The sequence below is a fragment of the Salvelinus alpinus genome, chromosome 17 (genome assembly GCF_045679555.1).
Source record: "Salvelinus alpinus chromosome 17, SLU_Salpinus.1, whole genome shotgun sequence".
Taxonomy (NCBI): domain Eukaryota; kingdom Metazoa; phylum Chordata; class Actinopteri; order Salmoniformes; family Salmonidae; genus Salvelinus; species Salvelinus alpinus.
Genome location: NC_092102.1, coordinates 8,565,283 through 8,672,571, shown reverse-complemented (window position 1 = coordinate 8,672,571; position 107,289 = coordinate 8,565,283). Strand labels below are relative to the sequence as shown.

The window sequence follows — 107,289 nt, the reverse complement described above, 5'->3', positions numbered from 1 at the left end:
GCCCAGCTCGGAGAGGGTGGAGAGGAGGATCTGATGGTTCACAGTATCAAAGGCAGCCGATAGGTCTAGAAGGATGAGAGCAGAGGAGAGAGAGTTAGCTTTAGCAGTGCGGAGCGCCTCCGTGACACAGAGAAGAGCAGTCTCAGTTGAATGACTAGTCTTGAAACCTGACTGATTTGGATCAAGAAGGTCATTCTGAGAGAGATAGCAGGAGAGCTGGCCAAGGACGGCACGTTCAAGAGTTTTGGAGAGAAAAGAAAGAAGGGATACTGGTCTGTAGTTGTTGACATCGGAGGGATCGAGTGTAGGTTTTTTCAGAAGGGGTGCAACTCTCGCTCTCTTGAAGACGGAAGGGACGTAGCCAGCGGTCAAGGATGAGTTGATGAGCGAGGTGAGGTAAGGGAAAAGGTCTCCGGAAATGGTCTGGAGAAGAGAGGAGGGGATAGGGTCAAGCGGGCAGGTTGTTGGGCGGCCGGCCGTCACAAGACGCGAGATTTCATCTGGAGAGAGAGGGGAGAAAGAGGTCAAAGCACAGGGTAGGGCAGTGTGAGCAGAACCAGCGGTGTCGTTTGACTTAGCAAACGAGGATCGGATGTCGTCGACCTTCTTTTCAAAATGGTTGACGAAGTCATCAGCAGAGAGGGAGGAGGGGGGAGGAGGGGGAGGAGGATTCAGGAGGGAGGAGAAGGTGGCAAAGAGCTTCCTAGGGTTAGAGGCAGATGCTTGGAATTTAGAGTGGTAGAAATTGGCTTTAGCAGCAGAGACAGAAGAGGAGAATGTAGAGAGGAGGGAGTGAAAGGATGCCAGGTCCGCAGGGAGGCGAGTTTTCCTCCATTTCCGCTCGGCTGCCCGGAGCCCTGTTCTGTGAGCTCGCAATGAGTCGTCGAGCCACGGAGCAGGAGGGGAGGACCGAGCCGGCCTGGAGGATAGGGGACATAGAGAGTCAAAGGATGCAGAAAGGGAGGAGAGGAGGGTTGAGGAGGCAGAATCAGGAGATAGGTTGGAGAAGGTTTGAGCAGAGGGAAGAGATGATAGGATGGAAGAGGAGAGAGTAGCGGGGGAGAGAGAGCGAAGGTTGGGACGGCGCGATACCATCCGAGTAGGGGCAGTGTGGGAAGTGTTGGATGAGAGCGAGAGGGAAAAGGATACAAGGTAGTGGTCGGAGACTTGGAGACAAGTCAGGGACTCTGAATGTCCTTGACTGGCCCATGCAGACCCTGCACTTGAACCCAATTGAACATCTCTACAAAGACCTGAAAATAGCTGTGCAGCGACACTCCATCTAACCTGACAGAACTTGAAAGGATCTGTGGAGAAGAATGGGAGAAACTCCCCAAATACAGGTCTGCCAAGCCTGTAGCGTCATACCAAAGACGACTCGAGGCTGTAATCGCTGCCAAAGGTGCTTCAACAAAGTACTGAGTAAAGGGTCTGAATACTTATGTAAATGTCATATTTCAGTTATTTTTAATTTGTAATACCTTTCCCCCCCCAAAATAAAAATAAATAAAAACAGTTTATGCTTTTGTCATTATGGGGTATTGTTTGTAGATTGATAAAATAAAATAAAAATGTTCATCAATTTTATAATAAGGCTGTAACATAACAAAATGTGGATAAAGTCAAGGTGTCTTCATACTTCCCGAATGCACTGTATATATACTGTATATACAGTGTATTCAGACAATATAGATACTTTTTCTTCCCGCTGTATAAATATATATGTGAACCCTTTAGAATTACCTGGATTTCTGCATAAATTGGTCATGAAATTGGATCTGATCTTCATCTAGTTCACATCAATAGACAAACACAGTCTGCCTAAACTAATAACACACAAACAATTATAATTGTTCATGTCTTTACTGAACACACCGTGTAAACGTTCACAGTGCAGGTTGGAAAATGTATCTGAACCCTTGGATTTAATAACAGGTTGACCCTCTTTTGGCAGCAATAACATCAACCAAACATGTTCTGTTGTTGCAGATCAGACCTGAACAACAGTCAGGAGGAATTTTGGACCATTCCTCTTTACAAAACTGTGTCAGTTCCACAATATTCTTGTGATGTCTGGTGTGAGCCACTCTCTTGAGGTTATGCCACAGCATCTCAATCTGGTTGAGGTCAGGACTCTGAGTGGGCCACTCCAGAAGGCGTATTTTCTTCTGTTGAAGCCATTCTGTTGTTGATTTACTTCTGTCTTTTGGGTTGTTGTCCTGTTGCATCACCTAAATTCTGTTGAGCTTCAATTGGCGGACAGATAGCCTTACATTCTCTTGCAAAATATCTTGATAAACTTTGCAATTCATTTTTCCGTCGATAATAGCAAGCTATCCAGGCCCTGAGACAGCAAAGCAGCCCCAAACCATGATCCTCCCTCCTCCATTGTTTACAGTTGGGGTGAGGTTTTGATGGTGGTGTGCTGTGCCTTTTTTTCTCCACACATAGTGTTGTGTGTTCCTTCCGAACAACACAACATTAGTTTCATCTGTCCACAGAATATTTTGCCAGTAGCTATGTGGAACATCCATGTGCTCTTTTGCGAACTTCAGACGTGCAGCAATGTTTTTGTTGGGCTTCTTCCGTGGTGTCCTCCCATGAACACCATTCTTGTTTAGTGTTTTACGTATTGTAGACTCAAAGGAATAGTTCACCCAAATTACAAAATGACATATTGGTTTTCTTACCATCTATACAGTCTATGGACAAGGTATGACAGCAAGCTATGCTTTTGTTTACATTTAACATTTAAGTCATTTAGCAGACGCTCTTATCCAGAGCGACTTACAAATTGGAAAGTTCATACATATTCATCCTGGTCCCCCCGTGGGGAATGAACCCACAACCCTGGCGTTGCATGCGCCATGCTCTACCAACTGAGCCACACGTTTACCTGGCCACTGTTTCAAATGCTAATTATTTTGCATTTGTGGCACAAAACCGAAGCATTGATTGGTGACATACCTTGTCCATAGCCTGCTTACACGGTAAGGAAACCAATATGTAATTTCGTAGTTCAGATGAACTATCCCTTTAAGTAGGCCTACACAGTATTTGTCACATGGCACGAGAATTTATATATATATACTGTTTTAACAAGCTACGTAGTTTTATTGATAGGCGTGACAGAGTAGGATTTCATGTTTGTATTATGTTGCATGCATCTTACACTGGAAATCGAATACAATTATATGTTACATCTTTACAGACAATGAATCCAAGGAGAGTGCGCAGGAGAGAAGCACAGATAGGCAGAAGAAAACGTCAAGAGTTGCAAGATAAGTTGGAAAAGTACAAAAGACTACATCACAAATACAAAAATGTTGTCACTGTTTGCAGGCTAAAGATCAAGACCTTGACAGTCCAAGAACAAATACGAGAAGCACTCTACAAGGCTGCCCGGCCTCTTCATCAATTAGAACAACTAAACTTCCACTATGCTCTCTTGGGGGATCTAAAAGCAAAGTACAAAGCAGAGAAAGCAGACAAAGCCAAACAGGGGTTTGTAAATATACTGACAGGAAAGCTGATAAAGAAATTCAAAAAGTTGTGTGAGCTGAGCATTGGTTTTTCATACAAAGCCTGGAAGCCACGAAACAGAGCTCGATAAACGAGCTAGGCCGAAATAAACATTGTTCAGGAAAATAAACAAAATTGAGCACTTAAGATGTTTGTAATTGTTTTTGTATTATGTATTCTGCTTAAAATCTCCCTAAATTGAGCACATATTACTTTTTATTGCTTACATGAAATTAACGTGAAAAAAAACACTGCAAAATGTATCACGGACTGCAATATAAACAGAAGAGCAACTTTTACATGGTTTTCACAGAACCTTACAAGAAGGGCTTCCAAGGGACTATGTGGAACTTTTTTGAGGCCAGTCACAGAAAAGGTTCTCCGGATGGAGTGGGGGGTTCATTAAAGAGGTCAGCCGACCTCTTGGTCTGCCACGGGATAGACATGACGGATGCAATGTCTTTCTACCAGGAGTTGAGGGACTGGCAGTCAAATACAGTTGCATTATGTCAGCGAGGAAAAGGTGGAAAGAAAGGCACAGAAGATGTCTGAGGTATCTCTGGTTACCATAAAAGGAACCATGGGAATGCACCAGGTTGTAAATATCACATCTGGCATCCTAAAATATAGAGACAGAAGTTGTCTCTGCCAAGCAGCGGAAGGCGTGTGGGATTGCCCATGTTATGGACTCCAAGAAGTCACCCTCCCGACAATGCCGGCTAATGGCCGTGATCTCTCACCTCCACATCAACCAGATTTCATCGATCTAGATACCTCAGCTCCACTTCGTCCAGATGTCATCGAGTCTCACCTGACTGTGAGAGTGGCAGATGTGCACTGGCTACAAGTGAAGAAGCTGAAGTAAAAGTGAAGAACTTTTACCTGAAGTGAAGAACAATACAGGAAACATTCCATGAACATTTACTGCATACAAAATGTTCGTATCAGTGTGGTTAGGAAAACAGTTTTAGTTTATGTTCAATGTTAGTGTTTCTAATGTTCTAGTGGACATGTTTAATATGTTTGCATGACAATGTTGTGTTATGAAAGACACATTTTAGTCAATAGGCTTCATCATTTGGTCTTAATCTTTGACCAATAACCCTCATTTTATTGTTCATATTAAATGAAATCTGAAATTATTTGTAATAAAAAATATTACTAATAAATTGTTAAAATGTATTTGAAGTAATCTTATGTTTGTCATTGGTTTCACATTGTGTCACTGGTGTTACATTGTGTCACTGGTGTTACATTGTGTCACTGGTGTTACATTGTGTCACTGGTATTACTTTATGGCATGTTGGTGTTCTGGCATCAGAGTTGCCCAATTTAATTGAATATGGTTTTTGTATCTACCTAACTGTTGCTACATTCATTAGTAAACATTTTAAGGATATGATCATTCAATTTTGATGACTCACCCTAAATTATTTCTAATGTTACAAAAACAAAAAACAATAGTATAAATGGAAACATGTCAGACAATAGAACATTACACAAGCATGTTTAAAGTAAGTTATTACTAATCCAAACAATTTCTTAGTATTATCATTAACCTTTTCTGTCTTTGATTATATATGTAAATTAAAGACTGAAATTACATTCTAGAAAGCCTGAATTGTCATCTAAAATATAGGTAACACCAGTGACAATAAGGCAGCACAAGCATTTTTTTATGTAATGTGGTAAAAAAAATATATATGTTAAGCTGTCAATTATGTTGATTTATAATGTTAAGTGGTTAACTATTATCTGACTAAGTTTTGATTTTAAGAAAGTAATTATAATTTCTCGAAGTTGGCTGTTCAAAAAGCCACCATTTTCATAGAATGACCCACATAGGTATTTTTATTTTTATTTCAAATATCTTTTTAATAATATTTTTTATTTTTATTTTTTTATATATATATTTTTATTAACAACAAATCAATACAGAAAGTACATGAGGGAACACAAGTATATATAGATTATATACAATGGACAATCGAGACCCACATATGTCTTCACATTTTCCATTTCACAATTACGTCATCGAAGTTTACATGGCATATGAATATGGGTTCATTTTCGGCAGTAGAGCTCTTGTACTGAGCTGTAGTGTACTGTCAAAAAAAAATGAAGCAAACACTCCCATCTGCTGGATAAAAGGAGCATGCAGCTCATTCCTCTTCCACAGGGAGGTAAAGTAGCCCCGCCTCTTTTGTTTTGATCCTCGACGGAATCACGTGACATGTTCTTGTTTTGCGCATCCCATTCCCTGCACATCCTGTGGAACTGTCGACTGAACAATTGCTCTCAATATCGCAGTGAAAATGGTGACACCTGAGAACTTGTCTGGCGATACAGGTGGGCGAACGGAGCCCCTCAGATTTGACCAGGATGCGTCCGCGACGGCCGTGGACATGGACACGGCAATCGTGCTTCTCGGAGCCGGGGTGACAGCGATCACACACCCGCTTCTGTATGTCAAACTGCTAATTCAGGTAGCTAGCTAGTTACTTAGTTACTCGATTTAGCCAAATCTACATTGGTTTGAGTTATTAATTATTTTGCCAGAAAGCACGAGGGCTATCACTTTGAAGTCCCTCTTTCAGCATTATGATTGGGGTGTTTGAGTTTGCTGTCAAGACCTAACGTTAGCTTGTTTATAAATGTTTTGGTATTTCACCCCCTTTTCTACCATATTTCCATCATGCTAGCTTGCTAAACACATAACTAACGTCAGAGATGGCATCATCTCTAGTCCTGGCTTTGCCCACCCCCAGTCAAACCTCAAGCGTTGAGCATAGCCAATATTATCTCTCATAAGTATGTGTGTCTGGGGAGGACAGATAAAGCGACATTTATATTATTTGCATTCAATCTTAGCTACATGTGGTTAAATTCTCTGCACGCCAGCCTGCCCTTTTCACTAATTAACTGTCCAAGAAGCCATCACTCTTTCAACTGCAAGTGCCAAGATCCTAACACTACAACTAGGGCCAACAGCTATGACAAATATATCAAAATGATTCCCCTTCAGTATGCCAGCTTGCTTCCAGTGAGTTGTGTGTGCTTTCAGATTGGACATGAGCCCCTCACCCCAACTGTTGGAGTCACCATGTTTGGGAGGAAAGTGTTCTACCTACCTGGATTCTTCTCCTATGGTGTGTGAGTCTTGCCCATGGGTTAACATCCTTTGTCACCCTGTATATGGGGAATAAGAGTTGATAGGACTGTGATGTCTATCTGTCCACAGCACAGCACATCGTAAGGGTCGATGGAAAGATGGGACTCTTCCGAGGTCTATCCCCTCGTATAATGTCCAGTGCCATCTCCACCATGGTCCGGAGTAAAGTCAAAGAGGTAAGGGGATCCTAGACCCAGAGGAGTGGTACTTCATAATCACTCATAACTGCAACTGCTCTCAATAGGTTTTTGAAACTCGCCACTCTGGCCACAAAAGCGTATCATCCAACCAATCATCGGAGCTTGCCAATGTGTAGTCAGTGTCCTTATCAAATGAGAGAGACACATGTAATTGAATAATGCGTTTGTGACAGTATGTGGGAAGAACCCCGTATATCAAGTTATTTAAGCCCGTCTTTCCCCTCTCCAGGCCATTCCAGCAGAGCAGGCGGAGCATGTATCGAACAGAGACGACTTGAAGACCTCCCTCAGGAAAGTGATGAAAGAGGTGAGAGGTCAAAGTGTGAAAGGGAGCATAATATGAAAGTATAAAATGTCAAGTGTGTCCATGTGAAGCCAGTTGAGTTTATTAGGTTGGAGTGAATTCGCTCCTTATCACTCCATTTTCTAGACATTCTGGTCTGGAAGTATTAAGATTACGATATCCATATAATGTGTGTGTGTATGTACGCACGCACAAAACTTCTCTTTCCGTGACATGGGCTATCCAGGTGAAAGCCATGATCCCTCATTGATGCCACTTGTTAAATCCACTTCAATCAGTGTTGATGAAGGGGAGGAGACAGGTTAAAGAAGGATTTTTAAGCCTTGAGACAATTGAGACGTGTGTGCCATTCATAGGGTGAATGGTCAAGACAACAGATTTAAGTACCTTTGAACGGGGTATGGTAGTAGGTGCCAGGCTCAACAGGGTTGAGTGTGTCAAGAACTGCAATGCTGTTGATTTTTCACGCTCAACAGTTTCCTGTGTGTATCAAGAATGGTCCAACACTCAAAGGACATCCAGCCAACTTGACACAACTGTGGGAAGCATTGGAGTCAACATGGGCCAGCATCCCTGTGAAACATTTTCGACACCTTGTAGAGTTCATGCCCAGACGAATTGAGGCTGGGCAAAAGGGGAGGGGTGCAACTCAATATTAGGAAGGTGTTCCTAATGTTTGTTTTACTCAGTGTATTATTTAAATTAACACGTCAATACAGTAACTTTTGAATGAAAGCATGGACTTCTAATATATGTATAATAAGTTATTATATGTATATAATAAGTTATTAATAAATCCTCTCTTATGTTGTGGTTAATGATATATAACATTGTTGTGCAGTTCTATATTTGCTGGTCTTATTTTTAGTGTTCGCAATAGATTCCAGTGTTGCCTACTTGGTGATTTCTGAACGGGTTAGATGTAGCAGTTTTGCATAGCTATGCCCACTGATACTTGGCACAGTTTGATTTCCTCTTTCTCTCACTCAAGACCTCACATGAGATGGTCATCCAGTGCCTGTCCAGAATAGCCACTCATCCCTTCCATGGTAAATCCTGGCGATTGTCTGTGTTTATTTTCTTTATTGGCTTGGAGTTTATAGCTTTGTTTTTTTAATCCAGACTAGCTAGGTTTCCATCCAATATCCAACAGATTTTCATGCAAATATTCAAAAATCCACATAGGAAAAAATATGATAATTTTGAGAGTTTCCATCAAACTGACATGTTGTGGATAAAAATCTGTGCTTGATGACGTAGTGCACATAAAAACCACTTTTGAGCTTAAGTTTCCAACTACCGAATAAAAATCAGAAGTTCAACGTGTTTACGTCTAATTTTCAACTCTACTGATGGCTTTGTCACAGAAACTGTTGTGATAAATAGCAATCTTGCCCAATCTGTTTTTGGCATATGCTCTCTAGTCTAGACAGTGGTCGCTGAGAAATTTGACAGGGTAGGTTATCTGATGAGAAATGGATAAGAGAAAGATTATTTTTATTTGATAATGGAAGCCCAGCAACGATCATCATGTCACCAGCTTTCAAATAATACCCTCGATATTTATTGGAAATTTGAATCTCATCACTGTGCACTTTTTTAATTTTAAATTTTTTTACCCCCTTTTTTCTCCCCAATCTCGTGGTATCCAATTGTTAGTAATTACTATCTTGTCTCATCGCTACAACTCCCGTACGGGCTCGGGAGAGACGAAGGTTGAAAGCCATGCGTCCTCCGAAACACAACCCAACCAAACCGCACTGCTTCTTAACACAGCGCGCCTCCAACCCAGAAGCCAGCTGCACCAATGTGTCGGAGGAAACACCGTGCACCTGGCTACCTTGGTTAGCGCGCACTGCGCCCGGCCCGCCACAGGAGTCGCTGGTGCTCGATGAGACAAGGATATCCCTACCGGCCAAACCCTCCCTAACCCGGACGACGCTAGGCCAATTGTGCGTCGCCCCACGGACCTCCCGGTCGCGGCCGGCTGCGACAGAGCCTGGGCGCGAACCCAGAGTCTCTGGTGGCACAGCTAGCGCTGCGATGCAGTGCCCTAGACCACTGCGCCACCCGGGAGGCCCTCACTGTGCACGTTTTACTACAATATGAGGAAGTTCATCATAGTTTATTTAATCTGCCTATAAACTCTTCATGCTTTTCCCACATGGTGGTGGGCTATAGGCTACAACGTAACATATCATCACATGAGTCCAAGTTTACCTCAACATTATGGTTATTATATATTTGTAAATATAATTTTTTTAACAATGCAAAACATACACATACAAACGACAACATACAGACGCTCACAATCATCCACAACATCACACCTGCTCACATCTCCAGCGCCTGCATCCCTCTCCTCCACATCGCCTGAAACTGCACCATTTTGTTTCTCTCCGTCTCCACGCACTTTCAACATTCCGATAATAAAGCATTTGACCTTTTCCATTGTGTTAACGATGGAGGATTGGTTGATTTCCAGTTAAGTATACGTTTTTTTTTCAATATGATTGATGAGAAAAGTATCATCCAACCCATCAGGTATCTCACTGCACCCTCATATGTTTTGTCTTGAAATATGCAGACAAACGGATTAAACGTAAATTTACATTGTAACACTTCTGACAGCCAACTTTCCGACTCCGCCCATAACTATGGACTTTTTAACATTGGCACAAGATTTTTCCATTTATTTAGATCTGCTTTCATATTGTTGAGTAATGGGATAAAGTTATCTTTGTATGTTTGTTGTAACTTATTAAGCACCCAAAGTATTTGATATTTTGTATGGTCCACTTAAAGGATTGCTGTAGATCATGAGTTATTATTGTTCTTATTGCCATTATAATAAAACAATTCCACGTAAATTTTATATCCTGAGCATTGAGTTGCCAATATTGTTCAGGTATATCAGGAGATCATCTGCAAATAAGATTAGTTTATATTCATATTTACCAATACTGATACCTGTTATGTTTGGGTCCTGTCTAATTATTTCTGCAAGCTGTTCAATTGCCAGTGCAAACAGGAGGGAGGAGAGAGGACATGTCTTGTGCCCCTTTCTAAAACAATTTAATCAGATAATGTATTATTTGTGTATATTTTTGCTTTTGGACATTTGTATACTATTTTATTACATTAATTATTTCAGCTGAAAAGTTGAAATAATAAATGTAAAAATTCAGAATCCTTGACTTTTTCCATGTTACGTTACAGCCTTATTCTAAAATGGATTCAATTGTTTCTTTTCCTCGTCAATCTACACACAATACCCCATAATGACAAAGCAAAAACAGGTTTTAGATTTTTTTGCAATTTATACAAAATAAAATAAAATGGAAATATCACATTTACATAAGTTTTCAGACCCTTTACTCAGTACAGTACTGTTGAAGCACCTTTGGCAGCGATTATAGACTCAAGTCTTCTTGGGTATGACGCTACAAGTGTGGCACACCTGCACACCTGTAATAGCCATACACCTGTTTCTCCCATTCTTCTTTGCAGATCCTTTCAAGCTCTGTCAGGTTGGATGGGGAGCATACAGGCTTTGAGAAAAGCCTGTATGTGTCTGTATGCGGATGATTCAACACTATACATATCAGCTACTACAGCGACTGAAATGACTGCAACGCTTAACAAAGAGCTGCAGTTAGTTACAGAGTGGGTGGCAAGGAATAAGTTAGTCCTAAATATTTCTAAAACTAAAAACATCCACTAAACCTCAACTAAATATTTTAATAAATATTGTGGAAATTGAGCAAGTTGAGGTGACTAAACTGCTTGGAGTAACCCTGGATTGTAAACTGTCTTGGTCAAAACATATTGATACAACAGTAGCTAAGATGGGGAGAAGTCTGTCCGTAATAAAGCGCTGCTCTACCTTCTTAATAGTACTATCAACAAGGCAGGTCTTACAGGCCCTAGTTTTGTCACACCTGGACTGCTGATCAGGTGCCACAAAAAGGAACTTAGGAAAATTGCAATTAGCTCTGAACAGGGCAGCACAGCTGGCATTGGATGTGCACAGAGAGCTAATATTAAGAATATGCATGTCAATCTCTCCTGGCTCAAAGTGGAGAAGAAATGTACTTCATTACTACTTGTATTTATGAGAGGTTGAATGCACCGAGCTGTCTGTTTGAACTGCTGGCGCACATCTCGGACACCCCTGCATACCCCACAAGACATGCCACAAGAGGTTTCTTCACAGTCCTCAAGTCCAGAACAGACTTTGGGAGGCGCACAGTACTACATAGAGCCATGACTACATGGAACTCTATTCCACATCAAGTAACTGATGCAAGCAGTAAAATTAGATTTAAAGCAAGGCAACACAAACATAGGCACAGTCACATGCATACACATACATGATAACATACGCAGTATACACACACATGGATTTTGTATTTTAGATATGTGGTAGTGGTGGGGTAGGATCCTGAGGGCACACAGTGTGTTTTGAATGTATTGTACTGTTTTTCAAATGTTATTAGCTGCCTTCATTTTGCTGGACCCCAGGAAGAGTACATGCTGCCTTGGCAGCAGATAATGGGGATCAATCATAAATACAAATACAAATCACACATCGTTGCTATTTGCATAGTTAGCCTCAGGCTAATGTTGCAATTCTTTAGCCATTCCTGAACTTGCTACCAAAAACAAGCTACATATGCACCAAAACAAATTATCTAATGATGGTCTCTTTGCAGCAAAATCTGCCGAACTGGGATGGTTGTATCCCTCATATACAGTATATAACATTCTATTGGTTGCAATATATAATAATTGTAAAATAATTTAAATAAAGTTTTGAATCCGGTGTCATTTTGTGTATCAGTTCATAAACCATGTGCATAGAATCGGTACATCGAATCTCTTCCCAACTATTTTGCAATCTATATGGCACAGCTGTCATTTTTCTGGTCCTTAAATTAAACTGGTATACTTTTTTATTCATCACAATTTTCTTTAACCAATTTTGGTCGTTAATGAGGATCGGACCCTTTTTTTCAGTCTCCGCCTAAAATGACATACCCAAATCTAACTGCCTGTAGCTCAGGACCTGAAGCAAAGATATGCATATTCTTGATACCATTTGAAAGGAAACACTGAAGTTTGTGGAAATATAAAATTAACCCAGTTCCTACATATGAATATACAAATTAATTTTATCAAACAAAACTATGCTACATTTTTATCTCTGGGACCCTCAGGATGACAAATTAGAGCAAGATTACTGAATGTAACTACATTATTTACCTCCAGAGGTGAATGTATCGTTTTATTGTTGTGCACTTTCCTCAAACAATAGCATGGTCTTTTTTCACTGTAATAGCTACTGTAAATTGGACAGCACAGTTAGATTAACAATTTAAGCTTTCTGCACATATAAGACGTGTCTATGTCCTTACAACGACATTCTAGTCACGTTAGTGCACGTTAGCAACAACCGTCCCGGTGTAGAGACACCGATCCCGTAGAGGTTAATGCAGGGCCGACAGACAAGGTCTTAACTTTTTGCCTCTTCCATTTTTGCGGTAATGCTGCAATTAGTTGGCAGTGGTGTAAAGTACTTATAAAGTACTTACTTTTAAAGTAAAAATACTTTGAAGTACTACCGAAGTATTTTTGGGGGGTATCTGTACTTTACTTTACTATTTATATTTTTACAAATTTGTATTTTTACTTCACTACATTCCTAAAGATAATAATGTATTTTTTACTCCATTCATTTTCCCTGAAACTCAAAAGTACTCGTTACGTTTTGAATGGCTAGCATGACAGGAAAATGGTCCAGTTCACTCACTTATCAAGAGAACATCCCTGCTCGTCCCTATTGCCTCTGATCTGGCAGACTCACTAAACACAAATGCTTTGTTTGTGTTTAGTCCCTGTGCCCAAGGAAGCGAAGGTAACCTGCCTATATGATTACCACCCCGTAGCACTCGCGTCGGTAACCATGACGTGCTTTGAAAGGCTGGTCATGGCTCACATCAACAGCATCCTCCTGGATACCCTAGACCCACTTCAATTTGCTTACCGCCCCAACAGATCCACAGATGACGCATTCTCAATCGCGCTTCACACTTCCCTTTCCCACCTGGACACAAGGAACACCAATGTGAGAATGCTGTTCATTGACTACAGCTCAGCGTTCAACACCATAGTGCCCACGAAGCTAATCACTAAGCTAAGGACCCTGGGACTAAACACCTCCCTCTGCAACTGGATCCTGGACTTCCTGATGGGCTGCCCCCAGGTGGTAAGGGTAGGCAACAACACATCTGGCACGCTGATCCTCAACACTGGGGCCCTTCAGGGGTGTGTACTTAGTCCCCTCCTGTACTCCCTGATCACCCACCACTGCATAGCCAAACACGACTCCAACACCATCATTAAGTTTGCTGACGACACAACAGTGGTATGCCTGATCACCGACAACTTTGAGACAGCCTATAGGGAGGAGGTCAGAGAACTGGCAGTGTGGTGCCAGGACAACAACCTCTCCCTCAATGTGAGGCAAGACAAAGGAGCTGATTGCGGACTCCAGGAAAAGGAGGACCGAACAAGCCCCCATTAACATCGACGGGGCTGTAGTGGAGCGGGTCGAGAGTTTTAAGGTCCTTGATGTCCACATTATCAACAAACTATCATGGTCCAAACACACCAAGACAGTTGTGAAGAGTGCACAACAACACCTTTTCCCCCTCAGGAGACTGAAAAGATTTAGCATGGGTCCCCAGATCCTCAAAAAGTTATACTGCTGCCCTATTGAGAGCATCCTGACGGGTTGCATTACTGCCTGGTATGGCAACTGCTCGGCCTCCGACTGCAAGGCACTACAGAGGGCAGTGTGTACGGCCCAGGGGCCAAGCTTCCTGCCATCCAGGACCTCTATACCAGGCGGTGTCAGAGGAAAGCCCTAAAAATTGTCACAGACTCCAGCCACCCGAGTCATAGACTGTTTTCTCTGCTACCGCACGGCAAGCGGTACCGGAGTGCCAAGTCTAGGTCCAAGAGACTTCTAAACAGCTTCTACCCCCAAACCATAAGACTCCTGAACATCTAATCAAATCGCTACCCAGACTATTTGCATTGCCCCCCCCCCCTTTTACACCGCTGCTACTCTCTGTTGTCATCATCTATGCATAGTCACTTTAATAAATACCTACATGTACATATTACCTCAACTAACCGGTGCCCCCAGCACATTAACTCTGTACCGGTACACCCCTGTATATAGTCTCTCTATTGTTATTTTACTGCAGCTCTTTAATGACTTGTTACTTTTACTTCTTGTTCTTATCCGTATTTTTTTTTTAAACTGCATTGTTGGTCCGGGGCTTGTAAGTAAAGCATTTCACTGTGAGGTTGTTATGCTGTTCTATTCGGAGCATGTGACTAATCCAGTTTGATTTGATTGGTTCGCTGTTGTACATACAGTACGTGATCACTCACTCTCTCCCTGTTGCTTGGGGGTATGTTGATTTGTTGATTTTCGAGGCTTCATTTAAACTTTGTTGTCTGGTTTCTACATATAACCACATTTTTGTCAGTACAAAACAGAGCTCCTCGCTCCCCATCTGTCCTGTCGGTTTACGCGTGCTCCTCCTTTTATGGTTATTATATCAGTAGTTGCGCATAACAGCGTTTCCACTGCAATTGTCACATAATTAATTAGGATATTTTGCTGACAAATTTGCCGTTTCCATCAGGCCTGCCTTGAGTTTTTTTTCTAATTCATCCGCTTGAGTTGGTTGGATGGAAACCTGGTTAGTGTAGCTTTCTAGTAGCAGTTATCTTAAGATTTGCTGGTCTCATTCATTTGTTAGCTCTCAGATTTGGTTTCTTTTGTGATGTTCTGCAGATAACACTGTTTGGTCCCCTGATGTTGTGGTCCTGTTTTTCTAGTGATCTCAGTGCGATGCATGGCTCAGTTTGTGGGGAGAGAAGACAAGTACAGGTAAGGTGTGACACGTGCAGCATACCTCAGATACTGAATGCAAATGAACAAAGGGAGTTGTTGACTTGACTCGGTTACCTTACAGTTTCTCAGTGTGTCATGAGTGTCATGGTAGTTCACCTAACACTTGGCATGCATGTCATAATCGACAAGAAAGTGTCCATTTCATTACTGCAACTTCATGACTCCATTGACAGTGACATGGTACAATACAGAATGTTTATGCAAAAAAAATCTGGATATCTTAGTTTAATTAGAGGTACTCAGAGGTTCTGAACGTGTAGTTGTAAAAGATGAACACCTGGGTGATTCGTGTTTCATTTGAAGTTTTCATCTTGGTTTCCTCTGGGATTGACTTTGACAGGGGGCTGTTCGGCTGCATCACGAGAATCTTCAACGATGAGGGCGTTGGGGGATTCTTTGTGTAAGAAATGCTTTTTTTATTCCACTTTGTAAACATATTTATATTCCTACCAGTCAGACTTTGTAAGTAGGAGAAGTGAGACATTCTTTGTCATTAAGTGTAATTCTTACTGACGTCATCACCCTAATGGTAGTGTGAATCTCCTAGTTTGGTGTAGCACAGTGGTCGCCAACCTTTTCTGAGTCAAGATCACTTTCTGAGTCAAAATGCAAGCTGAGATCTACCGCTCTGACTTAAAAAATGTAAGCCTGTGCAACATGAACCAATTAAAAACAGTACTGTTTGTGCAGTAAGCTATAGGGCCAATACATTAACACAGCATACTGGCTTTGCTTGAATTTACCTGCCAATGCATTGTTGTTCGGGACATTTAAAAATATATATATTTCAACATTTGAGTTAGGCTATATGATCACACCGGTAATAGATCCATTGTTGTATTACTTGTGAGGCACAGCTGAGTGAGCATACATTTAAGTAATTAGCTTTTTATTTTACTGGGCTGATGGTGCCTCCATCTGATGGTCAGTCTCAGCGGAGGGAGAGAGCAGCAGACTGAGGGAGCGTCTCTCAACATCCCTCCGCTCTCTCTTTCCTCCACTGACACTGACCAAAAAGGGGCACCGTCTTCCAGCTGATGGCGAAACTCGAGCCGCACTGCATTATTTCTGCCTCATGCACAAATTCATGTTGTTACTCCTATGAACAGAGAAATGAAATATATGATATTAAACAAGACCCAAGCTGCTAATAATAACAACAAAGCAAGCCTATAGCTACACTTTCCTACGCATACATTACTGCTGCAGTGCTTGTTGTAGCGCTGAGTGTAAATAGGAAGAACGATCATTTTATGGCTTATAAAAGTGTTGACTACAAAGTGTTGACAGTGCTGAGTAAGAACTTAAACATGAACTCTCATAAAAACAGCAGCTCTTTGCTGTATTCGTTGACAGTCTCTCTCCAGTCATGGATTTAAACGTTTTGAATTTTCACAGTATCAATTTTGCTGTAGCTTTCTTTTATGCCTGCTACGTTACTGCAGACTCGGTCATCTGAGCAATCTGATTGGCCAGGGGCGCCCACACAATTTTTTGGGGGAATGGTGACATTTAAGCGATCGGTTTTCTATCACTCATTTCCGCGTCACGTTAATGATATCATGTCACCGTGTAGGATTGTGGGTCAATTAACCTTGTCGGAGTGGGCGCCCTGATTCTAGTTTGTGAGCTAGGCAAGCTACTGCGAGGGAATCTATCAAATAGCGCACCTCCAACTTTCTACAGTACTAATGCAATTAGTCATACAAGCTAGAACCGCCACTGTCTAGACATACCACCGCCACACCTTCGTTTATTCAAGCTCCACCTCAAATGAATAGTGGGTGAATAGTAGCATGCTTTTCTCATGCTTAAATTCAAGGTCAGAGAATGCATAGAGAGAGTGCATAAAAAGGGAATTACGTTACATTTACGCGCACTTTAATTTGGTCGGAATTGTGGCCTAGATATCTGCTGCAGAGAGAGCATTAGAGAGAGCATTAGAGAGAGCATTAGAGAGAGCATGAGAGAGAGCATGAGAGAGAGCATGAGAAAAATTGTTTTGATCAGTTACGGAACTAAAAGTGCTGAAAACATGCTGGCTCACTATTTAAAAATAAGATGGAGAACAAGCTATAGGATGACAAATACCAGAGTTTTGCCGCAGGTGCAGTCGACTAGCGCTAGCTAATGCCAAAAATACTACACTGAACAAAAATATAAATGCACCATGTAAAGTGTTGGTCCCATGTTTCATGAGCTGAAATAAAAAAAATCCCTGAAATATTACATATGCACAGCACAAATGTATTTACATCCCTGTTAGTGAGCATTTCTCCTTTGTCAATATAATCCAGCCACCTGACAGGTGTGGCATATCAAGAAGCAGATTAAACAGCATGATCATTACACAGGTGCACCCTGTTCTGGTGACAATAAAAGGCCACTTTAAAATGTGCCGTTTTGTCACGAAACACAATGCCACAGATGTCTCAAGAGCGTGCAATTGGCATGCAGACTGAAGGAATGTCCACCAGAGCTGTTGCCAGAGAATTGCATGTTCATTTCTCTACCATAAGCCACCTCCAACATTGTTTTAGAGAATTTGTAATAAAGTCCTTTTGTGGGGAAAATCTTATTCTGATTGGCTGGGCTTGGCTCCCCAGTTGGTGGACCTATGCCCACCATGGCTGCACCCCTGCCCAGTCATGTTAAATCCATAGATTAAGGCCTAATTAATTTATTTCAATTGACTGATTTCCTTATATGGACTGTAACTCAGTAACATCTTTGAAATTGTTGCATGTTATGTTTATATTTTTGTTCAGTATGTGCCTTCAGAAAGTATTCATACCCCTTGACTTATTCCAAATGTTGTTGTTACATACTGAATTCAATCATTTTTTTTTTATCTCACCTGTCTACACACAATGCCCAATAATGAAAACATGTTTTTAGAAACGTTTTCACATTTATTGAAAATGAAATACAGAAATATTATATTTACATAAGTATTCAAACCCCTGAATCAATACATGTTAGAACCAACTTTTGGCATTGATTACAGCTGTGAGTCTTTCTGGATAAGTGTCTGGAGCTTTGCACACCTGGATTGTACAATATTTGCACTTTTTTTTTTTTTTTCGAGCTCTGTCAAGTTGGTTGTTGATCATTGCTAGACAGCCATTTTCACACCTTGCCATAGATTTTCAAGACGATTTTAGTCAAAACTGTATCTAGGCCACCCAGTAACATCCTGCTGAAAGGGGAATTTGTCTCCCAGTTTCTGTTGGAAAGCAGACTGAACCAGGTTTTCCTCTAGGATTTTGCCTATGCTTATGTCTATTCCTTTTGTTTTTATCCCCCCAAAAAACTCCCTAGTCCTTGCCAGTGACAAGCATACCCATAACATGATGCAACCACCACTCTTGAAATATGAAGAGTGGTACTCAGTGATGTGTTGTGTTTTTACCCAAACATAACGCTTTGTATTCAGGACATAAAGGTAATTTCTTTGCAAATTGTTTTGCAGTTTTACTTTAGTGCTTTATTGCAAACAGGTTTTATGTTTTGGAAGATTTCTCTGTACAGGCTTCCTTCTTTTCACTCTTTCATTTAGGTTAGTATTGTGGAGTAACTACAATGTTGTCTCCTATTACAGCCATTACACTCTGTAACTGTTTTAAAGTCACCATTGGCCTCATGGTGAAATCCCTGAGCGGTTTCTTTCCTCTCCGGCAACTAAGTTAGGAAGGCCGGCTGTATCTTTCTAGTGACTGGGTGTGTTGATACACCACCCAAAGTGTAATTAATAACTTCACCATGCTCAAAGGGATATTTATTCAATATCTCCTTTTTTATTTTTACACATCTACCAAAAGTTGCCCTTTACGAGGCATTGGAAAACCTCCCTGGTCTTTGTGGTTGAATCTGTGTTTGAAATTCACTGCTCCACTGAGTGACCTTACAGATAATTCTATATGTGGGGTACAGAGATGAGGTAATCATACAAAAATCTTGTTAAACACTATTATTGCACACAGAGTGAGTCCTTGCAACTTATTATGTGAATTGTTAAGGACATTTTTACTCCAGAAATTATTTAGGCTTGCCATAACAAAGGGGTTGAATACTTATTGACTCAAGATGTTTCAGCTTTTCATTTTTTATTAATTTAAAACAATTCTAAAAACATAATTCCATCAGGGTACAGACATCCCAAGTATTCCGGATAGCACTGACCACCAAACAGCAATCTCTTCCTGGTACACACTTGCATTAAAGGGTGACTACACCCATAATCAACATTTTCAACAACAAAAAATCCCCAGACCTCAGAAATTGTCTCCTGATGTGATTGGTCTCCTGATGTGATTCTAAGTCCATTGTTGTTGACTTAGAACTTCAAATGTTTTGTTTTTTAGCAAAAACCTGGAAACACTGAAATCTGTATAAACGTAATTTGTGAAAAAATAAACGGAATCAGACAAAAAAATAAAACAGATTTTATAGAGCCCTAGGTAAGAATCAATATTCCTGGTTCAAAACCTTTGACATTGTTTTGATCTGTACTGTATTTATGTCCTTTCCCCTTATTGGACGCTTTATGTTTGCAGGGGGGTTGTGCCCCATGTCCTGGGGGAGGTCATCTTTCTGTGGTGTTGTAACCTCCTGGCCCACTTCATCAACACCTACGCCGTGGACGACAATGTAAGCACGGTACATACACCTCTAAGCACTGATCTAAGATCAGCGGTCACTATAATAACCTAAGTGAGACAACACATCTCTGTTGAAGTTGTAGATACTTTACGAAGCCATTTCAATTTTTTTATTTAACCTTTATTTAACTAGGCAAGTTCTTATTTACAATGGCGGCCTACCCCGGCCAAACCCGGACGACGCTGGGCCAATTGTGCTCCACCCTATGGGATTCCCAATCATGGCCGGTTGTGATACAGGCTAGAATCGAACCAGGGTCTGTAGTGACGCTTCTAGCACTGAGATGCAGTGCTTTAGACCGCTGCGCCATTTGGGAGCCCCATGAGGGCAGGAAGAATACAATAATCTACTTGTTTTGTTACCAACTCTTGAATAACAGGAAAATAAACCTGGAAACAAATTGTAGTTCATCCTTGGTTCAGCACTGGACATGAGTTTCATAGATAAAGTCAGAAAAAAGTCAGCAATGTATTCTTTGTACTTTTTATTTAATGATACCCATTACATAGGAATAGTACAAAAAATATCTAAATATACATTAGGATCCCCATTAGGCGGATCCCCAGTGGCGACAACTAGTTTTACTCGGGTCCGACACATAACAAAAAAAACATTACAGACAAAAGACTGTAAAATCGACATACATTTTGTGTGCATCTATCAGTTACACATACATGTCTGTACATACACAAATCAACTAGGTCACATGGTGGGAAATGCTTGTGCCGTGAGGTGTTGCTTTATTTGTTTTGTTGAACCCAGGTTTGCTGTTCACTTGCGCTATATGAGATGGGAGTTCCATGCACTCATTTCTTATAAAAACAGGAAGTGATGCAGTCTTTCTCAACTCTTAGCCAAGAGAGACTGGCATGCATAGTATTAATATTAGCCCTGTAGCTCTTTTCTGGGCCAGCTGCAGTTTTACTAGGTCTTTCTTTGTAGCACTTGACCATGTGAATGGACAATAATCAAGATAAGATAAAACTAGAGATTACAGGACTTGTTTTGTCGAGTGTGGTGTCAAAAAAGCAGAGCATCTCTTTATTAGGGACATACCTCTCCCCCATCTTTACAACCATTGAATCTACAGTGCCTTCGGGAAGTATTCAGACCCCTTGACCTTTTTCAAAATAAAAAACAGAAATATTTACATAAGTATTAAGGTGCATCCTGTTTCCATTGATCATCCTTGAGTTGTTTCTACAACTTGGTAAGTCCACCTGTGGTAAATTGATTGGATATGATTTGGAAAGGCACACACCTGTTTATATAAAGTCCCACAGTTGACAGTGCATGTCAGAGCAAAAACCAAGCCATGAGGTTGAAGGAATTGTCCGTAGACTTCCGAGACAGGATTGTGTCGAGGCACAGATCTGGGGAAGGGTACCAAAAAAGGTCCCCAAGAACACAGTGGCCTCCATCATTGTTAAATGGAAGAAGTTTGGAACCACCAAGCACCTTCCTAGAGCTGGCCGCACGGCCAAACTTAGCAATCGGGGGAGAAGGGCTTTGGTCAGGGATGTGACCAACAATCCGATGGTCTCTCTGACAGAGCTCCAGAGTTCCTCTGTGGAGATGGGAGAACCTTCCAGGACAACCATCTCTGCAGCACTCCACCAATCAGGCCTTTATGGTAGTGTGGCCAGATGAAAGCCACTCCTCAGTAAAAGGAACATGACAGCCCGCTTGGAGTTCACCTAAAGGATTCGCAGACCATGAGAAACAAGATTCTCTGGTTTGATGAAACCAAGATTGAACTCTTTGGCCTGAATGCCAAGCTCACGTCTGGAGGAAACCTGGCCTAGACTTTAACCTGATAAAACATCGCTGGAGAGACCTGAAAATAGCTGTGCAGCGATGCTCCCCATCCAACCTGACAGAGCTTTAGAGGATCTGCAGTGAATAATGGAAGAAACTCCCCAAATACAGGTGTGCCAAGCTTGTAGCGTCATACAGTCTTGAGTCTTCTTGGGTAATAGCTGCCAAAGGTGCTTTAACAAAGTATTGAGTAAAGGGTCTGAATGCTTATGTAAATGTCATATTTACGTTTTAAGCTACGAACACTCTGGCAGCTTTCATGGCTGACATAAGTTATTTCCTCTTCTGGCGCACAGCTTCAGGATAGTCCTTGTTGAGGAAGATGTCGGTTCCTTTCAAGTTCTTGGCTCTTTCCAGAACAACTACCTTGTCCTTAAACCTCAGGAACTTGACCACTATCTGCCTGGGCCTGTCACCTGGGCCGGTGGTGAGTTTTCCTGTCCCGTGGGCGCACTCCACCTCAATCTTCCTGTGGTTCATCTTCAGTTTCTCCAAGATCATTTCCCTCACTTTGTCCTCAGACTCTGCAATTCCGTCCACAACAATCTTGTTCCTCCTTGATTGTCCCTCGAGATAATCTGATTTCTCTGTCATTGTTGTCATGGATTCACATATAGAACTGATGTTCTCCCTCAGTGACTTACAGATTGCTGTCATCTTGCCATTCTCCTGTTTAAACTTAATGAGCTGAGAAAAACTGTAAACTGGGAAACTGTAAACTGTTCTTCAGGTCCTGGACCTCTCTGGTCAGGTCAACCGTTTGTTTTATTAGTCGACTCCACCAGTATTTTGACACAACACTTGAATCTATTTTCTTGTTGTAACAAATGCATATAGAATGATTTTTGTTGGTTTAAAATAACCTTCACCTGTAATAACGAGACACCACCGTCGTCAACGGTACTCCCACCGGCTTCAGTCTTTGTCATGTTACCAACGTAGGCTACGCTGTTGCTCCTCGCAGTTCCAGTCAGGGCAGGTCGCAGGGAAGACGGAAACAGAAACAAACAGCATAGATCTAGACAGCCACAAGCCCGGGACAATCTGCGGTCCCAGCTAGCCCCCAAGCCCTCAAGAAAACCCAGCTAGCTTGATAGGCAGTTAGCAGCTAGGCTAGCTGCCACGCCAAGCAGCTCCTCAGACCCATGTTTGGCAGGATCCCTGGACAGATAGCAGCGGTCCCAGCAACTGATGCCAACCGCGTCATGGGATCCAAACTCAAAAGGTAGCTAGCTAGTTACCAAGCTTTTTCAATAGAACACTTTTTCAGAGACTTTCAAAACTTTCCAAAACAACAAACAGGGCTGTCCCTCGTGCCGCGTTCAACAGGAAGTGGGTTTAGGTAGAGAGCACCAGAGATGAGCTAGGTAGTCATTCAAAATGTCATGTTAAACACTATTATGTTGGTTATCTACAGTGTTCCGTCATGAAAATTCTGTTTTCCAGCACATGATCTCTCAGATCGTCTATGTTTAAAATGAATGTGCACATATGCACAATGAATATGAGGTTGGTACTGGAGGGTGATGGTCCATGGTTCAAGGCCTCCCTTGGATCCGTCTGAGGCAGGGTCTGGGAAACCCAGTGACGATGGGGTACAAGGTAGGGGTTGATACTTGGCAGTTCAACACTGAGCTGGATGATCTGGTATATCCAGCAATGACTGGGTAGCCAGTTTGCATCTGGTCTCTCAACACCGGTTCAATATCTAACAGATCAGGGCAGATGACCCAGAGCCAGTCATCAGAAGAGATCATGTGTTGGAAAACAGTGGTTTGTGCACAGAACTTGTGCACACAATTATTTTGTAAATGCTTCCCCTCTCACACGTTTCTGCAGTTCAGCCAAGCCCCAGCAGTGAGAAGCTACACCAAGTTTGTGATGGGGGTAAGTTCAGCTGCACAACCTCTACATGTCTTTGTACACATTTTTCTGAAACTGAAATGTGGTGAGGATATTTTGAATATTTTGTATCCCTAGGTTATCTCTAAAAGCCTCCTCCTTTTACTTTGTTTATCTGATGGTGTTGGAACTCCAGCACTTGTGTCCACCTTATTTCCCCGTGTTTGATCTCCTTACCCCTGTCTCCAGATTGCAGTGAGTGTGTTGACGTACCCATTTATGCTGGTGGCAGACCTGATGGCGGTTAACAACTGTGGGTAAGGCTGGGATCACACGCACGTTTTTTTTGTCTGTTTAAAAAAGTTACAATGTTTTCGACTCCAGACTACCGGAGCCCCCGCACTACAAAAACGTGCATGCTTTGGAGGGGGCGTGCGCCAAATGCGAGTGCACCATTGAAAACAATGGAGAAAATTATGCAGGCGCTTTTGAAAAGTGTGTCCAGTTGTCCTAATGTTTATTTTATATATGTAACTGTATATTATTGTTTCGTAAACTGGAAATAGAATGGGCCACAATGCACCCATTCGTCCTGATGAAGGTTGGTAAAACACCATAGCCTATAGCCAGTTTCATATGAGTCTTCCTCCTATCCACATAGGCAAGATGGAGTGGTTGAGACGACAATGCATGTTCTGTAGACAGGTGAGATCTGTTAGATCTAAACAAGAAGGGAAAGTGGTTGACAACAATGTTTTTTTTATGTAGCTTTCATTGTCTTCTCAGAATATTCTGTTGATAGTTAAGAGGAAGATCAAAATGCTCCTGCTCTTGTTAAAAAGATTTGTCTAAAATGTTGATTTGGGGTGTCTGCTGGTCATCAACATCAGTTGTAAAGAAGTATAGCTAAGATCAAAATGATGTTCTTGTTGACAAGATAGTCTTTTGAAAAAGATCCTTGACGACAGATATGCTGACTCTCAAACTGAGATACAACGGTGATTGATTTGGTCATTCTGCTCCTGTTGCTTGATGATTCGAAATGAATTGCTGTGAAGACGAATAGCATTGACACAATGTTTTGTGTCACACGTTATACTCACCAATAGAATAGCTAGCTAGCTAACTTTTCAGGTAGCTCTACTTCTCATCCTGGCATTTTCCCTGCATCTCTCTATAGTCTTTGGAAAAAATTCCTTGGGTAAGGATATATTGGCTTTTTTAAGTCAAGTATGGTGAATTTGGTAATTCTTCTCCTACAGCCTAGCGGTTAAGAGCGTTGGGCCAGTAACCGATAGGTCGCTGGTACGAATTCTCGAGGCGATTAGGTGAAAAATCTGTCTATGCCCTTGAGCAAGGCACTTAACCCTAATTGCTCCTGTAAATCGCTCTGGATAAGAGCCAAATTACTAAATTACTTAAATGTAAATTCTTTTTGTTCTACACTGAACAAAAATTATGAACACAACACGCAACAATTTTAAACATTTTACTGAGTTACAACACACACGAGCCAACATTTTATTGTTCACAGAAGTGGTAACAGGTTCATCTGCTTAACAATTAGTAACTCATTGATCGATTTTCATTTATTTTCTGGAGATGAGAAGGTATAGAGGTTGAGACTACAATGATTGTCACAAAGCTAACAATCTGCCTGCAGAAAACAGTAATAGAAAGGAAAGTGATGTATCAACCTTTTTGGCTTCATTTACTGTTTAGACAGTTTATTGGGAAGTGTGTTTGGAGGTGAGGAGGAGGATTCTGTAAGATACTCTTTGAAGAGGTAGGGTTTCAGGTGCTTTCGGAAGATGGGCCGGGACTGCTAGCTTCAGGGGTAAGATGGTTCCACCATTGGGGTGACAGGACAGAGAAGAGCTAGGCAAGGCTGAGCGGGACGGGCCAATACACCAGAGGTGGCAGAACGGAGTGCTCGGGTTGGGTTGTAGGGTTTGAGCATAGCCTGAAGGTAGGGATGGCCAGTTCCTCTTGCTGCTCCATTGGCAAAGAACCATGGTCTGTAAGCCAGTGGAGTGTGTGGAGGAGCGTGGTGACATGGAAGAACTTGGGAAGGTTGAATACCAGGCAGGCTGCAGCGTTCTGGATAAGTTGCAGGGGTTTGATGGCACAAGTAGGGAGCCCAGCCAAAAGTGAGTTGCAGTAGTCCAGACTGGAGATAAGTGCCTGGATTAGGATCTGTGCCACTTCCTGTGCGAGGTAGGGTCGCATTCTACGGATGTTATAGAGCATGAACACGCAGGAGTCAAGTCAATGCTTTGATGTTTGCGGAGAACGACAGGGTGTTGTTCAGGGTCACGTCAAGGTCTGAGACGCCCAGCCCTGAGAGGGTGGAGAGGAGGATCTGATGGTTCACGGTGTCGAAGGCAGCGGATAGATCTAGGAGGATGAGGAGGGAGAGTCAGCACGGAGAGCCTCCGTGACACAGAGAAGAGCAGTCTTGCTTGAGTGACAAGTCTTGAAGCCTGACCGGTTAGGGTCAAGAAGATCATTCTGAGAGAGATAACAAGAGAGTTGATCAGCGACAGCACGCTCAAGAGTTTTGAAGAGAAAGAAGGGATAGAGGTCTAGGTTTTGACGTCAAATGAGTCGAGTGCTAGTTTCTTGAGGAGCGGAGCGACTCTGGCATTTTGAAGTCTGAGGGGATGCAGCCAGTGGTCAGGGATGAGTTGATGAGGGAAGTGAGGAATGGGAGAAGGTCTCCAGAGATGGTTTGAAGAGGGGATGGAGTCGAGCGGGCAGGTTGTCGGGTAGCCGGACTTCACTAGTCTCAGGATTTCATCTGGAGAGAGAGGAGAGCAAGAGGTCAAGGTGTATGGTAGTTCTGAGTGGGACCAGTGGACCCAATAGACTAAGTGAATGAGGAGCGGATGTTGTCAACCTTGTTTTCAATGAGGTTGACAAAGTCGTCCACGGGGGGTAGAGGATTAAGGAGGGAGGAGAAGGTGGAAAATAGTTTCCTGGTTTTAGTGGCAGAAGCTTGAAATTTTGTGATAGAAAGTGGTGTTAGCAGCGGATACAGAGGAAAGAAGGTAGGGAGGGAGTGAAAGGAAGGAAGTTTCGTTTTCCTCCATTTTCGCTCAGCTGCCCGCAGCCCTGTTCTGTAAGCTCGCAATAAGTCACTCAGCCAAGGAGCAGCAAGGGGAGGGCCAAGCCGGCAAGGAGGAAAGGGGACAGTTCGTATTCATCGGACTCGGAAACGTAGGAGAGTACGTTGGAAGAGGCAGAATCACGAGACAGGAGGGAAAAGGATTTAGCAAAGTAGTGATCAGAGACCTGGAGGGGGGGGGGGTTGCGGTGAGATTAGTAGGCGAACAGCCCCTAGTAAGATGAGGTCAATCGTATTGCCTGCCTTGTGAGTTGGAGAGGACTGGGAAAGGGTGAGGTCAAAAGAGGCAAGGAGGGGAAAGAGCGAGTTGGAATTATATCACGGTAAGAAGATTATGAACTTGACCTAGTTATAAGACGCAAGTTTTTCACATCCTCTGAGAAATGTGCGTGAAAATTCAGCGGTTCATTTTTAAATCACTACTTGTTTTAGTAGTTTAGTAGCATAGCTGCTGAGCATGTCAACACACGTGAGCCAAAAGCAGGCATGCATCATTCACGGTAGTGGCAACATGTTCATCGGTTTTTGCATTTAGTCATTCACTCACTCGTTTAAAAAAAATAGTCTTTATGAAAGGTAGAGGTTAAGACCAATGTTCTCTCTAAGCGGCGTGCGCACCTTCTCCTGGACTTCCGCGCAGAAGAAACGCCAGGCTGTAACTTTGCAAGATTGAGTCTGTGATTTTGTTGTAGGCAGAGCGCAAAGGAGTGGCGGGGGTAGCCCACGAGCTGTCTTTCAATCATCCTAGAGTGATTGCGCTTTTTAGATCAGTTCAGATCAGAGCCTCGCGTATGCACATTTGTTGATATTCTTTGCTAGTTCGTGAGTTATTAGCCCAGTTATAGGTAATTGTAGGTCAGCAGTGGGGAGTTACTGCTTCCTACAAGAGCACACAATATGTAGGCTTAGGCTACATTTCAAGCCGTCTTTGAAAAGCCAGTCAGGTAAAAAAAAACTTTACTCTTAATTAAATGCGCAGTGTTGTATTTTGAGACAGGCTTGAATATGCAAATAACCAATAGGCAGAGGGGTAGCCTACATTGTCTAGTTCTCGGTATGGTAATAATAATTAATTGTATTTTGTAAAGTGGTTTCTTTCATCTTACAATGCAATTTACAGCCACCTATTTGGCCCATGGTATTACAGACCAGGTAAAAATAATAATGAAGTAATGTCAAGCAATTCATAATGTAAAAACATTTTTAAAAGTCTCATGCATTGTAGGCATGCAGTGAACACCACATATAGGCTACTGTAGGCTACATCATAGAAATCAAAAGCTATTTCCATGTGAAAATGTTATGGGATTCGCTCCATTGGTTTTGTTGGTAGGCCTACATTATGATCAAATAGCCTATTGGCTACTGTCTAAAACTGTAAGGGTACAGCCTCAGTGTTCACTGTAAACAATGATCAAGTTTCTGCTCATAAGACCTACAATTTGCTCTGTGACCCCAAAAATGAGAGGGAACATTGGTTGAGACTACAATGATTTTTTTTCTCCCCCTCACAGGAGTTTTTCTTTTAAATGTTATTAATTCCACCTATATTTTGCTTGATTAATATTTGATATTTTCTCAAAAGATGGTATAGTAGTTATGACATGGTGGTCATTGCCACATGAACATCTTGTTGAAAGGACACAAGTAGTAGAAGTGATTTTTTTTAGGGTTGCATGCGCTACGCTGCCAGTAATAACCTGTAAACGAAGGTAAGTTAGCCAAAAGTGCTTTCCTTTCTATAACTGTATTTTGCAAGGGCATGTTACCGAACAGCTTTCCTTTCTATCAGTGATTTCTGCAGGGTCTAAAGACATGGGGAAGACGCCAGGATGAGAAGCATTTAGATAAAAACACTTTTTTTTAACGAGGAGACCGTGTGCGCCTAAGTTGAAAAATGTAGGCTCACATAGAGCTGTTGTGGTGACTGTATTACCACCACATAGGCAGTCATGAATCATGACAGCAGTCAAATTCCCACGTGAACATTGAGTCACAGTAATCTCTTGTTATGCACTCCGGACATGCTTTCGTAGTACCCAACTCGCTAAAGACCATCAGGTCCTAATGGCCTGCTACTCTCTAAGCTGACATCAATGCAAATGCAATCGAAAATCACATCAAACACTTATCATCAAAACAGTATCATGCTTTTAAAACTCACCTCACTGTGATGATCAATTTGAAGAAAGTTCAACAACAGGTTGAAACTGAGTGTAAAGCATGGTCATTGTGGATGTTTCAAAGCCTAATACAACGAAATGGACAGCCTTCTAAGGTGATGATTATTTCAAAACTCCATATACATATTAGAGTTTATACATATGCATAGGCTTCTCAGCCCAAGCCCAACGTGTTTATTCTTGCGTTATACAATACATAGCCTACCACATATTACGCTTGGCATAAAAATACAAAACAAACTGATTTAAGATGTCTTTGGTACATAATTGGTCTAGCCTATACTACAAAATGTAAAAAATGAGAGTAATCCCCTTTTGAATGTGGAATGTATTATTATGCATACTGGATGGACTGGTTACCTGATGCTATGCTTCAACATTTCTGTCCACGAGTCTGGGAGAGAACATTGGTTTATTGATTGTGCGGGGCAATTTTGAACAGCCTAGTAATTTTGTATATTTTCACAATTAATCGGGTGACAAATTACCTTTAGCTATACAGAATATCGCAACACCATGCGTTTCCATCACCTCCTCTCTCTCCTTTATTCCTTTCATTTGTGCGCAGAGGGGCTGTCAAAGGTTTAGTGAAATAAACTCAGCAAAAAAAGAAACGTCCTCTCACTGTCAACTGCGTTTATTTGCAGCAAACTTCAACAACTGAGACATAAACTGAACAAGTTCCACAGACATGGAATAATGTGTCCCTGAACAAAAGGGGGGTCAAAAGTAACAGTAACAAAAGTAACAGTCAGTGTCTGGTGTGGACACCAGCTGCATTAAGTACTGCAGTGCATCTCCTCCTCATGGACTGCACCAGATTTGCCAGTTCTTGCTGTGAGATGTTACCACACTCTTCCGCCAAGGCACCTGCAAGTTCCAGGGCATTTCTGGGGTAGTATGTAGTAGTATGGCTGGTGGCATTGTCATGCTGGAGGGTCATGTCAGGATGAGCCTGCAGGAAGCGTACCACATGAGGGAGGAGGATGTCTTCCCTGTAATGCACAGCGTTGAGATTGCCTGCAATGACAACAAGCTCAGTCTGATGATGCTGTGACACACTGCCCCAGACCATGACGGACCCTCCACCTCCAAATCGATCCCGCTCCAGAGTACAGGCCTCTGTGTAACGTTCATTCTTTCGATGTTGAATGTGAATCCGACCATCACCCCTGGTGAGAGAAAACCGTGACTCGTCAGTGAAGAGCACCTTTTTGCATCCTGTCTGGTCCAGCGACGGTGGGTTTGTGCCCATAGGCGACGTTGTTGACGGTGATGTCTGGTGAGGACCTGCCTTACTACAGGCCTACAAGCCCTCAGTCCAGTCCCGTTTCCTTGTTGTGCTGTTTTAGGCGTCTCACTGTACGGACATTGCAATTTTTTGCCCTGGCCACATCTGCAGTCCTCATGCCTCCTTGCAGCATACCTAAGGCACGTTCACGCAGATGAGGAAGGACCCTGGGCATCTTTCTTTTGGTGTTTTTCCAAAGTCAGTAGAAAGGCCTCTTTAGTGTCCTATGTTTTCATAACTGTGACCTTAATTACCTACCGTCTGTAAGCTGTTAGTGTCTTAACGACCGTTCCACAGGTGCATGTTCATTAATTGTTTATGGTTCATTGAACAAGCATGGGAAACAGTGTTTAAACCCTTTACAATGAAGATCTGTCTTTGAAAGACAGGGTCCTGAAAAAGTGACGTTTCTTATTTTGCTGAGTTTATGTTTTGTTGCGAAAACATGTTACTATCAATGTTCCCAAACAGATTTCACTTGGTTTCCCAAATGAAGCACTGGGTAGCTGATGGAACAGGGTTGGACAGCCCATGGCATACAGAGTTTGGCGGGAATATCACTGTTGCGCAGCAAGAGCATGCATGGAGGGAAATAAGTGTTCTTTTATTTATTTCTCAAATGCTCATATTAAGCACATGTGCCGCTATAAAACCGAAGTAACCTACTATGCATCATTGAAAAATGGACCAGTGGAAAGCACGCAGCCTCCATTCGCTATTGGAGTGCATACAGAAAATGTCCTTTTTTCCCCTGGCCCTGAACATTTGATAATGGGCCATTCTAAATCGGAGCAAATTTTACACATTAGTAAAGACCAGATTAAATTGAGAATAGTTCGATGGATAAAAATATGCAAACTTTCCTGAGGCAAACTTTTTTGTTTGGTTGCTATTTTCTCAAATCATCAATAGCCTATGGTCACATCATGCAGCCCAAATGTTTTGGCTGAGCACACTGCTCGCGTCGCAAAATATATTTAGAAATCTATGTTATTCAATTATTGCACCCACACTGCTCGCACGCACCAACGAGCGTCTGCGTTGCCAAGGGCTAAAATAGAAGTCATTCCTATTTCTGACGCAGATCGCGCTGCAAGACCTGCCTCTCCCATCTCTTCATTGGTTTATAGAAGCAGGTACCCACGTGGGTGATTGAAAGATAAACTGTTGCCGGTTGTGGTGGTAATACTATGAAAGTTTAAATTGCCATAAATGTTTTAATGCTTTTCGACCTGTCCCCAAATTAATGTCATTGATTCAGAGTTTGTTTTGATATTTTAACCTGCGTGTCGTAATCGCGTTTGGTGTAGGGGGACAAAATACATTTTTACATCTGCGCATGCGCGCAGCCAGTTTGGGTTCCGTGTAAGACATTTTTTAAGACAAGGTTTGTATCATTCACAACTAAAGTTGCCAAATAATTCTAAATCTAGAGTATAGGACCTGTTCAGTGACGATTTTAGCATGTAAATCTTGGTGGGGCAAACTCCCAAATTTTTTGGGGGATGCATGCCAGCAAAGCCACTACACAACACTAAACAATACATTAATTGCACTATAACAGTGACAAACTCTGCTGACAAACTGTTACTGCCTACATACAGCTGTCCCAACAGCAGTCCCAACAGTTACCACTGCTACACCTGGCTGTCAGCGGAGCCTTGTCTGGCAGCGAAACAGTTCATTCAGCCTAATTTACTCAGTTCATTCAGCCTAACATAGCTGATATGGCTGCCTTGCTTAAACAAATGTGGTTTCTGCTGACAATTGAGATGTACAAACTATGGCATAAGGTGACGAGGAGCGGATAAGAGTCAATCCGTAATTTCGATTAAGACATTAATGAGCGAGCTTGGAAGGACGTAGTCAATATAACTATTTGTTTAGCACTTGAAATGTACAGCGACAGAATTCAGAACATGGGCTGTTCTTACGGTATTCGCCCTGTACACCAAGTCAGAACCGTAGGATAAATAAAGGGGGCATATAAGCAGACAATTCATTTCTCTAAAACAGGCTGTAGATTACATGTGCACCACCAAGGCAGAATAGTAGGCGAAATTAAGAGGGGAAACGCTATCAAATTATTAAGGTGAGGCATATGGGCTACAAACAGCTTACTACACAACATACAGTACACTTAGGATTACTTTCTTAGCTACAGTATAGATATATCCCTGGCATATTACATATTTTATGCAGAAGCATACAAAACATTTTTGGACTCACCTTGTTGTGCTGTGCTCACTTGAACAGGAAGGTGGCGTGGTGGTCCTTCTTGTGGGCTCTAGAAAGAGGCAAACTTTTCTGGCCCATGGCGTTACCCCCTTTTTGGTGATATCCAATTGGTAGTTACCATCTTGTCTCATCGCTGCAATTCCCCTACGGACTTGGCAAAGGTCGAAAGCCAAGCCAAGCCGCACTGCTTTTTGACACACTGCTCGCTGAACCCGGAAGCCAGCCGCACCAATGTGTCGGAAGAAACACTGTCAAACTGACGACCAAAGTCGACCGACCGGCCCGCCACAGGGAGACGCTAGAGCACAATGAGACAAGGACATCCCGGCCGGCCAAACCCTCCCCTAACCCAGACGAGGCTGGGCGAATTGTGCGCTGTACCATGGGTCTCACTGTCACGGTTGGCTATGACAGAGCCTGGGATCGAACCCGGGTCTGCAGTGACGCCTTATATCTCATTGTTAAATTTGCGATTTCCAACGTGTTGTGTAATGTTTATGTCCAATGGCTGAGGAGCAACTATACGTTTTATCAATCATTTCTCTTCATGTGACAAGAATTGAAAAGGATTTGCCAGTAGATTGCCGACTTGATGCAGGAAGATGACTGCTTGTCTAGCTTGCTAGCTAAGATTTTGAAAATATGATGTTGACATGATCAGTCCAATCAAAGCTAAGGTAGATATATTGTTATTTGATGTAATTTTATCTGTGGCCAATGACCTTGAGCCTTCTTGGATGGGTACTTCTAATGTAACTCTATAGCAGCACCCAAGGGGCTTGAATTTTCAAGCTCTACCCATAGATTTTGCGGTGACGTAGTGTTCCCATGAGTGACAGAACTCTGAGCCAATCACTGCGCAACTAGAGAACATTACCAACCCCGTATTTTCCGCTGGCTGCCCCACCACCACAGAAAGCACTAAGCCAGGCTGAAACACCTGCATTTTGGAGCTGCCTTTCTCAATAAAGCAAAAAAATTGACCATGTTTGTATGCGGCTTTATTAACTCACTGATTTGCCCCACCTGACTTGAATGATGCATCGCCACTGGCCTGTTTCAAATGATCACTTTTTATGCTCAACATAGCGACTTCATATGCGCACTCGCACCGGAATGGGAAGAATATCCTTTCTATTTTATTCAGCTAAGTTCAATTATATTCGTCTTACTATAAAATCATATAATTTAAAATAATGGCATGGGACTTATAAGCATATCTTGTCAGCTAAACAAACAAGCCTTCAGCCTATGGCATGGAGCATAGCCAGATAACATATAGTTGGCCAGGGTTCCCCAACTGGTGGCCCGTGGTTGTTGCTTTTTGGGCCCCCAAGCTTTCTGAGCAAAAATAATAATAATACACATATATTCTTTTGGGGGGGGGGGGGGGGTAAATAAGACTATAAAAACACCATGAAATCAGATCCAAGTGATTTTAATTTAAGAAATCTGATCCCGAGTATTCTCACACATAATAGAGAAACACTAGATCATATACAAATCTAAGCCAGGTTTAAAATGATTATGTTTCAGTCAAACGATATATCTGCTTGGGCTTCTTACGGTCATTTTGTAGTCTACAAATTATTTGTAATTACAGTTGAAGTCTGAAGTTTACATACATACACCTTAGCCAAATACATTTAAACTAGTAAATATTCCCTGTTTTAGTTCAGTTAGGGTCACCATTTTATTTTAAGAATGTGAAATGGCAGAATAACAGTAGAGTGATTTATTTCAGCTTTTATTTCTTTCATCACATTCCCAGTGGGTCAGAAGTCTCCATACACTCACTTAGTATTTGGTAGCATTGCCTTTAAATTGTTTAACTTGGGTCAAACGTTTCGGGTTGCCTTCCACAAGCTTCCCACAATAAGTTGGGTGAATTTTGGCCCATTCCTCCTTAGAGAGCTGCTGTAACTGAGCCATGTTTGTATGCCTCCTTGCTCGCACACGCTTTTTCAGTTCTGCCCACACATTTTCTATATAATTTAGGTCAGGGCTTTGTGATGGCCACTCCAATACCTTGACTTTGTTGTCCTTAAGCCATTTTGCCACAACTTTGGAAGTATGCTTGGGTTCATTGTCAATTTGGATGACCCATTTGCGACCAAGCTTTAACTTCCTGACTGATGTCTTGAGATGTTGCTTCAATATATCCACATAATTTTCATGCCTCATGATGCCATCTATTTTGTGAAGTGCACCAGTCCCTCCTGCAGCAAAGCACCCACACAACATGATGCTGCCACCCCCGTGCTTCACTGTTGGGATGGTAACCTTCGGCTTGTAAGCCTCCCCCTTTTTCCTCCAAACATAACAATGGTCATTATGGCCAAACATTCTATTTTTGTTTCATCAGAACAGAGGACATTTCTCCAAAAAGTACGATCTCTGTCCCCATGTGCAGTTCCAAACCGTAGTCTGGCTTTTATATTGTGGTTTTGGAGCAGTGGCTTCTTCCTTGCTGAGCGGCCTTTCAGGTTATGTCGATGTAGGACTCGTTTTACTGTGGATATATATACTTTTGTACCTGTTTCCTCCAGCATCTTCACGAGGAACTTTGCTGTTGTTCTGGGATTGATTCGCACTTTCCGCACCAAAGTACGTTCATCTCTAGGAGACAGAATGCGTCTTCTTCCTGAGAGATATAACGGCTGCGTGGTCCCATGGCGTTTATACTTGCGTACTATTGTTTGTACAGATGAACGTGGTACCTTCAGGCGTTTGGAAATTGCTCGCAAGGATAAACCAGACTTGTGGAGGTCCACAATTTTTTTTCTGAGGTCTTGGCTGATTTCTTTTGATTTTCCCATGATGTCAAGCAAAGAGGCACTTTGTTTGAAGGTAGGCCTTGAAATACATCCACAGGTACACCTCCAGTTGACTCAAATGATGTCAATTGGCCTATCAGAAACTTCTAAAGCCATGACATCATTTTCTGGAAATTTCTGAGCTGTTTAAAGGCACAGTCAACTAAGTGTATGTAAACTTCTGACCCACTGGAATTGTGATACAGTGAATTATAAGTGAAATAATCTGTCTGTAAACAATTGTTGGAAAAATTACTTGTCATGCACAAAGTAGATGTCCTAACCGACTTGCCAAAGCTATAGTTTGTTAACAAGAAATTTGTGGAGTGGTTGAAAAACTAGTTTTAATGACTCCAACCTCAGTGTATGTAAATTTCCGACTTCAACTGTATGTTCCGGCCATACGCTCAAGAAAAAGATTGGCCTGCGGCTGAGTCTAGTTGATAATCCCTGGCACAGCCCTAGGCACACACAAGGACATTTAGGAGCACCATGAAAAATATTTGAGATATTAAATCTAGAATCTTGAATTTTTCTAGGCACAATGGTGCTCCTAAATAAAAATTGCAGGTCACACAGCAAAATATTTAGGCACAAAATGGTCGCACTGTAGAGCCCTGACTGGGAAAGTGAAGCAACCGTTAGCTAATGCTAACTAGCTAGCTGTATCTGGCAATATCAATATATCTAGCTAGCTATACTGAACAAAAATATAAACACAACATGCAACAATTTGAAAGATTTTACTGAGTTAGAGTGAAATAAGTGATGGATTTCTAATGGCTGAGTAGGGGCGCAAACATGGGTGGGCCTGGGAGGGCATTAACTACGTTGTAGAATAATAGTGAAGACGACAAACTATGAAAAAACACATATGTAATCATGTCAGACCAAAGGACAGATTTCCACCGGTCTAATGTCCATTGCTGGTATCTTGTTCCAAGCAAGTCTCTTCTTATTATTGGTTTCCTTTAGTAATGGTTTCTTTGCAACAATTCGACCATGAAGTCCTGATTTCACCCGGTCTCCTCTGAACAGTTGATGTCTAATGGGCTGCAATTTCTTAGTCTGGTAACTCTCTAATGAACTTATCCTGTGCAGCAGAGGGAACTCTGGGTCTTCCTTTCCTTTGGTGGTCCTCATGAGAACCAGTTTCATCATAGCGCTTGATGGTTTTTGCAGCTGCACTTGAAGAAACTTTCAAAGTTCTTGAAATTTTCTAGATTGACTGACCAATCTGTTAAATGGCAAAAAAATAAAAAAATAAAACTGTTGCATAATTCCAATATTGTTTTGGTCACTGGTTATGAAGAATAGCATATCAGTATTGCCGGGAGATTTTATTTGTCCTCGTTAGGTCTTCACACAGAACTGTCCTTTCCATCACAAAAATGGTTGAGATCACAGAACTGCTGCCTTTGACTTTGGTGTAAAATGTAATCCAAAAATGCACATACAAACAAGTTACTTTGTATTCATAAAGTTAAGAAGGCAAGGATATTGAGACACTGATCTAACTTGAACCGATTTGAATACAGTGCCTTAAAACTATTCACACCCCTTGACTTTTTCCACATTTGTGACTGACCGTCTCGATTCAGTCTTATGTGCAAAAATTGTACATTGGATTAAAGTAGAGAGCTAGAAAATGGTAAATCATACACTACAGTTGAAGAACAATGGGAAAGCAATTCTGCTTTGAAAGTTGATCAACTTGTAATCTCACTTTTGAATGTTTTGGTACCTACTGGAGAGCTCTTCTTTGTCTACACCCATTCAGCATCGTTCACACCCTCTTAAGCTTTAGCCACACCTATCTCTAAGGGTTGATCCGAGCATTCTGTCCTAACAACAGTAGTCAAGCACCCAAGCTAACTGGCTAATGTTGGCTAGCTTGCTAGCTACTTCCAGACACAAATGAGAGAACAGCTCACTGACCATTTTACTCACCCTAGCAGAGCTGGTTAGGCTGTTTTTATGTTATCCAGTGTTGGTGACTGCAACTGTGCTGCTGGCAACAATTTACGCTTTTTTGCCAACGTTTACTGACACCGGCCATATTCAGATGTTGAGCGTTTGTAAATTTGTCAGTTATTCTGCTCTCTGGCACACTCAGACGAGAGTGCTCTGAAATAGGAGTAGATACCCAGAGCGAATTTACCAGCTACATGTATCAACAGTTGTCACAGTGACATTCTATTGAAATGGTTACTTGCATAGTGGAGTCTTTTTTGTTAAGAAATGTAGCTAGCTAGGTAAACAATCAACCATAATCCCAACTCATGACCTTACTACCCTGCATGAATCTGCAGGTAGCTAAACAACCAGGTTCAATTGTAGCTAGCTAACATTAGGCTATAACTAGCAAAGCAAATAGCTCTGAGATATACAAATAATATTACTACACAGATCATACACGTAACATTAGCTAGCGAGCCAGCCACTTGAACTTGAAATGAAAATTACTTTCTATCAAAATTAGAAACGTGTAATATCTGAAAATGTAGCTAGCTAGATTATCTTACCCGTATACACCATGTATGGACGCTTCTCCCTGTCACGGATGCCTTCATTTCGCTGGACCCCAGGAAGAGTAGCTGCTGCTTTGGCAGACCAATCCGAACTCATATCTCAGCATGTCCAGCCCACTCATTATCTCAGCCAATTATGGCTAGCGGGAAGGTTGCTGACTTTTTCTGTGGCTAAACCAACTAGGCTCGTAATTTAACAATTTTATTCGTATTTATAGATGGCATACATGTTTGTTATTAAGGCACATAAAAGCTCACATGTTCCAGAAGGCATTTCTGATTTTTTTTAAAACGCATTTAGATTTTGTTTTAAAGTTTACGTTCAAATGGCTCTCCTGTGAAGTAGTGACCCGCGACATACGCCTAGTTTCCTGAAACAAGTCACATTTTGTTGAGTTACTGCCTGAATTAAAATGGATTACATTGAGATTTTGTGTCTCTAATCTACACATAATATCCCTTAATATCAACGTGGATTTTCACAAATTTATAAAAAATGAAAAGCTGAAATGTCTTCGGTGAATAAGAATTCAACCCCTTTGTTATGGGCAAGCATGAATAAGTTCACGAGTAATAACTTTAACAAATCACATAATAAATTGCATGGACTATGTGTGCAATAATAGTAGTTAACATGATTTTTGAATGACTACCCCATCTCTGTACCCCACACATATATGTAACAATTCCTTAAGGTGAATTTCAAGCACATATTCAACCACCAAGACCAGGGAGGTTTTCCAATGCCTCGTAAAGGGCAACTATTGTTTAATGGGGGAAAAAAATAAAAAGCAAACATTGACTATCCCTTTGAGCATGGTGAAGTTTTAATTACACTTTGGATGGTGTATCACTATAAAGATACAGGCGTCCATCCTAACTCAGTTGCCGGAGAGAAAGGAAACTGCTCAGGGATTTCACCATGAGACCAATGGTGACTTTAAAACAGTTACAGAGTTTAATGGCTGTGATAGGAGAAAACTGAGAATGGATCAACAACATTGTAGTTACTCCACAATACTAATCTAAAAGAAGGAAGCCTGTACAGAATAAAAATGTACAGAATAAAAATGTACTTTATGCCCTAAATACAAAGTGTTATGTTTGGGGAAAATCCAACACATCACTGAGTACTACTCTTAATTTTTTCATGCATGGTGGTGGCTGCATCATGTTATGGGTATGCTTTTCCTTGGCAAGGACTAGGGAGTTTAAGATAAAAAAATAAAAATAGAATAGAGCTAAGCACAGGCAATATCCTAGAAGAAAACCTTGTTCAGTCTGCTTTCCAACAGACACTGGGAGACAAATTCACCTTTCTGCAGGACAATAACCTAAAACACAATTAAATGAAAATGACTGAGAAGCCGGTGTTTGGAGAATAGATTGACATGGGTGTTGTTAGAACTGAGACGAAGGCAGAAATGCCTTCTGGAACATGCTGAGAGATGAGTTCAGATTGGTCTGCCATGTAGCATGCTTCTGTCTATAACATGAGCTGGTCAGTATGTGTAGGTAAACCTTTCTAACGCAGCTTTTTTGAAAGATATCACGTAGCAGAACGGCATAAGTTTGAAATCAGTGGAATTAGAGTATGATAGCTAAGGAGATGGAGAAAATTCTGCCGTTTGATTGCAAATATGCAGACAGAGTCGAAAAGAGAACACACAGAAGGCTGTTTTATAAAACACCTGTCTCCGGATTACATCTTCAAACTAAGCGCAACAATGGCATCCGTGACAGAGAGGGAGAAGCGTACGTCCATGTATACGAATATAATAGTCTAGCTAGCTACATTTTCAGATATAACACGTTTCTAATTTTGTCAAAGTCGTTTTCATTTCAAGTTAGTGTACTGTTAGCTAGGTAACGTTAGCTGGCTGGCTCGCTAGCTAACGTTATGTGTATGATCTGTGTAGATATATTGTTCTTATCTCAGAACCATTTGCATTGCTAGTTATAGCCTAATGTTAGCTAGCTAACATTGAACCTGGTTGGCTCTGATGCCAACTGATTCATGATTTCGACTGGCTGAGAAATGCTGCCTGCCTGTCTGTCTCGTCCCGACTCCAGACATGTTCATTACTATGGGACAGCTGTAGGTCGAATTTGAATATTGAAACAATGTTGCAAATGTCGGAGAGACAGACAGCAAGGTTTATACAAATCTCCGCTGTTGAAAACTAGTCTAAGAGAAATGTGATGTCTATGTCTAGATGCTTTTTATAGTGAAGATGAAGTTTATAAATTGCTTGGCTGGTCCGATGAGACAGTGGATTGCGCAGTCAGAACGAAAATAGTAAATAGGCATTTTAACGTCATATATTTAGCCAGTGTCTATTCCACAAGTTACCACCGGCTAAATCTATGACGTTAAAATGCCTATTTACCAATCAGACCCACCCGTTGTATAAGGCCAAATATACACTGGAGCTGCTTACCAAGACATTGCATGTTCCTGAGTGGCCTAGTTAACGTTTTGACTTAAGATTACTCAACATCATACATCATTTGTTATTACATTGCATATTTGAATAACTAGATTCAGTTTATAAGGTTTCCAAGCATACCCAGGTCAGTGATCTCTCACTGAAGCAAGCACATTTGATTTAAGTCAAGAGTACAACAATAGAAAGTACCAGATGGCCTTGTTACTGTCTGTTACCTGTACTTAACTGTCGTATAGCTGGTGCCATTTGAGAATAGTCATAATGGTGTATCTGTCACGACTTTCATATCAAGTCAAAGTATAGACTTGATATATCACAAAATAATAGGATACAGTTTAAATGTATTTGTTTGAGAGACAAAATAACATGAAGTGTTAGCTTGTGGGTTCAGCTTATAATGGATCTCTGTCTTGTGTGTTCACAGGTTGGTGGCTGGTCTTCCCCCTAACTCTCCCATCTTTAAGTCCTGGCTCCACTGTTGGGCTCTTCTGAGCCACGAGGTACAGTCACGCTCATTCAGGTGGAGCAAATGGAACACACTGTGTGTGTGTGTGTGTGTGTGTGTGTGTGTGTGTGTGTGTGTGTGTGTGTGTGTGTGTGTGTGTGTGTGTGTGTGTGTGTCATTGTTTTCTCTGGTAGCGCATGTCTGAAACTGTCTTTTTGTTTCTCCTTCCCATTAGGGCCATCTCTTCCGAGGATCCAGCTTCTTTTATCGCCGCGTGCCTGTGACAGGGATGGCTTTGACTGAGGAGTGATAAAATCAACCACCGCACAACCTGTGCCACTGTTCTCCTTCCTAACCGGTACCTCAGTGAGACCAATGTTCAACCGCCCCCTCACCTTAAACCCCCCCAGCGGATAAAGCCGGAGCAGCATGTTATCAATGGGCTAGGTGTTTTACTGAAGTAAAGTTACTTTCAAATGAAGAGTTTTGTTAATCTAAATAATAATGTAGCCACTCAAAAGTAAGAGGTCGGAGGAGTGAGACTTAATGTGAACAAATCAAAATTATATCCAATATATTTTGTCTTGGTTGAATGCTGAGGGTATAATCTCCTTTTACTATACCAGCAAAGTTGCACTATTTTTTTATTTATTTGAATCTATCACTTAATTTTGCTATATTTATAGGCCACAGTTTAAGTTCTATGTAGGCTTTAAAAATGGATAGTTGATTTCCATCTATTGAAAAACTGCCAAATGTTTATTTTTCAAAGGGTCTTCCTAGTAGCATGATAAGTGGTTGCATTCGAAAGTGCTCATTTGCCTCCTATCAGAAGTGCTTTAACTAACAATTATATCTATTCACAAACACCATAAGCCCACAAAAACTGGAGTGCTCTCTAGTGATGCACCGATATGACATTTTTGTCCGATACCGATATCCAATATTTTCCTTGCCCAAAAAAACCGACACCGATAACAGATATATACAATTTTAGCGGCCTTTTAAGCATTCTAGAACAGTTAAATAGTTAACACACACACATGGACGCAGCGGTCTAAGGCACTGCATCTCAGTGCAAGAGGCGTCACTACAGTCCGTGGTTTGAATCCAGGCTGTATCACATCCGGCCGTGATTGGGAGTCCCATAGGGCGGCGCACAATTGGCCCAGCGTCGCCCGGGCCATCATTGTAAATAAGAATTTGTTCTTAATTGACTTGCCTATTTAAATAAAGGTTACACATACACACACCACACTGACCAAAAAGTTATTTTGTTGGCATTTACATATGTCCCCATTACCAGTCAAACATAATCAAAACCTATTTCTTTCACTTACAGTTGAAGTCGGAAGTTTACATACACCTTAGCCAAATACATTTTCCACAATTCCTGACATTTAATCCGAGTAAAAATTCCCAGTTTTAGGTCAGTTAGGATCACCACTTTATTTTAAGAATGTGAAATGTCAGAATAATATTAGAGAATTATTTCTTTCAGCTTTTATTTCTTTCATCACATTCCCAGTGGGTCAGAAGTTTACATACACTCAATTAGTATTTGGTAGCATTGCCTTTAAATTGTTTAACTTGAGTCAAACGTTTCGGGTAGCCTTCCACAAGCTTCCCACAATAAATTGGGTGAATTTTGGCCCATTCCTCCTGACAGCTGGTGTAACTGAGTCTGTTTTCTAGGCCTCCTTGTTCGCACATGTTTTTTCAGTTCTGCCCACACATTTTCTATAGGATTGAGGTCAGTGCTATGTGATGGCCACTCTAATACCTTGACTTTGTTGCCATTTTGCCTCAACTTTGGAAGTATGCCTGGGGTCATTGTCCATTTGGAAGACCCATTTGAGACCAAGCTTTATCTTCCTGACTGATGTCTTGAGATGTTGCTTCAATATATCCACATAATTTTCCGTCCTCATGATGCCATCTATTTTGTGAAGTGCACCTGTCCTTCCTCTAGCAAACAGGACAACATGATGCTGCCACCCCCGTGCTTCACGGTTGGGATGGTGTTCTTCGGCTTGCAATCCTCCCCCTTTTTCCTCCAAACATAACGATGATCAAACAGTTCTATTTTTGTTTCATCAGACCAGAGGGCATTTCTCCAAAAAGTACGATCTTTGTCCCCATGTGCAGTTGCAAACCGTAGTCTGGCTTTTTTTATGGCGGTTTTGGAGCAGTGGCTTCTTCCTTGCTGAGCGGCCTTTCAGGTTATGTCGATATAGGACTCGTTTTTACTGTGGATATAGATACTTTTGTACCTGTTTCCTCCAGCATCTTCACAAGGTCCTTTGCTGTTGTTCTGGGATCGATTTGCACTTTTCGCACCAAAATACGTTAATCTCTAGGAGACAGAATGCGTCTCCTTCCTGAGCGGTATGACGGCTGTGTGGTCCCGTGGTGTTTATACTTGCGTACTATTGTTTGTACAGATGAATGTGGTACCTTCAGGCGTTTGGAAATTGTTCCCAAGGATGAACCAGACTTGTGGAGGTCTTGGCTGATTTCTTTTGATTTTCCCATGATGTCAAGCAAAAAGGCACTGAGTTTGAAGGTGGGCCTTGAAATACATCCACAGGTACACCTCCAATTGACTCAAATTATGTCAATTAGCCTATCAGAAGTTCCTAAAGCCATGACATCATTTTCTGGAATTTTCCACGCTGTTTAAAGGCAGTCAACTTAGTGTATGTAAACTTCTGACCCACTGGAATTGTGATACAGTGAAATAATCTGTCTGTAAACAATTGTTGGAAAAATCATGTGTGTCATGCACAAAGTAGATGTCCTAACCGACTTGCCAAAGCTATAGTTTGTTAACAAGAAATTTGTGGAGTGGTTGAAAAACAAGTTTTAATGACTCCAACCTAAGTGTATGTAAACTTCTGACTTCAACTGTACTTGCTGTGCTGTTTCGATTGTTCAGTCATTTCATTCTCAGCCAGGATATCTATGGAACGCAGTTTGGGTCTTTGCGTGTTAAATAACACTATTTTACCGATCAGGACCTGAATACAACTGCATGTCAAATAATAATTTAACTCGTTCATAAATTTTTTACGTAGTTTTGACACATTGATTACACTATCACTTGTATTTCATGCCACAATGATTCATCGATACGTATGCTATGAGGCTGGTAAAGCACCTACAGTGCTGGTCATAAAAAAAGCTAGCTAGCTCATGGATACAAACAATGTAGTTCTTCCCCAAAAACATAGCAAAATGACAATCTGTTTCAGTAGCTATAGTTAGCTAGCTAACTATATAGCTAGGTGTCATCTAAAATAACCCTAATTGATAAGATAGTTCTTGTTTGATTAATAGTGGTCGGACCCATCTATGTGGGATTAGCCACGATAGTGGACTTTGCGGTTTAGCCGTCAAAATACAAGTATGGCATAATTCTACTATTTGTATTCATTTGCATCACTGTCAATGACATACTTTTATTTTGAAGGCAACCCGCAAATTCCACTATTGTGCTTTATCCTTATTGTGACTAGCTTCACAACACATAACCTGGTCCAGTCGAGCCTCACTAGCCAGATGAAACTAGCTGGCTGCTTATAACGTTAGCTTTGAGTAACAGGGTTAAGTAGCTGGCTAGCTATGTAATTTCATGAACCGAAGTTCAATTTCAATAGGCTAACAAGTGGCTACCTAGCTAATACTTACTCAGAAGGATTCCTAAATCATTGCTAAGAATAGTGAAAATGACTGCAGTTTCTACTGGTCATTGTTTTCAGGCTGGTTGTATTGGTGCTAGCTAGGTACAAAACTAAAGCTAGCTACCTCAGAAGTTGCGGTCGAACAAATAATGTTTTATTACCAATGCGGTAATGTTAACACATCGTTCGTGGCCGGTGTTTGCTTGTTTGCAGACCTTTTTAGTACAGCTTTGACAGTGCTACTGTATCTTTTTTGACACGCAAAGACCCAAACGGCGTTTCATAGTATGTATGTCGTGAAGCTAATAGCAGTGACGCTATTACTGTGTAAACTCCGGTAGGGCAACATCTGAAAAATAGCACACTTGGTAGTGTGTACCGGTGCTCGACCAGTCGGCGAAAGCCATCATCACCCACGACAGAGTGGTTGATTGTCAAGGGCAATGAATTCCATTATCTTGGCTTTAATGGATTGCGCCTTTGAGTTGTCTCGCTGAAATGTTCTTACTCTTTCAAATGACTGCTCGATCCACACAGCAGACATTGTGGGCTAGGTTAGGAATGCTGTGTTGCACCTGTAGTGCAACATTTTACGTGGCGTCATTACGTCCTGTATTACGTCCTATACTTTATATAGGTATGCACGGTAACTTTGACATCAGTTTTTAACATCGCCGTTAAACTAGACATCGGGCCGATACTGATGTTGGCATTTTTAGCTAATTTCGGCCAATTACGATATGTCCACCGATATATTGTGCATCCCTAGTGCTCTCCTTTAAAACTAATTTGACCACAGGTTCTTGCAACTTTGTACAAATTGCAGCTCCAGTGAGCTCTTGCCACGAGAGAAGTAAGAAACAAGGGAGGAATTCAGAGGGCAACCAGTAGTTTTCAGTGATGTTCAAAAACGTGACCTGCCATCCACAAAAGGTTGTCTGTGGCCATATATTAAGAACATTTGTCAATATCACACATTTTGTTCTAATTTGTGTGAAGTGATGGGTATGTTTGTGTTACCAGTGACAAAGAAATGCTAAATTACAGTGCCTTCAGAAAGTATTCACACCCTTTTGACTTTTTCCACATTTTGTGTTACAGCCTTAATTAAAAATGTATTATTCTGCCACTGACCTACCTACATATAATACCCCATAAAGTCAAAGTGGGGTAATGTGTTTTGAAATGTTTACTCATTAATAAAAGTCAATAAGTCAATAAGTATTCAACCCCTTTGTTATGGCAAGCCTAAATAAGTTCAGGAGAAAACATTTGCTTAACAAGTGACATAAGTTCCATGGACACACATACAGATGATTGTAAGGTACCTCAGTCAAGCATTGAATTTCAAACACAGATTCAACCACAAAGACCAGGGAGGTTTTCCAATGCCTCGCAAAGAAGGGCACCTATTGCTAGATGGGTAAAAAAAAAGTAGACATTGAATATCCCTTTGCGCATGGTGACGTTACTAATTGCATTTTGGGTGTATTGATACACCATCCAGTCACTACAAAGATAGAGGCGTCATTCCTTACTCAGTTGCCGGAGAGGAAGGAAACCTCTCAGGGATTTGACCAGGAGGACAATGGTGACTAAAACAGAGTTTAATGGCTGTGATAGGAAAAAACTGTGAGATAATGTCTAGATGTTTTTTTGTAGTGGAGATGAAGTTCATGAATTGCTTGGCTGGTCTGATGAGACAGTGGATTGCACAGTCAGACCGAAAATAGTAAATAGGCATTTTAACGTCATATTTAGCTAGTGTCTATTCCACAAGTTACCACCGGCTAAATCTATCTATTAAAAAGCCTATTTACCAATCAGCATTAGACCCACCTGTTGTACAAGGCCAAATATACACTGGAGCTGCTTACCAAGGCATTGATGGATCAACAACATTTTGAGTTACTCCACAATACTAACCTAATTGACAGAGTGAAAAAAAGGAAGCCTGTACAGAATAACAAATATTAAAAAACATGCATCCTGTTTGCAACAAGGCACTAACGTAATACAGAGTTTTCTGAGTTGATCGCATCCTTGTGTCCTACCGTCTCCAATGTTGTTATCCTAGGTGACATTCACATTGATTCAAGAAAATGTTCCCCTGCTACTGACCTCCTGAACATCCTTGACTGTCTCAACCTGGCACAGCATGTCAATGTCCCCACACAATGGTGGGAATACACTAGACCTCATCACTGGAGAAGTCCCTGCCTCAGACCTGGATGTACATGAGCTAGCTGTATCTGACCATAGGTCTGTGACAAAGTCTGTGAGTACTCCTGGACTTCCAACCCTGATGAGATGTTCGACCTGTACTTTAGGCAACACAAACAGCCTTGCCCCTAAAGAAACACGTTAAGTATCCTTCCAACGGTCCTCCCCGTGGTTCACAGAGGTGCTAGAGCGTCTGTGGAGAAGTACTGGCCTAACTCTTCATGTACTGGCGTATAAAGACCACCATGCTTGCTATTTCAAGGTACTTAAAGCAGCCCTCTCCACCTTCTACTCTGTCATGATAGACAACGACCGAGGAAATCCCAGGACCTTGTTTCCACCATCAGTGGCCTTCCAACAGCAATTACCGAACAATGCAACCGATTTTAGTTCTTCAAGGCTAAAATCAACACCATCCGAAAGAAGATTGTATTCCCCCAACCCGGCTCCTACTCCCCCAACCATATCTGCCCCCCTCTAAGTGACTTTGCTCTAGTCTCACCTGCTGCCGTATTAGAAATCTAAAAAATGAAAACTACCAGTCGCCCACTCGACCCTATTCCAACATCACTGTTCAAAACTTGCTCATCTGCTCTCATCCAGTTTGTAACCAACATGTTCAACAAGTCCCCCCACACTGGGCAGGTGCTATCAGTGTTAAAAACCGATGTCATCACCCCCTTGCTCAAGAAACTATCCCTTGACAAGACCTTCTCTCAAACTATATGCCTATTTCCAATCTCCCAGTTTTATCTTAAGTCCTGGAGAAGGTAGTGGCAACTTAGCTTCACACACACCTTAGTGCTAGCCAGCTTTATGAGGCTCTCCCGTCTAGCTTTATGGCCCATGCACAGTACTGAAACAGCCCTGGTGAAGGTTGTAAATGACATGCTCATGGCTGCAGATACAGGATCCCACACCATCCTGATTCTTCTGGACCTCAGTGCTGATTTTGACACAGTAGATCACACCATTCCACTGCAGCGCCTCAGAGAGCACACTGCCATCTGTGGGACTGCCCTTAACTGGTTCACGTCCTACCTTTGTAACCCTAAGCAGTACGTACATCACCTTTGGTGAGGCAAGATCAGAGGATTCCACCATAACCTGCATTGTCCCACAAGGCTGGTGTTAGGATCTATCCTCTTCCTGCTTTACATGCTCCCACTTGGCCAGATCTTCATACAGTACAGTGTCCAATTCCACTGCTACGCAGATGACACACAGGTGTCCATTAAAACAAAGCCTGACACAACATCTGCTCTGTCAACATTGTCCAACTGTCTGGAAGAGGTAGAATCTTGGATGCAGAACAACTTTCTCCAACTCAACATCAGCAACACAGAGGCAATGGTGATAGACACCCCCCAGCAGATCACCAACTCCTGCAGTATCCCCCTCTCCTCAGTCATCTCTAATTTGGGTGTGAAAAATCGACCCTGCTCTCTCCTTCAATGCCCACATTAGTCACGTCTGTAAAAAGTAAATATTTCACCTGAAGAACGTCTAAGGCCTAAGACCCTCTCCCACCACATCTGACGCAGAAGAGCTAATCCATGCATTCCTTTTCTCCAGAATTGATTATGGGAACGTAGTACTTTGGGGCCTGCTTGCAAATTCAATGAATCAACTACAGCTCATCCAAAACAGTGCAGCTAGGATTCTGACACACACAACATAGTCTGCCCACATTACCCCCATCCTTGCTAATCTCCATTGGCTACCTGTCCGTCAAAGAATTGACTTTAAAATGATCCTCCTTGTCCTACAAAACCCAAAATGCCACCAGATCCTCCTATCGAATTCCCTCTATTAACCTTTTTATTATTTCTCTATTTTATACACTTTGAGCTCATTCTTCTATAATGAAAAGTGCTTTACAAATGTAATATATTATTATTATTACATGATCGAGGGATACTACAGTATACTACAAAAGTCTATATTAAGCACTACACAATCAAGGGATACTACGGTGTGGAGTATATTCATGTCGTAAGGAATTCCCCTCGACCACGTCCACAAATTAGGGAAAACAAACACTCTTTCCCATTGAACCCCCATTGTAAAGGAGCCAACTTCGTCGTAAATATTTTTCTATACAGAGATAACAAAACATGCTGAAAATCTGCGGTGTTGTTGAATGTCCATGTGACCAGGTAAAGAAAATCCTAACCTATGGTTCGCAATGCTTCCACATAGGGAAATAGAGCCTGCAAGAAGAGCCCTTTGCTGTGGCTTCAGTCTATTTGGTGTGGAATAGTAGGACATTTAGCCCGGTGTCCAAGAAGGCTACACATAGCTATGTGTGTCAAAAACATTTAATCACAGTTAAGACATTTAACTTATTTAGTATAATGTTAGTCTGCGTGTAACTCCACTCGCTACTTGTAGCTTTATAGTCCATTTGTTTGTGTTGTTGGTCTTGGCTAGCTTAATGTTCTGGTTGATAGCTAGATAGCACTCACTTGCCGTCATGAAAAGGGACAATATTACGTTTTAGTAGTAAAAAATTTAATCTTTAGAGATGTTGTACTTTTCCTAAATGTAGTTTTGTAATTGACTAAAACAAGCAGACAAGAAAACTGTGTTTGAAAAAGGTCAAGTTTTTGCTGTGAGCCAATGATGTAACCAAGATAACCATGGGTTGTTTTCCCCACAAGTGGGCGGGGCCACAACGTTTTATTTAATACTGACTGGGAGTATAGGATTCTACAGTTTACTAAAGTTTATTGCAGAATTCTATAGTAAGTACTATAGAATTCTATAGTAAATTGTAGTATTTTTTATGTGGGCAGTGTCTGAGCCCACTTGCTTTAGATCCGATGACAATAGCCACAACATCAAAACATTTGGAACTGTATGCATTTTGGTCAGGCAGGACCATACAGCACTGAATGACTTGAAAAAGTTGTCTATTGAACAGCTACTAAAAAGTGAAGTGGAAACTGACTACTTGTGTTCATCAGAATTTTTCATAGTTGATATTTCCAAGATGCATGAAGATATCCTAATGTTATTTCTGTAAAATATTTTTATACAACCATCCATTTAATATATGGGAGACCGTAGATATTAGGAAAAACAAGGTTGTGCTTTGTTATTCCTCGGGTGTCTCAAAAACTAAAGCCCTTTGAAGATTGGCCACTAAGTAATATAATAGCCCTCTTTTCCTCCAAATGTTGTCTACCATTTGCTGTGATCTGATTTATGACAAAAAGAGCGCTATATATATTTGAAGCATGATTGAAACCGTTGAAGAAAGTCCCGCACCTGGAAAAACTGTAGGCTTATTATGCATTTGTGGAAGGAGGGATGTGTAACGTAGACGCTGGGAGTCGAGAAGCAGTTGGTGAGTTGAATAATATAATGAACAATACAAGACAAGAGTAGCGTCTAGAAATGAAACACATAGTAAATACTGCCTGGGGAATGGAACTAAGGGAGTGACAGATATAGGCGAGGTAATCAGTAAAGTGATGGAGTCCAGGTGTGTCTCATGATGAGGCGCAGGTGAGCGTAATGAAGGTGCCAGGTGTGCGTAATGATGGTAGTCAGAGCCAGTGATTAGTAAACCGGAAACGTTGAGTGCCAGAGAGGGAGTAGACGTAACAGTACCCCCGACGAGCGGCTCTTGCCGCAGGACAACGCCGGCCAAGGGGACGAGGGCGAGGAGCGGGCTGGTCCGGACGGCGAAGGTGGAAATCCCAGATGATGTTGGGATCCAGAATGTCCTCCACCGGAACCCAACACCGCTCCTCTGGACCGTACCCCTCCCAGTCCACCAGGTACTTGGGTGACGTTGGGAGTCCAGTAGGGATCTGACAGCATAGGCGGGACCACCATGGACATCCAGGGGAGGCGGAGGGGTGTCGTGGGGGACAGCCTCAACCAGGGGACCAGGAACCACCGGCCTGAGAAGGGAGACATGAAAGGAAGGTGAGATATGGCAGTCACTGGGGAGCTGTAATCAATGCGTCACCTCGTTGACCCTCCGGAGAACATTAAACGACTCCACAAACCGGGGGCTCAGCTTCTTACAGGGCAGGTGGAGTGGGAGGTTCCTGGTGGAGAGCCATACGCAATCACCAGGATGAAACACGGGAGCCCCCCCAGCTCCTGGTTCATCCTCTCCACCTGCCTGTTGGGACTGATGCCTATACCTGGAAGTGAGGCTGACCGTGACCCCAAGCTTCTCCATGATGCCTCTCCATACTTGTGATGTGAATTGAGGGCCACGGTCAGAGACGATGTCCTCCGGAAGGCCACAATGCCAGAAGACCTGCTGGAACAGTGCCTCAGCGACCTGTATAGCAGTAGGGAGAGATCAGAGAGGGATGAAATGATATGATTTGGAAAATCTATCCACAACCACCAAAATGGTGGTGAAGCTGTCAGAGGGGAGATCAGTGACAAAGACAATGGATAGATGAGACCAGGGACACTGAAGCATGGGAAGGAGTTTCCCTGCTGGAGCATGCTGGGGAGACTTAGTTTGGTGCACACCGAACAGTAGTTGACGTAGCGTATAACATCCTGCGCCAAGGTGGGCCATCAATACTTCCAGGAGAATGATTGTATAGTACGGGTAATTCCAGGATGTCCAGTGACGACAGCTGTGTGTGCCCAGTTCAACAGCCGCTTCCTTATCCCCGTGGGAATGTAGATGCGCTCAGGAGGACAGGTAGTGAGTGCGGGTTCCCTCTCCAGAGCCTGGCGAATGTCCGCATCTACGTCCCAGACCACAGGGGCTACGGTTCGAGAGGTAACAGGAAAACAGGTCCACCGGCATTCGGGTGACCAGTCCGTGATTCTCATCCTTGACCATGAGATGGTGGGGTTATGCCATTGGATCCATGGGAGGCAGAGGATGATCTTGTGAGCTGGTGCACTAATGATGAAGGGAATTGTTTCCTGATGAATGGACTCCATGTGAGGGTGAGTGGTGTGGTGATGTGTGTGATGGTTCCGGATCCTAGTGGCCGATTATCAAGGGCTTGAAACCGGAAACGGAAAGGAGAGCGGTTATGAGGGGATGTTTAGAGAGGAGGCAAGGGTCTGGTCAATAAAGTTCCCAGTGGCATCGGAATTCACCGGCGCTGTAGAAACAGCACGAGGGACAGCCAGCTAGTATGATCGACACTAAAAAGGGTTTGGCAGAAAATTATGAAGATGAGATACTCACGCCTGCCCCAGGAGGTGGAAGATCACATGACCATCCCTCTGTTCTCGTGGATCCCGAGTTGGGACGTACCGGACACTGTTAAAGCTGGTGCCCCCCTTGACCACAATAAAGACAGAGCTCCGGGCAGTCTTCGTCTGCTTCGTTCCACCGCGGGGAGCCGTGTGACCCCTACCTCCATAGGGTCAGGCTCTGATACAGAGTGTTCACTGAGGGAGGGAGAGAAGCGATGTGGGAACCAAAGCTCCAGAAGTAGGTTATCCAAATGGATGGCCATTGCGATGAGTCCGTCCAAGGAGAGGTTGTCGTCACAACATGCCAGTTCCGTTTGGACCTCCTCGGGCAGTCCTCTTCTGAATAGCAAACGGAGTGCCGGCTCATTCCATCCGCTGGATGCTGCTAATGTCCAGAAGGTGAGCTTGTACTCTGCAGCGGTCTGGTGTTCCTGCCGTGGTTGGAGTAGGTGCTCACCCCTCCCTCTGCCCTCCGGTGGATGATTGAAGATACCTCTGAACAGAGCCATGAACCCCCCTATACGAAGCCAGCTCCTCCTCTCCTCTCTCCCAGATGGCAGTAGCCCAATCTAACGCCCGCCCAGTCAGCAGAGAAATAACCGTGGCAACCTTGGACCTCTCGGTGGTGGGGGCTCCAATTTGGTGTGCAAAATAGAGGGAGCACTGGAGTAGGAAGCCAGGGCATTTAGATGGGGTTATGTCATATTTATTCAGGAGGGTCAAACGGGCATTATTGACCTGGGCATACTGCTGAATGGACTGGTGTGCTGGCTCGCTGGTGGTAGAGTATCCTCCGCTAGTGGAAGGCAACGCTTATGTTCGAGACATTGAAGACTGCGAAGAACCTCTTCCATAGCCATCCCCAGCTGTGCCAGTTGATCGTGGTGCTCACGAAGTAGGTATCCCTGTTCGTCAACCGTCTGGGAGATATCCTGTGTTCCTGCTGCTTCCATTTGTCGAGGCAGTATTCTGTAATGTCGAGGGAGTCGAAAAGCAGGTGATGAGTTTAATAATATAATGAACATGGAATGATAGAAGACAAGAGTAGTGTCTAGACATGAAACAGATAGTAAATACTGCATGGGGAATGGAACTAAGGGAGTGACAGATATAGGGGAGGTAATCAGTGAAGTGATGGAGTCCAGGTGTGTCTCATGATGAGGCGCAGGTGCACGTAACAAAGGTGTGCGTAATGATGGTAGTCAGAGCCAGTGATTAGTAAACCGGCGACATCTAGCACCGGAGAGGATGAGCGGGAGTAGACATGACAGGGTGTCAAGGTTATAAATAGTCATTTAAATAGGATATTATTTTGTGTCTGGCTTTTATCTTGGTTATTAAGTCCAGTGAATCCAGTGTTTCTTTTTAAAAGTCTGATACTCTTTAGGCAAAATTTAATTAACTGTTTAACAGATGCCCCTCCTCACATTTCTCAAATATAAAAACTGAAAAGTTGCAAGATTACAGCAAATAATGTCCTGAAGCTTCCACTAAAGAGATACAGAATGTCCTCTCAAATTATGAAAAATGAACAGTGCCTCAGACCCTGGGACTCAAACCCAGGTCCCTGTGACTGTCAGTCCAAAACCTTAGCCATTACATGAAGAGCCTATAGCTGTTGACAAGATCGCTAGGTGTTGAACTAAGGTCACTATAGTATTTTATACTTCTACTTGCTCCTTCACCTCACTTTGCAAAAAAATAATCTGTTGAATAGTTAATTAAGTTTGTATGGCCTTACCTGATCGACACATCCATCATTTAATACCACAGTTGTCTTTTGATGCACAACTGTTGGAGCCAGGCAGCCACCACTACTACTACTACAGTTCTACATCAACATGTTATATCCAGCCTAAGAGTTAAAGGGACATTTCACTACAAAATGAAAGTTGTCAGATGTTTTCAGACCTCAGAAGTAGACGATTGCTGAGATATGTCAGCATCCCAGGCCATCTCTGTTGTCTAGATCCAGCTAAGCCTCCAACAAAAATGAATGAAAAAGATGAGCATTGTATAATGTAATGTTCTCTGAACGTTAAATTTATTTAATTTTTTTCCTGGAAGGTTTTCTTGACGTTCTCTGAACAATTTGAGGAAACCTGTAGGAAACGTTATTCTGAAGTACTGAAATTCCCACAGAAGAATGTTGTTTCTTAACATTCTCTGAACAATTTGAGAACATTCCCAATGTCAAACCAGAACATTACCAACATTAACATTTAATGTAACCATATTTGAACTTTTAGGAAACGTTCCATAAAAGTAATGAAATACCAAGAAAATTACTTTTTTTTGTGAAGTTCCTTAAATGTGATGAGAATGTTCCAAAGCCAAGCAACTATCCTGCACCATTCCCAGAAAGTTGTGGGAAGGTTGCATGCAAAATAACTAAAGGACAACTATGCTTTCACCAAGCTCTAAGAAACACATGGTTCACAAAACATTATGTGCTAGCTGGGATGGTTCTCAAAACGTTATAGAACGTTATGTGCTAGCTGGGTTGATCTCGCTCTAAGCACTTGAAGTTATGTATGTCATGCTACAGTATTTGTCATTCAACTTCAATACTAGATCTTTGGAGCTACCATTAATAAAATATGAAGAAATGTGTAAAAAAGTACATTTAAATCAAGAAGATTTACAGTGGCAAGAAAAAGTATGCGAACCCTTTGGAAATACCTGGATTTCTGCATAAATTGGTCATAACATTTGATCTGATCTTCATCTAGTTCACATCAACAGACAAACACAGTCTGCTTAAACTAATAACACACAAACAATTATACGTTTACATGTCTTTATTGAACACACCGTGTAAACATTCACAGTGCAGGGTGGAAAAAGTATGTGCACCCTTCGATTTAATAACAGGTTGACCCTCCTTTGGCAGCAATAACCTCAACCAAGTAGTTGCAGATCAGACCTGAACAACGGTCAGGAGGAACTTTGGACCATTCCTCTTTACAAAACAGTTCAGAAATATTCTTGGGATGTCTGGTGTGAACTTCTCTAAAGAGATACTAAAGAGGGTCATGCCACAGCATCTCAATTGGGCTGAGGTCAGGACTCTGACTGGGCCACTCCAGAAGGGGTATTTTCTTATGTTGAAGCCATTCTGTTGTTGATTTACTTCTGTGTTTTGGGTCGTTATCCTGTTGCGTCAGCTTGGATGTCGGCCCACCACCTCAAGCTCATCCTTGACAAGACGGAGCTGCTCTTCCTCTCGGGGAAGGCCCGCAACCTCAAAGACCTCTCCATCACGGTTGAAAAATCGACGCTTTCCTTCTCCCAGAGTGCAAAGAACCTTGGCGTGATCCTGGACAACACCATGTCGTTCTCTGAAAAACATCAAAGCAGTGACTCGCTCCGGCAGGTTCATGCTCTACGACATCCCTAGAGTATTACCCTACCTCACACAAGAAGTGGCACAGATCCTAATCCAGGCACTTGTCATCTCCCGTCTGTTCTAATGCAACTGGCTGTTGCCTGGGCTTCCCATTGGAAGTGATCTGGCGCATAAACGAACACAATCATCACTTAAGGTTGGAAATGATGCAGCCAAGAACTACAGGCCCATATCACAACGTCCGTAACATACAATATCTGCCCCGTTGTCTTAAAGGACCCATTAAAGGACTATGCCAGTTCTGGACTTACTAGATTTACACATCTAGTTTTTCTGGATCTATGTCAAGTAATGCAAGGGGAAAAAATGTCACAGCAGCCATTTTGGGAGGGTGTGTGGATGACCACACACCATAGCAGTCATCTTTTAGTAACAGAGGTGCAGAGGTGCCATGGCACATCTAATAGGTCCTGTTCACACAAGGTCAGAGGTCAAAGAGGGTGTGCTTATTGTGTGGTGTAATGACACACGGTCTACTATTTCATTGCAAAATCACTATTCCTCTTCACTCAATCTTTTTCAGATTTTAATCCTCTGTGTGTGTGTGTGTGTGTGTGTGTGTGTGTGTGTGTGTGTGTGTGTGTGTGTGTGTGTGTGTGTGTGTGTGTGTGTGTGTGGTGTGTGTGCACGCAAGCAAGCAAGCACAGATGGGCTGTTCCATATTTAGTCTAAATTACTACACATTGCCCTTTTTCAGGGGGGTTACGCAACAATGCAATTTCATGCTACGTTTCAGTCAGTTTGCTGCACAGGGGAAAACAATTAAATTACCATAACAATTCCTAATCTAAGATTAAAGAGTGCTGATTTTATCCCAACACTGCTTAGTCAATGGACTCTTTTCACTGCGTCAGTCCTGTCTGTAAGGCTTATCCATTCATAGTGTTGTCTCCTCTCCTGCTTGTATGAGCCAATGGCCATCTAGACCAGAGGCTTATAGCGTCTGGGGTTAGGATTGGGTAATTATTCCAATTTGTGTGGGTGCGTGTGTGTTTACAAGTTCAAATGTCATATCAACATCAGCTCATAACAGAACAGAGAAGTGCGTAGCAGGAACAGATGCAATGCCTGTGATGGCTGATAGAGGGCAGTAATGCATCTGTCAGGTCAGCATCGTGTGTGGGTTAAGTGGTCTGTGGCGTACTGCTTATAGACATCACTCTGACCACTAGCTCCAGCCCAGCCTCCAGCACATCGTTTTCTAATTACTAGTGAACACATTGTACTAGTGAACACGTGTTTCTTTGTCTGTGTATTGTAGTGTGTAGTTAAAAAAAATCACTGATTGGCATACAATACGATATACTTTATTGTCCATTTATATGGAAATTCATTCAAATACACAACACAATATACTACATGCAGCACGGAAAACTGGAAAGTTAGTACTCAAGTCAGACATTTACATTTTCACATATTCAAAGTCTGCGGCCAACTGTCCGATGTGTATTGGGCCTGCATCTGTCTTACCGTACGTCACACTATTCAGCAGCCTGATGGCTGATGGAATTACACTTGCCTTGCTCCTATTCTTGCAGAACAGTGGGACCATTAATCTCCTTCTGGAAGGCAGCAGCTCATATCATTGGGCAAGATTGTGTGTGGGGTCATCTATGATGCGCTTGGCCTTGTTCCTTGCCCATTTATCATAGAGGCCCTGAAATGAAGCCCCCTGCACTGTAGCCCGCAGAGCTTGGTCCCCAGGTTCACAATCCGCCTGAGGATACCCTTATTAGCCACTGACAGCCCATCATAATTTTCTTCAGACCTTTTCTTCAGAATGCAGAAAATCCAAATTTTCACATAATATAAATACTATTATAAACTGGTTGATTCGAGCTCTGAATGCTGATTGGCTGACAGCTGTGGTACTGTATATCAGACTGTATACCACGGGTATGACAAAACATGTAGTTTTACTGCTCTAATTACGTTGATGACCAGTTTATAATAGCAATAAGGCACCTTGGGGGTTTGTGATATATGGCCAATATACCACGGCTAAGGGCTGTATCCAGGCACTCCGCATTGCGTCGTGCTATGAACAGCCCTCAGCAGTGGTATATTGGCCATATACCACACCCCCCGTACCTAATTGCTTAAATATGGGTCTGGAAATAATGAATATGAGGTTAAACATTTATTTACTGGAGTTTGCATTTCTGGGACTATTCCATGCAGCAACAGTATTTGACATACAATATACTCACTCATGATAATCTGAACTGAGTTACAACACGGGGGAGTCAGTAACCACGATGCCACTTCATTGGAATCTGTCACCGGCTGTTCCTATATGTGTGTGTGTGTGCGCGTACGTGTTTTTGCTACTGCTGCGTCACCTCTCCCAGGGCACAGTGTGTTCAGCAAGACCTGTCCTCTCCTCAGATTACAGGTACGTAGATTGGATTAGGATTAGTAATCTACCTGTGTCCAGACATAACCAGTCCTCGTGTTAATGAGAACCAGGACAGGAAGTGACGTGTGTGTGTGGGGGAGGCTAACACATAAATCAGCGCCCTGTCCCAAAACCCAGAGAGCAACAATACAGCACCAAAGTCCAAAAGAGGGTTGTGTTCTTTAGGGCACAATGTTGCACAACATTATAAAACACAACCCAGGTACCTCTGTTTGGAGTTGAGATTTGGGAAAAGAAAACAACACAATTTATCACATAAGCAATAACAAGCATTTGTTTTTCATGTATCAACAAAGCCCTACAGGTGGCAGTACTCATGGCAGGCAACCCAGTGTATGTATATCACACTTCAAGAGGAGCTAGAGGCTGATAATGGTTTATCTGTCCATTCACAGTGGTGCAGATCCAACTTTGTACAGTGAGGTGGGTGCACAATGACATGTGACAGAGCTATGCTTCAGCCTAGAGTGGCCTGAGATACAGACTCATACAGTGGCTTGTGAAAGTATTCACCCCCCTTGGCATATTCCTATTTTGTTGCCTTACAACCTGGAATTAAAATAGATTTTTCGGGGGTTTGTATCATTTGATATACACAACATGCCTACCACTTTAAAGATGCAAAATATTTTTTCTTGTGTGACAAACAAGAAATAAGACAAAAAAACAGAACATTTGAGCGTGCATACAAAGTCAATACTTTGTAGAGCCACCTTTTGCAGCAATTGCAGCTGCAAGTCTCTTGGGGTATGTCTCTATAAGCTTGGCACATCTAGCCACTGGGATTTTTGCCCATTCTTCAAGGCAAAACTGCTCCAGGTCCTTCAAGTTGGATGGGTTCTGCTGGTGTACAGCAAGGTGGAGGTAGCAGTCCTGCTGCTGGGTTGTTGGCCTCCTACGGCCTCCTCCACGTCTCCTGATGTACTGGCCTGTCTCCTGGTAGCGCCTCCATGCTCTGGACACTACGCTGACAGACACAGCAAACCTTCTTGCCACAGCTCGCATTGATGTGCCATCCTGGATGAGCTGCACTACCTGAGCCACTTGTGTGGGTTGTAGACTCCGTCTCATGCTACCACTAGAGTGAAAGTGACCAAAACATCAGCCAGGAAGCATAGGAACTGAGAAGTGGTCTGTGGTCACCACCTGCAGAATCACTCCTTTATTGGGGGTGTCTTGCTAATTGCCTATAATTTCCACCTTTTGTCTATTCGATTTGCACAACAGCATGTGAAATTTATTGTCAATCAGTGTTGCTTCCTAAGTGGACAGTTTGATTTCACAGAAGTGTGATTGACTTGGAGTTACATTGTGTTGTTTAAGTGTTCCCTTAATTTTTTTGAGCAGTGTATATACTGAGATCATGTGACACATAAGTGTATGTGACACTTAGATTGCACACAGGTGGACTTTATTTAACACATTATGTGGCTTCTGAAGCTAATTGGATGCACCAGATCTTATTTAGAGGCTTCATAGCAAAGGGGGTGAATAGATACAGTTGAAGTCGGAAGTTTACATACACCTTAGCCAAATACATTTAAACTCAGTTTTTCACAATTCCTGACATTTAATCCTAGTAAAATTCCCTGTCTTAGGTCAGTTAGGATCACCACTTTATTTTAAGAATGTGAAATGTCAGAATAATAGTAGGAAGAACAATTTATTTCAGCTTTTATTTCTTATTACACTCAATTAGTATTTGGTAGCATTGCCTTTAAATTGTTTAACTTGGATCAAACGTTTTGGGTAACCTTCCACAAGCTTCCCACAATAAGTTGGGTGAATTTTGGCCCATTCCTCCTGACAGAACTGGTGTAACTGAGTCAGGTTTTTAGGCCTCCTTGCTCGCACACACTTTTTCAGTTCTGTTCTATAGGATTGAGGTCAGGGCTTTGTGATGGCCACTCCAATACATTGACTTTGTTGTCCTTAAGCCATTTTGCCACAACTTTGGAAGTATGTTTGGGGTCATTGTCCATTTGGAAGACCCATTTGCGACCAAGCTTTAACTTCCTGACGGATGTCTTGAGATGTTGCTTCAATATATCCACATACTTTTCCTGCTTCATGATGCCGTCTCTTTTATGAAGTGCACCAGTCCCTCCTGCAGCAAAGCAACCCCACAACATGATGCTGCCACCCCCGTGCTTCACGGTTGGGATGCTGTTCTTTGGCTTGCAAGACTCCCCCTTTTTCCTCCAAACATAACGATGGTCATTATTGCCAAACAGTTCTATTTTTGTTTCATCAGACCAGAGGACATTTCTCCAAAAAGTACGATCTTTGTCCCCATGTGCAGTTCCAAACCGTAGTCTGGCTTTTTTATGGCGGTTTTGGAGCAGTGGCTTCTTCCTTGGTGAGCGGCCTTTCAGGTTATGTCGATATAGGACTCGTTTTACTGTGGATATAGATACTTTTGTACCTGTTTCCTCCAGCATCTTCACAAGGTCCTTTGCTGTTGTTCTGGGATTGAGTTGCACTTTTCGCACCAAAATACGTTCATCTCTAGGATACAGAATGCGTCTCCTTCCTGAGCGGTATGACGGCTGTGTGGTCCCATGGTGTTTATACTTGCGTACTATTGTTTGTACAGATGAACAGTTTTTTTTCTGAGGTCTTGGTTGATTTCTTTTGATTTTCCCATGATGTCAAGCAAAGAGGCATTGAGTTTGAAGGTAGGCCTTGAAATACATCCATAGGTACACCTCCAATTGACTCAAATGCTGTCAATTAGCCTATCAGAAGCTTCTAAAGCCATGACATCATGTTCTGGAATTCTGAGCACTTGTTGGCTGCTTTTCCTTACTCTGCTGTCCAACTCATCCCAAACCATCTCAATTGGGTTGAGGTCGGGTGATTGTGGAGGCCAGATCATCTGATTCAGCACTCCATCACTCTCCTTCTTGGTCAAACAGCCCTTACACCGCCTAGAGTTTGGTCATTGTCCTGTTGAAAAAGAAATGATAGTCCTAACTAAAGGCAAACCAGATGGGATGGCTTATCGCTGCAGAATTATATGGTAGCTATGCTGGTTAAGTGTGCCTGACAGTGTCACCAGCAAAGCACCCCCACACCATCAACCCTCCTCCTCCATGCTTCACAGTGGGAACCACACATGCAGAGATCATCTGTTCACCTACTCTGCATCTCACAAAGACACAGCGGTTGGAACCAAAAATCTCAAATTTGGACTCAGCAGACCAAAGGACAGATTTCCACGGGTGGGACTTTTCAACTGTGGGACCTTATATAGTCAGTTGTGTGCCTTTTCAAATCATGTCCAATCAGTTGAATTTACCACAGATGGACTCCAATGAAGTTGTAGAAACATCTCAAGAATGATCAATGGAAACAGGATGCACCTGAGCTCAATTTTGATGCTCATAGCAAAGGGTCAGAATACTTACGTAATAAGGTATTTCTGTTTTTTAATTTTTTATTTGCAAACATGTCTAAAAACCTGTTTTTGCTTTGTCATTATGGGGTATTGTGTGTAGATTGATGAGGCAAACAAATAATGTAATCAATTTTAGAATAAGGCTGTAACGTAATAAAATGTGGAAAAAGTCAATGGGTCTGAATTCTTTTGAATGCACTGTACATAATGCACAGTCAATAGCTAAAGACAGTGCTATTCAAGAAGTCTCACTGGGAATGTGTGGGGAAATTCCCTGCTCAAAATAAACAGCATTCTCAATCAAAATTGTTGTCAAATTAACATTCAAAAGAGGAACACAGTCAAAAGAGGAACACTGTCCTGGTTTGAATACTCTTACAACGCATGCCTCTTTCCTATCTTCCTTGTAGTAATTACTGATTTATAATGTAGTGACTTTAGTAAACACCTAACAACTTCATCAAGAGGTTCTGATCTTTTTGTGTAATGGCTAAGGTGTTGGACTGATCATCGCAATAACCTGGGTGTGTGTCCTTGTTGGGGCTTGAATACTTTGATAGGTGTGAGCAAAGCTTCCACCTTATGTCACCAATCATATATCAGATCAGTGATTACATCAAGGAAGGGAAGAAAGAAGGATACTCTTCAAGACTATTCCAACAGGGCCTGTAGTTGAATGTAAACAGTTCTGTCTGCCCACGGCCCTGGAGATGCTGTCACCCAGTCTGTCCGTCTGGGACACGTGCTGGGACGAAACGCAGCAACTAAATTTAACAAGTGGGTCAGCTTAGTCCAGTGGACAGATGGAGAGATTCTGCTGTAGGCGGCTAAACACAGCTGTGCAGAGCTCTTTATTCTGGACATCCTGTCCTGTTCTGTTCTGTGTTGTCTGGGCCCTAAAGGCATATCCTAAATCCTAAATCCCGGAGTTCCAAATTAAGCAGCAGCAGCTGAAAAGATGAGCTCCTACAAATATTGAAATTTAAATGTTTTTTTAGAGTAAAGTACATCGAAAAAAAATCAAAAGAAAACTGCAAACTGAATAGGAGACCAAACAAGCAGCAAACAAAGAAGAAAGGCTTTTGAAAAAGTAACAATTTTTCATAAAATTATACCGTTTTCTTAGCTAGCTAAGTTGTTTACCTGTTGCTAGGCAGTTGCTAGGGACATTCCTGAAAGAAGCTAGCTAGCTAACAAGGAGTGTCTAGTTGGCAGAAGAGAAGAAGGGACAAAGAAGGGACAAAGTGGGACAAAATAAGGACAGAAGAAAAGGGAAAGGGGACATTAAGGTGAAGCAGTCCTCTAAAGACACAAAAGACAATAATACAAGAAACAACACTTCTATTGCCTCTCCCTCTACGATACGCACTTCCGGTTTGGTTTGGAGCGAGTAGTTGCATTCCGCTTTGCTCCACAGGTAGTATTACAGGTAGTATTACATTTCATTTCATTACAGTACAACAGTTTGATTTGTTTGATCTTAGCTGGCTACATAGCCGTCTTTGTATCCAAGATAATTGTGTAGTCTAGAGTAATTGTCGAGGTTACCTAGCCAGTTGAGGTTACCTAGCCAGCTACACTTTCAAACAAAGTCAACAACGCAGCCACTGCTAGCTAGCCTATTTCACCAGCCAGCAGTACTATATCATTTTAGTCAATAAGATTTTTTGCAACGTAAGCTTAACTTTCTGAACATTCGAGACGTGTAGTCCACTTGTCATTCCAATCTCCTTTGCATTAGCGTAGCCTCTTCTGTAGCCTGTCAACTATGTGTCTGTCTATCCCTGTTCTCTCCTCTCTGCACAGACCATACAAACGCTTCACACCGCGTGGCCGCTGCTACTCTAACCTGGTGGTCCCAGCGCGCACGACCCACGTGGAGTTCCAGGTCTCAGGCAGCCTCTGGAACTGCCGATCTGCGGCCAACAAGGCAGAGTTCATCTCAGCCTATGCTTCCCTCCAGTCCCTCGACTTCTTGGCACTGACGGAAACATGGATTACCACTGATAACACTGCTACTCCTACTGCTCTCTCCTCGTCTGCCCACGTGTTCTCGCACACCCCGAGAGCTTCTGGTCAGCGGGGTGGTGGCACTGGGATCCTCATCTCTCCCAAGTGGACATTCTCTCTTTCTCCCCTGACCCATCTGTCTATCGCCTCCTTTGAATTCCATGCTGTCACAGTTACCAGCCCTTTCAAGCTTAACATCCTTATCATTTATCGCCCTCCAGGTTCCCTTGGAGAGTTCATCAATGAGCTTGACGCCCTGATAAGTTCCTTTCCTGAGGATGGCTCACCTCTCACAGTTCTGGGTGACTTTAACCTCCCCACGTCTACCTTTGACTCATTCCTCTCTGCCTCCTTCTTTCCACTCCTCTCCTCTTTTGACCTCACCCTCTCACCTTCCCCCCCTACTCACAAGGCAGGCAATACGCTTGACCTCATCTTTACTAGATGCTGTTCTTCCACTAATCTCATTGCAACTCCCCTCCAAGTCTCCGACCACTACCTTGTATCCTTTTCCCTCTCGCTCTCATCCAACACTTCCCACACTGCCCCTACTCGGATGGTATCGCGCCGTCCCAACCTTCGCTCTCTCTCCCCCGCTACTCTCTCCTCTTCCATCCTATCATCTCTTCCCTCTGCTCAAACCTTCTCCAACCTATCTCCTGATTCTGCCTCCTCAACCCTCCTCTCCTCCCTTTCTGCATCCTTTGACTCTCTATGTCCCCTATCCTCCAGGCCGGCTCGGTCCTCCCCTCCTGCTCCGTGGCTCGACGACTCATTGCGAGCTCACAGAACAGGGCTCCGGGCAGCCGAGCGGAAATGGAGGAAAACTCGCCTCCCTGCGGACCTGGCATCCTTTCACTCCCTCCTCTCTACATTCTCCTCTTCTGTCTCTGCTGCTAAAGCCAATTTCTACCACTCTAAATTCCAAGCATCTGCCTCTAACCCTAGGAAGCTCTTTGCCACCTTCTCCTCCCTCCTGAATCCTCCTCCCCCTCCTCCCCCCTCCTCCCTCTCTGCTGATGACTTCGTCAACCATTTTGAAAAGAAGGTCGACGACATCCGATCCTCGTTTGCTAAGTCAAACGACACCGCTGGTTCTGCTCACACTGCCCTACCCTGTGCTTTGACCTCTTTCTCCCCTCTCTCTCCAGATGAAATCTCGCGTCTTGTGACGGCCGGCCGCCCAACAACCTGCCCGCTTGACCCTATCCCCTCCTCTCTTCTCCAGACCATTTCCGGAGACCTTCTCCCTTACCTCACCTCGCTCATCAACTCATCCTTGACCGCTGGCTACGTCCCTTCCGTCTTCAAGAGAGCGAGAGTTGCACCCCTTCTGAAAAAACCTACACTCGATCCCTCCGATGTCAACAACTACAGACCAGTATCCCTTCTTTCTTTTCTCTCCAAAACTCTTGAACGTGCCGTCCTTGGCCAGCTCTCCTGCTATCTCTCTCAGAATGACCTTCTTGATCCAAATCAGTCAGGTTTCAAGACTAGTCATTCAACTGAGACTGCTCTTCTCTGTGTCACGGAGGCGCTCCGCACTGCTAAAGCTAACTCTCTCTCCTCTGCTCTCATCCTTCTAGACCTATCGGCTGCCTTTGATACTGTGAACCATCAGATCCTCCTCTCCACCCTCTCCGAGCTGGGCATCTCCGGCGCGGCCCACGCTTGGATTGCGTCCTACCTGACAGGTCGCTCCTACCAGGTGGCGTGGCGAGAATCTGTCTCCGCACCACGTGCTCTCACCACTGGTGTCCCCCAGGGCTCTGTTCTAGGCCCTCTCCTATTCTCGCTATACACCAAGTCACTTGGCTCTGTCATATCCTCACATGGTCTCTCCTATCATTGCTATGCAGACGACACACAATTAATCTTCTCCTTTCCCCCCTCTGATAACCAGGTGGTGAATCGCATCTCTGCATGTCTGGCAGACATATCAGTGTGGATGACGGATCACCACCTCAAGCTGAACCTCGGCAAGACGGAGCTGCTCTTCCTCCCGGGGAAGGACTGCCCGTTCCATGATCTCGCCATCACGGTTGACAACTCCATTGTGTCCTCCTCCCAGAGTGCTAAGAACCTTGGCGTGATCCTGGACAACACCCTGTCGTTCTCAACTAACATCAAGGCGGTGACCCGTTCCTGTAGGTTCATGCTCTACAACATTCGCAGAGTACGACCCTGCCTCACGCAGGAAGCGGCGCAGGTCCTAATCCAGGCACTTGTCATCTCCCGTCTGGATTACTGCAACTCGCTGTTGGCTGGGCTCCCTGCCTGTGCCATTAAACCCCTACAACTCATCCAGAACGCCGCAGCCCGTCTGGTGTTCAACTTTCCCAAGTTCTCTCACGTCACCCCGCTCCTCCGCTCTCTCCACTGGCTTCCAGTTGAAGCTCGCATCCGCTACAAGACCATGGTGCTTGCCTACGGAGCTGTGAGGGGAACGGCACCTCCGTACCTTCAGGCTCTGATCAGGCCCTACACCCAAACAAGGGCACTGCGTTCATCCACCTCTGGCCTGCTCGCCTCCCTACCTCTGAGGAAGTACAGTTCCCGCTCAGCCCAGTCAAAACTGTTCGCTGCTCTGGCACCCCAATGGTGGAACAAACTCCCTCACGACGCCAGGTCAGCGGAGTCAATCACCACCTTCCGGAGACACCTGAAACCCCACCTCTTTAAGGAATACCTAGGATAGGATAAAGTAATCCTTCTAACCCCCCCCCCCCTTAAAAGAGTTAGATGCACTATTGTAAAGTGGTTGTTCCACTGGATATCATAAGGTGAATGCGCCAATTTGTAAGTCGCTCTGGATAAGAGCGTCTGCTAAATGACTTAAATGTTAATGTTAAATCTCTCTCACCCCCTTAAAAATCCTTGCTTTTGATTTAGCCAGGGGTATGAAGTTTATGTGAGGCTCTTGTCCAGATGAGGTTTTCAACTCTGCTCCTGGAGGGGCTACTGGAGCTTTTTGTTTCAGTCCATCACTAACACACCTGATTCAAATAATCAACCTATCAGGGATTTCAGTTTGGACTGGGTTTTAGGTGTATTCGGTGTGTTACTGCAAGGATGTAATAGAAGAGTTCCAGACTCATTTTTAAAATGTCATCTTTATTTAACTATGGGCCTGCATGTTTGTGTGTGCGTACACGCACACATGATTGTGTACCTGTGCGTGTGTGCCAGTCTACAGTACTCTCTGTCCTAACCATGATTTCCTGTCAAAGGCTTTCATGGCGCGTGCCATGTCCAGACCACAGAAGTCCCCTCTTCCCCTGTCTGTCTCTTACCAAACCGGTTTATTTTTTTCAATTTCCACCCATTTGAGCCACAGGAGGCTGTAGAACAAAGCTGATGGTATCAACATGTTACTGATCCTCTATTGGCACAAGGGCCAAGGCCTTATCGCACAACAGCCCCTCCCACTCGAAAACTCAGCCTGGCCTCTGAGCCATATGAAACATACTTACGTATTTCTATGCACCTCCAGGACGTATGGTACTACCTACTGTACTAATGGTCTACAAAAGGGTTATTCGGTTGTCCTCATAAGAGAACCCTTTTGGGTTCCATCTTGGTAGCCTAGCGGTTAAGAGCATTGGACCAGTAACCGAAAGTTAGCTGGTTTGAATCTCTGAGCCGATTAGGTGAATAAACTGTTGATGTGCCCTTGAGCAAGGCAATTAACTCTAATTGCTCCTGTAAGTGGCTCTGGATAAGAGTGTCTGCTAAATGAAAAATTAGTGTATTTTTTACAAATGTAGAACAAAGGTTAGGTGAATTTACGTAGCAGGTTAGGTGAATTGGGTTAAATTTGGAATAAGGGTTAAGGGAAAGGTTAGCTGAAATGCTACAGTTGTCCCCCGATGCGACTCGAGTACGCAACCTTTGGCTGCCAGACAGTCGCGGATTACGCCAACCCATCCTCCCCAACCAACCTCCCTACTTTTGTTTCTGTCTATAGTAACTACACATTTAGGAGAAAAAAATATGCTATCTAGAACCTTTTTAGGTTCTATGAGCTTTTCACATCTGGATTGTACAATATTTGCACATTGTTCTTTTAAAATTCTTCAAGCTCTGTCAAGTTGGTTGTTGGTCATGGCCAGACAGCCATTTTCAAGTCTTGCCATAGATTTTCAAGAAGATTTAAGTCAAAACTTTAACTAGGTCCCTCAGGAACATTCAATGTCGTTTTAGCAAGCAACTCCAGTGTATATTTGTGTTTTAGGTTATTGTCCTGCTGAAAGGTGAATTCGTCTCCCAGTGTCTGGTGGAAAGCAGACGGAAAAAGGTTTTCCTCTAGAACTTTGCCTGTGCTTAGCTCCATTGCATTTATTTTGATCCTATCCCAGTCCTTAACGATTACAAGCATACCCATAACATGATGCAGCCACCACTATGCTTGAAAATATGGAGAGTGGTACTCATTAAAATATTGGATTTTCCCCAAACATAACACTTTGCATTCAGGACAGAAAGTTAATTGCTTAGCCACATTTTTTTCAGTATTATTTTATTGCCTTGTTGCAAACAGGATGCATGTTATGGAATATTTTTAAGAATACTTCCTTTTTACTCCATCCTCAGTTTTCTCCTATCACAGCCATTAAACTCTGTACCTGTTTTAAAGTCACAATTGTCCTCATGGTGAAATCCGTGAGCAGTTTCCTTCCTCTCCGGCAATTGAGTTAGGACGGGCACCTGTATCTTTGTAGTGACTGGGTGTATTGATACACCATCCAAAGTGTAATTAATAACTTCACCATGCTCAAAGGGATATTCAATGTCTGTTTTTTTTTTACTTACCCATCTACCAATAGATGCCCTTCTTTTGGAAGGCGTTGGAAAATCTAACTGGTCTTTGTGTTTGAATCTGTGTTTGAAATTCACTGCTCGACTGAGGGACCTTACAGATAATTGTATGTGTGGGGTACAGAGATGAGGTAATGATTCAGAAATCCTGTTAAACACTATTATTGCACACAGAGTGAGTCCATGCAACTATTTATGTGACTTGTTAAAGATGCACTATGCAGAAATCACTCCGGCCATTTCCTGGTTGCTAAAATTCGAATAGTTCGCATAATTTCAGTTTATGTGAGAAAATTAACAAGTATAGTGTAGAGAATCATTGTAAAACCGCTGTGGAATATATTTTCTATCATGAAAAATATTGTATTTTCAGCTGGTGTACAAAAACAAAAGTAAACGTCGGTCGTAAAAACAAAACTTGATAATGTGAAGCATAGAAATAGCGCTCATAGAAGAGATCTACCCCTTCTTATACTTGCTTTAAATGAGAATTACAGATCTATAAAACATTTCTATGAGAATGTTGTCAGGTCGCCAAAAACGTTAAATAGTGTAGAATTAAGCAACTTTATACTCCTGAACTTATATAGGCTTGCAATAACAAAGGGGTTGAATACTTATTGACTCAAGACATTTAAGCTTTTCCATTTGAAATCATTTGTAAACATTTGTGTGTATGCCAGTGACACAAAATCTAAATTTAATCCATTTTAAATGTGGAAAAGGTCAAGGGGTGTGAATACTTTTTTACAGTGCAAGTTTAGATGGAAGCTTCAGTGTGCCACAGTACTATTATATCAGACACGCGTTATACAACTGTTATGACATGCTGTGAGTGACAAGTGACAGGTGTTTTGTCACTTTCATAACAGTGCAGTGTAGCCTCTAGATTGGGTGGCTTTACTGCACATCACCTGATCTAACATGCTTCTCCTGCAGGGTATTTCATATGTGAGAACATGTTTGGCTACAGCACTAGTAAGAGTGGGAACTTGAAACTCCCTACTCTACTTACATTGTATTTACTCCCCTTCAGGAGTTTGTTATAAAAAATGTATTGATGTAATTATGATATGCTATAGAGTAGGTCAGGCCCTATTGGTCACATGCATGCGATACATGTGCCATGTAAAAAGAGCAAGGGTTTAGGCAATGTTTTTCCTAAACAAATGAGGGATTTCGGTAACTTAACTTTTCAGTGAGAGAAAAAACAAGAAACTAGAAATGACTAATTATGTTGCAGCTTCAGCACCACGGACAGCGCAAAAAGACTGTTGCTATGCTATTGTCCCTGGTCACTGCAGTAGGGAGGAGAGGGAGAGAACGTGCGGCAGTCACACAGGGACTCTGCACTTTTTTTTTTAACAGTCTGGCAAGTATGAGCCTGGCCCAAATCAATGGCAGTCAGGCTCCCTCAAGTCATTTGTGTCTTAATTTTTTTTTATCAACACTGTGCTTAAAATATCAGACAAGCTCAGTGCATATTCTGTAGTTGATTTTATTAAAACACATACACTGTTTTTAAGCCTATGGAGAAATACACATTAAAAAAAATTATTAGTCGAAAGAAAAGACAACTCTCGGTCGACCAAGACAGGGACAGCCCTAGTCCCTACCTTGTAGGCTCACCCAGTATCAAAGGCTTGGTTTGGCAATCTCCAAATGTCATTCAACTTTTTGGTGTTTTGTAACAGAGGTATCTTGTCATTCATCAGATGGCTGCTGCAGTTTGTAATGATTGGATCAGTTAAATACATACAGTATATTTTGGAGGAATACAATGGTGTTAGGGTAGTGAGGGATAATCCTTGCGGGAAAACAGCCGCTCTGATCGAAAGGATTATTGACGGCTGTGGGAAACAAGTTTGTCCATTTGGGCCTCTACTAAATATACAGTGACAGGGGATGGCAGCAGTAAAACCAACATGTAGGCATCACGGTCTGATGCAGATCAGTTGTGCTCAGATGAGCACCAGACTAACAGAGACAGTTGGGGGCTCGATTAAGCTGGTTGACAGACAGCAGACATAATAGCTGGCACTCTGAGATACTGACAACTACAATCATTTATTACATTTTTAAGACTAGGACCAAATTGGTCAGAATAGTTCTCAAATTGGGAGTATCAAAAAATAATTATCACGCCATCTAATATATAATAATGGATGCGATTTAGCAGACACTTTTACCCGAAGTGACTTAGTCATGCGTGCAGGAATTGACTTTGGATCCCAGGAATTGAACCCACTAGTGTAGCTAGCGCCATTATCAACCAATAGAGCTACAGAGGACCACTACTCTACTGTTGTGCCATGAACTTGGTTACATAAGTGGGGTTCAACCAGTTCATAAAGGATCATCACTGCCTGGTATGGCAACTGCTCGGCCCCCGACTGCAAGGCACTACAGAGGGTAGTGCATACGTCCCAGTACATCACCAGAGCCAAGCTTCCAGCCATCCAGAATCTCTACACCAGGCGGTGTCAGAGGAAGGCCCTAAAAACTGTCAAAGACTCTAGCCACCCTAGTCATAGACTGTTCTCTCTGCTACCGCACAGCAAGAGGTACCGGAGCGCCAAGTCTAGGTCCAAGAAGCTTCTAAACAGCTTCTACCCCCAAGCCATAAGACTGCTGAACAGCTAATCAAATGGCTACCCAGACTATTTGCATTGCACCCCCCACTCTACGCTGCTGCTACTCTGTTATCTATTTAATAACTCTACCTACATATCTCAATACCAGTGCCCCTGCACATTGACAATGTACCGGTATCCCCTGTATCTAGCCCCGCAATTGTTATTTACTGCTGCTCTAAATTATGTTATTCTTACTTTAAAAATATATATATATTTTCTTAAAACTGCATTGTTGGTTAAGGGCTTGTAAGCAAGAATACCTGTTGTATTCAGCGCATGTGACATACAATTTGATTTAAAGACTGCTAGCAGAGGTTGGTTTGAGCCCACTGTACAAGAACAGAAGTATTTGTTGGAGTAGATTACAAAATGCTACTTTTCTCATGTCTAATGAATGAATTGGGGTGATGATATTAAAACCAAACAGACTTGTATTTTGGATCATTTATTTCAAGAAAAACAGAAGTTGTCAAAACATTTACAGCAAAAAACACAATGCTTTGCTAAAACACCTAATGGCTCCAGTCAGCTTTTTGAACAGAAAGTTAATATTTTACATGACATTGTAAAGACGCGTACTGTATGAACACTGACAATGTGATGAAAGAAAGTAGTAGATCAGGAGAACAGAAATGCTGTGGTTCCTTACGCAACGTATACAGTGAGAGAAGGTTGCATAGAGGAGTGTTGGATTTTAAGTGGAGTGAAGACGGTAATTTAACCTACACGCTAACATGGTTTACTACTCCAACAAGATACGATGTCATGAATGAACAAGTAGGTGGCAGAAAGAGCTTCGTTGTGGCGGTGCTTCGACATTAAAGTTGGGTAGTCATGTGACAGTTGACGTGGCTATGACGTTTAATGGAGCGCTCACATACTTGATGACACTGTGAAAGAGGTCAGAGGTTACAAGAGGTTTTCCAGGTAACAAACTGGTCCCATCGGTAAAGCTGAGGAATCCAGGTTAATGTACAGGCTGTAACATTAAAACAGAGGTATCAAAGAGAGAGGTGTGTGTTACTCAAAAACATTTCTAAAAAGGCAAAAGCCAAATATTTTCTGCAGCTAAGCTTTAAGGTAAAGTATTCAAAATGACAAACGGCAATAAAAGTAGCTAAACGAAAAACCACATCGAGAAGCTTTTGAGGAGTTTGACCTGTGAGGTTGGTTGACGTTAAAGAGAAACAAACAGTCCCAGGTTTAAAGCTATCACACTTAAAGAAATTGCCCTTCAAAAACGCAAAAGTGAAAACAGGATGCTACACTGGGCTAATAAATATGGAGGATGGATTGCCTCGACCGTGATGGGGCAGCACAAGCTGCTGTCTCAACTGAATCCTGGAAACACGTTTACGAGTCAACCATCAACTACCGTGCTCACAAAACAAAAGCTAGTAGTTAGACAGTGGACAATATGCCCAATATACTGCGGTTCAACTATTTGTTAAATAGTCCACACTCAGCAATCAAGAATGAGCTTTTGTAATGATCCAGCCCTGGTTTTAGACAGTCAACCATTACCTGAGCGGGTATTGTAACTCGGACTTCGCGTGACAAATTCTCATGAGCAAAAATACAACAAGTCAAAATCATTAAAAATTAAAAAAAAGAGACTTCATAATCCAGAAGGTAGCCTCTTCAAAGTGGTAGTGTTTGAAAAACGTTGACGACAACTATCTGGGGGGGGGGGGGGTTGTGTACGTCTGGGGTGTATAATACCTGTCCACTCAACTGCGATTTCCACACACACACCCCTCGTTTACCGTGTGAAGTGAAACGACTAAAACGGGCTCAAATGGTAAGCAAGGAACATGGCACCATGCACTATTCACTAAAGTTACAGAACAGAGACAGGAAACCAACTGATGGCTCAACATGTTATACAGAGCATTACTGTGTACTGAACATGACATTCTGCCAGTTTGGAAACACTTTCATTAAAAGAGACTTCAGCTAGGCAGATGTTGTGGACTAAAGTGGACCCATTTTGGAAAGATGTTTCTAACCTCGTCTTGGTGTTACTTGGGGAACTATTCCCAATACCATACAGACTTCCTAAATGGAAGTACCTCCACAACAGATATTCAAGAACCACTCAAAGATCAGATGATATTGATTCCAACTGTCCTTTCGATCCCATAGCATTATTTACACAATGTTAAAGGCAAATTTTATTGTAACACTATCCAAAGTCAAATAAGTGTTAAAAAAAAGTTTTTGGAAGCACTCAAAAAGGTTCCCACTTTTCCCTTACATGGCATTAGACTGCCAAGTGAGTCTGAGTAGCTAGAATACAATTCACTTGGTTAGGGTCATGAATCTTCATGCACATCTCACATTGAAACCATAAAATGCTCACTTTTTTAAATAAATTCCTGTAGAAAATATGACTGTGCAAGTTCAAAAACATAATGGTAAATGACATACAATATACACGTCTAAGACTTTTCATAGTAATTACTAGCTACTCAGTCAAAAGTTGGGAGTTAATATCATTTTTTGGTCTTAAATTAACATCATTCCATATCATGCCTCCTTTTTTGGATACATGATATAATCAATTTAGATTTAGCCCAATATTACATTGTGACACCAGTGTACAAAACTCTTGGGACAATTTGGTTAAAGCAATGCCCCTAAAACCATTTTATAATCTCATAGAGAGACAAACAGTTCTGTCTTCAAATGCACAACATATTATCAACTGATATAGGCCTGCTACCAGGGACAAATTATATACTGCATCAAAATATTTTTTATATACTGCATTAAAATATTTTTTTGGGGGTGAATCAAATGAGTTAGCTCTCCATTTGATGAAGGTAAAGTAAGGCACAAGAGTGTAGAGGGAGGAAAACAAGGGTGTTGATGATGCAGCTTGGTTGATACTAGGTCCGTGAGTCCACATTGAGGACGGGGAACTGCTAAACCAACTGTTCTTAATTGTCTGTATAATAAAGTTGTATTGAATTTAATTCCCATTCACAGTATACAAGTCATAGAGATGCTAGTAAATTACTAAACTCTCAAAGTTCCAGAATGGGGTGAAAATAGCAACCATATTGGCCAAACCAGTCTCATTGGAATGAATGGCAGTAGAGGAATAACCCTGCTTTTACTTATCAAATGCCTTTTATCTTTCTGCAGATCAGAAATTGTGTAATAGACTTGTCAACGTAAAATAGTCATAATTAGAAATGCCATTTATTTAGGTTTAATAGCAATTTTCTGTATAAATAGCCTTTAAAACAGACCATTACAGTTCTCTTGGAAAGCTGGGAGTGCCATTATATGATACGATATCAGTCATTACCCGTTGCATTTACAACTTGTCTGAGTCCTATTATCAATGTCAGCCAGTGTATGGCTGTGGATTGACTGCATTGTATGAATGGAATGTTGGCATGTATAAACTGGGTAGTTCGAGCCCTGAATGCTGATTGGCTGACAGCCGTTATATATATCAGACCGTAAACCACGGGTACAACAAAACATTTGTTTTTACTGCTCCAATTACGTTGGTAACCAGTTTATAATAGCAATAAGGCACCTCAGGGGTTTGTGGTACACGGCCAATATACCACGGCTAAGGGATGTGTCCAGGCACTCCGCGTTGCGTTGTGACTAAGAGCAGCCCTTAGCCGTGGTATATTGGCTATATACACCTCACCTCTTCGGGCCTTATTGCTTAAATAGACCCATTTGTTATTAGAATAGAACATCACAACCCAGCCTGCCTGAGGGGAAAACAACCTGTGGTTACCTAGGTTACCCCATTGGCTCACAGCAAATACTTGGCCTTTTTCAAACACAATTTTATTTTTGTCTGCTTGTTTTAGTCAATTACAAAATTACATTTAAGCAAAGTACACGTCTAAAGATGACTTTTCACCATTGCCTGCTCCTGAGTGTTCTCACTACTTAATATTGTAGGGCTTCCCTCAAGCCCCTTTTCATGACGATGCTAGCAGCCACATGACCTTATGCCATTACATAACAATTACCTTGCATGACGACCTCATTACTGATGAATGTGTTGGTTTTTTAACGACTGTCTTTCTGCTCGCATTTTGATGTGTATTTTCTGTAATTTATGTAATTCAGGGCTCATCTGTAAAGAGACCTTAGTCTCAGTATGACTCCCTGATAAAATAAAGGTTACATAGAGTGCAAGGTAGCTACCGACTGGAACATTAAGCTAGCCAAGACCAACAACACAAACAAACAGACTATACAAGTAGTGGTATTACAAACAGACTATACTGAACAAGTTAAATGTCTTAGCTGTGATGAAATGTTTTGTACGCACAGATACGTGTAGCCTACCTGGACACTGGGTCCCCACATTTCCCACGCCGAATAGCCTGAAGCCTCAGGGCTCTATTACCAACCGTAGCATTACCGTTACCAACCGTAGCATTACCAACCGTAGTATTACCGTTACCAACCGTAGCATTACCAACCGTAGGATTACCAACCGTAGGTCGGGATTTCAGATCTGGTTACATGTACATTGAACACCACAGCAGCTTTTCGGCCATAGGGGGAAAAACAACGTTTGCTCCTTTACACTGGGGGGGGGGGGGGAGAGAAGAAGAATGTTTGCTGTTCATGGGGCGTGGTCGAGGGTAATTCCTTATTATTACGTGAATAGACTCAGACTATTGGCAGTTAAATTATTCCATAAATGTTTTTTAAAAAGTGGCCTAAATCTGGCTGGCTAGCTAATAAACAGAGAGTGCAGATACAGTGCAGATACGTTATTGTATGTTTGTCAGCGGTGCAGTTAAATTCTATTTTCATAATATCTTATCATAGTACTGGTAATCCGTGGCTGACCAACTCCCTGACCAAAATGTCTGACATTTATCCCATCATAAGAAGGTTCATGTCCATCCCAGTACTAATTCCACGATACAAATTAAGTCCCTTCTACATTATCATCGGTCATTTTAGGAATACTTTTTAAACCTCTGGCATAGAGGGTCCACAATGCAACATGTTAGCCTCTCCAGTCCATACGTGACAAGGATCCATTCATACTAGCCTGTGGCCCCATCCAACAACACGTCAACATTGGAGAAGGAAGAACCCGTACATAACCGGACCAAAGAAAAAAAATATAAACATAACTTAATCACGATTACTCCTTTGGGCCATTTCAAAGCAGGTGTGCAAGGAAGCACTGGTCTGGCATAGCTGACCATCATACATTGGTGAATGTCTTTTGGCTTTTTGGTGACAACATTCCAAATTTAAAACAGAAGATGACGGGGAGAGAACCTGACTTTCTATACGACTTGATTGCATAGCTTTTCCTGTGATGGTGTCCTGATTATTGAAGTGCTGGCCTCAATCACAGAGGTTTTACAGTTCAGAGATGATCAGAGTCCCTTCTTCCACCTCTGTACAGACTCGGGATCCCACATTGAGTTAGTAAACATCTGGAAAGAGGGGAGAAAATAAGATGGTTGAATGTCAGCCAATATGAAATAGAGGCTTACAGGTTATGAGTATCATTTTTCTTTAGGCAGTGCTAGTAGTGTACTGTGGAACTCCAGTGCATGTTACTGAACCAGCAAACAATATCTGTGCATACAAAATGAAGCCTATAGAATTGTGCCAATACGCAAAACCATTCAGATGTGCATGATTGGTGGGATTCATTATGCGACCCCGAATGGCACGTCTGAGGTCACGGATTGTTTCATGGTATAAATACCCTCGGGTTCACTACAATAAATTCTTTATGGTGGTCTCCACTGGGGCAGTCTACACAACCCCATTAAATGGCCCCTCTTATGCAGCAACCACTGCAGCACCTGAGGTTCCTCAAGCAAAAGGGCCCCTTTCCTTCGTTAACCCTGCTCTCAGCTGCTGTAAGGGCCCTACAGCAGCTGACAAGGACAGGCTAAATGCCAGCCATTATTGATTGCTCTTAAGCTCGGCGGTGGTGTCCGACTTCACCTCCCATTCTAAGTCATGTGCAGGCTTGCTGAGGAGGAGGATGCACGCTGCCATGAACCAGGGTCACGGTCCTTAGGGCAAGCAACAGAAAATGCTTTCAAATGTTTTTCAACAAAAAACAGAAAATGTGTTTTTCTTATTGAACAAGTTCAACCAGTTCCAGTGAGTTTTCTTCCCGTTTAGTGCCTAATGAACACGAGCCAGCTAAAAGGTCCTGTCCAGACTCCGGGTGGGAGAGACCTACTCTGAGCACAGGGCCATTTAAAGACTGCTGAAACAACCTCCCCCATGCCGCTAGCATGCTTCCCATACCGTGACTCAAACATTAAGATTGCCTAACTACGAAGACTCTTGCAACCTTTTGCCATTTTAGGCACCCAATTGACCCCCCCCCCCCCCCCCCTTTTTTTGTTGGTTTGATTGTTGTTGGTCTGGAAAAAGGGGTGCACAGTTTGCTAGTGTCCGTGCCTGCAGCAGGAACCAAGGCAAACATCACATGAACAAGAGGGGCTGCAGGGTGAAACTGAGCCACATTGTAATTCTTCAAACATCCCACTACGTGTTGCGTAACATGCTCCCCCAAAAGGGCTACCTTGTTAAAACCAGTAGAGACTGGCATCTGCAGTGGAAACGTGGGGGAGGAGGGCTTCCTCTAAGTCCAGGATACATGCAACTCATTACCATTCGAGTTTAGGAAAATAACATTCATATTTTTACGAGTGGTTGTGTAACAAACCAATCCATGACCCTCGCTGGCTGGGTGTCAATAGAGTTGAAAAACGGTGGTAAATGTGGTTTGGTAGCACTGAACAATTCGTGTAGCTTTTACACAGAAAGCACTTCACTTGTACTATATTAAAGATTGAGATGATTTATGCAAGTAGGCCTAAGAATGCAGATGCCAACGTGGGTTTATGTGGATATTGATGCCTCGATTACACTGCCGAGTAACGGGGCTGTAAGCAACAGGTCGACCGCTAGATTTTACACCATAGAATTACATGGGAATTCAAAGTAGTGACTTTCTAATAAACCAGTAAGTTCCCGTCTCATTTAAGCTTCTCTTTAGATACTCAACTAACTGGAATTATTCATGCTCCTGCATTTGAAAAGGCTGAAAAGCCTCAGTCCACCCACCACTGCCAGACAAGTACAGTAGTTATATGACAAGGCGTGACTTCACTGAAGAATCCCTACTGTTGTCCAACCACTGACGAAGGGGCGTAGACTTCGGTTAGCATCAAGAAAAAATGTGCCCCCAATCAACCGGAAAAAAACCTTACTGAAGTCCAAAACTAACAAAAACGTCACAAAATGTCATAATATATGCACAAACTCTTTCGAACTGTTTCGTCTGGGAAGCATGCAGATGCCTTTACCCTCTCCAGAGAAAGGGAGAGGGCGATGGAGAGAGAAAGGCAGGCAGGCCTCGTTCAGCATAGCAATTAAAACCAGCAGAGGAGTCTGGTCCTCAACAAAACCGGTTATAACTAGCTCTGTACAAACCACAACCGCACCATAGAAAACCATCAAATAGAGCTTAAGGAACAGAAAGCGCAACAGAGAAACAGACAAACTTATGCAACGCCCAAACTGACACTGAGGTTAGCTGTGCCTGTGTGTTTGTCTTCAGGTTTGAGAGGAATTCACCTCAAGTAATTCACCCATCTTAAGTGATTAAATATTAGCGCGAGTTGAGGATTCGTGGGAAAGTGGTGGTGGTTTATGGCTTTGGTTGGGGTTGGCAAAGTGTGTGGAGCTTTGGAGACTCTCAGTGAAGCTACCGCAGTGACGCTTATCTAGAATGTTCGTAGTGGAAAACATCCTTGAGAGCGAGCGCGACAACATTACCTGATCATGCATCTCTCATCCATCAATTAAGAGTTTAAAAGGCTCCAACCATAATCAGAAGAACAATGCTGAAAGGCAGAACTTCAGAAATAAGTGTGACAAAATAAAGTGATTTAAAACAAACATGGCACCAAAGAGCACTGAGAATCACTTACTCTATGCCTACGCAGAACTCTAGCACTGCCATAGCACTGGCGACCAGACAGTGATATAGGCAGAGTCTAAGGCAGGGTGAGACTAGACCCTGAGGGGTGCGTACAAAAGCAGATCCATTAGATTCAATTACATCACCAGCCAACCGTGCTGTTTGACTGGGGGCAGAGGAGCAGAAAGGCAAAGGCCCTCCAGTTATGACAGTGACACAGCAGAGGGGGTGGGGGGGGGTTGGGTATAGCCAAAGAACAATGACGAGGTGTGGATGTGCACAAAAAATATATATATTTAAAAAAAAACGTACTTCCTAGTATTACTTGCACAACCAGGTGATTCGACTATCAGCTTTCATGGAAACCTGACTTTCCATACGACGTGTGAAGCTCACAACAAATGTACCTTTGGGTTGTTAACCCACGTTCCAGACAGGCTTCTTTGAAAGCCCTTTCATTACAAGGGTCTTTTATAATTTTTTACAATCCCTATTACTCAGTTACACACCCCGTTACATAACTAATCCAAAATGCTCTCATTCTTCAACACCCGGCCCTTTTCTCACCCAAAATCCGATATAAAACAAGTGCCCTCCTGCTGGCATTTCTCAGTCAACTCTAATATTATGTTTAGCTTTCGCTGACTTCAGTCATCCCCACACTCCCACTCCCCGACCAGTTTCCCTGATAACAAGCCTCTATACATACAGTAAGACACGCCCACAGAACTGTACCATACAGCCAAACCACTTCGTAAACACTATTTCCATAGAGACCCTAGTAAAGAGAGTGTGAGCGAGTTCAAGTTTCAACACGAGCTTCTGCTCGCCTAAAGTGTACCGTGTGCCCTGGGCCAGTTTGAACTAGACTCTGTATGGGACCCATACACCGTACATAAAAAGACTTATGTAAAGCACTACAGTCAGTGCTCCTTGCTGATGTCACAGACTTAAACATTCATTAGACAAGCCTTTTACGTGACATGTTACTTCGCACCATGTGCAGTGCACTCCAAATCCCCCAGTTCATACAAAAATCCTACTACAGTATTCACATTGTCAAAACATTATTTCAAAAGCTAATGCTCATTGGTCTGGTTTATCTGGGTACAGAGGCAGACAGACACACAGGCTGGCAGGCAGGTGGAGAAGCAGAGGACAAGATGTTCCAAGCGTGAGCCTCAGTAAGCCCTCACTGAGAAAGAGCAGCAGCCTCATTGTCTACCAGTGGGAGAGGGGTGGGGGAGTGGAAAAGTGGAGGGCTCCTGAACCTTGCATGGACTGGCAGCTGAAGTCTGTGCAGCTATCCAGAGGTGGGAGGGTGGGGGAAGCTAACACTAACCATGGACTGCTCTGAGTGTAGTGTGTGGTGGAGGGTGGAGGGTGGAGGATGGAGGGTGGAGGGTGGAGGATGGAGGATGGAGGGTGGAGGGTGGAGGATGGAGGGTGGAGGATGCCCACAGCAGTGGTTGGTGGAGTTGGTACTGGACTGAGATGATGACCTCACCTTCAGTTCTGCATAATCCTCTTGCACTAACTTGAGAGCAGTGAAAGGATTAGTATTGAACACAGGATTACCCCCCCCCCCCCCCGTAACCCTTCATTAACCCCCCATGTTCAGAGCGACAGATTGGACGGTGCAGATGTAAAAGCACGGTGGCTAGGAAAAACTATTTTCAAAAGGCAGGAACCTAGGAATAAATCTAGAGAAGAGCCAGGCTCTGAGGGGTGGCCAGTCCTCTTCTGGCTGTGCCGGATGGAGATAAGAGTACATGGGCATTAAGGCCAGATCATCATAGATGGCCAGCGGGGTCAAATAATAAGCAGTGGCTACAGAGGGTGTAACAGCACCTCAGGAGTAAACGGTAGTTTGAGTGTGCGTAGATCAAGTATTTTAAAGAAAACAAAAAGGCTACTATTTGAACACTGGTGCCTTACGCCCAACCACACAGCCACTGGGAGTCATCCACTGAGAGATAACAAGTCTGAATAGTCTCTTAGAAAAACAAGGTGAGGACAACCCCGGCCCAAAGACTGACATGGCACAATGCCCTACGAGGAATTAATCAGCCTACCAGGAAATTCCCATATTTCATGATAAAAAAAAACAGGATTAATTAAGGAAGGAACACAAGGTATAGTCTGCAGAGCAATGAGTTCAGGCCAACCCGTGGTGTTGAAAAAGTGAACATGGGTGGGGTGTGATGCGAGTGTACCTGACAGGTAAGGCAAAGGGCGTCTGTCACTCAACTTAGCCCAGGAATAATAGGGCTTGTTTACAGATAACTGATACCAACTCTCACAGAGGAGGAGGAAGGGCTGGGTTTGGCTGGGCTGTGTTTGCCTTGGGAAAGGTGACGAGCCCAGCTGATCTCCTCATCTACAGGCATACAAAGTGCTAAACTAAAAGCCCCTGAGGCGATGATCTGTAGGACAGTGTTATGAAAGAATGAAAAGTGGGCCAGAGAGAGAGGGGGGGAGGTGTGGAGTTTGAACTGGTACTGGCAACTATACAGGGTACATTTTGGCCCTTGGGCAAGTAGCATGGTTTTGATTAAAGCCAGAGAGCAAAAGAGAGAAAGAGGGTGAGGGGTTGGCTGAATAAGCAGACAAACAACAAGTGGTAAGAGACTGAGCTAGGGGTCTCCAGCATGCAGAGTTACCTGTCTGGACTCTGCACACAGCACGTTTGTATTTGAAAACAGCAGACAGTGCATCAAGGCATTACCAGCCTACTAGTCCCTCTCCTGTGTTGCTGACTGACTGAACAGAGAAGGGAGGCCAAAACCTCTACCGAGTCAAAAACAGTTTACCTCAGATTAAAGTCAATCTGGCAGTGAGGAGAATAGCTCATGTTTGCCCATGGTAGAAGTTCTCAGAAAGTGACTTTTTAGACTTGAACGCCAAAACATTCAGGAGATTGAAGTTCTCAAACTTCACCCATTTTGCATACCCTACCCTACCATGAGACATGCATGTCTTCATCACTGAAAGAGATAAACGGTTGAGTTTGATATAAATTTGAAAGCTTACAAACAGGGTTGTCAAACTGTTTTATTGAAGAACAATAATCTGATGTGTACCAGCTAAATTGCAATGGTCTGAAGGGATAGGTCCATCCTATAAATTCTATTTCTATGATCAGAAGGACACCCGCCCTGAATTTAAGAGTATAGTGTGTCTCAACCGATGACGGGCACAACAAACACTTCAGATTAGTTAAACTTACTTTATTTCAAAAAAATCATAGAATAGTTTGACAACCCTGTTTGTAAGCTTTCAAAGTATATATAATTCTGTTTGTCCATTTCAGTGATGAAGACATGGATGTGTCATGGTAGCGTGTGGTATGGAAAATGGGTCAACTTCAAGCACCTCTATGTTTTGGCATTCAGGTCCAAAAAGTTACTTGGGCAAACATTAGGACCAGGATGAGACCAGTATCGCGATACTCGTTAGTATCATGGCAGGGAAACAAAACACGGAGTGAATTTAACTTCTTCAGGAAAACATCCAGAGTCACATTTATGGGGGTGTATACTTCATGATTAACGACTCATGGTGTAACCATAACAACATACAGGAACTCAAGTCCACCTGTTCACCTGACCTAGAATTACTTAATCAAATGCCGACCATATTATCTCCCAAGAGAATTCTCTTCAGTTATCGTCACAGCTGTGTATATACACCCTCAAGCAGATACCACGACGGCCCTCAAGGAACTTCACTGGACTCTATGTAAACTGGAAACCATATATCCTGAGGCAGCATTTATTGTAGCTGGAGATTTTAACAAAGCAAATTTGAGAACAAGGCTACCTAAATTCTATCAGCATATTGATTGCAGCACGTGCAATAGACTGGACCACTGCTACTCTAACTTCCGCGAGGGATACACGGCCGTCCCTCGCCCTCCCATCGGCAAATCCGACCACTACTCCATCTCGCTCCTACCGTCCTATAGACAGAACTCAAACAGGATGTATCCATGACTATAACCATTCAACGCTGGTCTGACCAATCGGAATCCTCGCTTCAAGATTTTTTTTGATCAAACGGACTGGGAAATGTTCCAGGCAGCTTCAGAGAATCGATGTATGCTGACTCAATGAGTGAGTTTATAAGGAAGTGCATTGAAGATGTTGTACCCACTGTGACTAATAAAACCTACCCAGACCAAAAACCACAGATGGCGGCATTCGCACAAAAATGAAAGTGCGAACCACCGCATTTAACCATGGAAAGAGGATTGGGAATATGGCCGAATATAAACAATGTAGTTATTCCCTCCGCAAGGCAATTAGACAAGCGAAATGTCGGTATAGGGACAAAGTGGAGTTGCAATTCAACGGCTCAGACACGAAACATGTGGCTGGGTCCACAGGTATTTACGGACTACAAAAAGAAAACCAGCCACGTCACGGACACTGACGTATTGCCTCCAGACAAACTAAACACCTTTGTCCGCTTTGAGGATAATACAGTGCAACCGACGCGGACCGCTACTAAGGACTGCGGGCCCCCCCCCTCTCCTTCTCCGTGGCCGATGTGAGTAAGACATCTAAACGTGTTGACCCTCACAAGGCTGCTGGCTCAGATGGCATCCCTAACCGCGTCCTCAGAGCATGCGCAGACCAGCTGGCTGGTGTGTTTACAGACATATTCAAATCGCTCCCTATCCCAGTCTGCTGTCCCCACATGCTTCAAGACGGCCACCATTGTTCCTGTACCCAAGAAGACAAAGGTAACTGAACTCAATAACTAATGCCCCGTAGCACTTACTTCTGTCATCATAAAGTGCTTTGAGAGACTAGTCAAGGATCATATCACCTCCACCATACCTGCCACCCTAGACCCACTTCAGTTTGCATACCGCCCCAACAGGTCCACAGATGATGCAATCACCATCACACTGCACCCTGCCCTGTCCTATCTGGACAAGAGGAATACCTATGTAAAAATGCTGTTCATTGACTACAGCTCAGAATTTAACACCATAGTACCCTCCAAGCTCATCATTAAAAGCTGGAGGCCCTGGGTCTCAACCCCACCCTGTGCAATTGAGTCCTGGACTTTCTGAAGGGCCGACCCCAGGTGGTGAAGGTAGGAAACAATACCTCAAAACTGGGGCCCCAAAAGGGTACGTGCTCAGCCACCTCTTGTACTCCCTGTTCACCCATGACTGCGTGGCCAAGCACGCCTCCAACTCAATCATCAAGTTGGCAGACGACACAACATTAGTGGGTTTGGTTACCAACAACGACGAGACAGCCTACAGGGAGGAGCCGTGGTGTCAGGAAAACAACCTCACACTCAACGTCAACAAAACAAAGGAGATGATCGTGGACTTCAGGAAACAGCAGAGGGAGCACCCCCCTATACACATCGAAGGGACAGTAGTGGAGGTAGCGGATTTAAGTTCCTCGGCATACACGTCACAGACAAACTGAAATGGTCCACCCACAAAGACAGTGTGGTGAAGACCCAACAGCACCTCTTCAATCTCAGGAGGCTGAAGAAAATGGGATTGTCACCTAAAACCCTGACAAACTTTTACAGATGCACAATTGAGAGCATCCTGTCGGGCTGTATCACCGTCTAGTACAGCAACTGCACCGCCCTCAACCAAAAGGCTCTCCAGAGGGTTGTGCGGTCTGCACAACGCATCACCTGGGACAAACTACCTGCCCTACAGAACACCTACAGCACCCGATTGTCACAGGAAGGCCAAAAAGATCAAGAACAACCACCAGAGCCACCGGCTGTTCACCCCACTAATATCCAGAAGGCGTAGCAAAACTGGGACAGAGAGATATAATCTGTTTTTCAATCTCAAGGCCATCAGACTGCTAAACAGCAATCACTAACTGAGAGAAGCTGCTGCCTACATAGAGACTCACTAGTCACTTTGAACTAACCACTTTAATAATGTTTACATATCTTACATTACTCATCTCATACGTACAGTTGAAGTCGGAGGTTTCCATACACTTAGGGGTTGGGGTCATTAAAACTTGTTTTACAACCACTCCACAAATTACTTGTTAACAAACTATAGTTTTGGCAAGTCGGTTAGGACATCTACTTTGTGCATGACACAAGTGATTTTTCCAACAACTGTTTACAGACAGATTATTTCACTGTATCACAATTCCAGTGGGTCAGAAGTTTACATACACTAAGTTGACTGTGCCTTTAACTTATTATGGATAGGGGGCAGCATTTTCACGTTTGGATGAAAAGCGTGCCCAGAGTAAACTGCGTGCTACTCAGCCCCAGTTGCTAATATTATTAGTAGATTTGGATAGAAACCACTGAAGTTTCTAAAACTGTTTGAATGATGTCTGTGAGTATAACAGAACTCATATGGCAGGCAAAAACCTGAGAAAAATCCAACCAGGAAGTGGGAAATCTGAGGTTTGTAGGTTTTCAACTCTTGGCCTATCGAATACAGTGTCTATGGGGTCATTTTGCACTTCCTAAGGCTTCCACTAGATGTCAACAGTCTTTAGAAACGTGTTTGATGCTTCTACTGTGAAGTGGGGCCAAATGATAGGGGAATGAGTCAGGGCTCTGGCAGAACGCAAGGAGCTCGCGATGCTTGTTCACGTGAGAGCGAGCTCTGTTCCATTGCTTTTCTGAAGACAAAGGAATTCTCCAGTTGGAACATTATTGAAGATTTATGTTAAAAACATCCTAAAGATTGATTCTATACTTCGTTTGACATGTTTCTACGGACTGTAATATGACTTTTGGTCTGAACTTTTGCCTGGACCTGCCCGCGCTTCGTGAGTTTAGATTGTGTACTGAACGAGCGAACCAAAAGGAGTAAATTGGACATAAATGATGGACTTCATGGAACAAATCAAATATTTATTGTGGAACTGGGATTCCTGGTAGTGCATTCTGACGAAGATCAAAGGTAAGTGAATATTTATAATGCTATTTCTGACTTATGTTGACTCCAACATGGCGGATATCTCTTTGGGTTGATTTGTTGTCTGAGCGCCGTACTCAGATTATTGCATGGTTTGCTTTTTCCGTAAAGTTTTTTTGAAATCTGACACAGCGGTTGCACTAAGGAGCAGTATATCTTTAAATCTGTGAATAACACTTGTATCTTTTATCAATGTTTATTATGAGTATTTCTGTGATTTGATGTGGCTCTGTGCAAATTCACAGGATGTTTTGGAGGCAAAGCCAAATGTAAACTGAGGTTTTTGGATATAAATATGAACTTGATCGAACAAAACATACATGTATTGTGTAACATGTTGTCCCGGGAGTGTCATCTGATGAAGAATATCAAAGGTTTGAGATTAATTTTATCAATATTTCTGCTTTTTGTGACTCCTCTCTTTGGTTGGAAAATCGCTGTATGCTTTCTGTGACTAGTTGCTGACCTAACATAATGATATGTTCTGCGTTCGCCAAAAAGCTTGTTTGAAAATCGGACACTGTGGTTGGATTAACGAGAATGTTATCTTTAAAATGGTGTCTAATACTTGTATGTTTGAGAAAATTTTATTATGAGATTTCTGTTGATTGAATTTAGCACCCTGCAATTTCATTGGCTGTTGGGAACACCAGTCCTAGACAGGTTAAACAGCTTGGGAAATTATGTCATGGGTTTAGAAGATTCTGACTCAAATTATGTAAATTAGCCTATTGGAGGTGTACCTGTGGATGTATTTCAAGGCCTACCTTGAAACTCAGTTTGAAAATCAAAAAGAAATCAGCCAAGACCTCAGAAAATAATTGTAGACTTCCACAAGTCTGGTTCATCCTTGGGAGAAATTTCCAAACGCCTGAAGGTACCACGTTCATCTGTACAAACAATAGTACACAAGTATAAACACCATGGGACCACGCAGCCGTCATACCGCTCAGGAAGGAGACGCATTCTGTATCCTAGAGATGAACGTACTTTGGTGGGGGGGGCTTGCAAGCCGAGGAACACCATCCCAACCGTGAAGCACGGGGGTGGCAGCATCATGTTGAGGGGGTGCTTTGCTGCAGGAGGGACTGGTGCACTTCACAAAATAGATGGCATCATGAGGCATGAAAATTAGGTAGATATATTGAAGCAACATCAAGACATCAGTCAGGAAGTTAAAGCTTGGTCGCAAATGGGTCTTCCAAATGAACAATGATCCCAAGCATACTTCCAAAGCTGTGGCAAAATGGCTTAAGGACAACAAAGTCAAGATATTGGAGTGGCCATCACAAAGCCCTGACCTCAAACCTATAGAAAATTTGTGGGCAGAAGTGAGAAAGTGTGTGTGAGCAAGGAGGCCTACAAACCCGACTCAGTTGCACCAGACCTGTCAGGAGGAATTGGACAAAATTCACCCAACCTATTGTGGAAAGCTTGTGGAAGGCTACCCAAAACGTTTGATCCAAGTTAAACAATTTAAAGGCATTGCTACCAAATACTAATTGAGTGTATGTAAACGTATGACCCACTGGGAATGTGATGAAAGAAATAAAAGCTGAAATCATTCTCTATTATTCTCACATTTCACATTCTTAAAATAAAGTGGTGATCCTAACTGACCTAAGAGAGGGAATTTTTACTAGGATTAAATGTCAGGAATTGTGAAAAACTGAGTTTAAATGTATTTGGCTAAGGTGTATGTAAACTTCCGACTTCAACTGTATATACTGTACCTTATACCATCTATTGCATCTTGCCTATGCCGCTCGGCCATCGCTCATCCATATATTTATATGTACATATTCTTATTCTATCCCTTTAGATGTGTGTGTATTAGGTAGTTGTTGGGGAAGTGTTAGATCACTTGTTAGATATTATTGCACTGTCGGAACTACAAGCACATCGCTACACTCGCATTGACATCTGCATGTGACCAGTACAATTTGATTAATGCATTCATTTTCCAGGATATAGCACACGTTTTACATGCCGCAGGTTTTTTTTTAAGTCCAAAGACTTGGGTCTCCGTCGTGGTTTCATATTTGCCATGGGAAAAACGGGATACTGGTATCGTCACAGCCCTAGCAAACATGTATGGAAGGTCTTGTTCAAATCAAAAGGGGATCAGTCAGAAAGTGATTGAAATCATATGGAACGACCCACGTGTGGTGTCCATGTGAGGAGGAAAACCTACCTGGTAAAAAAGCAGACCCTTCTCTTACTGGCCATGGTTTGGAAAAGGGAATGGGAGGGGAGCGGTGTCACACAGCACACGTGACTAGGTTCACCAGCACCTCCAGTTGGAAGGCGTCGGGCCGATCCAGGGGGTTGACCGCAAGCATGTCCTGCAGAAGCTTTTTCACCCCCTCAGACATGGTGCTGCGTGTCTTCTGCGGGATGTGGAGCACCATCTTGGGGTTCCCCAGGAGCGCCTCACCCACTGGCACAATCTCAGTGCCCCGACGCACGTAGGTGCCCAGCAGCTCACGCTTGGACTCGGCGTCGATGAAGGTGATCCGCTCCAGCATGGCCCAGATGATGATGCCCAGGGCAAAGATGTCCGCCTTGGCCGTGTAGTGGCCCTCCCACACCTCGGGCGCCATGAAAAAGTCTGAGCCACATGTTGACGACAACCAGAACTTATTCACGTTGTTTCCGTCGCCTCCAGCTTTGGGGTGCTCATTGCCGTCTTTGCCCAAGCCTGCGCAGACCTTGCTGAGGCCGAAGTCAGCCACTTTGAGCACAGGCAACCCTGACTTCTGGGAGATGAGGATGTTGTCGGGCTTGAGGTCGCGGTGCACAATATTGTTCTGGTGCAGGAAGGCCACGGCACTGGTCAGCTGGCGCATGAAGCTCTTGTTGGTGCGTGGATCGGGCCGTCGCGAAAGGATGTACTGGTTCAGGTCCCCGCCCTCGCAGAACTCCATGATGAACCATAGGTAGCACGGCTCCTCCGGGTAGCCCAGAATTCGCTCACCTAGGGACAGACAAAAGAGCATTTAAGAGTGGCAAAACCAATGGAACCTCGCCAATCTTAAAGGCTGTCATCTTGGCCGTAGACTAAATCTGGATGTTTTAAAGCCAATTTCCTGCAATTCTACGCATTTTGCCATGCCATCTGAGTGCCTCAAACATGATAAAATCAATGGAGGCCCCATGCCATGACATGTTTTGAATTTTAGATTCTATCTAGCTCCTTTATCTTTTCTACATAGTTTATATCAGGTTTTAGTCGTTTAAGTTTGCACTGAATTATTATTTTAATTTAAGTATATATTTTGGACAGTCGGCAATGACTTAGCACCGGCGGCCTGCTGCTGCTAAAAGAATATAGGGGAAACACTGCCCCCCCTTTCCACATCATGTGCAATGATGGCTATGAAAACAAACAGGACTTGTTTCTCAAATAAACTGTGGCAAGCTATCTACACACATTAACACAGGCTGTGTGCAACAGCGCAATCATCAACGCACAGATCTTGGCTAGGGTCTCTGGGACTGTGTCCGAAGAGCACACCTAATCTGTCTGTGCCCCACAATGTTCCCAGAATTTATCATCTACAATGTTTGTTTGGTTAGTAATTTCTGTTAATAATATTGAAAACATTATTATTATTACTACTACGACGGTCTTACCATTGTCATCGTAGTAGTTGGACACGTTTGCAGAGCACACAACCTAGGCTACACTTGTGAGAAAAAAACAAGTTGGTTTATTTCATTCCATTTACTAGTTGTCAATTTATTCATTGTCTTTTGTTGGAGCGCTCCTGTCAATCTTGAGTAAGAAAGCTCACCCGATTACGCATATAGAAGTAGGACTAGTCTACCAGGCCTTCGGGCAAATGTAGGTCTATAAGTGTGCCCATTTGGGGATCTGATAAGACAAATCAGAAATCGTAACTCACCGTCTCTGTTGAGCTTCTTAAAGAAAAATGTTTCTTCGCCTCAAACAGCAAGTAAACAAAGTCTGTTTTTACATCCATTGAGAGTGAATAGTTCAATATAGCCTATTTGAAAAATCTTCCCAGCTTTCTCTGTGTCGATTACCACTCAGCATGAAAGGGGGGGGGGGGGGGGAATGTCATGCTCTGATCCAGTGGAATCGTGATAAAAATAGGCCTACCTGATTACTTCTTAGCCCCTGTGCAAAATAGCCTACAGCTGTGTCTTTGTGGAGCTCAATGGCAGGGGAAACTAACGCCGCAGAATATTTTATACAAACTTGTAAGTTCGCTAGCACGAGCTTCGGGTCGGACCAAGTTAATGCAATAGTTCATACAATGTTTCAAGTTCCTTGCAGACAGGCCATGCATAGCCAATGTGATTTATAGAATATTTTCCACATGCAGGCTGCAATGTTTTTATTTGTTGGCTTTATGTAGGCTATTTTTACATATTGGCAATGGCAATAGAAATAGCTTTTAGATTTGTATAATTTTCATTTTGAATTTTGATTAATCACATGACATTGATTTTGAGATATGAAGAACATTGTAAGTGAAATTAAACTGTTCCACAAAAATGTGCATACGAAAATCCTAACTGGCACACAGATCAGTAGAAATGGTAGGATAACTTGGCACTCTAAATTGAAAAAGTTGCCGGCCGCTGGTGTAGCCCATTACCTGCAACTTCAGGAGCGTACTGCCAGCAGCAGAGAGCAACCGGAGCAGGAGGGTCGGGAACAGGTTTTTTTTCTTCTGGTTAGGCTATATTGATCTCTAGCTCCTTCTTCAGTAATGTGTGCGTCTTAATTTTTATTGGCAGTGCTTAATGCAGAAGACAGTAGTATTCAGACCCCTTTTTGTTACATTACAGCCTTATTCTAAAATGTTTTAAATAGATTTTTTTCCAGTAGTGGAAAAAGTACTCAATTGTCATACTTCAGAAAAAGTAAAGATACCTTAATAGAAAATGACAAGTAAAAGCCATCCAGTAAAAATCTAAAAGCATTTCATTTTAAAATATACTTAAGTATCAAAAGTAAATGGAATTTCTAAAATGTACTTAAGTATTAAAAGGTAAAAGAACAAATAATTTCAACTTCCTTATTAAGCAAACCAGACAGCACATTATTTTATTTTTTTGACGGATAGCCAGGGGCACAGTAACACTCAGACATAACTTAACTAAGCATTTGTGTTTAGTGAGTCTGCCTGATCAGAGGCAGTAGGGATGACCTCTTGATAAGTGTGTGAATTGGACCATTTTCCTGTCAAAATGTAACGAGTACTTCTGGGTATCAGGGAAAATGTATGGAGTAAAAAGTACATTATTTTCTTTAGGACTATTGTGATGTAAAAGTCAGCATGATGCTGACACCACCATGCTTCATCGTAGAGATGGTGCAAGGTTTCCTCCAGACATGACGCTTGGCATTCAGGCCAAAGAGTTCAATCTTGGTTTCTTCAGATGTTTCTCATGGTCTGAGAGTCCTTTAGGTGCCTTTTAGCAAACTCCAAGCGCTGACATATGCCTTTTACTGAGGAGTGGCTTCGGTTTGGCCACTCTACCATAAAGGCCTGATTGGCAGACTGTTGGAAGGTTCTCCCATCTCAACACGGGAGCTCTGTCAGAGTGACCATCGGGTTCTTTGTCAGGGACAGCCCTACTGGGATTTAAAGGGGAATGGAATAAGTAGTCCAATATCCACTTTTATCCTATTGTTTTTCATCACTGCACCGCCTTTATCAACATCACACCCCTAGGACTGAACAAAGACTACAGTAGGACAAGGATAGAGAAGTTTGGGTGGTGCAGTGATTTAATGCTTATTTCCTGCAATTCTACACATTTTGTCATGGGGTGCAAAGAACATTTGGCATTTTTTTATGCAATTCTATAAATTTTGCAATGTCTAATATGTATTCATGTGATATCTGAGCGAGAAAAAAAAATAACATCTAGTTATAAATAGCTCTCTAAGGTATGTAATGACTAACATGACAAGAGGAACTGATGATTCACTACCCAATTTCTTAATTGCACCTTGTGCATTCTACTATTACAACTTTCAAGAGTAACTTAAAAAAATACTGGGTGGGCGCGACCCCCTGCCGACACCTAATTTGGGAACCACTGGCCTAGACAAGTTAAGACAGTGCTGAAGTGTTTGCTGAGCATTATTGTCCAACAAACTTTCACAGAAAAAAAAAAAAAGATACGTCCCTTTTTCAGGACCCTGTCTTTCAAAGATATTTGGATTTTTACAAATTAATTTCAGATCTTCATTGTAAAGGGTTTAAACACTGTTTCCCATGCTTGTTCAATGAACAATAAACAATTAATGAACATGCACCTGTGGAACGGCCGTTAAGACACTAACTGCTTACAGACGGTGGGCAATTAAGGTCACAGTTATGAAAACTTAGGACACTGAAGAGCCCTTTCTACAGACTCTGAAAAACACTAAAAGAAATATGCCCAGGGTCGCTGCTCATCTGCGTGAACATGGGCATGCTGCAAGGAGGCATGAAGAATGCAGATGTGGCCAGGGCAACAAATTGCAAAGTCCGTACTGTGAGACGCCTAAGACAGAGCTACAGGGAGACAGGACGGACAGCCAATCGTCCTCGCAGTGGCAGACCACATGTAACAACACCTGCACATGATTGGTACATCCGAACATCACACCTGCAGGACAGGTACAGGATGGCAACAACTGCCCGACATACACCAGGAACACACCCGGAACGCACAATCCCTCCATCAGTGCTCACTGTCCACAATAGGCCGAGAGAGGCTGGACTGAGGGCTTGTAGGCCTGTTGTAAGGCAGGTCCTCACCAGACATTACCGCCAACAATGTCACCTACGGGCATAAACCCACTGTCGCTGGACCAGACGTGACTGGCAAAAAGTACTCTTCACTGACGAGTCGTGGTTTTGTCTCACCAGGGGAGATGGTCGGATTCACGTTTATTGTCGAAGGAATGAGCGTTACACCGAGGCCTGTACTCTGGAGCGGGATCGATTTGGAGGTGGATGGTCCGTCATGGTCTGGGGCGGTGTGTCACGGCATCATCGGACTGAGCTTGTTGTCATTGCAGGCAATCTCAACGCTGTGCATTACAGGGAAGACATCCTCCTCCCTCATGTGGTACCCTTCCTGCAGGCTCATCCTGACATGACCCTCCAGCATGACAATGCCACCAGCCATACTGCTCATTCTGTGCGTGATTTCCTGCAAGACAGAAATGTCAGTGTTCTTCCATGGCCAGCGAACAGCACAGATCACAATCCCATTGAGCATGTCTGGGACCTGTTGGATCGGAGGGTGAGGGCTAGGGCCATTCCCCCCAGAAATGTCCAGGAACTCGCAGGTGCCTTGGTGGAAGAGTGGGATAATATCTCACAGCAAGAACTGGCAAATCTGGTGTAGTCCATGAGGAAGAGATGCACTGCAGTACGTAATGCAGCTGGTGGCCACACCAGATACTGACTGTTACTTTTGATTTTGACCTCCCCTTTGTTCAGGGACACATTATTCCATTTCTGTGGAAGTTGTTCAGTTTATGTCTCAGTTGTTGATTCTGTTCATACAAATATTTACACATGTTAAGTTTGCTGAAAATAAACGCCGTTGACAGTGAGAGGACGTTTCTTTTTTTGCTGAGTTTAGGATGATCACCATACAGTATATTCATTCTAGGCTTCAAAACAAATGTTAATCAAAATGTTGACTATATAGCCTAGAGAAGCTCCTTTTGTTTTTTTTAAATGATGCATATTGGATAAAATTATGTCAAGTCAAGATTAATATTTAATTTGTTGAAAAAATAAATGGCCTGAAATGATGACACTTACATAACTAATTATACAAAGGAAGGCCAGCAAAGGCAGTACTGAGGCTAACGGCTCTGAACAGTGAGTCTAGAGATTAAAAGCAAGATTCAGCAGTATCTGTGGGCCTCAAAACAAAACAATCTAATCCTAATTAATATTGGCATATTTCACACTTAGCTCAAATAAGCTTGACTAGGGAAAAAAGGTCACGTGACGTACATTTCATACTAATAGAAAATATAATAATAAATAAGAGGCAATAGCTTGGGTTAATACCATCAATTGCAAAACATATTGATTGCTTGATTCAGTCATGTATCCAAATTTGCAGCCAACCAGGAAAGGGTTTACTGATGGCCAACTAGAACACTGTTCTCAAGTGCTGGGAATAGCACACTGTGCCTATAGCTCATTGTGGCAGTTAACCTATACGTGGCACATGGGCATTTCGAAATCTTGTTCCTAAAAACAAATGAATGAGACTGATCAACCTGGAAAATAAAGCAAAATAAAGCATTATGATGGTACATACCCCCCCCCCCCCAGACATTTACCCTGCCCCCACCCCCAATTGACATGTATCATTGCCACAGCTGTTCATATGTATATATTATTTCCATTGTTATTTTTTTATATATTTTTTCACTTTGTCCTGCATTGCCAGAACTCAGGGTGCAAGAATTTCACTGTACCCTATAATTACGTCTGCAACCCTGTACATGTGACTATTAAAACTAATAATAACTGCCCATCTATTCTGTTTGCCATTCAAAGTAACCAAATAGAAACAACAGGTAACGTTAACATGTTACACAATGCTACATTTGGTTAAAAAAAAGTGTAGGTTTATTAACGCTTATCTACCTCGTTTGTATGTGCTGATCAGCAACTTCGAAAAATGTGCCTCCTTTTTGCAAACAATGGGTCAAACACTGAGTTAGCAGCAAAGTTAATAAGGATATTATTATTTTTTTGATTGGCCTGCTCTGTACTGATCAGAGCGAGCTAATTTAGCAAGCCATGTTATCGTTTCAATATAGGTAGTTATAGTAGCTACTAAAGAGTGACAACAAGAACCAATCAGGCAGTGGATTTCATCGAGGTAAAAAGCTATAGGTACCTTTTAGTGAAGTCTCCACCAACCGCAGGTATTGTTTTGACCTCTTATTTCCATGACTCATTTTCTGGGCCATTCCATTCCTTTGTAGCACACATTCCTCGAGCTGCACCACATTCTCGTGCTTCTTCTCCAGGCTTGCCAAGGCCCAGAATTCTGACAGAGCGAGTTCCACATTTTCAGGAGCGTTACACTGGAGTTTCTTAACCGCTACCCTTGCCCCTGTCCTTCGTGCAATTGCCTCGAACACTACCCCATAGCTGCCCCTTCCGACCTCTCGCAACAGACTGTAGCGTGGTGCCATAACCATAGCATGCTCCTCGAGGTTCTCGTTCTTACTAAAGTTCATAGAGAAACAGTGCTCCTCCATGGGGACATCGATGTCCACGTTGTTGTTCTCTACCGCTAGCGACCTCAGGACTTTGCATACCTCCCGTTTCGTCATGTTGGCGGTAGCGTTCTGTGCTTCAACCAGCCTTTTGTAAGCCCTCAGACTTCTTGGGGTTCTTATCTTTCGCCTCCTCCCGTTGCGTATATCCATGACTTCTTTTTTGTCGAAAACAAGTGTTTAGGAAAAATATGTGTATTTTTCATTACTTGAGTTAAACTAATGACAATCAAATTTATGACGCTTAATTGTTATAGATTAACCGTCAGATAACCCTCCCTTTCTTCAAATACTGTAAGTCTGTTTAGCTGGCTGATGCCGCTCTAAAAGAAACGTGATTAAATAACAACTGTCTGTACAGCCTCCAATGTATAAAAGGAGATGGGAGGGAGTGGTTTGCTCCGATTGGTCCATCTGACAGATTAAGCAGGTAAAATGACCGCGACTAAATTAGAATTCTCCGCTGTTACTCAACATTTAACGTTAACGATGATCATACTAACCCATTATATCACACTTTATTAATAACTTTTAAAGTCAAATATGTCATGTAATAATAACATACACATACAATAACATAAGTAATACACATTGAAGTTTGCGCGGTTCCATTGATATGCAAATTAGGGAGAGATAACAATGGTCGTAGGTGGAACTTTAGAGGATGTCAGTATATTCCCACAATAAAACAGATTTTATATTCAAATTGGAAGTTTAAAAACACGTTCTCATAAAATCATAGTGCTTATTGCATTTATCTTGTGTATTTGGCCATATTTCTTTCTTTCTCGCCATCCCATTGCCTTGCTATGTTGTTTGCCTTAGGTCTCTCTTGTCGTGATGTGCGCTTCCCGCAGGAGGTCTTTTGCCTTTTGGTAGGCGTCATTGTAAATGAGAATTAGTTCTTAACTGACTTGCCTAGTTAAATAAAGGGTAAATAAATAAATACAAATTGTGCTCATTGTAAACATGGTTTATCCAGTACAGCATGTACTTTCAAGTGTGCTCAAGCCTGGTACTGAGCGCACCTGTACAAGGCATGTGATTGGACTGGGAGGGGCGTGGCACCTAATCAATAATGAAATAAGAAAAACAAGTTCATTAATCAATTTCAGAGTTAAACCATTGAATAAACATCTTAATATATGCCTAATATATTATAACACTTATAACACATTTATAGGCTGTTATTTAAACATGTGGATCATGTTTCATGTCAGATGGCGTTACTCCTCCGTCTTGTAGGACATGGAACTCATATTCAAATTAAAATTGAGCATCCTCAATTTAAAAACAATAACAACATAATTCCTCATTTGTTATCACTGCGCTCTCGTGTTATTTTTCTTAAAAGAGACAGAATAGCTAGAAGGCTAAATTATTACAAATGTTGTGACAGTTATATAATAGTTTGCAATTGTGTGAAAATAAACACAACCCGGTGGCTATCTCCTGCACAAATTCTGTGCGAGGACGTGCAGTGATTTGATCAACTGTGTAGCTAACTAGCTTACTGACATAGCCAGGTGGCTATAGCTCTTCTTTCACTGACATAAAAATATTGCTTATTCTGTTTAAATTAACCTGAAGTTGTAGACATGCAGCCCCACAATTAAGAGGAACTGACTTATCTCAAATCAATCCGTTGATCAGATTGTTTCTCTGCAATCGTATCATTGGGTCAGCTGTGCACAGCAGCTGACTCGGGAGGCTACCACAGTGACTCGTGACAGAAGAACAGCTGCTTCATGAAAACTCATAATAATGTAAGCATTAGCACTATTAGCTACTGTAGCTTGCTAGCTAGCTTTTGCTGGAAGATTCAACATTGTGTGTGCAGCACTAAGTAGCTAGCTTGTTGGTTAGCAGCATCGTTTAAAGGGAAAATCCACCCAAAACCACTAATTCCGGTAATTTACAGTGTTAAATAGTAATTACTAATATGTGAGAACAATATTTTTTGTGAACAAATATTTCATTTTGGCATTATAATGTTGGAAGCAACATGGAAAATCGTTCTGGAAATTTTGCAGCTCAAGTAGACTACAAAATCCACAATACAATGCTCTCTCTATGGGCAGCTGCCTCTGATTGAGAACCACACCCGCCAAACAACAAAGAAATAAAACACATAGAACACAAAACATAGAATGCCCACCCAAACTCACGCCCTGACCAAACCAAAATAGAGACATAAAAAGGATCTCTAAGGTCAGGGCGTGACAGAACCACACAACTACTGACCAAAACTACAGACTAGGGATGGGCATTTGAAATGATTTAACTATTCGAATAATATAATTAAAGTCAAACTTTTTTACATTTTTCCACTACCACAAAAATGATTTTAAAGAGCTTTAGCAAGCCCCACAACCCCACAACTTTTGTAAAGTTATCATCTAGTTGGTAATAATTAACAATAATAATAATTAAGTTCAGCTATCCACATGCCATATAATTATTACTATTGCTATTATTGTTAAAATATCATAGTCCTGTTTTGTTGATGTTGTTATTGTAGTATCAACTGTAACCAAGTAACAGCTTCTAAACTTTTAACAGCATTCAAATGGACATTGAAAGTGTGACTTTAAAAAAGTGTCTAGAATGTGGTTATCAGGTTTGCCAATCAACAAACTGATGGATCTGGCAGGAGAATGTGTTCAGTCTGTGTCGTTGTACCCTCCTGGCATGCCATAGAGTGCATACCAAACACATAAACAAAGAGCTTACTGGGCATGTTGTCTGGCAGCTGGGCCATTGTCATCGCCTATTGGTCAGTGCAGGGTTTTCTGCAACTGCAATCAAAAGGGATATTCAGCGGGGCTTAGGAGAGGCCACTGTGGTCAGCAGGAATATAATTGGACGACCAATTATTTCTCATTGAAGATCTAAATAACTTTTCTGGCCTCTCTGGACTAAAACCCAATTAGTGTACAATATTACGTATTGGATCTTTAAAAGACAGAACTTGTACATTATCCTGCAGTTTACCTATACAATGGGCTGATGGTGAAGTAGACATATATTCATATGGTATTGGTATTCATATCGCAAAATATATAAATGAGCTCTCCAAAATGAATTTCAATAGAACATTAAAAAAAGACCAGATCCTGCAACCATGGAGAGGTAAATACCTGTCTATTTATGGAAAAATTACACTAATAACTAATAGTAATATCTGAGTTGACTCACTTACTTATGGAGCTGCCTACCCCTGATGACTAGTTTTTCAAATCATATGAGCAAAACATATTTCACTTTATCTGGGACGCTAAGCCAGACAAGAAAAAGCGTGCCTATCTATATAATGAATATGAACTGGGTGGGCTGAGATTACTAAATATTAAAGCACTAAGCCTCTCACGAAAAGCTGCACTTATGCGAAAGTTTTAATTAAACGGAAAATGGTTCTCAAGGAGATTACTAAGAAAAGCCCATCCGTTGTTGTCTTCATGCAGATTGCCACTTCTCATTTTTGGTTAATTGAAAATAAAACCTTGTTCAAAGTATCTCTCTTTCTCAAACAGGCAATACAGAGCTGGTTACAATTTAAATGTCATCCCCCAGAAAAGACAGAACAAATATTACAACCAATATTATGGTTGAATTCAAATGTAGTGGTTGATAAAATACCTGCATTTATGGGAAATATGTTTGAGAAGGGTATTACAAAAAAATTTATATTATACATTTGAATGGTAGTGTTATGTCTTACATGGAGCTGTCGGAAATGTATGAGGTCTGCTCAATCCAAGATTACAACCAATTGATTATAGCACTACCCCAAAAATGGAGGAGGCAAGTGGCAGTGGGAGGAGGCAGGGAACTGGTCTGTCTGCATAAATAGGAAAGTATACCAGTTTAATTTTAGGACCTGTACAGCTGTGCCATACAGATTGCAAAATAGCTGGAAGAGATTTTTTTGTATTTTCTTTTACCCCCTTTTCTCCCCAATTTTGGTGGTATCCAATCGCTAGTAATTACTATCTTGTTTCATCGCTACAACTCCCGTAGGGGCTCGGGAGAGACGAAGGTCGAAAGCCATGCGTCCTCCGAAGCACAACCCAACCAAGCCGCATTGCTTCTTAACACAGCGCGCCTCCAACCCGGAAGCCAGCCGCACCAATGTGTCGGAGGAAACACCGTGCACCTGGCCCCCTTGGTTAGCGCACACTGCGCCCGGCCCACCACAGGAGTCGCTGGAGCGCGATGAGACAAGGATATCCCTACCGGCCAAACCCTCCCTAACCCGGACGACGCTAGGCCAATTGTGCGTCGCCCCACGGACCTCCCGGTCGCGGCCGGCTGCGACAAAGCCTGGGCGCGAACCCAGAGACTCTGGTGGCACAGCTAGCGCTGTGATGCAGTGCCCTAGACCACTGCGCCACCCGGGAGGCCCCTGGAAGAGAGTTTTGATGTACCGATTCCATGGCATAGGGTGAGCTGATATATAAAATTATGCAAGATTCAACACTTTGTGCTTTTCAGCTCAAATTATTGGACAGAATTCTTGCCACCAACAGAATGTTGAATAGTTGGAGCATATACAGCCATCGCAGCTCTGCAGATTTTGTTGTGAGGATACAGAATCAATAGACCATTTGTTTTGGTATTGCCCTCAGGTAGGCTGCTTCTGGTCTTCAGGAATGGCTGAAAAAAGCATAACATTAATTTAAAATTAACCCATAAAATAGCATTGTTGGGAGATTTTGAGAGACCTTGTCAATCTATAATATATTAATACTTTTAGCAAAACAATTTTTCTACAACTCACAATCAGTGAATTAGATAGATTTCAATTGTATGTTAAACATCACAGCATAGTTGAAAGATATATGGTGCGTAGAAATCTGAAGAGGGTGACCAGCAGAGAGGGGTAAATTAAGGTAAAAAATTATCAAAAAAACAAAAAATGTAATCAAAAAAACAAATTATATATATATATTTTTAAGACTGTGCTTTGCAGATTTCATTGATATTTACATGTGTTCCCAATTACCTTGACCTTTAAATGGAGAAAATAATTTAAGGGAATTACCATGATTAGCTCTCAATAGAGACAGCCACTGGCTAGAATATGACTGTAGTCAAGTTGGCATACCAGATACATAAGATGCCTAAAAGTTTCAAATGTATTTTTAGCTTTGGGAAATATTGGAATATATCATTGCTCTCTCCTTTCAATATTCATTGTCATTCAAGTTCCCAGACAGCACTTATAGGTGGCAGTAAAGGTCTACATTACATCTGATGACCCCTATAGCTCAATGGATGAACCATCACTGTAAATGATTGAGATTAGATAATATTGGTTACCTATATTATGTTATGTTTAGTTATGTCCCTTTGAGGAATGTACAGTTGAAGTCGGAGCATACACTTAGGTTGGAGTCATTAAAACTCGTTTTTTCAACCACTCCACAAATTTCTTGTTAACAAACTATAGTTTTAGCAAGTCGGTTAGGATATCTACTTTGTGCATGACACAAGTCATTTTTCCAACAATTGTTTACAGACATATTATTTCACTTATAATTCACGGTATCACTATTCCAGTGGGTCAGAAGTTTATGGTCATTATGGCTAAACAGTTCTATTTTTGTTTCATCAGACCAGAGGACATTTGTAATGTACGATCTTTGTCCCCATGTGCAGTTACAAACCGTAGTCTGGCTTTTTCATGGCAGTTTTGGAGCAGTGCCTTCTTCCTTGCTGAGTGGCCTTTCTGAGTGGCCTTTCAGGTTATGTCGATATAGGACTCGTTTTACTATGGATATAGATACTTTTATACCTATTTCCTCCAGCATCTTCACAAGGTCCTTTGCTGTTGTTCTGGGATTGATTTAAACTTTTCGCACGAAAGTACGTTCATCTCTAGGAGACAGAATGCATCTCCTTCCTGAGCGGTATGACGGCTGCGTGGTCCCATGGTGTTTATACTTGCGTACTATTGTTTGTACAGATGAACGGGGTACCTTCAGGCGTTTGGAAATTGCTCCCAAGGATGAACCAGACTTGTGGAGGTCTACAATTTTTTCTCTGAGGTCTTGGCTGATTTATTTTGATTTTCCCATGCTGTCAAGCAAAGAGGCACTGAGTTTGACAGTAGGCCTTGAAATACAGCCACAGGTACACCACCAATTGACTCAAATGATGTCAATTAGCCTATCAGAAGCTGCTAAAGCCATGACATAATTTTCTGGAATTTTCCAAGCTGTTTAAAGGCACAGTCAACTTGTAAACTATGTAAACTTCTGACCCACTGGAATTGGGATACATTGAATTATAAGTGAAATAATCTGTCTGTTAACAATTATTGTAAAAATGACTTGTGTCATGCACAAAGTAGATGTCCTAACCGACTTGCCAAAACTATAGTTTGTTAACAAGAAATTTGTGGAGTGGTTGAAAACGAGTTTTAAGGACTCCAACCTAAGTGTATGTAAACTTCTGACTTCAACTGTAGCTAAGATGGGGAGAAGTCTGTCTATAATAAAGCAATGCTCTGCCTTCTTAACAACACTATCAACAAGACAGGTCCTACAGGCCCTAGTTTTGTCGCACCTTGACTACTGTTCAGTCGTGTGGTCAGGTGCCACAAAAAAGGACTTTGCAATTGGCTCAGAACAGGGCAGCACGGCTGGCCCTTGGATGTACACAGAAAGCTAATATTAATAATATGCATGTCAATCTCTCCTGGCTGAAAGTGGAGGAGAGATTGACTTCACCACTACTTTTATTTATGAGAGGTTTTGACATGTTGAATGCACCGAGCTGTCTGTCTAAACTACTGGCACACAGCTCCGACACCCATGCATACTCCACAAGACATGCCACAAGAGGTCTCTTCACAGTCCCCAAGTCCAGAACAGACTATGGGAGGCACACAGTACTACATAGAGCCATGACTACATGGAACTCTATTCCACATCAAGTAACTGACGCAAGCAGTAAAATTAGATTTAAAAAACACCTTATGGAACAGCGGGGACTGTGAAGCAACACAAACATTGGCACAGACACATGCATTCACAAACACACGCGCGTGTTAACATACGCACTATACATACACATGGATTTAGTACTGTAGATATGTGGTAGTGGTGGAGTAGGGGACTGAGGGCACACAGTGGGTTATGAAATCTGTGAATGTATCGTAATGTTTTAAAAATTGTATAAACTGCCTTAATTTTAGCCGCTATAAATGCTAGGTTACACAGTTCCCTCTGATAACAATCTCCAGTATCAACATTTCCAAGCAAACAAAAACAAGGAGAAGGGAGAAATTCTGAAGTAAAAGAACATTCTCTTTGCCAGAATTCAGCCAGCCTTCACAAGACCAGAACATGTGCAAATATGTCCCTGTTTGTGTTTTTTACAACTCCAGCAGAGGACTTACATGTCTGAGTGCATGATATTCAGTTTCACTGGCATATAGAATGTTCTATGGATGGTCTTTTAAACTGCAGTCATTTATGTCTGAGAGGATATGAACATGACTGGGCATTCTAACATATCTGTACTCATTCATCATCATCAATAGCGTTTCTCAGGTCTTCCTCACATTTTTGTTTGACATGTTTTGTGTCATCGGGAAAAGCCTCTATCACCACTTGATACAGTTTGGAAATCAACTTTAGGTTTGTCAGACTGCCTTAAAATAGTTTCAGTCTATGAAGCTTCTGGCTTGTCCAGTGTTTTCTACATAGAGATAATAAAGTGTTGTATCTGCAAAAGTTCACCTCGTCGTGGTCACAGACTGGTCTTCCCTGGTTGCCTGACCCTGACCTTTGTCACCATCTGATCTTGCTCAGATGAGGCATGACGAAGAATTGGTGTGCACTACCGTTGAAAAGTTTGGGGTCACTTAGAAATGTCCTTATTTTTGAAAGAAATGCAATTTTTTTGTCCATTTAAAATAACATCAAATTGATCAGAAATACATTGTAAATGTTGTAAATGACTACTGTAGTTGGAAACAGCTGATTCTTAATGGAATATCTACATAGGTGTACAGAGGCCCATTATCAGAAACCATCACTCCTGTGTTCCAATGGCACGTTGTGTTAGCTAATCCAAGTTTATAATTTTAAAAGGCTAATTGATCATTAGAAAATCCTTTTGTAATTATGTTAGCACAGCTGAAAACTGTAGTGCTGATTAAAGAAGCAATAAAACAGGCTTTTAGAATTGTTGAATATCTGGAGCATCAGCATTTGTGGGTTCGATTACAGACTCAAAATGGCCAGAAACAAAGAACTTTCTTCTGAAACTCGTCAGTCTATTCTTGTTCTGAGAAATGAAGATCTGGTACAACGCTGTGTACTACTCCCTTCACAGAACAGAACTGGCTCTAACCAGAATAGAAAGAGGAGTGGGAGGCCCCGGTGCACAACTGAGCAAGAGGACAAGTACATTAGAGTGTCTAGTTTGAGAAACAGACGCCTCACAAGTCCTCAACTGGCAGCTTCATTAAATAGTACCCGCAAAACACCAGTCTCAACTTCAACAGTGAAGAGGCGACTCCGGGACGCTGAACAGGCGTGTTCAGGGTGGTATGGCCACAAATATTTATTTTTACCCTGTTTTCTCCCTAAATTTGGTTCCTTGGCTCATCTTTGTAACACCTTAATGGGCCCGGGAGAGGCAATGGTTGAGTCATGTGTCCTCTGAAACATGACCCGCTTGGCCGCTTACTTCTTATCACGGATGTCAGCCGCACCAATGTGTCGGAGGAAACACTGTTCCGACTGACAACCGGCGTCAGCTTGCAGGCGCCTGGCTATGTCACAAGGAGTTGCTAGAGCACAATAAGCCAAGGAAAGCCCTACCGGCCAAACCCTCCCCTACCCCGCACAGCGTTGGGCCAATTTGATTGAACCCCAGGCTGTAGTGGCTCCTCTGTACTGTGTTGCAGTGCTTTTGATAGCATGATGTTGATTCAAAAATACCATTTTACTATCAACATTGATCAAATCTAAAATTCTACAATTTCAACCAACCAATTGAATATTTTTTACTTTTCTATGTGGAATTTACTTTTCTATGTGGAATTTTCAATGCAATTTAACCTATACCCAATGTAGTTCTGATGATTATGTTGTAATTAAATTGATGTAACAACCTATTAGTCAGGTGAAGTCAATGTATTTATTTATTTTTATTTCACCTTTATTTAACCAGGTAGGCCAGTTGAGATCCAGTTCTCATTTACAACTGCGACCTGGCCAAGATAAAGCAAACCAGTGCGACACATAAACAAATGTACAGTCAATAACACAATTGAAAAAATCTATGTACAGTGTGTGCAAATGTAGAAGAGTAGGGAGGTAGGCAATAAATAGGCCATAGAGGCGAAATAATTACAATTTAGCATTAACACTGGAGTGATAGATGTGCAGATGATAACGTGCAAGTAGAGATACTGGGGTGCAAAAGAGCAAGAGGGTAAGTAATAATATGGGGATGAGGTAGTTGGGTGTGCTATTTACAGATTGGCTGTGTACAGGTACAGTGATCAGTAAGTTGCTCTGACAGCTGATGCTTAAAGTTACAGAGGTAGAAATAAGACTCCAGCTTCAGTGATTTTTGCAATTCCTTCCAGTTATTGGCAGCAGAGAACTGGAAGGAAAGGCAGCCAAAGGAAGTGTTGGCTTTGGGGATGACCAGTGAAATATACCTGCTGGTGTGCGTGCTATGGGTGGGTGTTGCTATGGTGACTAGTGAGCTGAGATAAGGTGGGGCTTTACCTAGCAAATATTTATAGATGACCTGGAGCCAGTGGGTTTGGCGACGATTATGTAGTGAGGGCCAGCCAATGAGAGCACAGAGGTCGCAGTGGTGGGTAGTATATGGGGCTTTGGTGAGAAAAATGTACGTTTTACCCTAATTTCAATGTTTACAACGCAGGTGGAAATGAGATGAGAACAGTATTGGTTGATTACTTTTTTCATATCCAGTATTTTCCAAGTTGATTCCACATCACAATACATTGACAAATTACGTTCAAACAACATTATTTCAACCAGTGTGTGCCCAGTGGGAATAGTCTAAAGACAAACTTGCCATTTTCCCTATATGCTCGACAGAAGCCTGGGGAACAAATTAATATGATTTAAACTGAAATTAAATATGTTCTGTAATAAACAAAGCTATACAACTGAGTGTGTGTAAATATATGCAACGTTTTTTCTCCCTTCTCTTTTCTTGGCTTCTCATAATGTGATTAGTTAAGGTTAACTGGCTGATTTTTGCTCACTCATCTTTGCATTTCCCTTCCAGACTTGTGCCTTGGAATGTGAGGGAACTCTACTGACCACCACTGAGTTAAATACATGCGGGAAGACTCTACAGTCCCGTGCAGTGAACGTGGTCAAGCGTTACAGTGGATTCATTTAAAACAAATTGACAAAAACAAATGGTTGACCTCGCCGTGGCTCGAAAAGTGTGTTTATAAAGGAGCGTAAGGCGTTCCCTAAGAAATACAAGGATATGGAGAAAGACCTCTGAGTTTTTGGAGGAAGATGAGCGCAGAGATGTTGATTCTGAAAACGAGATGGGGGTGTACAATGATGATGACTCAGCAATAAACAAGGTCAAACATTACAGAGGGTTTTTATGCACATTTGGTCCAAAGACAAAAAGACGTGAGCAAGGTAGTCGATTGGAGTTACAAAAGCGATATGGAGGTTTCATGCGAAGGAATCGGCCGAAGTTGAAGAACTTGAAGTGGGATAATCGGAGAGATAGGGTGGCTTTTTACGTCGTCATTACAAATGATCCGTTCGTTCAGATGAGGAGCCTAGTTCATATGACGACTTTGGTCTATAGAAAAAACAAACTTCCGCAGATTCACTTGAATTCTCACTATTATCCGTATGTGTGCTGCCTAATAGCCTACTGCTTACCTGGTAGCACGTTGTTGCGGCAGGTTCTATATCTGTAAAGGGCAATACCTGCTTGTGTCAGTCATGTTTAAATGCATTCTGTGTGAAGGACTTACCTGTGACAAACCAATTATTTTGTGTGTTATTAAAATATTATTTATTACAATATGCTTGTTTGACAAAAATATTAATTCATTGTTACATTAAAGTCGCAAGTTAAACATTTGTGTCACTTGCATGGAAACATGTCTAGGTGAATGGATTATCAAACTCTAAATTGAGTCATTGAGCCCCAGCACACATTAATCCAGTCACTCACCCACACACACATTGATTTATGTAAGTAGGCTATCTTCAGTGGCCATTTCAGCATGTAAATCTAGGTGGGGCAAACTCAAAAATGTTATTTTATGCATGCCAGCAAAGCCACTACACAACACAATACATTAATTGCACTATTAACGTTGACAAACGATGCCCACAAACTGTTAGGGCCTACATACAGCTGTCCCAACAGCAGAGCTTTCTTTTCAGCACCATGGAGTGAATCCTTACCACTGCTCCACCTGGCTATCAGCGTAGTCTTGTCTGGCAACGAAAAAGTTCATTCAGCCTCATTTACTACCTTTAAAAAAAAAACATAGCTGATATGGCTGACTTGCTTGAACAAATGTGGTTTCTACTGACGATTGAGATGTACAAATTATGGCATAAGGGAATGATGAGCGGATAAGAGGCAATCCGTAATTTGACTTAACTCACTAATTAAAGACATTAATAAGTGAGCTAAGACGGACGTAGTCAATAAAACTATTTGTTCAGAACTTTTGAAATGTACAGGTACAGAATTCTGAACATGGGCCGTTCTTACAGTATTCTCCCTGTACACCAAGTCAGAAATGTAGGATAAATAAAGGGGGCAAATAAGCAGACAATGAAAATTCTTACAATATTCAATGATGACATTTCTTTAAAACAGGCTATAGGCTACATGTGCACCACCAAGTCAGAACAGTAGGCTAAGTTATGAGGGGGAAAGGGACCGAATTATTAGGGTGAGGCACATAGGCTACTAACAGCTTACTACACAACATACACTTAGCATTACTTTCTTAGCTACAGTATACATACAGTGCATTTGGAAAGTGTTCAGACCCCTTGACTTTTTCTACATTTTGTTAGACTTATTCTAAAATTGATAAAATATATTTTTTACTGAAATACCTTACATAAGTATTCAGAGCCTTTGCTTTGAGAATCGAAATTGAGCTCAGGTGCATCCTGTTTTCATTGATCATCCTTGAGATATTTCTACAACTTGATTGGAGTCCACTTGTGGTAAATTCAATTGATTGGATATGATTTGGAAAGGCACACACCTGTCTATATAAGATCTCACAGTTGACATTGCACGTCAGAGCAAAAACCAAGCCATGAGGTCGAAGGAATTGTCCGCAGAGCTCCGAGACAGGATTGTGTCGAGGTTCCAAAACATTTCTGCAGCATTGAAGGTCCCCCAAAACACAATGGCTTCCATCATTCTTAAATGGAAGAATTTTGGAACCACCAAGACTCTTCCTAGAGCTGGCCGCCCGGCCAAACTGAGAAATCGGGGGAGAAGGGCCTTGGTCGGGGAGGTGACCAAGAATCCGATGGTTACTCTGACATCGCTTCAGAGTTCCTCTGTGGAGATGGGTGAACCTTCCAGAAGGAAAACCATCTCTGCAGCACATTAATACATTTGCAAAATTTTCACGATTTTTGACTTAATAAGTCTATTAAAAATTTCTAATAGAGTTACATTAGAAGTG

The 107,289-nt window shown here is 42.3% G+C and overlaps 2 protein-coding genes and 1 pseudogene across 6 annotated transcripts; 2 read left to right on the top strand and 1 right to left on the bottom strand.

The window, feature by feature from the left end:
- Window positions 1-5,701: 5,701 nt before the first annotated feature.
- On the top strand, window positions 5,702-45,498 carry LOC139542085 (mitochondrial carrier homolog 1-like). Of its 5 annotated transcripts, none has more exons than XM_071347112.1 (12): window positions 5,702-6,008; window positions 6,587-6,671; window positions 6,764-6,870; window positions 7,124-7,201; window positions 8,190-8,247; window positions 15,116-15,167; window positions 15,532-15,591; window positions 19,748-19,841; window positions 23,511-23,558; window positions 23,763-23,830; window positions 40,574-40,649; window positions 40,830-45,498. In XM_071347112.1, the coding sequence occupies exons 1-12, from the start codon at window positions 5,838-5,840 to the stop codon at window positions 40,902-40,904; spliced, it is 972 nt and encodes a 323-aa protein (XP_071203213.1). In that variant the 5' UTR covers window positions 5,702-5,837; the 3' UTR covers window positions 40,905-45,498. The 5 variants fall into 5 exon arrangements, with proteins under 5 accessions (XP_071203213.1, XP_071203212.1, XP_071203215.1 ...); XM_071347111.1 differs by having other exon boundaries at window positions 19,748-19,850; XM_071347114.1 differs by lacking the exon at window positions 15,532-15,591.
- Window positions 45,499-70,817: 25,319 nt separating this feature from the next.
- Window positions 70,818-94,947, bottom strand: LOC139542064 (serine/threonine-protein kinase 35-like). The gene is made up of 3 exons (XM_071347066.1): window positions 94,202-94,947; window positions 87,489-88,271; window positions 70,818-75,835 (listed from the first exon to the last, which is right to left on the bottom strand). The coding sequence occupies exons 1-2, from the start codon at window positions 94,737-94,739 to the stop codon at window positions 87,556-87,558; spliced, it is 1,254 nt and encodes a 417-aa protein (XP_071203167.1). The 5' UTR covers window positions 94,740-94,947; the 3' UTR covers window positions 70,818-75,835; window positions 87,489-87,555.
- An 8,305-nt stretch (window positions 94,948-103,252) lies between these two features.
- Window positions 103,253-105,617, top strand: LOC139543215 (proenkephalin-B-like; annotated as a pseudogene).
- Window positions 105,618-107,289: the final 1,672 nt, after the last annotated feature.

Bases quoted from the DNA above. Each gene is read 5' to 3' on its own strand.
- LOC139542085 (XM_071347111.1), top strand. From the start codon at position 5,838: ATGGTGACACCTGAGAACTTGTCTGGCGATACAGGTGGGCGAACGGAG. The intron at 15,592-19,747 runs GTAAGAAATGCT...TTATGTTTGCAG, and splicing joins GGCGTTGGGGGATTCTTTGT to GGGGGTTGTGCCCCATGTCC. The intron at 23,559-23,762 runs GTAAGTTCAGCT...CCCTGTCTCCAG, and splicing joins ACACCAAGTTTGTGATGGGG to ATTGCAGTGAGTGTGTTGAC.
- LOC139542064 (XM_071347066.1), bottom strand. From the start codon at position 94,739: ATGGATATACGCAACGGGAGGAGGCGAAAGATAAGAACCCCAAGAAGT. The intron at 88,272-94,201 runs GTACCTATAGCT...GTCTGTCCCTAG, and splicing joins GGTGGAGACTTCACTAAAAG to GTGAGCGAATTCTGGGCTAC.